The 142228-nt window shown below is 45.3% G+C and overlaps 4 protein-coding genes, 1 non-coding gene and 1 pseudogene across 12 annotated transcripts in view; 4 read left to right on the top strand and 2 right to left on the bottom strand.

The window, feature by feature from the left end:
• LOC105708522 (RH-like protein) overlaps positions 1 to 43681 on the top strand; it is a 57920-nt gene extending 14239 nt beyond the window's left edge. For 2 of the 5 annotated variants that reach the window (XM_021668413.2, XM_021668414.2), the window contains 9 exons: positions 3207 to 3357; positions 3858 to 4079; positions 11813 to 11960; positions 13040 to 13206; positions 15418 to 15555; positions 18289 to 18416; positions 29176 to 29255; positions 34176 to 34249; positions 43383 to 43506. In XM_021668413.2, coding sequence (XP_021524088.2) covers positions 3207 to 3357; positions 3858 to 4079; positions 11813 to 11960; positions 13040 to 13206; positions 15418 to 15555; positions 18289 to 18416; positions 29176 to 29255; positions 34176 to 34249; positions 43383 to 43409 — 1135 coding nt within the window. In that variant the 3' untranslated portion in view covers positions 43410 to 43506. Of the gene's footprint in view, positions 1 to 3206; positions 3358 to 3857; positions 4080 to 11812; positions 11961 to 13039; positions 13207 to 15417; positions 15556 to 18288; positions 18417 to 29175; positions 29256 to 34175; positions 34250 to 43015; positions 43024 to 43382 lie in introns of all 5 variants that reach the window. The other 3 variants (XM_012440009.2, XM_064363490.1, XM_064363491.1) reach the window with 3 other exon arrangements.
• Positions 43682 to 45570: 1889 nt separating this feature from the next.
• On the bottom strand, positions 45571 to 69412 carry TMEM50A (transmembrane protein 50A). Its single transcript, XM_064363492.1, has 7 exons — positions 69281 to 69412; positions 67170 to 67275; positions 64074 to 64186; positions 54626 to 54693; positions 53310 to 53402; positions 48973 to 49033; positions 45571 to 45902 (listed from the first exon to the last, which is right to left on the bottom strand). Exons 2-7 carry the CDS (start codon positions 67260 to 67262, stop codon positions 45857 to 45859), a joined length of 474 nt encoding a protein of 157 aa, XP_064219562.1. The 5' UTR covers positions 67263 to 67275; positions 69281 to 69412; the 3' UTR covers positions 45571 to 45856.
• LOC135269576 (small nucleolar RNA U13) lies at positions 59638 to 59739 on the top strand. The gene has a single exon (XR_010337831.1). It is a non-coding gene; the product is annotated as a small nucleolar RNA U13 (small nucleolar RNA).
• Positions 69413 to 75775: 6363 nt separating the features above from the next.
• LOC135269548 (U7 small nuclear RNA) lies at positions 75776 to 75815 on the bottom strand (annotated as a pseudogene).
• Positions 75816 to 88704: 12889 nt separating this feature from the next.
• RSRP1 (arginine and serine rich protein 1) lies at positions 88705 to 94586 on the top strand. 4 transcript variants are annotated; one of them, XR_001105331.2, is made up of 6 exons: positions 88705 to 88871; positions 89279 to 89867; positions 91279 to 91430; positions 92071 to 92115; positions 93526 to 93609; positions 94131 to 94586. XR_001105331.2 is itself a non-coding variant. In XM_012440049.2 (5 exons), the coding sequence occupies exons 2-5, from the start codon at positions 89345 to 89347 to the stop codon at positions 94245 to 94247; spliced, it is 876 nt and encodes a 291-aa protein (XP_012295472.2). In that variant the 5' UTR covers positions 88713 to 88871; positions 89279 to 89344; the 3' UTR covers positions 94248 to 94586. The 4 variants fall into 4 exon arrangements, 1 of the variants encoding a protein (XP_012295472.2); XR_010337757.1 differs by having other exon boundaries at positions 92340 to 93609; positions 94131 to 94146; XR_010337758.1 differs by lacking the exon at positions 92071 to 92115 and having other exon boundaries at positions 92340 to 93609; positions 94131 to 94146.
• An 8480-nt stretch (positions 94587 to 103066) lies between these two features.
• Positions 103067 to 111645, top strand: SYF2 (SYF2 pre-mRNA splicing factor). Its single transcript, XM_012440197.3, has 7 exons — positions 103067 to 103159; positions 103392 to 103499; positions 104424 to 104549; positions 105314 to 105431; positions 106011 to 106101; positions 108852 to 108950; positions 110888 to 111645. Exons 1-7 carry the CDS (start codon positions 103136 to 103138, stop codon positions 111051 to 111053), a joined length of 732 nt encoding a protein of 243 aa, XP_012295620.1. The 5' UTR covers positions 103067 to 103135; the 3' UTR covers positions 111054 to 111645.
• The last annotated feature ends 30583 nt before the right edge of the window (positions 111646 to 142228 follow it).

Here is a 142228-nt window from a genome sequence, read left to right as displayed (position 1 = left end):
GTGCTGACAGGTGGTGCCCAGGCCTGCCTCTGGGGACAGGGTACTCTCCCTTGGCCACACTCCAGCCTGTGCCACTTGACTTGGCACTGATTTGGTTCTGTTTTGAGTCCCTTCAGGGGAGGGCCCTATCTTATTCAACATTGTTCTTTGTTTTCCTCTCATGCTAGTAACTTAGCAAATAGCTATTGGAGCAAAAATGAAAATAAATGGAACCCTAAAAGTGGGATGTTTTAAAATTTTATTTATTTACTTTTTTAGAGACAGGCTCTTGCTCTGTTGCCCAGTCTGGAGAGCAGTGGTGCAGTCAGAGCTCACTGCAGCCTCTGCCTCCTGGGCTCAAGTGATCCTCCCACTTCAGCCTCCTGAGTTACAGTTTTTTACAGGCGCCCACCACCACACCCAACTAATTATTGTATTTTTAGTAGAGACAGGGTTTCACCATGTTGGTCAGGTTGGTCTTGAACTCCTGACCTCAGCTGATCTACCTGCCTAGGCCTCCCAAAGTACTGGGATTACAGGTGTGAGCCACTTCATCCACCTAAAACAGTTTTTGAGACAGTGTCTCACTCTGTTGCCCAGGCTGGAATGAAGTAGCACAATCACAGCTCACTCAGCCTCAGCCTCACTGGGTTCAGGTGATCCTCCTGCCTCAGCCTCCCAAGTAGCTGGGACTATGGGTGCACACCACCATGCCTAGCTAATGTTTCTATTTTCTGCAGAGACAGGGTCTCACTGTGTTGCTCAGGCTGGTCTCAAACTCCTGGGCCCAAGCAATCTGCCCACCTTGGCTTCCAAAAGTACTGGGATTATAGCCTCCTGAGTAGTTGGGACTACAGGCATCAAGCATATACCCCTATGCCTAGCTTTTTTTTTTTTTTTTAACTTTTTGTAGAGATGTGGGTCTCACTTTGTTGCCCAGGCTGGTCTTGAGCTCCAGGCCTTAAGCAATCATCCCACCTCAGCCTCCCAAAGTGCTGAGATTACAGATGTGAGCCACCATTCCTGACCTTAAAAGTGTGATATTTTTAATGCTGTATTTTGAAAGCTCCATGAGGACTCTCCCTAGAAGATAATAGAAATAACCAACTCCCTTATTGCACTTGAACATATGTCAACTCACTTTGCCCTTCCCACGGCTCCAGAGGCATTGGGTCCACCTTATAAATGGACGCACTAGGTCACAGAGTGATTAAGTAAGTTGCCCAAAATCACACAGCCAGAAAGTGACTGAGTCAGGATTCCAGCCCAGACAGCTTAGACCTGAGACCGTGCTTCCAACCACTGCACATCACTGTCTTAGCACCTCCCCAGCACAAACTGGCCCTTGAGGAATGAAATACCGCCCTCACACACATGTTCCTGAACTAAGCCTTTGTCAATGAAACGAACACCCGCTTAAAAGGCATATTCTGTCCAGGCATGATGGAACATTGCGTAATCCCTTATTCTAAATTCCTGGTCCCTGTGAGACTCCTTCCCCGTCCCCTTCTCCCTTTTCTGACCTTCCCCTAAAGTCCTTGAGGCTTAAGCAGACATAGTCTGCAGCAAACACAGGGGAAGCTGAGTCCAGATTTTAGGCACACAGGCTTAGGATCCAGGCCAGCTGGGTTTGAACCTCACACTTGTGATCAGCTGGCGTGACTGTTTCCAAAAAGTCCATTTTAATTGTATACGTGACTTTCTGTAAAATGGTGATACTGAATGGTAACCTAGCACCATTTTACAGAGGGTCGCTCAGAGGGTTAAATTTATTTTTTTAATTTTTATTTTTTGAGATGGAGTGTCACTCTGTCGCCCAGGCTGGAGTGCAGTGGCACGATCTTAGCTTACTGTAACCTTTGCCTCCTGGGTTCAAGTGAGTCTCGTGCCTCAACCTCAAGAGTAGCTGGGATTACAAGCATGCACCACCACACCTGGGTAATTTTTGTATTTTTAGTAGAGACAGGGTTTCACCCTGTTGGCCAGGCTGGTCTTGAAACCCTGCCCTCAGGTGATCTGCCTGCCTTGGTCTCCCAAAGTGCTGGTAGTACAGACATGAGCCACTGCGCCTGGACTTATAGGGTTAAAATTTAAAAAAGGTGATGCTGTTACAAGCCTGTTTTACAAAATGCTCTTATAATAAATCGTTATCACCACTGTTGCTGTGGCTGTAGCATCATCACCAACTCCCAGAGGGAGGAGGGAATCTCAGAGCAAGGTGCTTAGGGGAAACTGGATGTCCATGGATTGTCAAGCTCAGTACCACTTCCTCCAGGAAGTCCTCCCTGATGAATCCAGTCAGCATCACCCTCTCCTTCCAGTGAACCCCACTAGACTTTTGATATCATATTCTTAGTTGACAGGCTCATGGTGTAGCCTGTCTGGATCATAAGTACCTTTTTTTTTTTTTTTATCATAAGTACCTTGAAGACAAAAATCATTTTCTCTTCCTGAGCATGCTCATTGGTTGAGGGAAGGAAGGAATTGTGATAGTGTTGATAAGGCTAGCTTCTTTTCAGGAGTTGGTTCTTTGTGCCAGTCTTGGTGCTAGACACACTGATAGGAAGAATACTCCTTCGAACCTCCAGGGCACCAACATGGGATACATTTGATCATCATTCTTAATTTGCAGAAGGAGAAACAGGCTCAGTGAGATGAAATAGCTGCTCCAGTGGCAAGGCAGGGACTGGAAGCCAGGCTTGTCCTACTTCCAAATCCAGTTTCTTTCCACTGCCGTGGAGAGGGAGAGAAAGGACAGTGGCCCCAGATGAAGATGGGGTGATTAAATGCAGGAAGGCCCGCGGGGGAAGAGTGCCCTCTGTTGAGCATCTGAGTGATGACGGCCGAAAAGAAGACTGGGCAGAATCCCAGTTATCAGATCCCCAAAGGAGGCCCTGAGGGAACAGTCACCCTGATCATCCTCAGTTGTATGAGTGTGTGTAGATCAATGCCTCATAGGTGAAGGAGTTGGGTCACAGAGAGGTTAAGTCATCTGCCAGACCACAGGACTCGGGGTGCAGAGGTCACCTTGTTGGGGGAAGAGATGGTCACTCCAGTCTGCAGCATCAGCGTCCAGGTGGTTAGAAATCTTGTCTTCTACTCCCACAGAAATTAGGTGCCAATAGTGTTTTTTGAATGAATGAATGAATGAGTGAGTGAATGAATGAATGAATAAAGGAGAGGCATCCTTCCTTCTCAGTCATCCTAGCTCTCCCTCTCTCCCCCAGTATTCGGCTGGCCACCATGAGCGCTATGTCGGTGCTGATCTCAGCGGGTGCTGTCCTGGGGAAGGTCAACTTGGTGCAGTTGGTGGTGATGGTGCTGGTGGAGCTGACAGCCTTTGTCACCATGAGGATGGTCAGCAGAAAAGTCTTCAGTGTGAGTCACGGTGCTAGGAGGAGGGACCTGGGAGAAGAGGGGCTAAAAGCCCATTTGGTGGGGTTTCCAGGGTTTTAAAAAAGAAGACTTGTAATCTCAGCTACTTGGGAGGCTGAAGAGGGAGGATCTACTTGAGGCCAGGAGTTTGAGACCAGTCTGGGCATCATAACAAGACCTTCATCTCTAAAAAAGATTTGTTTTCTAATTATCCAGGTGTGGTGGCACACACCTGTAAAGCCAGCTACTCAAGAGGCTGAGGTGTGAGTTGGAAGGACTGCTTGAGCCCAGGAGTTGGAGACCAACCTGGGCAATATAACAAGACCTCATCTCTAAATAAATAGGCAGATAGACAGATATATGCCTAAATGGGGTTACAAAAGTATGGTGTATGCAAATGTTTAAACACAACAAACCATTGCCTTTTACTACTACAGTATAATCCTGTAGGATTGTACCATTCATGATATAACTATGGTTGTATAAAAAGAATTAATTTTCAGAGCCTCATCAGCAGTGGCTCCAGCAAGTTTGTACGACCAGCAGCATCTTCTTTCAAACAGTCAGTGTGTGTCGGTAACTGCACATGTAATCTCACTGGGAGAGACTATCAGAAGTCTAAGTCTGAAGGCAGCTGTGAAGGTGGCCAATCAAATTGCTCTCCCAGCTCCTCTGCTGTAACCCTGCCCCTGAGTGATGACATAGCCAACTTTCCCATCTCACAGGTGAGAAGGCTGATGCCTGGAGAGGGGAAGGGATGTCCAAGATCACATAGCAAGATAGTGGCAGAACCCAAGCGAGAACCCAGAGTTCCAGTCTGGCTGAGAAGAAAGAGCACTGGACTTGGAGTCAAAGGCTGGGGTTTGCATCTCAGCTCTGCCATAAATCCCTATGTGACTATGGGCAATTTAACCTTTAGAGCTTCAGTTTCTTCATCTGTAATATGTGGGTTACGGTACTACCACATAGGGTTTGAGGGAGTAACTGAATTAATCACATACGATGATGCATGTTTACAAAAAAAAGGCATGAAGCCCCTTTACTGCGCCTCAGTGTCCCATAGGACTTTAGATTTTACTCTGAGAAATACAGGGAGCACTAGGGGTTGTTGGGCAGGGGAGAGCTATGATCTGACTTATGTTTTGAGATAATCACTCTGGCTTCTGGCTTCAGAAAAGACTGAAGGGGCAAGGGAGGAAGCAGGTGGAGACCAGAGCAGCAGCTATTGCCATAATCCAGATTCAGACTAGGACAGGAGCTGTGAGGGTGGTGGGAAGTGGTTGGATCCTGACTGTATTTTAATAGCAGAATTGACAAGATTTGCTGATAGACTGCACATGGGGTGGGAGAGGGTAAGATGACTTCAAGATTCTGATCTGGCACAACTGAGCGGCTGCTGGAGCCATTTACTGAGATGGGGAACATTGGAGTGGGATAGATCTGGGAGGGAAAACCCAGAGTTCAGTGTCGAATGTGGTAGCGTTAGGGTTAAGGTGGGGGGCTAGAGATGTGTATGAAACGTCCCAGTGGAGACACTGAATGGAAATGTACAAGTCTTGAAATTTGGGAGAATATAGATGATATTTAAAGCCATGAGACCCAAGGAGATTACTCAGGAGTGAGGATAAAGAGAGATGTGAAGAAGTCTGAGGACTAAATCCTAGAACACCCCGCATTTTAGAAGGGGGGACATGTGGAAGAGCCAGCAAAGGAGACAGAACTGTGCTTGGAGAGGCAGGAGGAAGCCCAGGAGAGGGTGAGGTCCTGGAAGGTAAGGAAAGAGAGGGCCTGAGGTAGGTTGAAGTCTGCTGAGAGGTCAAGTAGGATGGGGGCTGAGAAGTGGCCATTGGCTTTGGCAAGGATACCTTGACATGCATGGTTTTAGAGGAGGTTGAAGGCAAAAGCCTGGCTTGACTGGTTCAAGAGCAGGAGATGAGAAAGTGGAGACAGCATCCGGGGGCAGCCCTGCCAAGGACTTTGCTATAAAGGGGACCAGAAATGGAGAAGCAGGAGGGCAGAATCTCAAGGGAGATTTTGTTTGTTTACTTCAGGTGGGTGATATTTATATGCCAGTAAGAATGATCAGGTAGAGAGGGGGAAAATCTGATGATACAGAAGAGACGTGAATTGCAAGAGTCAAGCCTTTGGGAAAGCGGGAGTGGGATTTTGAGCACTGATGACTTTAGGCTGATGCAGGGACAGTTCATCTTAACAAGAGAAACAGCAGGGACTGTGGATAGGCCAGCAGACTTGGTGGTGGGTACCACAGGTTCAGTCTCCTGCAGGGAGAAAATCTCTTACTAACTAGTTGTATTTTCTCAGAGAAACAAGAGGCACCATCATCAGCCTCATGTGAGGGTGGAAAGGAGAGATGGGGCTTGTGGAGAGAAAAGGTGTGGTATGGTCATCTGTGGGAGTGGAAGAGAGTGAGAGGACCAGAGGGGTGCAGCGGGACCGCAGGCTGACACCAGGGCTCCTAGGGCTTGTAGTCGGTGGAAAGTGCATCAGTGACCAGGGCTGTGTGCTGCTGCTCCAGGCAGGTGTGGAAGAAGCAGAGTTGAACATGCCCAGCCTGGGGTACTGCCCAAAGTGAGCCTAAAGCCCAGGGGAGACCAGAGATGGGGCTGTTTGCAAAGGAGGAAGTATAATGGTGGCCCACTATTAATAAAACTGAGCTGGTTAAGAAAGGAGTGAGAGTTACATTGGGGAGCCCAGCCAGGCAGCCTGGGTACAAATCTCAGCTCAACCCACACTAGCTGAGTCCATTTGGGCCCCTTAGTTGAACTCTCTGTGCCTCAGTTTTCCTATCTGTAGAATGGGGATAAGAATAATGCTACTTCCTAGGGCCGTTGTGAGAATTGAACAAGTGAATGTATCTAAGACGCTGAAGAACGGTGCCTAGCATGGGGTAAATGTCATGGCAGTGCTGTTATTTTCACCATCCCCAATGTTCTCAGACTCCGTTGGTTGGAATTGTTGAAAGGAGGCAATTAAAGAAGTAAGTCAGACAGATAGGAAGTGGTGGTGTTATCAGGTGTGATACTTGAAACTGAGGCTCTGGAGGCAACACAGTTACTGGTAATGACAAAGTCTAAGGCTTGACAGTGGGTGGAAGAAGTGTGACGCAGGGAAAGAGAGACAAACAGTCAAGGAACCGAGAGGGGAAGGTGTTGGGTGAGCTAAGATCATGTCTGGGAAGAGAGATGGAGAGAAAGCTGAAGGGCAGGAGCTGACATCAAGCGACCAAGAGGTGGCCAGGAGGCTGAGCCTGCATCAAGGAAGGGAGAGTGTGATGGCATCTTCTTCAAGGGAACTGGGGATGTCTAGGAAGGAAAAAAGAACAATGGTCTGGGAGGAAATATGGGAAGTTTTTTTTAGACAGAGTTTCGCTCTTGTTACCCAGACCGGAGTGCAATGGTGCTATCTTAGCTCACTGCAACCTCTGCCTCCTGGGTTCAAGTGATTCTTCTGCCTCAGTTTCCCGAGTACAAGTAGCTGGGGTTACAGGTGTGCAACACCACACCCAGCTAAGTTTTGTATTTTTAGTGGAGATGGGGTTTCACCATGTTGGCCAGGCTGGTCTTGAACACCTGACCTCAGGTGATCTGCCCACCTTGGCCTCCCAAAGTGCTATGATTACAGGCGTGAGCCACTATTTGGCCTCAGTGTATATTTCTGATATGGTTTGGATCTGTATCCTCACCCAAATCTCATCTTGAATTATGATTTCCCCATGTTGAGGGTGGGACCTTGTGGGAGGTGATTGTATCATAGGAGTGGTTTCCCCCATGCTGTTCTTGTGATGGTGGATTTTCAGGAGAGCTGATGGTTTGAAAGTGTGGCACTTCCTCTCTCTCTTTCTCTCTCTCTCTCTCTCACCTGCCACCATGTAAGATGTGCCTAGCTTCCCCTTCACCTTCCACCATGATTGTAAGTTTCCTGAGGCTTCTCTAGCCATGTGCAACTGTGAGTCAATTAAGCCTCTTTTGTTTATAAATTACCCAGTCTCAGAAAGCATCTTTATAGCAGTGTGAAAGCAAACTAACACAATTTCCTAAAAACGAGGACATTTTCTTACATAGCCACTGTTCAGTTAACAAAAATGAGAAATTGACATTGACACATTATGATTACCTTATTCAAATTTCACCAATTGTCTCAATATTCTTTCTAGAAAAAAAAAAAAAAATATATATATATATATATAGTAGTCCAGGATTACATCTTGCATTTAGTTCTCGTGTCTTATTAAACTCCATCAATCTGGAACAGTTTCTTCATCTTTCTTTATCTTTCATGACCTTGACATGTTTTAAAGTTTTGAGCCAGTTATTTTGTAGAATGTGGGTTTGTCTGCTTTTCCTCATTAGATTAGATTGTGTGCATGCATTTTTGGCAGGAATTCCACAAGAGTCATGTGCGCCCTTCTTAGTATATCGTATCAGAAGACATGCTGTCAATTTGCCCCATTACTAGGTGTGTTAACTGTGATCATTGGGTTAAGATGGTACCTGCCAGGATCTTCCACTGCAAAGTTACTATTTTCCCCTTTGTAATTAATAAACATCTTGTGAGGAGATAATTTCCTATAGAAATCCTGTTTATCATCCAACTTTCACCCACTGATTTTAGTGTTCATTGATTCTTCCCTGAATAAATTAGTACTATAATAATTGCCAATATTAGTTTTCTAATTCCATCTTCCCTTCAGAAGTTGGTATTCTTCCGTAAGGAAAAGCTTTCACTTCTCTGTTCATTCACTCATCTATGTATTTATTTATATCACCATGGGCTCCTGGATTCCAATTTGCACACTTCCATTTTCTGCTTTTTCTCTCTGCTTAATATAAGGATTAATGACAACTCCCTGATTCCCAGGAAGAAAATATCCAGAGCTTTCTTAGGCAGAATGAAGAGAATTCAGTATAAGAACCACCAAGGTACATCTGTGTAGTGTGGAAATTTTTTAAAAACAAACAAAAAAGAACCTCCAAGGGCAGGAGGTGCTGCCAGACTCAGGAGGGCACTGGAACTGGCTGTGAGAAGCCGCTAAGATCCTAGGTAGTCCATACCCTCCATCTTTTAGCTCCGTTTCTCTCTGTACATCTAATGTCTCTGTACACCAGCTTTCTCTTTAGCGAAAAACGTGTCCCCTCCACCCACCCATCCACCTCCACTTGTTCCTGCATTTCTATGTCCCAGATCCTGCAGAAAACAACTCTTCTCTCAGTTAGTCTCAATTCTGTAGTCCAGGGAGAGAGAATCTGATCAGTCCCCTGGGTCATTTTTCCACTGTGGTCCAAACAGATGGCACGGGAGATGGTTCACACAGTAAAAACATGGCTGTCAAGAAAAAGGGTAAATTTCAGAGGCAGAACACTCCCTGTGAGTCCGAACCTCTTCCTGCTTTGTTGCAGTCTTCATAACAAGTGCTTTAAAAGACTGCGTTGATATAACATCATCTCCTCTCTTCTCTGCAGCTTTGACTTGTTAGTTTAACTGGTCTAGAGGAGGGCTTAGCACTGATTTTGAGTGTTCATTTTCCTCGAGACTTCCATTCAAACTGGGTTTCTTCAGTAGGAGGGCTTGGGGGAACCCGAGCCAAGGACCAAAGTCATTTCAGTGCAGGCAGCTCAAGAAATGAATACACCAAGCCAACAGTCCCCAAGTGTTGTCCCTGAACTCCTTCCTGGTGGAGCTTAAAGAGGTTAAAAACATAAGGCCTCTTTTCAGTTCTTATCAGGGAATTGCCTAGACTGTCCTCTTTTTGTGTGACTGAGGGCTTTTTACCATCATTTGTTCACTTCACAAATATTTATTTGGTACTTATAATGTACCAGGCACTCTTGTGGCAGTGGAAAAATACAACTCTCATGGAGTGTCTATTCCAGAAGGAAAGACTGCCAATAAGCAATAAAATAGGCAAAAGATATAGCATGTTAGAGAGTGGTAAGTACCACAGAGAAAAATAAAACAGAGAAAGGAAACAGGAAAAGTTGGGGAGACGGGATGACTGATAGAGAGGGCAGCCGGGGTAGCTTCATCTCATCAAGGGGGGGATTGTTGAGTACAGACCTGAAAGTAGCGAGTGCACAGCCTCATCAGTATCTGAGAACAGCAGCAGGCCAATGGCAGGGTGCTGGGAGGGCCACTTCATCACCCATGCTGTTTAGAATTGTCAGCACATGGTGATAATAAAAAATAGGCTGGGTGTGGTGGCTCACGCCTGTAATCCTAGCACTTGAGGTCAGGAGTTAGAGACTAGCCTGGGGAACATGGTGAAACCCCGTCTGTACTAAAAATATAAAAATTAGCCGGGCATGGTGGCGGGTACCTATAATCCCATCTACTCAGGAGGCTGAGGCAGGAGAATTGCTTGAACCCGCGGGGCGGAGGTTGCAGGGAGCCGAGATCGTGCCACTGCACTCCAACTGGGGTGACAGAGCAGACTCCATCTCAAAAATAAATAAATAAATAAATAAATAAAATAAATAAATAAATAAAAATAAATAAAAAGCAGACAGACTTTATAGTTGGCTTTAGACTTGTTAGACATCCTCTACAGACAAGGCATCCCTGATTGCTTGGACCCAGAATGGACTACTCTCTCCACCCTGCCCTTGTTATACCCTGGCTGGGGGTCAGCATTTCAGGCAGCTGAATGACCCCAAGGAGGAACATGCTAGTGGGTTTGAGGACAAGAGAAGAGCAAGTGGAAAGTGGAATAGGAGGTGACGTCAGAGAGGATCCCGCAGGGTCATGGCAAGAACATGGACCTTGACTTTGAGTGAGATGGGAGCCGCTGGAGGCTTCTGAGCAGAGCTGTGACATGATCTGATTTGCATTTTATTTCACTTATTTATTTAACATGGAGTCTCGCTCTTTTGCCTAGGCTGGAGTGCAGTGGTGTGATCTTGACCCATTGCAGCCTCTGCCTCTCAGGTTCCAGTGATTTTCCTGCTTCAGTCTCCCGGGTAGATGGGATTACAAGTGCATACCACCACACCTGGCTAATTTTTATATTTTTAGTAGAAATAAAGGCTGGTCTCGAACTCCTGATCTCAGGTGATCTGCCCACCTCAGCCTCCCAAAGTGCTGGGATTACAGGCATGAACCACCGTGCCTGGCCTGACTTGCATTTTAACAGGGTCACTCTGCCTGCCGTGTGGAGAACAGTCTGCAGGAAGACAAGGGTGGAAACGGGGGACCAGTTAGGAGGTTTGTAACAATTTGAGGTAGTGGTGATGGTGGGTTAAGCCAGGATGCAGTGAGTGGGGAATGGTGGTAAAAATTCTGCCAATTGTGGGTAATTTTAGAAGGCATAGCTGACAGCCTTCACCAGTAGGCCACTAAGTAAGTTATTAAGGATTACTAAAATGTGACAGTCATGATGTAAAATTAGAACATACCTAGAATTTACTAAAGACTTTAATTTGGTATTATAAGAAATCTGGCCACTTCATGTTGCAAAATGTGTATCACTCATCATTCCCTGCAGAGTTAAAATTCCACTAAGAAGGAGGAATCAGTAAGTTGCCTGTCCATGTGGGTTTTTGCCACACCTAAGTGAACCTTGGTCAAAAGCATGTAAGAGCTACTGATAGGCTGAGTGTGGTGGCTCATGCCTGAAATCCCACCACTTTGGGAGAGAAGGTTCTCTTGAGCCCAGGAGTTCAAGACCTGCGTAGGCAACATATGGAGAGTCCATCTTCACACAAAATTTAAAAATTGACCAGGCAATTTTCAAATTGCCTGGACTATAGACTGAGTAGCCTATAGTCCCAGCTACTCAGGAGGCTGAGGTGGGAGGATCTCTTGAGTCTGGGAGTTGGAGGCTGCAGTGAGCTGTGACTACACCACTGCATTCCAGCCTGGGCAGTGGAGTGAGACTCTGTCTCAAAAAAAAAAAAAAAAAAAAAGGCCAAGTGCTGTGGTTCATGCCTATAATCCCAGCACTTTGGGAGGCCAAGGTGGGTGGATGACCTGAGGTCAGGCATTTGAGACCATCCTGGCCATCATGGTGAAACCTTATCTCTACTAAAAATACACAAATAGCCTGGCATGGTGGCGTGCGCCTGTAATCCCAGCTACTTGGAGGCTGAGGCAGGAGAATCACATGAACCTAGGAGGAGGAGATTGCAGTGAGCCGAGATTGCGCCATTGCACTCCAGCCTGGGCAACGGAGCGAAATTCCTTCTCAGAAAAAGAAAAGAAAAAAGAAAGAGCTACTGATAAAGGCCAGCCAGTGATATCCCTGGAATAAATACATGGCAACTCATAGGACTCCTCTGAAGGAGAAAAGCCTGCTGAGTTGGGCTGGGTAAGGTCTGAACCACAGTCTCATGACTTCAAGTCACACCCCTTAAGTGAAGCTCTAAACTTTCTCCAAGGACCGTCAGGTCTTGCCCGTGGGAAGAGGATGCTGACACTCACTTGCTCCTGCTGGGTTTTATTGCAGACAGAGGACCACACGAACATGATGTGCATCCATGTGTTCGCAGCCTATTTTGGGCTGACTGTGGCCTGGTGCCTGCCAAAGCCTCTACCCGAAGGAACGGAGGAAAAAGAACGGACAGCAACAAGCCCCAGTTTGTCTGCCATGCTGGGTAAGGACAAGGTGGAATGAGCGTTCTCATACTTGGGCTGAGCAGAATGGCTCAGAAAAGGCTCTGGCTGAAAAATTTCTCTCCTTTACCAGCTTCCCCTGGGTGTCTGAAGCCCTTCCAGCGTGATTCATTTCTCCAAGTAGTGTTGGTTAAATTCATACCTCTGAATTAAGCATTTCCTTTTAGGGACCTCTCTTCATTAATATCCACTAGAGAGGAGAGACTCATTATGTGTGAGTTTAAATAAGTTTATCCAATCCCTTTGTTTTCAGCTGAAAGGAGGGAGTTGGACAAGTGAAGAAAGTAGGGCCCAGGAGTGAAGGAACAAGGGTGGGAATAGTAATAATGCTGTACTTTGAAAATTTACTGTGAAAATGATGAACTTGGACTGCAGGGAGAGGCTTAGAGGAAATCGGGCAGGGAGCCTGATAGTAGGCAAAGGACTGTCAGGCCACAGGGCCAAGTTAAAGCAGCACATTATTTTTTTTTTAAATAATCATTTGGGCCAGGCATGGTGGCTCACGCCTGTAATCCCAGCACTTTGGGAGGCCAAGGCAGGTGGATCACCTGAAGTCAGGAGTTCAAGACCAGCCTGGCCAGCATGGTGAAACCCTGTCTCTATTAAAAATTCAAAAAAATTAGCTGGGTATGGTGGCGCATGCCTGTAATTCCAGCTACTCTGGAGGCTGAGGCAGGAGAACCTCTTGGACCCAGGTGGCAGAGGTTGCAGTGAGCTGAGATCGCGCCACTGCACTCCAGTCTGGGCGACAGAGCAAGACTCCATCACAATTAAAAAGAAAAAATAAATAAAAATAAAAATAAGATTTGACCATCACAGACCAGGTTTAAGAGGCCTGGGCTATGTAGATTTCAACCCTCTTGACCTTTGTTTCCTTGTCTGTAAAATATGTTAGCTGGTATCAGCTTGAGAGCTCAGAGGGGAGATGTGACTTGCCCATCTAGGTCTAAGTGACAAGGTTGAGACTCTCCAGCCCTAGGATTCTCATCCAAAACCCCTCAAGGCTCAGGCCTTTGGAGCAGGAGTGTGGTTCTGGTCAACCACCCTCTCTGGCCCCTAGGAACCCTCTTCTTATGGATGTTCTGGCCAAGTTTCAACTCCGCTCTGCTGAGAAATCCAATTGAAAGGAGGAATGCTGTGTTCAACACCTACTATGCTCTAGCGGTCAGCGCGGTGACAAGCATCTCGGTGTCATCCTTGGCTCATCCCCGAGGGAAGATCAACATGGTGAGGAGGGTGCTGCCCTTGGACAGCACTTGGGTCTAACAGGACTACATACATATTTATGCCCCGCCACCCCAGGGCCAGCAGGGCTTGGGCAAGGACATGCCAGGTGGTGGAGCCATGTCTGCATCTGCAGTGGAGCTCTAGGAAGAATGCTGGGTGGTCACGGTGGGCCTGGGACTTGGGAGACTGTCCAGTGATCAAAAGCTCTCTAGGGGCAGATATTAAATCCATCCGTGCTAACATGAAACAGACCCGAGTATGAACCCTGTTTCTGCTAGTTGCTAAAGCCAATCACCATGAGCGAGAGTCAGGAGCAGACTAGACTAGAATTAGCCAGCCTGTCCTCCCCACAGGAAATTTCAAGAGAGGAACCACCAGAATCAGAAGTAGAGAAGTATGTGACAGTAGCCATGTGGCCCTGGTCAAGCCACTTCAACATTTTGAGTCTCAACGGCCTCATCCATAACGTGGGGATTAAGAGATGGTGTGGGCCGGGCGCAGTGGCTCACGCCTGTAATCCCAGCACTTTGGGAGGCCGAGGCAGGCAGATCACCTGAGGTTCAGAGTTCGAGACCAGCCTGACCAATATGGTGAAACCCTGTCTCTAAAAAAATAATAATAAAAATAAAAAGAATTATGGCCAGGCGCGGTGGCTCATGCCTGTAATCCCAGCACTTTGGGAGGCCAAGGTGGGTGGATCACAAGGTCAAGAGATCGAGACCATCCTGGTCAACATGGTGAAACCCTGTCTCTACTAAAAATACAAAAAATTAGCTGGGCATGGTGGCGCATGCCTGTAATCCCAGCTACTCAGAAGGCTGAGGCAGGAGAATTGCCTGAACCCAGGAGACGGAGGTTGCAGTGAGCCGAGATCGCGCCACTGCACTCCAGCCTGGGTAACAAGAGTGAAACTCCGTCTCAAAAAAAAAAAAAAAAAAAAGAGATGGTGCGTGTGAAGTGCTTAGCAGGGAGTAAGTGCTAGGCAAACATTAGCTGCTGCTGTTAATACAGTGAGAGGATGGTGTGTGAGTCTTGTGGAAAGAGACGGGTGAGAGGGGAGACAAAACACGTTCTTGTGATGATGGGAGCATGGGGTCCGGCTGGTGGTGGTGGAAGAAAGTCTGGACAGACCAGTGGTGGGGCTGGGGTGGGAGGGGCTGGAGCGGAAAGAATGTGGCCACAGATGACAGCTTCACAGCAGAATTCAGTGCTATGAGGAAGTGAGTGACCATGAGCTCCATGATGACAGCAAGTCTAAGACACTGAGCGAGGCAGGAGTGGGTGTCAGCACTTGGGTCTAACACACATATTTATGCCCCTCCCCACCCCAGGGCCAAGAGGGGTTGGGCGAGGGCAGGTCAGGTGGTGAAGCCGTGTCTGCATCTGCAGTGGGGCTCTAGGAAGAGTGCCTGATGTTCACAGGGAAGCCCAGAGGCTTATCCCAGGTGAGAGCTGAGGGTGTCAGATAAGAGCAAGGCAAGATTCTAGTTCTGGAGCAGTGAAGGACATAGCAGAGCTATGACCCAGGAACAAAGCCCAGCTTAGTGGAACTGGCCCCAGTCATACAGGGTGGCATAGGCACCAAGTAGCCAATGATAATAATAAAAACAATAACAATAATTTGTGTCTGCTGCGCATTTAATCATGTTCTATGCCAGACACTGGGCTAAGAGCTTTATATGTGAAAACTCTCAATCCTTAACAATAATCTTATGAAGAAGGTACGTCCAAAACCCCATTCTTCTAGGCCAGGCACAGTGACTCACACCTGTAATCCCAATATTTTGGGAGGCCAAGACAGGAAGATTGGTTGAGACCAGGAGTTCAAGACCACCCCAGGCAACATAGCAAGACCCTGTCTCTAAAAAATAAAACAAAACAAAAACCCATTCTTCCAAGTGCTCAGAGACACATCACTAATGAGTGTGACGGGTGGCTAGGATGCTGAGCACCTGGACTTTCCAGCTTATTCCCTAAATGCTGCACAATCAAGGTGACAGCACCCTGAGCATGAGGGGCAGTAGTGAGCTGACCCATCATGTCCATTGATAAAGGGCATGTAGCCCCAACACAGGGAAGGGGTGGTTTCAGAATCATCAAAGCAGGGAGGATGTTACAGGGTTGCCTTGTTCCCAGGGTGCTGGTCACTTGCAGCAAGATGGTGTTCTCTCTCTGCCTCGCTTCCTTTACCCACAAGCTATTTCTTTGCAGACTTACATACACAATGCGGTGCTGGCAGGAGGTGTGGCTGTGGGTGCCTCGTGTCACCTGATCTCTTCTCCTTGGCTTGCCATGGTGCTGGGTCTTGTGGCTGGGCTGATCTCCGTCGGGGGAGCCAAGTGCCTGCCGGTAAGAAACTGGACAACTAATCCCCTCTGCTTTGACTGAAGGCCAGCAGGATGCTGGGACCTGATGGGCCACTGTGCATTGCACAGCCACATTAGGGAGCTGTTGATGCATTCCAGCAATTTGGCTTAAATGCCTAGTGAGGGATCCACCCCAGCTGGGTGGTGCATTTGTTAGGATGCTGGGGAGCAGATGACAGAACCCATTTGAGCGTGCTTGGGCATCGGGAAGAATTTGTTATAAGGCCACTGGGGTGTCACAGAACTCAAGGACAGGGACTGGAGTGTTGTGGGGAGCCCAGAAGCCCCTGTTTTTCTTCTTTCTTTGCTTTTCCTGAATATCTGCTTTATTCTTACTCTATAGACCTGCTTCCTCCTCTTCCACTCCACGTGGTGGGATATAGTCTTTCGCTTCAAGAAAGCAACCTGGTGGACTCTCTTGGCCACAATCTCAAATTCTCTGGAGAAAGGGCTCTTTGGTTCACCTTGGATAATGTCATTTTTGGCTGGGGTGGGGCTCAGCATGCACCTGTGGCTGCTGCCAGGGAACCACATAGATGATATGAGAGGAGTGCCCAGAAGAGGGAGTGCTGGGCTGATGATCCAGGTCGTGTCTACTTCTGACTGTTTAATTCTTCTTCTAAGTGGATGGATCTTTCTTTTTTTAATACTCAGCAAATCCTGATCATTCCAGAATACTTCATTATAGCCAATTGGTTATCATGCGCTTCTCTAAGAGAAATATTTAGGGACAACAAATCTTCATGGGTTTGAAGACTTGATGGAGGAAAAAGGAGTAGACTTTTGAAGGCTGGATTTGGATGAACAGTGGCTATTCAGGGAGTCCATTTCAATCTAAAATTAGGAAAAACTGGCTGGGTGTGGTGGCTCATGCCTATAATCCCAACACTTTGGGAGGCTGAGGTGGGTGAATCACTTGAGGTCAGAAGTTCAAGACCAGCCTGGCCAGCATAGTGAAACCGTCTCTACTTAAAATACAACAATTAGCCGGGTGTGGTGGCATGTGGCTATAATCCCAGCTACTCGGGAGGCTGAGATGTGAGAATCACTTGAACCCGGGAGATGGAGGTTGCAATGAGCCGAAACCTCGCCATGCACTCCAGCCTGGGCAACAGAGCCAGACTCCGTCTCAAAAAATAATAATAATATATTATTATTATTAAAAAAATATAATAATAATAACACATAACAAGTTATCATCAGGCTTTGTGCCAATCATGTTCTCTGAGCCTGTTTTCTTGACTTCATCACTGGCAGGACTGCTCAAAAATGATTCTCTAATTCATTCATATATTCATTCATTCATTCATTCATTCAATACATACGTTTTAACACTCATCCTGCTTTTCGAGCTGTAGTTTAGTGAGGGAAATGGATAAATAAACACGATACAGTCTGAGAACTGCTATAGGGGCACATCTAAGCTAGCCTGGGATGGATCTGGAAATGCTTCCCAGAGCAGAGGAAACAGTTGACAGCCAAGCGTTGACAGATAAGGAGTATTAGCCAGGCAAAGTCATGGGAAATGTATTCCAGACAGAAGGAACAATGTGTACAAAAGCTTATTGGTAAGAAGAGTGTACGATCCAACCAGGAAACAGAAAGACATTCTAAAGGCATAGGGTCCACCCAGGAGCATGGTGGGCCCAGAGCCCTGAGAGATGGGAGATGGGAAGTGCTCAGGCACACTTCATGGGCTAGTTGAGGAGGAGTCTGGATTTTTATTCTTTTCTTTTTTTTTTTTGACACTGAGTCTCCCTCTGTCACCTAGGCTGGAGTGCAGTGGTGCAGTCTCGGCTCACTGCAACCTTGCTCCCTGGGTTCAAGTGATTCTCCTGCCACAACCTTTCTAGTAGCTGGGATTAGAGGCACCTGCCACCATGCCCGGCTAATTTTTTGTTTTTAATAGAGACAGGATTTCACCATGTTGGCCAGGCTGGTCTCAAACTCCTGACCTCAGATGATTTGCCCACCTCGGTCTCCCAAAGTGCTGGGATTACAGGCGTGAGCCACCGTGCCTGGCCTGGATTTTTATTCTGAAGAGTAATGGAGGTCCTAAGGAAGGAAGCAGCCTGATTGAATTTGCATTGGTGTCCACATTTGCTGGCTCACGGCTGTGTGGGAGGCTGAGTGATGGAGCAGAAGGCTGAGGGGGGATCCAGAGTTGGGGCCTCATGCTTTGTTTCTAACTAGCCGTCTTGTCTTTGGGATGGTGCTTAAATTTGGGGTAGACCAGTGGGTCTCAGTTACCCCCCAGGGGACATCCAACAATGTCTGGAGGTATTCTTGGTTTACACAGTGTGGTGGGGGCTGCTACTGGCAGCTAGTGGGTAGAGACCAGGGATGTTGCTAAACATCCTACAGCACACAGGGCAGCCCCCACCACAAAGAATTATCAGCCAAAACTGTGAATAGTGCCTACACTAGACCCTTGCTACTCAAAGTGTGATCCGTGGACCAGCAGCATTGGCATCACCTGGGACCTTGTTAGAACTGCTCGGTCTTAGATCCCACCCCACATCCACTAAAGCCAAGTCTTCATTTCAAGAAACTCTCCGATGACGTGAGTGCACATTCAAGTCTGAGAAGTGCTTCTTTAGGTGAGCCTTAGTGCCCATCTCCCTTTGTGGCCCTGGATGCCAAGGGTGTGTGAACGGGATGGGCAGGGAATATGGGTCTCACCTGCCAATCTGCTTATAATAGCATTTGTCCACAGGTGTGTTTTAACCGAGTGCTGGGGATTCACGACAGCTGCGGCGTGCACTACACCTTCGGCTTGCCGGGTCTGCTTGGAGAGATCACCTACATCGTGATGATGATGCATCAGGCTGTCTGGGCCAATGCGTGGGTCACTGGGCTTATCCCCATCCCCTTAACACCCCCCTCCAACTCAGGAAGAAATGTGCGCAGAGCCCTAAGCTGGGGTGTGTGCACTCAGGGCCGGGTGCTCGGTAGCTTCAGTGAATATCTGTTGGCTGATTTATTCAGAAATTCTGCCCAGCCCCTACATTGGATGGACTTACCACCTCTCCAGGTTACCTCTTCTTTCTAAATAGGGCAGCCTAGGTATAGGACAAAGATGAAATCTGAGACCCCATAAAGACAGACAGAGCAGGTCAAACAGGCCCAAGGCAATTGAATCTGTGGTTCAGGTCACGATGCAGAACTTTACCGTGGAGTCAGACTGGTCTTGAACCTGCTCCCACTACGCACTAGCTGGGCATGCTTCTTAACCTTTGTCAGTCTCAGTCTCCCCATTGTAAATGGAGATAATGATAATATCTCCCCTCACAGGGCTGTTGGGATGCTACTGGATTTAATAAGCTAATGCAGATTTAATAAGAAAATGCTAAGTACAGCCCATCCCTGAGGCCCAGAGAGGGCTGGGCCTTGGCTGAGGTCTCACTGTAAGGTGAGAAGGTGGGAATGTGGGCCTCCAGACCAGAAGTAGGTCCTGTGGCCCCTAGACAGTGGACAGCAATGGTTAGTTTGACACACCAGAGCCCTGGCTATTACCTCCCAGATGTTGTGTGAATATTTTCTGGACATGGCTTATATAAAATGAAAAAGTGAATTGGGCATGATATAGGGATAGATTTCTAGAGATGAACTGATAGCATGATGATAATCATATTCACTGATAATATTTACTACTGTTTATTGGCTGCTTTATAAGTGTTGGGCATTATGCTAAAAACCATGATACATTACATCCTTGAATTCTCACAACCGCCTACTGAGGTATTCTCAGACTCTAAGAAATGATATTTAGGAGCAGTTATCTGCCAAGGTCACTTGGCTGGAAACTGGCTGTAAAAATGGCTGAAGCAGGTGATGAGGAGCTGATGTATTTGGAGGCATCTCAGAGAAATCGTGGAGGCTCTGGGCTTCCTTCCAGTTCTTGGATGCCTTATACAGAGATAACCGTGGCCCTGGATTATAGGGATCACATATCAGTGGGTGAGACATCCTTACTTGGGATGAGGAGGATTCTGTTTGGGGTTGGGGAGGGGATGACCTGTGTGAAGCAAGGCCCCTCTGTAATGGGTTCCAGTGGATGTGTTTGCCACTGTCTTAATAACTCTGCGGTTCTAAGCAGAACCTTTCCTCTCTCTGAGCCTGAGAGTTCCCGTCTGAAAGATGAGGACTTGACCTAGCAAGGTCCCACTCGGATGCTTGTAGAGAACAGGCAGGGGAGGTTAGGAAGAAAAAGTCAGTGAAGGAAAGGAGTTCTTCAGCTCCCAGCCACCATCACAGTGCAGGGACCCAGGCTCAGCGTTGCCAGATCCAGTGACTTCTCAAGAGAAGCTTGAAATCTAAAGTTTTACGTGTACTCTCCCAAGTACTGGCAGAAAATCTAAGGTTGTAGTAACGCTGTGGGCTAACTTCTGCTTGTGGGCTGCCTAGATCCCCGATTCTGTGATTCTGGGGTTCTCCGGAAGCCTTGGTTCTCCACAGCACCTGCGTCAGCTGGAAACTTGTTAGAAATGCAAGCCCTACCTACAGCCCCACCGCAGACCTACCCAGTTAGAAATCTGGGGGTAGGACCTAGCAGTCCATGGTTTAACAAGCCCCACAGGTGATTCTCATGCAAGCTCAAGTTTTAGAACCACTGACTTACAGTCAAAAAAGAAAAAGCCAATCAGTGGTTTACTGGTAAAGGATTAATTTAACAACTGGCTCTCCAAGAAGCTAAAGCCTTGATTGGTAGCATTTGCAATTTCTATGGTACAAATGCTTCCCGCGTGGCTGAGTTCAAGCTTTCAAGGTGACACCACTGCACATGGACTTGGGAAGAGATGAGAACAGTCAGTCCACTGAGCCTATGGAAACTGGCTCCAGCCCATCTCCGAAAGTCAACTCCCATCAGGGTGAGTGAGTTGAGCACCAACAAGCAGTTATCCTCTTGCCTTTGCAGGATCCAGGCAAAGGGAACGGCATAGTGACAGTGATGATCTCTTTTCTAGAGGCCTTTGGTCTGCTGAAAGTAGAAGGTGTGGGCTTCATCAGTCGTGAAGCCAGTCATGCAGCCTGAGTCATGGTACTCAAACTCTCCAAATCTCAGTTTTTTATCTGTAAAATGGGAAATAAGACCTATCTCACAGGGTTGCTGTGAAGATAGATAGAGCAATGGAACATAGCCCCTTGCTTTATGATTACTGATGCTGCGTCAGTATAAGGGCATCTCTGTGTAATGGAAGGATGGAGAGAGGATTAAGCTCAAAGTCAGAACACTTAATGGGAACTGTGGATTAGCTACTGCTTGGCGGCATTGGGCAAGTCAGTTGACTTTTCATTAATTCCACAAACAATATTTCCCAATTTCCTATTCAGATGAGCATACGTGATTGAGTCAGGAGGCTGTGATGAGAGCCGGGATAGAGCATTTCTCACAAATTGTGGAATTTTTAAGTGATGGGAAGGCACACTGAAATGGCATTGAATCATGTGGTGCAGATGTTCTTTTTTCAGTTCTCAATCTTTTGATTACATCAGGGAGAAAAGAAAGTCTCCACTTGGGCTGATAATCTCTGCACCCTTCTAGCTCTTGTTAACCACTCTTTTGAACAATAGCAGACAAAACCTCAGACTGCTGTATCTGGGAGAGATTTTAGCAACATTTTGTTTTCATTGTATCTCTTTTTACAGATACCTCCCATTTCCCTTCTATTTTAAGGTAGTAACACAGTTTTCTTTTAAATTCATTTATTTAAATGTAAAAATAAGTCTATTTGAGAAAAACAAATTTTAAATAGCATGTCTGGAATGCCAATATGGCTAAATTCATGAATGTTGCCCTCATGCTGAAATCTGGGAAGCATCTGGCCAAGCTCTGTGGATAGGCCTGCCTAGTTCGAATCCCAAGAGCCACCCATTCCAGGCCACAAAACGTTGGAATTCTTGGTTCACTTCCCTACCATGAACTTGCCCTCTGTGAAATAGGGACGCTAATAGCTCCCTCACAGGGCTGCTGTGAGGACATGTGTTGAGCTGAGGGTCTGGCCAGGGGAGACCCCATGCAGGGAGACTGTTATCATGGGGATGGATTTCTGCTTCGTTCATTTCTTTTTCCAGACAGCATCATATAGAATGAGTTGTGGGTTGGCAGTCAGCAGGTTTGGGTTTATCCTCTATTCTGCCACTTATTACTTAAAAAAATAGCTCAACTTATATAGTATAACCTATATCCAGAAAAGTGCAAATATCATAAAAGTACCACTTGATGAATCTTCTGATATCCCCACATAACCAACACCCAGAACCTCTTCATGTCTCATTCCAGGAGAACCACTAACCTGACTTCTAACAGCATCAGTCAGTTTTGTCTGTTTTTACACATTATATATGTGATGGTTTGAATGTGTCCCCCAAATTTGATGTGCTGGAAACTTAATCCTTCAATTCATATGTTGATGGTATTTGGAGGAAAGGCCTTTGGGAGGTAATTAGGATTAGATAAGGTTATAGGGTGAGGCATGATGGGACTGGTGACTTACAAGAAGAGAAAGAGAAATCTGAGCCAGCATGCTCTTGCCCTTTCACCGTGTGATGACTTCTCCATGTTACGATGCAGCAGGAAGGGCCTTACCAGATGGTGGTGCCATGCTTTTGGACTTCCCAGCCTCCAGAACTGTGAGCTAAATAAATTTATTTTCTTTATAAATCACTCAGTTTGATATTTTACCATAGCAACAGAAAATGGACAAAGAAAATTAGTGCAAGAAGTAGAGTTTTTACTGCAACAGATTCCTGAAAATGTGGAAGTGGCTTTGGAACTGGGTGATGGGAATAGGTTGGAAGAATTTGGAAGAACGGCTAGAAAAAGCATGTATTGTCAAGAATGGAGCATTAGGCCAGGCATAGGTAGCTCACTCCTGTAATCCCAGCACTTTGGGAGGCCAAGACAGGTGGATCACCTGAGGTCAGGAGTTCGAGACCAACCTGGCTAACATGGTGAAACCCTGTTTCTACTAAAAATACAAAACATTAGCCGGGTGTGGTGGTGCACACCTATAATCCCAGCTACTCAGGAGGCTGAAGCAGGAGAATCACTTGAACCCAGGAGGCGGAGGTTGCAGTGAGCCAAGATCATGCTATTGTACTCCAGCTTGGGCAACAAGAAAGAAACTTCGTTTCAAAAAAAAAAAAAAATGGAGCATTAGAGGCAGTTCTGGTGAGGGCTTACAAGAAGACCCCAGAACTAGAGAAAGTCTGGAACTTCTTAATGGTTACTTAAGTCGTTGAGGCCAGAATGCTGATAGAAATATAGCTGGTAAAGGCAATTCTGATTAGGTCTCAGATGGAACTGAAGAACCAGGTATTGGAAACTGGAGCAAAGGTCATCCTTTTTATAAAGTAGCAAAGATCTTAGCTGAACTTCGTCTGTGCCAGAGTGATTTATAGAAGGCAGAATTTAAGATTCTGCCACTAAGATATGTGGCAGAAGAAATATCTAAGTTGCAAAGCATTTAAGCTGCTTGGCTACCTTTTTTTTTTTTTTTTTTTTTTGAGATGGAGTTTTGCTTTTGTTGCCCAGGCTGGAGTGTAATGGTGTGATCTCGGCTCACCGCAACCTCCGCCTCCCAGGTTCAAGTGATTCTCCTGCCTCAACCTCCCGAGTAGCTGGGATTACAGGCCCATGCTACCATGCCCGGCTAATTTTGTACTTTTAGTAGAGATAGGGTTTCTCTATGTTGGTCAGGCTGGTGTCAAACCCCTGGCCTCAGGTAATCTACATCCCTTGGCCTCCCAAAAAGTGCAGGGATTATAGGTGTGAACCACCACGCCTGGCCGCCTTCTTCTTTTTTTTTTTTTTTGAGATCAAGATTTGCTCATGTCACCCAGCCTGGAGTGCAATGTCACAATCTCCGTTCACTGCATCCTTCACCTCCTGGGTTCCAGCTATTCTCCAGCCTCAGCCTCCCAAGTAGCTGGGATTATAGGTGCCTGCCACCACGCCCAGCTAATTTTTATATTTTTAGTAGAGATGGGGATTTCAGTGTGTTGGCCAGCCTGCTTTCAAACTCCTGACCTCAGGTGATCTGCCTGCCTCGGCCTCCCAAAGTGCTGGGATTACAGGCGTGAGCCACCATGCCTGGCCTACGTGGCTACTTTTAACTGCTTACAGTAAAATAAGAGAGGAAAGAGATTCCTTTTCTCTCTTATTTTATCTTTCATAAATTCTGAAAGAATTTATGACTAAAAGGAAAGCAGAGCAAAAAGATTCAGAAAATTTGTAGGCTGGCCACGTGGTAGAGAATGAAAGAACATTTTCAGCCGAGAAAACGGAGGATGTGACCAAGCTACTAATCGATAAGAAACTTAGTACACATGGAACAAAGCCAGAGGCTGTTCATCAGAACAAGGAAGAAGAACTCCAAAGGCATTTCAGAGATCTTCAAGGCCGCCCCTCCCACTACTGGCCCAGAGCTCTAAGAGGGCAGAATGGGTTGAAATGACCAGCTCCTGCCCAGGGCTGCCTTGGGTCTCTGCTCCCCACATTCTGGTGCAGCACTCCTCAGCTATCCTAGCTGTGGCTCAAGTGGCCCCAGGTGTGATGTAAAGGTAGCAGTCATAAACCTTGGCAGCATCCACATCACATGAATTCTGCAGGTGTGCAGAGTGCAAAAGCTGAGGGGGCATGCCTTCTGCCTTCTTCCACCTATATTTCAAAGGATGCTGTGAACAGTCACTACCGAGAGCCCCTAGCAGAGCAGTGTCTAGTGAAGCTGCAAGGGTGGGGGCCACCGCCAAGACCCCAGAACAGTAGCGCTACCATAGCGCAATGCCAGCTTGGGAGACTGCAGGCATGAGACTCACACCTGTGAGAACTGCCACATAGGCAGAGCCCAGCAAAACCATAGGGGCGGGGCTGTCCAAAGCTTCGGGGGTCCAAATGCCATAGTATGTCCAGGAGGTGGCACATGGAGTAAGAAATCATTCTGAAGGTTTAAGGTTTAAGGTTTTCTTTGTTGGGTTTTGTACTTATTTGGGGCCAGTTACCCTTTTTTTCCTTGCTTCTTTTTCCTTTTAGAATGGGAATGTCTGTCCTATGCCTCTTCCACTTTTGTAATTTGGAAGTAGATGATAATTTGTTTTGATTTTATAGGCTCACAGCCAGATGGAATCTCCCATAGAATGATTTAGATGAGACCATGGACTTTGGACTTTTGAGTTGATGCTGGAACAAGTTAAGACTTTGGGGGTTGCCTAAGTGTGGTGGTTCATGCCTGTAATCCCAGTGCTTTGGGAGGCCGAGGTGAGAGGATTGCTTGAGCCCAGGAGTTCAAGACCAGCCTGGGCAATATAGTGAGACCTGTCTCTCCAAAAAGTAAAAATAAAAAATTAGCCAGACATTGTGGCTTGTGCCTGTAGTTCTAGCTGCTCAGGAGACTGAGGTGAGAGAATCACTTGAACCCAGGAGTTTGAGGCTGCAGTGAGCTATGGTTGTGCCACTGTATTCCAGCCTGGGCAACAGAGTGAGACTCTGTTTCTACAAATAAAATAAACTTAGCTGGACATGGTGGCACACATCTGTAGTCCTAGCTATTCAGGAGGCTGAGACAGGAGGATCACTTGAGCCCAGGAGTTTGAGACTACAGTGAGCTATGATCATGCCACTGCATTCTAGCCTGGGTGATAGAGTGAAATCCCATCTTTAAAAAAAAAAAAAAGACTTTGGAGCTATTGGGATGAATTTTGCATGTGAGAAGGACATGCATTTTGGGGGCTAGAGCAGAATCAGAATGCTATGGCTTGAATGCATCCCTCAAATTTCATGTGCTGGAAACTTAATCTCCAAAGTCATATGTTGATGGAATTGGAGGTGAGGCCTTTGGGAGGTAACTAGGATTAGATAAAGTCATCAGGGTGGGGCTCCTATGATGAGACTGGTGGCTTACAAGAGGAAGAGAGACCTGAGCTGACATGCTCTTGCCTCCTTGCCATATGAGGCCCTCTGCCATGTTATGGCATAGCAAGAAGGTCCTTACCAGATACCAGCAGCATGCTCTTGGACTTCCCTGCCTCCAGAACCATGAGCTATTATATTTCTTTTATAAATTACCCATTCTATGGTATTCTGTTATAGCAACAGAAAATGAACTAAGATAATATACATGGAATCATACAATAAGTCTGTGCTTTCGTATGCTTGACTTCTTTTACTCAACATTGTAGTTGTGAGATTCATCCAGTTTGTTAAGCATTGCTGTACCCCTTTTCCACTGGGGCAGTGTTCTATCATGCTTGGGTCTTACTTTATAAAAGTGACTGAGTGATATTTTCTTCTAATATTATATGAGGGAAAGTTTTTGTAGTTCACAGTTCCCCTGCAAACAAGAGGCGGAGCACATCATGCAGGGCCACACAAAACTCTGTCACCCAGGGACCAGGCAGCAGAAAGAAAGTGGGGACTGGGACTATGCCTTTATGAAAAAGAGTGGTGGGAGAGTAACTGGGTGGGGGCATCCACCGATGGGCAGGAAGTGAAATTACATGTTAGAGTTTGTAGCTGAGGGGTTTATAATATGAGTTTCCCATGCCTGAGAAAGCTGACTTGCAAGAAAATGAGATAAACAGCTTTGGCCATTAGTGTGGCCCTGTGATAAATGAATGCCAGATAGACAATCAGAAAACCTAAGAAAAGATAGTTGGAACAAGTGTTCCATTGTGTGAATACAGCACAATTTATTTATCCATTATCGAGGAGGATTTGAGTAGTTTCCAGTTTGGAGCTATTATGAATATTCTAGTATTGCTCCTATGAACATTCTAGCACTTTGTTTTTGGAACACACGAATGCACTTCTGTTGATTATATGCCTAGAAGTGAAATTGTTGAATTACACAGTATTCACACAGTCAGCTTTAGTGGCTACTGCTAAACAATTTTCTATAGTAGTTTGCACCAATCTAATCACCAGTAGTACACAGAAGCTCCTTTTACTCCACATTTTTCCAATACTCGGTGTTTTTCTTCTTTTTGATTAGTCATTTAGCAATCAAACCTGTTGTTTAAATTTTGATATCCCCAGTGACTAACTAAATGGAGTACTTTCCATATGCTTTTTGGACAAATATTTTTTCTTGTGAAATGTCTTTTCAAGTTATTTTGCCCATTTTCTACTGTGGTGTTCTGTCTTTTTCTTATTGATTTGTAGAAATTCCTTACATATTGTGGATATGAATCCCACTTTTTGGGTTACTCCTTCCTCCCTTCCATCCCTCCCTTCTATCCCTCCCTCTCTCTCCCTCTCTCTCTCTCTCTCTCCTTCTCTCTCCCTCTCTTGCCCTCTCTCTCCCTCTCTCTCCCTCTTTCTCTCTCTCTCTCTCTCTCCTTTCTTTCTTTTCTTTTCTTCTTTTCTTTCCAGAGTCTTCCTTTGTCACCCAGGCTGGAGTGCAATGGCACTATCTGAGCTCACAGCAACCTCTGCATCCCAGGTTCAAGGGATTCTCATGCTTCAACCTTCTGAGTAGCTTAGATTACAGGTACATGCCACCATGCTCACCTAATTTTTTTGTATAGACAAAATAATTTTTAGTAGAGACAGAGTTTTGCCATGTTGGCCAGGCTGGTCTTGAACTCCTGGCCTCAACTTTGGCCCACATTGGCCTCCCAAAGTGCCAGGATTATAGGTGTGAGCCACCACACTTAGCCTACCTTTTACTTTCTTAATGGTGTCTTTTGAACAACAGGGGTTCTTAATTTTAATATAGTTCAATTTCATTATTCCCTTTATGTTTAGTTCTTCTATATCCTGTTTAAGAATTTTTGCAAAGTCATGCAGATGTCCCCCTGATTTTTTTTCTAAAAATTGCTTAATATTGTAGATCAATGAATTGAGTAATTGACTCCATTTTTCAGTCATTCAACAAACATTTCCCTGGGGTTTTGATAACCTGAATCGTGTTTGATGCTGGGGAGGAAGCAAACTATTGAAGGTATACAAAGATGGCAAATATAAGGGCCTAGAGCTTGCCACGCAGAAGGGGGGATGGCTCCCTGAATGGTGGGGAAGGTAATTGTTGACAGCTGCACTCACTACATGAGCAGCAGGGGGGCAACCCTTTTTATCTTTTTTAAATTTACTCTGTTTTTCTAGTCCGAGGGTAACTTTTTTTATTTCTCTCCACTCTCCCATGATCCTATGAGGTAGGGACTGTCATTATTTTCCCCCACTTTATAACGAGGAATCAGTAAAGACAGGGAAAATAACCAAATGACATACAAGGAGGTGGGGTCCACCCCACCAGGCTGCAGGCTTTGTCTTCCAAATGGGAACATGAACTGCCCACCTATTGAGACAAGAAGTAGGAAAGGCTTAAAAATTGGCTTGTTGGCCAGGCGTGGTGGCTCACGCCTGTAATCCCAGCACTTTGGGAGGCCGAGGTGGGTGGATCACGAGGTCAGGAGACTTAGACCATTCTGGCCAAAACGGTGAAACCCTATCTCTACTAAAAATGCAAAAAATTAGCTGGGCGTGGTGGTGGGCGCCTGTAGTCCCAGCTTCTTGGGAGACTGAGGGCAGGAAAATCGCTTGAACCTGGGAGGCGGGGTTCCAGCGAGCAAGATCGCACCACTGCACTCCAGCCTAGGCGACAGAGCAATACTCTGTCTCAAAAAAAGGAAAAAAAAGACTGACTTGTTGTGTACAATTATCCGTGGGGCTGCAGTGAAGGGGCTGGCAGTGCGTAGGTGCAGGCTCAACCCCGGGACAATCACATTCAGCATCCGAGGGCCCCTGTAGTAGCATAATCTTTAAATTGAAGCCCTGGGGTTGCTTTGAAGGAGAGAGGACCTGGAAGTATGTTCAAGGGGAAGGGATGGGGAGGGGAGATGGGTCTGAAAGCCAAGTTGTACCCTACCCACCTTGCCCCAAGAGAAATAGAACCTGCATTTTTAATTGCCTAATGAGAAAACTGGTGGCTGGCCAGACCGCAGTGGCTCACACCTATAATTCCAGCACTTTGAGAGGCCGAGATGGGCAGATCACTTGAGGTCAGGAGTTCAAGACCAGCCTGGTCATGGTAAAACCCTGTCTCTACTGATAATACAAACATTAGCCAGGTGTGGTGGCACGCGCCTGTCATCCCAGCAACTTGGGAGGCTGAGGCACAAGAATCGCTTGAACCTGGGAGGTGGAGGTTACAGTGAGCCGAGATTGTGCCACTGCACTGCAGTCTGATGACAGAGTGAGACTCCATCTCACAAAAAAAAAAAAAAAAAAAAGAGAGAAAACTGGAGGCTCTGAGAGGTTAAGGGACTTACTCAGGATCATGCAGCTAGTAAGTGACAGAGCTAGGACTTGAGCTTGGGTTTTCTGACTCCTGGTCTGGCTCAGTATCCACGAAGTGCTAAGAACTAAAATAAGCCAAAGACGATCTTGGAATCTCCTTCCCCTCCCTCCCTCACTCCGTTCCTCCCACGTGTCTGCATGGCCTTTTGGGAAAATGGCAGGAGAATGTACCAGCCACGAAGAGGACCCTTGTTTTCCTCGTGGCTCTTCCTAGCAATGACACTACTGACACCAACAGTCTTTTTTGTCCCTAGTGAATTCTGCTGCCTGATGCCCAAGTGACCACCTCTGCTTTGTCATTTCTAGGATTCTCTACCAGGTCCTCCTCGACGCTGGGCTATTCAGCTTGGCTGTGGCGACGGGTCTCGCATCTGGTCTCCTGACAGGTCAGTGTGAGGCCACCTTTCTTCCACTATTGCTCAGGACACAGGACCCACGTCCAGAGTGCACCCTGCTGTGTGGCTGGTGTATATCTGCCCTGTCTCCTTCCCTGCAGATAACATAATTTCAGAATTGGAATGGTCCTTAGAGGTCACCTGCTGCCAATGTGGACTGTGAGGCCAGGGCAGGGAAGGGACGTCCCTAAAGTTATAAGTAGGGAGAGTGGCAACATTGCACACTCTTAAACCCAGGGCTGATGATCACGCTCAGTTTTGCACAGCAGCCCAAGGAAATCCTTACACCCAAAAGCCTACCTTTTATTCCTGAGGATACCCATAATACTATTTTATTCAACAAATATTTATTCAATATCTACCATGAGCCAGGCACTGGGGACCCAGCAATGAGCAAAACAAATTCCCTGACCTCATGGAACTGATCTTCTGGTAGGGGAGGGTATTAACGATAAATAGACAAGTGTCTACTATGTCGGCTAGTAATAAGTGGCTGTGAAGACAGAGCAAAGTAGGGAAACAGATGCAATGTGGGATGGGGTGTTCTTTTTGGGGGGTGGTCAGGGAAGGCTTATCTGAGTAGTTAACTTTTAAGCAGAGACCCCAGTGAAAAGGAAGGCGATATGCCATGCATTTATTTAGGGGAAGAACATTGCACGAAAATAGGAGAGCAAGTGCAAAGAAAGGCCCTGGGGCAGGAGCACGCTTTGTGTGTTGAGGGAGCAGTAAGGAGACCAGTGTGGTTGGTATGGACGGAATGAGAAGGAGCGGCAGGCATTGAGGGCAGAATGGTAGCCAGGAGCAGGCCCTTATGAGAGATAGGAAGCCACTGGAGATCTTTCAACAAAGGAGTAAAGTATGTTTCTGCTCTTGCAATACAATAGAACAGCCAAATATCTTGAGGAGTTGCTAATTAGCCAGTCTTATATGCCAGGTGAAAATATATGGCTAGGTATGGTGGCTCATGCCTGTAATCTCCGCAATTTGAGAGGCTGAAGTGGGCATCTCACCTGGGGTCAGGATTCGAGACCAGCCTGGCCAACGTGGTGAAACCCTGTCTCTACTAAAAATACAAAAATTAGCCAGGCATGGTGGTGGGCTCCTGTAATCCGAGCTACTTGGGAGGCTGAGGCAGGAGAATTGCTTGAACCCAGGAGGCAGAGGTTGCAGTGAACCAAGATTCTGTCTCCAAAAGAAAGAAAAAGAGAGAGAAAGAAGAAAGAAAGAAAAAGAAAGAAAACAAAGAAAGGAAAGAAAGAGAAAGAAAGAAAAGAAAGAAAGAAAGAAAAAGAAAATATACATTCCGGCCAGGCACGGTGGCTCATGCCTGTAATCCTAGCATTTTGGGAGGCTGAGGCGGCTGGATCACCTGAGGTCAGGAGTTCAAGACCAGCCTGACCAACATGGCAAAACCCTGTGTCTACTAAAAATACAAAAATTAGCCAGATGTGGTGGTACACGCTGGTAGTACCAGCTACTCAGGAGGCTAAAGTAGGGGAATGGCTTGAACCCAGGAGGTGGAGGTTACAGTGAGCCAAGATTGCACCACTGCCCTCCAGCCTAAGCAACAAGAGTGAGACTCTCTCAAAAAAAAAGAAAGAAAATATACTTTCCATCCAGAACTGTTCACCTTTATTCTATAAGCAAACATCTTTTATTGGTTAGACACCCATATGTGTGTCCCTAAGCAGGAGGTGGATGCCAAATAAGAGACAAAATGGCGTAAGACACTATGAGACTATGAGTTGTGTGATGTTGGGTGTGTCACTTTACTCCCTCTGAGCCTTGGTTAGCTTCTCTGTAAAATGAAGGGATTGTAGTAACTAAGCTGGCTTCCTTCCAGCTTTAACAAACTATATTAAGGTACGTTTTGAAGTTACCTGGGTAATTTTTGAGTGAGTTTGGCTAGAATTGCTTTAATGTACCAGAGTCTGGCCTTAGCTTTCAGCAGAGTGTGTGTGAAGAAGCAGAGGCAGAGCGGAGTAAATTCCATAAGGTAACATTCACTCTGTGGCAGCTGGCAGTCCAACCCTGGGAGAGGCTGCCAGATTTAGCAAAAATGCAGAATGCCTGTTTTTAAAATTCAAAATGAATTGGGTATCCTGCATTGTATTTAGCAACCCTATCCCCGGAATCACACCATTCACTGTTATCACTGGTACGTTCAAGGTGGTGCTGACTTGCCCCTTGTCTTACAAAGTGCCTGGGGGTGTTTTCTTATGCTTCACTGGAGTCAAAAAAGAGAATAGAGGAAAAGACAATCATATTGTTCCTTTACGATTAAGACCTGCCAGGTATGGTGGCTCATGCCTGGAATCCCAACACTTTGGGAGGCTGAGGCAGGCGGATCACCTGAGGTCGGGAGTTCGAGACCAGCCTGACCAACATGGAGAAACCCCATCTCTACTAAAAATATAAAATTAGCTGGCCGTGGTGGCACATGCCTGTAGTAATCCCAGCTACTCGGGAGGCTGAGGCATGAGACTTGCTTGAACCCAGGAGATGGAGGTTGCAGTGAGCCGAGATCGCACCATTGCACTCCATCCTGGGCGACAAAAGCAAAACTCCATCTCAAAAAAAAAAAAAAAAAGACCAATAAGCCTTCCTCTTTACATGTTGCTTTTGACATTAGCAAACTGGTGATTAAAAAACAACATGGGTGGCTCCTATTTGTAATTCCAGCACTTTGAGAAGCTGAGACGGGAGAATAGCTTGAGGCCAGGAGTTCAATACTAGCCAGGGCAACATAGTGAGACCCCATCTTTACAAAAGATACAAAAATTAGCCAGGCATGGTGGTGCACCTGTAGTCCCAGCTACTCCGGAGGCTGAAGTGGGAGGATCTGTTGAGCCTGGGAGGTAGAAGTTGCAGGAGCTGAGATCGTGCCACTGCACTCCAGCCTGGGCAACAGAGTGAGACCCTGTCTCTAAAAAGAAAACAAAACAACTTGGACAGTGGAAGGGGAAAAAAGTCCCTCAAGCAGCCAAAATTGTACTAGAGGGACTCCCAGAAGCCAAGCGTTTAACTTGTTTATTGACCCCTCTATTTGGAGCCTATCTGTACTTATTTTAAAAACAGATCTATCAAGCGTAGTTATTGGGTTTCCCAGCTCAGGTGGATTAGAAGTAGCAGATTAGAGGTGGGCTGGGTTTCTAGAGGTAAAGTACACCAGCAGAAGTTAGAAGTAAAAGCAAAGAGCCTAACAGAGAAAGAGAAATTCTTAAAACCAGACACAAGAACAGAAAATGCTCGGGCTGCTGAGAGAACAGGCCAAGCACCCTCCACGGCTACACACCTTTTCCACCTTATATGGCATGTTTCATAAGTGGGTGTTCCTAGTGATGGTTCTGATTTTTTTTTAAAGTCTAAATATGTTCAATGTTGTCTTAGAAGACAAAATATATTTTAGACAGACATTCCTCAGTGATGAGTAAGCCTCAGCTATCTGGAAAATTCATGCAGGCACCAGAGATCATTTCTGAGTAATTCAAGCTAACTGAGTTATGCTGGTTGAACCCTGCATGCCAATATCAGTTAAAGGCAGCACTCCAAAAGGGAAATATGAATCTCACTAAGCACTCACCCATTGTTGTTAACGACACTGGAACTGATAATCCTTCATAATACACAGATAAATCTATCAGGAGGATTTCCTTGCTTCCTGTGAAAGGAAGCACTCATTCAATGTGTCCTGTGAAATTCAGCCAGCTTTGGGAAGCTGGAGGAATACATATGGCCATGCTATCTGGGCAGAGACTAGACGTGGAAAGGAGGCTGGGCACGGTAGCTCACCCCTGTAATCCCAGCACTTTGGAAGGCAAAGGTGGGCAGATCACTTGAGCTCAGGCATTCAAGACCAGCCTGGGCAACACAGCAAAACCCCATCTCTACAAGAAATACAAAAATGAGCTGGGTGTGGTGGCACACACCTGTGGTCCCAGCTACTTGGGAGGCTAAGGTCGGAGGATTGCTTGAGCCCAGGAGTTTGAGGCTGCAATGAGCTGTGATTGTGCCACTGCACTCCAGGCTGAATAACAGAATGAGACCCTGTCTCAAAACTAAAAAATAAAAGATACTAAAAAAGATGGGGAAAAGGAAGGACAGGCATAAAAGCAAGTTATAAGCTACTCTCTTAACTACACAAGTGGAAAGTTAAGCTGAGGTTGCCGGGAGTTGACTGGAGCCAGAGAAGACAGACCTATAGGAGCACACAATTGGAGTCACCCTCCGTGGTAGCCTGTACGTCTTACATGGATCAGCTTTCGTGGGGCCCTTCTACTCCATCTGGGGAAGGACATCAGATCTGTGGTTCTTGTATACTGCTCAGTTTCATCTCAGCCTTTTGGAGATCATTGCAATTCCCAGTTCCTTGTTTAAAAATGTCTACAGAATTGGCTCAGTGCGGTGGCTCATACCTGTAATCCTAGCACTTTGGGAGACTGAGACGGGTAGATCACCTGAGGTCAGGAGTTTGAGACCATCTTGACCAACATGGTAAAACCTCGTCTCTACTAAAAATACAAAAAAAAAAAAAAAAAAAAATTAGCTGGATGTGGTGGCAGGCACCCGTAGTCCCAGCTACTTGGAGGCTGAGGTAGGAAAATCACTTGAACCCAGGAGGCAGAGGTTGCAGTGAGTGGAGATTGCACCGTTGTGCTCCAGCCTGGGTGAGAGAGTAAGATTCCATCTCAAATAAATAAATAAATATAAAGTAAAATAAAATTAAATGTCTACTAAATTAAGCTGGTCCAGGAGTGACAGGGCTTCCATTTATTTGTCTGTCTTTCAACTGTGGGAGAAAAAAGATTTCTGTTGAGATACGGTAGTTTTGACACACAATATTTGGATTAATCTTGAGATAAAAAATCCTGTGCTCCAAATGTTTTAACATTTAATCATATATTTAAACAGGTTTGCTCCTAAGTCTCAAAATATGGAAAGGACCTCATGCGGCTAAATATTTTGATGACCAAGCTTTCTGGGAGGTAAGATTTATAAACCATTAATGTGATAGATTTTGATAGATTTTGCATGAACTTAAAAAGATACCTGGCTACATATGTTGACTTGGTGTTATGAGTAAAACAAAAACAAAAATGAAGGAAGGAGCATTGCAGGAGGAACTGGAGGAAGAACAAGGCCATGATATTCATGTGTGTGGGGGAGGGTGGTGGGGAGGTGGTGACAGTCACCATTTCCCTGATGCCTCAAATCATTCAGGGTCAGGGATAAGACAGATGCCACTGGCCACACTTCCCCCCGCATCTTGACATGCAGGTGACAACCCCACAATGCAAGAGCTGGAAGAAGCCTCAAGCTGTTTAATCCAACCCCTTTTTTGACAGATGCTGAGTAGAGACATGACTTATCAAGATCTTAACAGCCCACTGGGCACGGTGGCTCACACCTGTAATCTCAGCACTTTGGGAGGCCAAGGTGGGGAGATCACCTGAGGTCAAGAGTTCAAGACCAGCCTGGCTAACATGTCAAAACCCCATCTCTACTAAAAATACAAAAGTTAGCTGGGCATGGTGGCACATGCCTGTAATCCCAGTTATTCAGGAGGCTGAGGCAGGAGAATCGCTTGAAACCAGGAGGTAGAGGTTGTAGTGAGCCTAGATCGTGCCAGCCTGGGCAAGAAGAGCTGACACTCTGACTGGAAAAAAAAAAAAAAAGATCTTATAGTGTGTGAGTGTCCAGGCTGAGTCCTGAACACAGCTCCTGATAAATGATAACAAGCAGGCACAAAAAAATGTGTAGTACAGGAGTCTGAAGTCACTTAACAAAGGGACATAGAGCTCAAACAACCCAGCGGCTGCTGTCCCTGTGTTACACTGTAGCGTCTGTTGTAGTGACTGGGCTAGAGAGAAGGTAAAGAAGGTCGGGGCTCACTCCCTGTGCCCCCCAGCACCCCCTTTGACCCACACTCATAGTTCACTCAGCACTCTGATGTGTCCCCTTAGGCCATCCTCTAGTCAATGCTGTGGGGAGGCTGGACCAGCAGGGACCAGTATTGCCACAGCAAGTCGGGGCCGGCACTGGTCAGGCTACTGTCTGATGTTGTACTTTTGTGAGCGGCAGAGCCAAGATCAGAACCCGGGCCTTCTGAGTCCCAGGCCAATGCTTGCCCCACCCAGCATCCAAGGTGTTGCTCGCTGAAGGGACAAAGAAGCCACCTTTTTATGGGCCTGGACACCTGTGCCTGAGGGCCAAGCAGAGAGAAGCTGGGGAGAGACCCTGCCCCTTCTTTTCATTCTCCATTCTCTCCTTTCTCTTCTTCCTCCCCTTCGAATAGCTTTTTGAGGTGTAACTGGCCTACAATCAACTGTACATATTTAGGGCAGGTGTGGTTGCTCACACCTGTAATCCCAGCACTTTGGGAGGCCAAAGCAGCAGATTGCTTGAGGTCAGGAGTTTGAGACCAGCCTGGGCAACATGGTGAAACCCTGTCTCCACTAAAAATACAAAAATTAGCAGGTGTGGTGGCAGGTGCCTGTAATCCCAGCTACTAGGGAGGCTGAGGCAGGAGAATCCCTTGAACCAGGAAAACGGAGGTTGCAGTGAGCCGAAAGCCCGCCACTGCACTCCAGCCTGGGCGACAGAGCAAGACTTTATCTCAAAAACAAAACAATTGTACGTATTTAAAGTATATAATTTGATACATTTTAACATATTTATACACCCATGAGACCATCACCACCATCAAGACAAGAACCACCCCCCCACTCCCACACACTTCCTTCTGCTCATCCACAGGCAACCACCACTGAACTACTTTCTGTCACTATAGATAGTTTGCATATTCTGTAATTTTGTTTTGTTTGAGACAGGATTTCACTCTGTCACCCAGACTGTAGTGGCACAATCATGGCTCACTGTAGCCTCAACCTCCCCAGGCTCAGGTGATCCTCCCCCTCAGCCTCCCTAGTAGCTGGGACTACAGGTGTATGCCACCATGCCAGGCTAATTTCTGTATTTTTTGTAGAGATGAGGTTTCACCATATTGTCTAGGCTGGCCTCAAACTCCTGGGCTCAAGCAATCTTCCTGTCTTGGCCTCTCAAAGTGCTGGGATTAGAGGCATGAGTCACTATGCCCAGCCCTCTGTAATTGTATACAAAGGGAATCATGCAGCACCTACTCCCCTTTGTCTGGCTTCTTTTGTGCGGCATGATTATTCTGAGAATCATCCGTGTGTTGCGTGTAACTTACTTCCTCAACTTCTCTCTGCAGCCATCAGCTCCGGGCTTCTCTCAACAATCAGTCTCTCTTTGTCCCTTGCAAGCGTTCTTGCCCATTTAGCAAAATGAGGGTACTCTATCAAAAGGACTGAGAAAATTGGTTTAATCTATTCATTCATTCCTCAGGTATTTATTGAGTAACTGTTCTATACCAAGTACTATGCTAATCGACCAAGGATACCACAAACAGGACAAATCTCCAGCTCAACCACTTGAGTCACAATAAATATTTGCTGTATAGGTCAGGCTCAGTGGCACACACTTATAATCCCAGCACTTTGGGAGGCCGAGAGGAGAGGATCTCTTGAGCCCAGGAGGTCAAGGATGCAGAGAACTGTGAACACAACACTGCACTCCAGCCTGGGTGACAGAGTGAGAGTGTGTCTCTGAATAGGAAATCCGAGGAACCTCATCTAACACTAGTCACTGCAGCAACAGGTGAACTAGAACGAGTGTGCATTTGGAATGAGGAAACTTGATGTTAGCCATCATTCTGTAATGTAATGCATTATGTAATATAATGTATTATGTATTAGTGTATTATGTATTAGGTCGAGGCAAGTTCCTCGACCTCTCTCACTGGTAAAATAAGAGTAGTAATCTTTGTTCTACCTCAGTGGGTTGTTTTAAAGATCAAGTGAGGTGGCTGGGTGCTGTGGCTCACGCCTGTAATCCCAGCATTTTGGAAAGCCAAGGTGGGAATATCACAAGGTCAGGAGTTTGAGACCAGCGTGACCAACATGGTGAAACCCTGTGTCGACTAAAAATACAAAAAAAAAAAAATTAGTGAGCATGGTGGTGCGTTCCTGTAATCCCAGCTACTCAGGAGGCTGAGGCAGGAGAATCGCTTGAACCTGGGAGGTGGAGGTTGCAGTGAGCCCAGATCATGCTACTGCACTCCAGCCTGGGCCACAGAAGGAGAGTCCATCGAAAGAGAGAAAAAGAGAAAGAGAGAGAAGGAAGGAAGGAAGAAGGAAGGAAGAAGGAAGAAGGAAGGAAGGAAGGAAGGAAGGAAGGTAGGTAGGTCTGTAACAACATTCTGTGAAATGCAAACCACCACATGAATGTGGAAGTTTATTACTAGGGATTTAGCCAACCATGAAGGAATGTGTGAGCATAAGAGCTATCATATTGCAAGTCTACAGTTCCTGATTTGTGCTAGGCGCTTTTCCACATTACCTGATTTTATCCTCACAACAACCCTGCATAAAAGTATCTCAGACGGGCGTGGTGGCTCATGCCTGTAATCCCAACACTTCAGGAGGCGGAGGTGGGCAAATCACTCGAGGTCAGGAGTTCAAAACCAGCCTGGCCAACATGGTAAAACCCTGTCTCTACTAAAAATACAAAAAAATTAGCTGGGGTGGTGGTAGACACCTGTAATCCCAGCTACTCAGGAGGCTGAGGCAGGAAAATTGCTTGAGCTAGGAGCCAGAGGTTCCAGTGAGCTGAGATCATACCACAGCACTCCAGCCTGGGCAACAGAACAAGGCTCTGTCTCAAAAAAAAAAAAAAAAAAAAAAAAAAAATTAAGTATATCAATCTTGAAGATGATGAAATTGAGGCCTAGAGAGATTAAGTAACTTGCCCAAAATGACAGAACTAATGCATAGGACAGGAGAAATTTGAGTTAATGTCTTTTGGCTCCAAAGACACCCCACATATGTGTTGGGTACAGTTACTGGAGAAAAGTTATTCCACCCCCACCCCGCCCCCAGAAATCTTCTGACTTGTTTTCTTGCACTTGCATAGAACCATTTATTCAGCAGGATACCATTCTCAGCTTGCAGCTGAAAGCCAAATATCCATTAAAGAGGCAAGGATGCAGACTTGCAAAGCTGATAAATCCAGGGGTGATTTTTTTTTTTTTTTTTTTTTTTGCAAACCATCCAACAAGCCATTTTAAATGTTATTGAATACTCTTACTGCATTTCATAGAACTGACTGCCAGGGTTGGAAGGACATTAAAGCCAGCTTTAATGTCTGCTTCACTGGTGGCCAGACCACGCCTGGCACTTCCCGGGGGGGCACTCACCACTCCCCAAGGGCACCCATCTCATCCTTGGATGCTTTATTAAAATGCACTCATTCATGCGCTAATTCCTTCCACTACATGTATTACCTAATTTGTGACATTGTGTGACATGCCAGAGAGATAATTCTGAATAAAACATAGTCATGGGTCTCCAGGAGCCAGGTATGCTCCTCTCCTACCCTCCTGCAGTTTACAGTCATCCTCACCACATGCTTACATACAGAAATTGTTTATTTATTACCTTTTTTTTTTTTTTGAGACAAAGTTTCACTCTATAGCTCAGGCCGGAGTGCAGTGGTGTGATCTCACCTCACTGCAACCTCTGCCTCCCAGGTTCAAGCTGTTCTCCTGCCTCAGCCTCCCGAGTAGCTGGGACTACAGGCGTACACCACCACATCCAGCTAATTTTGGTAGTTTTAGAAGAGACGAGGTTTCACCACATGGGCCAGGCTGGTCTCAAACTCCTGACTCAGATGATCTGCCCAACTTGGCCTCCCAAGGTGCTGGGATTACAGGCATGAGCCACTGTGTCCAGCCAAATTCAGTTCATAACACAATTTTTTATGTGTCTTCTGCTTTCACTAAAAGAATAAACTGTTCCCTTCTTTATTTCAGTTTAATAAACCATGGATTTTATTTCATGCATTGCAAAGCATAAGGGCTCACTGATGTGCACTTTTTAAAACTAATTCCACGACCGGGAGTGGTGGCTCACAGCTGTAATTCTATCACTTTGGGAGGCTGAGGCAGGAGGATGGCTTGAGTCCAGGAGTTAGAGACCAGCCTGGGCAATGTGGTGAAACCTCGTCTCTTCTAAAACTCATCTCTACAAAAAATTAGCCCGGCATGGTGATGCATGCCTGTAGTCCCAGCTACTTGGGAGACTGAGGTGGGAGGATCACTTGAGCCCAGGAGGTAACCTGCAGTGAGCTGAGATCGTATCACTGCAGTCCAGCCTGGATGACAGAGCAAAATGCTGTCTCAAAATAAATGAATAAACAAAAATTTAAAAAGTAAGATTAGGCCGGGCGCAGTGGCTCACGCCTGTAATCCCAGCACTTTGGGAGGCTGAGGCGGGTGGATCACGAGGTTAAGAGATCGAGACCATCCTGGTCAACATGGTGAAACCCCGTCTCTACTAAAAATGCAAAAATTAGCTGGGCGTGGTGGTGTTCGCCTGTAGTCCCAGCTACTCGGGAGGCTGAGGCAGGAGAATTGCTTGAACCCAGGAGGCGGAGGTTGTGGTGAGCCGAGATCACGCCATTGCACTCCAGCCTGGGTAACAAGAGCAAAACTCCGTCTCAAAGAAAAAAAAAAAGTAAGATTAATTCCACAATTAACCTTTATGAAGTCAAGCAATAACTTTTTTTAAGAGTGTCCCATGGTCAAACCCCTGTTCTGAGTATTGTGGGGAGGACAGAGAAACTGGGGGTTTAACGACTTGGGAAGACTGGGTCTTTCTATGTGCACAGCTCTGTCTGTTAAAGACTAAACAAGTGGTGCCAAGCGCAGCGGCTCACACCTGTAAGCCCAGTGCTTTGAGAGGCTGCGGCAGGAGGAATGCTTGATCCCAGGAGTTTGAGGCTGCAGTGAGCTGATTGCACCACTGCACTCCAGCCTGGGTGAGAGTGACACCCTGGTTCGAAAAGTAAAATGGCTGGGCATGGTGGCTCACACCAGTAATCCCAGCACTTTGGGAGGCTGAGGAGGGCAGATCACTTAAGTCAGGAGTTCAAGACCAGCCTAGTCAACATGGTGAAACCCGAGCTCTACCAAAAATATAAAATATTAGCCAGGTATGGTGGCGTGCGACTTAATTCCAGCTACTTGGAAGGCTGAGGCAGAAGAATCACTTCAACCCAGGAGGCAGAGGTTGCAGTGAGCCAGCCTGGGAGACAAAGTGAGACTCTGTCTCAAAAAATATATATAAATAGATAAAATGTAAAATACAAAACAAATAATCCTGGCCAGAGCTGCTAGAATGAGGGGAGGGAGAGATCATGGGGAGGCTGGGGAGAAGGGAACTGGAGTTGGGTTGGATTTGGCTAAGCAGCAGGAAGTGCAAGGCATTCCAAGCAAGGGGGAGAGCATCTGCAGGAACAGAAGCAGCATGAGCAGCCTGGCTCCACAGCATGGGAAAAGGCTGGAAGGTGGCGAGAGCCACTTCAATTTTATCCTTGAGGCAAATGGGATGCTCCCAAAGGGTTGAGTGGGGAAGCAATGCCTAAAATGAAAGTTTGAAGGTGAAGTAGAATGATAGGATTAAGCATGTAGGCCGGATTCTGAAATAACTGCAATGTGCTGAACAGCATCCATTGGCTTCTGAATGACTATTTGCAGTTTATTTTTAAAAATTATTTTGTTGCCAAGAAATATAAACACTACTGTTTTGGTAAAAAAATAATAATAATATGTGTTAAGAGTTCCTCTTGCTGTTTTATGCAAAGTTTTTAAAGCCTACCCTTGTCACACTGGTATCACCCCTACTTCTGATTTCAAATAAATGTTCTAGAGACACAGCAAGGGTCTAGCAAATCCTTGTTCAACAACACGAGGAGAGCCAGCTTTTAAAATAAAGTAGGAAAACAGGCCAGGTGCGGTGGCTCACGCCTGTAATCCCAGCACTTTGGGAAGCCAAGGTGGGCAGATCACTTGAGGTCAGGAGTTCAAGACCAGCTTGGCCAACATGGTGAAACCCCTGTCTCTACTAAAAACACAAAAATTACTAGGCGTGGTGGCCCACACCAGAAGTCCCAGCTATTCAGGAGGTTGAGGCAGGAAAATGACTTGATCCCGGGAGGCAGAGGTCACAGTGAGCCTAGATCTCGCCACTGCACTCCAGCCTGGGTGACAGAGGGATACTCTGTCTCAGGAAAAAAAAAAATTAGCTGGGGCAGGGTGCGGTGGCTCATGCCTGTAATCCCAGTGCTTTGGGAGGCCGAGGCGGGAAATTACAAGGTCAGAGGTTCGAGACCAGCCTGGCCAATGTGGTGAAACCCTGTCTCTACTAAAAATACAAAAAATTAGCCGGGCATGGTGGCAGGTGCCTGTGACCCCAGCTACTCGGGAGGCTGAGGCAGAAGAATCGCTTGAACTTGGGAGGCAGAGGTTGTAGTGAGCTGAGACATGCCACTGAACTCCAGTCTAGGCAACAGAGTGAGAGTCCATCTCAAAAAATAAAAAATTAGCTGAATGTGGTGGCACACACCTGTAATCCCAGCTACTTGGGAAGCTGAGGCAGAATTACTTGAACCCCAGGAGAAGGGGAGGTTGCAGTGAGTTAAGATTATACCACTGCACTCCAGCCTGGGCGACAGAGTGACTGAGACTCTGCCTCAAAAAATATATATTAAAAAAAGTAAAATAGGGAAGCACATCAGCAGCCTGCCAGCAGACTCCCCAGCCTTGGTGAGGCCCAGTGTTCTGGGAGGCAGATCCGAATTCTAGGCCTAGTTCACCCACTGGCAGGCTGGTGCCCTTGGGCAGGTCACTTCTCTGGGGCTCAGTTTCTTCATCTATAAAATGGGATCAAGGCCGGGCACGGTGGCTCAAGCCTGTAATCCCAGCACGTTGGGAGGCCAAGGCAGGTGCATCATGAGGTCAAGAGATCGAGACCATCCTGGTCAACATGGTGAAACCCCATCGCTACTAAAAATACAAAAAATTAGCTGGGCATGGTGGCGTGTGCCTGTAATCCCAGCTACTCAGGAGGCCGAGGCAGAATTGCCTGAACCCAGGAGGTGGAGGTTGCGGTGAGCCGAGATCGTGCCATTGCACTCCAGCCTGGGTAACAAGAGCGAAACTCTGTCCCCAAAAAAAAAAAAAAAAAAAAAAAAAAAAAAAATGGGATCAAATCCCATCTTCTAAGAGTTTGTGCTCCGGAGTCAGACAGATCTGGGTTCTACCACTGCCAGCTCTGTCATCTCATAGCTTCAGTCTCGCCATCTCTGACATGGAGATATTAACAATAACTCCTCACTGTGTTGTTAGGGTTTAAAGGAGATAATGTATGTGAAATGTTAGCAAAACACTCTATTAGCTACCCTGATTTCCAGTTTCAGAGCTCTGAGGTCCAGGTTTATGCCACATGCAGTGAACTTGTATGACGGGCTGTGGTGTGATACCACTTCAGAACTCAGGGTCTGCACAGCTTGTAGAAGGCCAAAGGAGACCTAAGAACTCTGTTCAAACACTTGGAAGACTGGTATGGAGGCTGGGCATGGTGGCTCACACCTGTAATCCCAGCAGTTTGGGAGGCTGAGGTGGGCGGATCACCTGAGGTCGGGAGTTCAAGACCAGCCGGACCAATGTGGTGAAACCCTGTCTCTACTAAAAAATACAAAAATTGGCTGGGCTTGGTGGCTGAGGCAAGAGAATTGCTTGAACCCAGGAGGTGGAGGTTGTAGTGAGCGGAGATCACACCACTGCACTCCAGCCTGGGAGAGAAGAACAAAACTCCATCTCAAAAAAAAAAAAGACTGGCATGTAGAAGAAAACTGTTTTCTCTACGCTTCTCCAAAGAATTTAACCAGACCCAGGAGAGGTGCAGTATGAATTTCTAACAATCTCAACTGTCTGCCAAATGGAATGAGCTACTTCATACGGCAGTAGTGAGTCCCCTGTCTCTGGAGGCATTCAAACAAAAGCCAGATGGCCATTTATCAATGATCCATGTAAAATGCTATACAAAATAAAACCTATCTAAGATCTCTTCCAATTCAGATTATATTAAAGAACTTCTAAAGTCTTTGTGATGAGACATATTTAGGCTAAGTTTCAAGAGATCAAGCCAAAATCGGTATGTGGGTTCATCTGTGATAAAAATGTTTGTTTTGCTTTTACAGTTTCCTCATTTGGCTGTTGGATTTTAAGCAAAAGTACCCAAGAAAAACAAGGCCTGTTCAAAAACAAGGCGGCTTCCTTTTGCTGGTGCCGGCTCTGTGAGAAACACTCATGACAACAAAGTCTCCTTATGTACAATGAAACAAGGTCAAAGACAGATTTGATATTAAAAAATAAGACTAAAAACTTGTTTAAGAGTCAATTTAATAACAATTTAAAATATATCTGTAGTTTCATTAAGATGATGCTATTGATATTTTCTTGGTTACAGACACATTATTAAAGTTTTGGGTAAATTTTATTGACACTTCTTAAGATTCTTTCTCATGCTTAATAGAGTGTGCTACCTAGTTAACTCTTGTCTACATTAGCAAAGCAGATAATACAAAACAGGAAAAGTAAGAATTCACTGATACTTAGTCCTTGTGGGAATCGTGCTTTTATCCCAGCAGTTTTACACGGTAGCTGGCGTTCCCTGAGCATATTCTGAATTGCACTGTAGGGAGAGGTTGTGCTCAGTTGTAAGGTGGGGGGATACACTGCCTCAGGATTAAAAAACTAGTTCTGTGACCTTGAGGAAGTCATTTAAATTTCCATGGTCTGGGTTCCCCTCCTGTGTAAAAAGAGAAGGTGGAGTTCAACCTCTAGGATCTTCTCCAATTTTCACATTTTATGGATCTTTGTAGAAAAAACATCAGGAGGCCGGGCGTGGTGGCTCACGCCTGTAGTCCCAGTACTTTGGGAGGCCGAGGTGGGCAGAATGCCTGAGCTCAGGAGTTCGAGACCAGCCTTTGCAATATGGTGAAACCCTGTCTCTACTAAAATACAAAAAGTTAGCTGGGTGTGACAGCTTGTGCCTGTAGTCCCAGCTACTTGGGAGGCTGAGGCAGGAGAACTGCTTGAACCTGGGAGGCAGAGGTTGCAGTGAGCTGAGATCAGGCCAGGCCACTGCACTCCAGTCTAAGTGAGAGAGAGAGACTCCGTCTCCAAAAAAAAAAAAAGAAAAGAAAAAACATCAGGGCCCGGCGCGGTGGCTCACACCTGTAATCCCAGCACTTTGGGAGGCAGAGGCGGGTGGATCACGAGGTCAAGAGATCGAGACCATCCTGGTCAACATGGTGAAACCCTGTCTCTACTAAAAATATAAAAAATTAGCCGGGAATGGTGGCGCATGCCTGTAATCCCAGCTACTCAGGAGGCTGAGGCAGGAGAATTGCTTGAACCCAGGAGGTGGAGGTTGTGGTGAGCCGAGATCGCGTCATTGCACCCCAGCCTGGGTAACAAGAGTGAAACTCCGTCTCAAAAAAAAAAAAAAAAAAAAAAGAAAAAAGAAAAAACATCAGGAGTTCATGTGGGATGACAGCAAGTCATTTCTTTGAGAAGAATCTTGATCGCCAAGCAATATTCACAACATACAGTCAGATAACGATGGCTAACATGGAAAAGAGACCCACACATTTAAATCACCCAGCAAATATTTCAAAGGGCTAACTGTAGCACATTTTTTGAAAGACACGTCAACCTCTGGATACACTGAAGAATGTATCCCACCTTGCAGAGGTGGGAAGCCTGTGGGGCCCACAGAGTTCTGAAGAGGCCTCGGGAGACTACGAGAGCTCCTGGTAGCTAATGCTTGTCATTCTAGTTGACTTTGCTGGTCTATTAGGCTAGTGGTTCAGTATGCAGATGAAATGAAACATGGAACCCAGTTTATTATCAGAACAACTACCAAGAAATGGGCCCCTGTGTAAGACTGGACTGTCAAATCCCTGTCCCTTTCCTCTTTCCTTCAACAATGGGTGTGGAGTGACTGCATCCGACCAGAACCACGTGTCATGGCTGAGTCACATCCTCCTGCCCTTGGAATGAGAGCTCCCCACGGAAGAGCTCCCTACGGAAGGGACGTGGGGAGCCTAGACCATAGTGCGTCTCTTTTCCAACACATCCACTCACCCCTGGCATGTGCCACTTACACTACGTGTTCACAGAATTTTTTGTAAAAGTAAATACCAATTATAGTGAGGAAGAATTTTGACCATGAAATATTTTAAAAACAAACAAAAGCTTCTATTTCATATACCATTTGACACAGAAGAGCCCACATGTGAATAAAAACACATTAAATCTTCAGAGCACTTCCACTGTGGTTTTGGACCTCAGGTATGACAAATACTTACACTGACAAATCCAGAATTTCTTTTGTAATTTATTTTTACAAATTATACCATGATAACATTTGACAAAAATTATTCATGTGAAAGTTTCCTGTAACATTTTATAAGTTAATCAAGTGCATACCACAATAGATTTCTGGTTGTTTGGGGTGTTCTCGTGATTTTAGTATTACACAACTTTAAGCTGAGACTACACTCAGAAATAAGCTTAGAAAATGGCATTACAAAAGATTGGGAGTGAGCAGTAAAAAACAAAACAAAAACCCATGCAGGGCTGTCGTGCTGCAGGAAATCAGGTGTTTTCACTGCCATAAGTCTTCAGTGCGGCCAAACTTAAAAACCAGTCCTCTGTGAATAAATCAAGAAATACCACATGACTCCCTGAATTTGAGAAAAGAATATGTGAGATTTTGAGAATGGTGTGAAACAAGCAACAAAGAATAACTGATGAGTTGTAGAAAAAATGTTGGTACAAAATGTATCAAAACAGAAACTGATCATTCTAAGGTAGTGAATTCTTCCATTACACTCAACGGTGCTATTTACCACCATCTTCCTGACAACCTTAACTTTTGAGTACTAAAGACTCATGTGACTTTTAAAAAGTTAACCAGTGTTTACTATGTAACCATTATATGTCTGAGTTTATCAAATTCATTCAACAAACTGTTTTGGTGCCAGGGCTATAAAATAAGACACACAGCTACTGCCCTCAAATTGCTCCCATTTTGCTAACCAATATGGTACGTGTGGGGGTGGCTGGGAAAGGAGGCTTATATACTAAGTATTAAGGGGGCACAGAAACACAGAATTCAGTTGCCCTGAATAAGTTAGAAAAGGATTTACAGAGGTAATATTTGAGACGGGCTTTTATGGAAAAACAAGTTTGAATAGGACAATTGTATGCATAAAATAACAGCTGAGGTGTTAGTAGAACACGGAGGAGTCTACCATGGCCAGATTACAGTTTAGGAGATGAGGAGGCAGGGAATGGACACAGCCAGGCTTTGGAAAGCCAACTGCCGAGGGTGGCAAATTACCCACAGGTGCCTTAGATGAGCCAGAGTGCAGATGGCTGCCTGCATGCCACCAAATGAAATGGGGCCATGGGCCAGGCACAGTGGCTCACACCTGTAATTCCAGCACTTTGGGAGGCTGAGGCGAACAGACTGCTTGAGCCCAGGAGTTTGAGACCAGCCTGGGCAACGTGGCGAATGCCAGCCCCTACAAAAAATACAAAAATTAGTTGGGCATGGTGGCACGCGCCTATAATCCCAGATCTCTGCTCTTCTAGTTAATATCAGATCTACTGCTGTAACAAAGAAAAAGTGACGTTGGTTATTAGAGGCCTCTACTGTCTCAATAGCTTAAAAGAGACACTGTGACTCCACCATATTTGTCACAAGCTATGAACTCTAATCTGGAGTTTCTTGGAAAAGAGCCAGGGGCTAGTCCCTCCTACACTGTCAGATGGTCATCTCTGGTACTGACATCTGCCCATTCTGACTTCTGAAACAGTAATTCTATTCTGCTGCTGCTGAGTACCATTCTGTTATGGTCAGAATGGCAGGTGTCCCCTCCAAATCTCCTGTTGAAATGTGATCCCTAGCACTGGTGGTAGAGCCTAGCAGGACGTGTTGGTCATGGGGGGCAAATCTTTCATGAATGGCTTAGTGCCATCCCCTTGGTGATGAGTCAATTCTCACTCTTAGTTCACATACGAGGTTGTTTAGAGGAGGCTGGTACCTCTTCTTCCTCTCTCTGGCTTCATGTGATATGCCGGCTCCCCCTTTGCCTTCTGCCATGATTGGAAGCTTCCTCAGGCCCTCACCAGAAGCAGATGTTGACACCATGCTTCCTGTTCAGCCTGCAGAACCGTGAGCCAAAATAAACCTATTTTCTTTCTAAATTACCCAGCCTCAGGTAACCCTAAATAGCAGTACAAACAGACTAACACAACAGGCAATCTGCTACAGCTATTCTGCTAACAGTGTCCATTAACCGAATTCAATTTGCTTATAGGATACAAGGTATAAGCCAAAGAGGCTGTGCATCTTGTCACATCTAAGTTTACATTCTTCTTATTTCCAAACTGATTTTATAAAATGGCAAAGATGCCTGGTGATGGAATAGGTGTGAATACCAACTGGTGACTCTTACTGAAGAGCAACTATTAGTATTTCAGTAGACATGGGATTTTTTGTTTCTTTTTTGGAGATGGGTGGGAAGGGATGGAGAAGGACAAGCCCTGGAATATACATCAGATTCCTAGCCTTTTTTGGATTAGGGATTTCTTTGAAAATCTGATGAAAGCCACAAACTATCTCTTTCCAGAAATACGCAAGACACCAATTTCCTGCATATGGAAATGTCTGGTGATTCCAAACCTTCAGAAGACTTCTGACAGAATAAAGATTAAGTACTCCTGATGCAGGCTGTGTGAGGTGGCTCATGCCAGTAATCCCAGCACTTTGGGAGACCGATGTGAGCAGATCACAATGTCAGGAGTCAGAGATCAGCCTGACCAACACAGTGAAACCCTGTCTCTACTAAAAATACAAAAATATTAGCTGAGTGTGGTGGTGTGCGCCTGTAGTGACAGCTACTTGGGAGGCTGAAGCAGGAGAATCACTTGAACCTGGGAGGCAGAGGTTGCAGTGAGCTGAGATTGAGCCACTGCACTCCAGCTTGGTGACAGAGTGAGACTCCATCTCAAAAAATAATAATAAAATAAGAAGGAACTCCTGATGCAGAGGATAAAGAGCTGTTTTGTTTGTGGGGTCTTATGGCCAGGGGCAGGGGTAGGTTGTGGGGGGTTGGAGGGGGTGGTAGTGGCTGGAGGAGCAGCACAGATCGAGAAAAGGGCTGGCCCAAAGTTTCTAGGAAAGATGAACATCAGAGAACACTGATAAAAGCCTTGAGGTTTTTAGAGGTTTTAGTCATCTTTTCATTTGTAATTGAAAGGGAAGGATAAAAAATGTTTGGGCTTTTCCTCCACACCTCAAATATCCCTCAGAAATTTTACAATATCAAGGACGGAAGAACTATACAATATTATCAGAAACCAAAAGGTAGGGATAAGTGGTTTTAGGCAGGCTTTCGTTTAAAGCAAGTGTTAGGGATCAAGTTTAAAATGAACATCACCAGTGTTATGCAACTAAATCTGCATGAATCATAGTTACTCACTCATTAAAAGGGGGGGCATGGTGGCAATCTTAAAAATTAATATATGCTCTTAAGGTTGGCAGCAAACCAACTCATCTATTTAAAATATCTTTCTCAACCTTATTCTTCATGTTTTATGAAAATATCATGGAGGAGGGCATTGGATGAGTAATTAAGCAACTAAATATAGTAAATGATATAAAAGAAGCTATTACTTTTAAAAGATAAGATAAAGAATGCAAAAGAAACTTACCCAAAAAAGATGAAGGCATTCTGGAAAAATACAGCAATTCCAGGGTATACTACAACTTTTTCTGTAAAAATAATTGTGGTGTTTAGAGGGTTATGATCTCAAAACATTTGGTTTCAGATACATTGGCAAACATCAGTGTTCCTGCCTAGAAGAACTGATTTCGTATGGAATTAGGGTTGGCTTGAGTATTAAATGACATAATGTGTGACAGAGTCTAGCACTGCTTTAGTAAATGTAAACAAATATTTACTGAGGGCATACTATATGCTGGCCCTATTTAATGTTGAGGATACCGCAATAAACAAAACAGGTAAATTATTTTTTTGTCCTCATGGAGCTAGACAATACACTCAATAAAAAGAAGCTAACATGGCCGGGCGTGGTGGCTCATGCCTGTAATCCCAGCATTTTGGGAGGGTGAGACGGGCGGATCATGAGGTCAAGAGATCGAAACCATCCTGACCAACATGGTGAAACCCTGTCTCTACTAAAAAATATAAAAATCAGCTGGGTGTGGCGGTGCGTGCCTGTAGTCCCAGCTACTCGGGAGGCTGAGGCAGAAGAATTGCTTGAACCCAGGAGGCGGAGGTTGCAGTGAGCAGAGATCACACCACTGCACTCCAGCCTGGCACCTGGCGAAAGGAAGAGCAAGACTCTGTCTCAAAACAAGAAAAAAAAAAAAGATAACATAATGCAGGAAAGGTAGAGAAGTGCAGTGTGACATCAAACACAGGTGGCCAGGAAGACCTCATGAGAAGGGGACAGTAGAGTAAGGACATGCAGGAAATGAGGGCAGAAGCCACACATGAGCCCTGAGGGAGCACGCGGTGTATTACAGAAACAGCCGCAGGGGCACAAGAGCAGGGACAGCGTGAGGGCAGCTGGGTGGTGGAGACCTGGCAGTCACAGTGAGGACTCAGATTTTTACTCTGAGATAAGAAGCCACCAGGTTGTGAGCAGAAAAGTGATCTAAGCTGACATATTTTAACAGGATCCCTCTGGCTGCTGTGCTCAGAATAGATAAAAGGAGGCAAGAGAGGAAACAGAAACTAATTAAGAGGCTCTTCCAGGAAATCAGGTAAGAAATTATGATGGATTGAACCAGGGTGGTAGCAATGGAAATGGTAAACAGTGGTTAGATTCAGGATATATTTTATAGCACAGTCAACAGGATCTACAGACTGGATGTGGGGTGTGGGAGGAAGACAAGTGTCATCTTTGACAGGCCCTAACTATCCAGGGCTTTTGGCCTAAACACCTGTAAAGACAGAATAGCCAGCCATTAACTAAGATTGGAAGGACTGCCAGAGCAACATTTTTTTCTGATTGTATCCAGAACTGAAGTTGAAATTCTCATAAATTTCTACTATTGGAATTGTCAATGATTGCTCATTAATTGACAGAGGCAAGATAAATAGGTGGATTATCAAAATTTTCTCATTTCAGAATGGCTTTGGTTAATCTGATTAACATAACAGATGGTTTGCATAGTCTTCACCACTATTCCACATTAAATAGCCATCACCACCAGAATGGCTCATAAAAATGTTATAAAGTCAACTTTATAAAATTACAGATCTGCTGCTAATAATTCTCAAAGCATAACCTTGCTCCAGATGCCTTCAAGAAAATAGCCTAAAACTATATGAGATGAAGATATTCCTATAAAAAGGGGCTCTAGGGGCCGAGTGCGGTGGCTTACGCCTGTAATCCCAGCACTTTGGGAGGCTGAGGCGGGTGGATCATGAGGTCAGGAGATCGAGACCATCCTGGACAACATGGTGAAACCCCATCTCTACTAAAATAAAAAAATTAGCTGGGCATGGTGGCGCGTGCCTGTAGTCCCAGCTACTTGGGAGGCTGAGGCAGGAGAACTGCTTGAACCCAGGAGGCAAGATGCAGTGAGCCGAGATTGCGCCACTGCACTCCAGCCTGGTGCCTGGCCACAGAGCGAGACTCTGTCTCGGAAAAAAAAAAGTGGGGGCTCTGTATTAATAGTTTTATCTGGGAAATAATTATCAGTAATTTAATTTTCTTCTTTTGAGTTCTTTTACATTCTTAGTTTTCTATAATGAACAAGTATTATGCAATTCCCATGATAAAAAGGGTAATTTTTTTCCTTTGTTTTTTTGAGAGAGTCTCACTCTCTTGCCCAGGCTGCCATGTAGTGGGGTGATCGCAGCTCACTGTAACCTCTGCCTCCTGGATTCAGGAGATTCTCATGCCTCAGCCTCCCAAGTAGCTGGAATTACAGATGTGTGCCAATATGCCTGGCTAATTTTTGTATTTTTGGTAGAGATGGGGTTTTGCCATGTTGACCAGGCTGGTCTCAAACTCCTGGTCTCAAGTACTCCACTTGCCTCAGCTTCCCAAAGTGCTGGGATTACAGGTGTGAGCCACTGCACCCAACCATATTTTAAAATATATATATGTGGCCGGGCGCGGTGGCTCACTTCTGTAATCCCAGCACTTTGGGAGGCTGAGGTGGGTGGATCACCTGAGGTAAGGAGTTCAAGACTAGCCTGGCCAACATGGCGAAACCCCGTCTCTACTAAAAATACAAAAATTAGCTGAGCGTGGTGGCAGGTGCTCTGCAATCCCAGCTACTCAGGAGGCTGAGGCAGGAGAATCGGTTGAACCCAGGAGGCGGAGGTTGCAGTGAGCTGAGATTGCTTCACTGCACTCCAGCCTGGGCAACAAGAGCGAGACTCCATCTCAAAAAAAAAAAAACCATATATATATATATTTTTTTTTTCAAATTATAAGTTAGTTATAATAGTTATAATTTATAATATGTTAAATGCAAACGGGGAATAAAATTATGATAACTAAAAATGTAAGAAAAAAGAGCAAAAGGAAATAAACCAAAATATTTAAAAGTGGTCAAAGTATTACTACTTTTTTCTTTCTTCTCTTCTCTTTTCTCTTTTTTTGGCTCAGGTGATCCTCTCACCTCAGTCTCCTGAGTAGCTGGAACCACAGGTACACGCCACCATACTTGGCTACATTTTTATTATTTGTAGAAATGGGGTCTCCCTATGTTGTCCAAGCTAGTCTCAAAATCCTGGCCTCATGCAATACTCCTTCCTTGGCCTTCTGAAGTGCTAGGATTACAGGCATGAGCCATTGCACCCACCCTCTTTTACTTTCTACATTTTTGGTAACATCATTTTAATAATAAGTTATACATGGCCCAGCCTGGTGGTTCACACCTGTAATTCCAGCACTTTGGGAGGCTGAGGTGGGCAGATCACTTGAGCCTGGGAGTTTAAGACCAGCCTGGGCAACATGGTGAAGCCCCATCTCTATAAAAATACAAAAAATTAGCAGGGTGTGGTGGCATGGGCCTGTCGTCCCAGCTACTCAGGAGGCTGAGGTGGGAGGATTGCTTGAGTCTGGGAGGTGGAGGTTGCAGTGAGCTGAGACACTGCACTCCAGCCTGGGTGACAGAGCAAGACCTTGTCTCAAAAAAATAAACAAACATAAAAGAAAAAATACAAATATTTAGAAATATCTATTACTCCTATGAGATTAAATGATTTTAATAAAAATTTAGGAAACATTATTTTAATCTAAAAGTCGTATTTTATTCAAAGAAGTAAAGAGTTACAATATGAGCTAAATGAGATATAAGCTGGTCCAGTTTTTGTAAATCATTAATACTGCATTTTTACTATGACAGCCATGGCAATTTTACCTGGACCATTAAATGGATTTTCTGTTTTTCAGAAGTCCCTCAAGGTGAAATTTCTGCCAGGGATCTAACAGTACACCTCTTCCTGAGCTTGCCTTAAACTCACCTTATATAGCAGGTGTATATTAAATGTTAGTTTACTTTTCTGTCTAAAAGGAGATGACATCATATTATCAGGGAGGCTTAACTGAATAAATCTCAATTCTGGGATGTTAGAGCTTTGCACAGATATTCTGTAAGTCAGAACTTGTTAGGCCAGGCTTGAGGCCAGGAGTTCAAGGCCAGCCTTAGCAACATAGCAAGATCACATCTCTACAAAAAATAAAAAAATTAGCTGGGTGTGATGGTGTGTGCCTGTGGCCCTAGCAACCTGGGAAGCTGAGGTGGGAGGATGGTTTGCACCCAGGAGTTTGAGGCTGCAGAAGATTAAAGAAAGAAATACTAAAAATATACAAGGCAAACAAAACCAAACACTGTTTGACGGAACACTGTTTGGTTTTGTGGGGAGGGGAGTCCTCAGATATAAATGCTTTGCTAGTAGTTGGCCTATCTACAGGAAAAAAGTTTTATTCTAAAATAATCAACTTTAATGCAAAATTCCAGTATTCCACTGAAGTAAATTATAATGTATGTTTTCTCTTACCTTTAGCAACATAACCTCCAAAAAGAATCCACATAGATGCAATCAGAGATCCAAAGGCCAACATGAAACCAATGAATAGCCAAATACGAGCACCTTGAAAGAAATAATATGTTACCAGAATTGTTCCTCATATGGCAGCACAATTAACTTTCAAAAAGAAAACAAAACCCAAACAGAAAAAAAAGTGCAGCTGCCATTCCAGTCTAATGTAAGAACAGGAGAAGGTGCGTTAAATGTCTTTCAAAATCAGTGCAGATGCTGGCCTTTTTCTTCTTGGATGGTCTGTATAGATTTTTTTTTTTAAATTATTATTTATTAGTCTGAAGTGCATATAGTTACTTTCCCCAGCTGCCTACACTGAGAAAACCTGTACTCAACCTTCCTATAAAGCATCTCATAAAGTATGTTTCACCACATTTAGAGGCTCATTCTCCATATGCTTTTACATGGAGAATGCTCTCACAGCATTTTTTACTGTAGATCTGTGTTATTGTTTGAAAGTCCTCCAAGAGTACTTTCAAACAGTAACACAGATCTACAGTAAAAAATTCATATTCGGGGCCAGGCGCAGTGGCTCACGCCTATAATCCCAGCACTTTGGGAGGCCGAGGTGGGTAGATCACGAGGTCAAGAGATTGAGACCATCCTGGTCAACAAGGTGAAACCCCGTCTCTACTAAAAAATACAAAAATTAGCTGGGCATCGTGGCGCACGCCTATAGTCCCAGCTACTCGGGAGGCTGAGGCAGGAGAATTGCTTGAACCCAGGAGGCGGAGGTTGCAGAGCCGAGATCGCATCATTGCACTCCAGCCTGGGTAACAAGAGCGAAACTCCGTCTAAAAAAAAAAAAAAAAAATTCATATTCGGTGATGTACGAATCTCTAAGCTACCATATTTCACTTTCAGGGAAGTCAGGCAACAAAATTCAAATTTGCTGTGACTGGCACTTTAAGGTTGCATTAAAATTAGGTTAATACAGAACAACCAGCTTTCAAATCACATTAATATGTTTATGAAGATTTGGTATAAGTAATAAATGGAGTCATGACTGCTTAAAATAAATTCTGATAGGGCCTCTTTATTTAATTAGCACAAATACATTTTAATAAAAACACTGCCTACAGCTCAATAAAGCACAGCAAATAGAATGTTATATATTAATTCCTAATTTTAAGCCCAAAACATAAAACAGTCGATTCAAAATAAGCTGTTACTCATAGATATATTAAAACAAATACACAAGTGGTACTTCTATGTGAAATTCTCATTTTAAGGATTTAAGCATACGTAATAAGATGTTATTTGCACTTATTTACCTGTTTGACCCAGACAACCTTCACTGTAACTATCACCTCGGACTTGTCCATTTGATACTGCATTAATCCTGTATCAACAAAATAAAACCAAGAAATCAGGGTCCAGGACACCAATTACCAGAAACAACAATCTACAGTTGCTCAAATTTAAGATTAGGCCTTAAAAGCTTTTTTTTGAGGATACAGGGTCTCACTCTGTTGCCCAGGCTAGAATGCAGTGGCATGACCATGGCTTACTGTAGCCTTGAACTCCTGGGCTCAAGTGATCCTCCTACCTCAGCCTCCTAAGTAGTTGGGAATACAGGTGTGTGTCACCACACCCGGCTAATTTTTAAACATTTTTTGTAGAGTCAAGGTCTCATTATGTTGCTCAGGCTGATCTCAAACTCCTGGCCTCAAGAGCTCCTCCTTGCCTTGACCTCCCAAAGTGCCACTACACCTGGCTCACAGGCCTTAAAGTCTTTTATAACCCCAGCATTTGGGAGGCTGAGGTCGGTGGATCACCTGAGTCTGGGAGTTTGAGGCCAGCCTGGCCAGCCTGGCCAACAGGGTGAAACCCCAACTCTACTAAAAATACAAAAAATTAAGCAGGCATGGTGGCAGATGCCTGTAATCCCAGCTACTTGGGAGGTTGAGGTGGGAGGATCGCTTGGACCCAGGAAGCGGAGGTTGCAGTGAGCTGAGATCACACCACTGCATTCCAGCCTGGGCAATAAGAGCGAAACTCCGTCTCCAAACAAACAAACAAACAAACAAACAAACAAAAAGTGCACATGACTGGTTTCTTCAACCAGATACTCCCTAAATCAGTGGTCATGGGCCCCAGACTAGCAGAATCAGCATTACTTGGCAACCTATTTGAAAAGAGAATTCTCTGGCCCTAACCCAAACCTAGCAAAGCAGACACTCTGGCCACAGGGTCCATAAATCTGAGTTTTAACAAGTCAGACTCAGGTGAGTCTGGATTTTTAAAATTTGGGAACGAAATTCTCAAAATTTTGTTCTGCTAAGATTGGAACAGGTAAAAAGACCATTTAGCTTGGTTCTCTCTGATTTTCCATTTGTATATACCAGACATAACATGTAATCACGTATGGCAACGGCAGAGAGAGAAAATGGGCCCTAGATAATCCAAAAATTACTGAAAATTGGCTTTCGAATAAATTTTTTGTAATAATTTTGAACTAATGTAAAATGTTTGGAGAAATAATTATATTTCAAACAGCACAATAACTTTTTGCTCTGAAGACATTATCAAAAAAGAGATTCACGTGTTAAAATCTTGTTTTTTCAATCCCTGATACAGGATCTAAACATAAGTGTTTTACTAACTTTATTCATAGAGTACCATTCTAAATTGAGATAGCCTTGCTTTCTTTAGAAGCATCCTTTGAAACATTCTAAATGTCATGGGAAAATGCTCACAATACATCCAGTTACAAGACATGATACATATGATATATATACCCATTTAGTTGTGTGTGTCTAACCCTAGAATGTAAGTTTCATGAGGAAGCTTATGTGAAGCACATGAGGGAGCCACTGTGAAGACAGCAGCTTTACAGGAGCCACTGTGTCTTGTTTCTCATTTTCATTCAGTGCCTAGCATAAGGCTAGGGGCTTCGCACACAGTAGGTGCTCAATAAATGTGCTGAAGTAAGGCATGGTAGCTTGTGCCAGTAATCCCAGCACTTTGGAAGGCCAAGGTAGGAGGATTGCTTGAGCCTGGGACTTTGAGACCAGCCTGGGCAACATAGTGAGACCTTATCTCTATGAAAAAAAAAAAGGCGGTTGAATATATGAATCCTAGTTTTTTGCACAGTAATATGATGTCTTAATTTATTCACGCAAATCTAAGTTTTAGAATGTTCAAACTAATTATTTTCAGTGATCTCTATGCAGTACTAAATTATTTTGTATATAAAATAAATACATTTAAAATACATTCATTTTTAAAAGTAAAACACAAATAAATGTTCTGGGTTACTGGTTCTCAGCTCTTGTTTTCCTTGCTGAGCCGTCTGAATAAACTGCACAGCCCTCTATGAGACACCACAATCCTGTCTTCACTATTAGGGACACTTAGGAAGGAATGATCTCTATTTGTTCTCTGCTATTACTATTTTTCTATATGTTCTTAACTTTATAGAAAAGTTACTAGTTAAATAATGTTTTTCCTTAAACATCTATTTGTCAACATCATGCTCCATAACTGGGGGCTAGGTGTGCTCCTGATGTTGGGGTGTAGCTGTTCTGGGCACTCTCGGTGGACAGAGCCGCCACCCCTGCTTTCCCTGTCCTCATGAGGACAGCCTCTCCACCCTGCTCAGACTCCAGTATCCCACTTAGGGCTGCCTTCCTCCATCCCGCACCCTGCTGCCTGGCCCCTCCACCTCATCCTGCTCAGGACCTGAGCCCATGCTGATCTGACCTCCTATGGGAGCCCCTTCCCACCCTGCCTGAGCCCGGCAGCCTGCTCTGGACCACCACAGCTTGTCTTTCTATAGCGGATGCCTGTCATGCTTGACCCCACCTAACAGCTTTTTGACTGAATTTTTCAGGAAGAGGAGAGGAAGAAAAGAGATAAATATCACTTTTAAAACACAGGTGTGTGTTAGAGGGAGAGGACAGAAGAAAACACTGGTAGAATATCTGTTGAAATGTTATAGTTTGGCGAGATTATAGGCAACTTCTTTTTTGCTTATTTGTATACCCTACATTTTCAAAACTAAAAAATACAGAATAATAGAACATTTATTAATACTTTTTAAAGCCACAAAATCCTAGAACTTTTATAATAAGAGAAAAAAGAATAAAGTTATTAATGAAAGAGTAGGTGCTTTTTGACTCCTATCCATTTGAATTATAATAGTTTTTGTTTAAAATTATAGCCTGACACTATAATGAGAAGATGTAAGCTGAAGGCAAATACATGATAAACATTTATAAAAACCTGAAGTCAGCTCTGCTATAATTATATAAATGCAACAGAATGCAAGTTTAGCAGGAAGCACTTTTGAATAATACATTCAATCTCATATACAGCTACACTTCCCCTCCAAAGTCAGACTTGCTACTGCTTCAAAGTGGAACAAAATAATTTTTTAAAGATCCGAGGACAAAAGCAGGACAAAAATACAATCACAAAAAGAAAACTTAAATCTAAACAATGTTGAAATTTATGTGTCAGCTTTCTAAAATAATTTTTTTTTTGAGATGGAGTCTCGCTCTGTTGCCCAGGCTGGAGTGCAATGGTGCGATGTTAACTCACCGCAACCTCCGCCTCCCAGATTCAAGCGATTCTCCCTGCCTCAGCCTCCCAAGTAGCTGGGATTACAAGCACCCGCCACCATGCCCAACTAATTTTTTGTATTTTTAGTAGAGTTGGAGTTTTGCCATGTTGGTCAGGTTGGTCTTGAACTCCTGACCTCAGGCAATCTGCCTGCCTTGGCCTCCCAAAGTGTTAGGATTACAGGCGTGAGCAACCGTGCCCGGTCTTTCTAAAATAATTCTAACAGCATCATTATTACAGTAAGATAAATTGCCACAAAATGGAAAGAACTAGAAATAGCTGCATACTGGCTCAATTTCAAAGCAAGACCACAGCCCTTTGCCATCAGTGGCTTCTGAAGTCAGACCTTTACTTCTGCAAATGAGTAACTACTCTGGCACTGAGCCCATGCCAGGCAGTCACACTGGCTGCCTTTAGCCACTTGCTTAACTCTGAAAATATAAGTTACTGTGTTTACACTCTAGTAACTGTAGCAAAATTTAAAAATGTGTGATTTTCAACTTGGATTGCCTGGAAGCCTGGAAGAGATGACTTTACAACCTAAATTAAAAGTCTACAGAAGGCTGGGCGTGGTGGCTCATTCTTTTAATCTCACTACTTTGGGAGGCCAAGGCAGGCAGACCACCTGAGAGGTCAGGAGTTTGAGACCAGCATGGCCAACATGGCGAAACCCTGTCCCTACTAAAAATATAAAAATTAGCTGGGCACAGTGGTAGGCATCTGTAATCCTAGTTACTTGGGAGGCTGAGGCAGGAAAATTGCTTGAAACCAGGAGGCAGAGATTGTAGTGAGCCGAGATCACGCCACTGTACTTCACCATGGGCAAGTGAGGCTCCATCTCAGAAAGAAAAAAAAGGTCTACAGAAAGCTAATGGACAATGGCAGAAGTCAGGACGAGGGCTATACAGGTGTGGTGGAAGTGCTGATTTAGAATGTTCTGGGATGATGTTTTAAATCTTAATCTAGGTGCTGTTTACATGGGTGTATACATAAGTAAAAATTTATTGAGATGTATATATGAATGGTGCACTTTATATATCTCACTAAATACTTTTCGTGGTTTTTTTGAGATGGGAGTGTCACTCTGTCTCCTGGACTGGAGTACAGTGCCGCAATCTTGGCTCATTGTAATCTCCGCCTTTCAGATTTAAGCCGTTCCCCACCTTGGCCTCCCGAGTAGCTGGGACCACAGGCACGCATCACCATGCCCAGCTGATTTTTATATTTTTTGTAGAGACGGGATTTCGCCACACTGGCCAGGCTGGTCTTGAACTCCTGACCTCGAGTGATCCGCCCACCTTGGCCTCCCAAAATGCTGGGATTACAGGTGTGAGCCACCATGCCTGGCCAGAATACATTTTATATTAAAATTTTAAAATAATAAAGGTGGACAGGCACAGTGACTTACATCTGTTATCAGGGCACTTTGGAAGGCGAAGGTAGGAGAATCACTTGAGACCAGGAGTTCAAGAACAGCCTGGGCAACAGTCAGACCTGTCTTTACAAAAAAAAAAAAAAAAAAAAAAACTGTGAAAAATAGTGGGGTGTGGTGGTGTGCGCAAGTAGTCATAGCTACTGGGGAGGCTGAGGTCGGAGGGCTGCTTAGGCCCAGGAGTTTGAGACGGCAGTGAGTTATGATCATGTTATTACACACCAGCCTGGGTGATAAAGTGAGACCCTACTTCTACAACATTTTTTTTAATTTAAAAAGGAAAGTCTGATTCTTTGGTAGTTCCTAGGTGTGATGATTGGGTGTTCGTGCACATATGTGAGATGTGCCTCCCTCAAACTTGTTTTACATCAGTGCCTTACCCATCTAACATGAAAAAAAAAAGGCCCACAGAGAGTTGATCCCTAAAGGAAGCATTCATAATTAAGGAAACAAAAAAAGGCCCTTAGAAATTAAAACATGAGAACTCAAATGCAAAAATATTCAGCAGATTGGAAAATAGAATAAAAAGACAGATGAGGGCTGGGCGAGGTGGCTCACGCCTATAATCCCAGCACTTTGGGAGGGCGAAGTGGGCGGATCACGAGGTCAGGAGTTCAAGACCAGCCTGATCAACATGGTGAAACCCCATCTCTTAAAAAAATAAATTAATTAAATAAATTTAAAAAAAAAAAAGACAGATGAGAATTCTAAGAAAACATATCGGCTGGGTGTGGTAGCTCACGCCTGTAATCCCAGCCCTTTGGGATGCTGAGTTGGGCAGATCAATTGAGGTCAGGAGTTCGAGACCAGCCTGACCAACATGGTGATACCCTGTTTCTATTAAAAATACAAAAATTAGCTGGGTGTGGTGGCATGTGCCTGTAATCCCAGCTACTTGCGGAGGCTGAGGCAGGAGAATCCCTTGAGCCTGGGAGGTGGAGGTTACAGTGAGCAGAGATCCTGCCATTGTACTCCAGCCTGGGGCAAAACTTTGTCTCAAAAAATAAATAAATAAAAATAAACAGGCCAGGCGTGGTGGCTCATGCCTGTCCCAGCGCTTTGGGGGCCTAAAGCAGGTGGATCGTGAGGTCAGGAGTTCAAGACCAGCCTGACCAACATGGCGAAACCTCGTCTCTACTAAAAATATAAAAATTAGCTGGGCATGGTGGCACACACCTGTAATCCCAGCTACTCAGGAGGCTGAGGCAGGAGAATTGCCTGAACCTGGGAGGTGGAGGTTGCAGTGAGCTGAGATTGTGCCACTGCACTCTAGCCTGGGCCACAGAGTGAGACTTTGTCTCAAAAATAAATAAATAAATAAAAAACAAATAAAACTAAAATAAAGGCCAGGTGCGGTGGCTCACGGCTATAATCCCAGCACTTTAGGAGGCCGAGGCGGGTGGATCGCGAGGTCAAGAGATCGAGACCATCCTGGTCAACATGGTGAAACCCCGTCTCTACTAAAAATGCAAAAATTAGCTGGGCGTGGTGGTGTTCGCCTGTAGTCCCAGCTACTCGGGAGGCTGAGGCAGGAGAATTGCTTGAACCCAGGAGGTGGAGGTTGCAGTGAGCCGAGATCACGCCATTGCACTCCAGCCTGGGTAACAAGAGCAAAACTCCATCGCAAAAAAAAAAAACTAAAATAAATACTTTTTTCAATTTATTGAGATGGAGTCTCCCTCTGTCACCCAGGCTGGAGTGCAGTCATACGATCTCGGCTCACTGCAACCTTTGCTGCCCAGGTTCAAGTGATTCTTGTGCCTCAATCTCCTGAGTAGCTGGGATTACAGGCACTTGCAATCACGCCTAGCTAACTTTTTTTTTTTTTTTTAAGTAGACAGGGTTTCTCCATGTTGGTCTCAAACTCCTGACCTCAGGTGATCTGCCCGCCTCAGCTTCCCAAAGTGCTGGGACTGCAGGCATGAGCCACCATGCCCAGCCAAAATAAGTACTATTCTTGTATCCAAAAAAAAGATGTGGTAACTGGAAAAATGGGTCCAACCCTGATAAACAGGGGAGGGAAGTCCCATGGTGACAGCGCTGTAGCAGACTTACACAGTAATCAATTTGTAATGAAATCAATTCGTATATAGGCTTCTGGGATGTCAAGTTCTAGAACAAAAGAGGTTATAATATATTAAAGAATATAATTGAGAATTTGGGAAAAAAATAAAGATGTGATAATCGTAAAAAATGCAAGAAAACAGAAAAAAAGGCAGCTAGAAACTCCAGGAAAAACAAAAAGCTAAACAAGGATACTACAGTCCACAGAGTAACTGTCCAAATTAGAACCGCAGCATTCAAGAAGAATGAAATGAATCCTAAAGAAAACATACATTCTTTCTATCAATAACCAGAAAAAAAAAAAAAAAAAAAAAAGCAATCAGAAACTCTGGGAAAGGTGGGGCACAGTGGCTCATGACTATAATTCTAGCACTTTGGGAAGCCAAGGCAGGTGGATCGCTTGAGCCCAAAAGTTCAGGGCCAGTCTAGTCAACATGGTGAGAACTCATCTCAATTAAAACAAAAAAAAAACTCTAGGAAAACAATACTAAATAAGAAAGTCATAGCTCAAGTTTGAAATTAAAATATATAATGAATTTAAGAAACTAGTAAGAATACAAGACTATTTTCAAAATACATTGATAAATTTGAGTATAGTGTCATATTATTGAAACTTATACTACTTGGCACTGCAATGAATTTTGTTTACCAGTTTTTTGTTTTTTTATAGAGATGGGGTTTCACCATGTTGGCCAGGTTGGTCTTGAACTCCTGACCTCAGGTGATCCACCCACCTTGGCCTCCCAAATTGCTGGGATTACAGGCGTGAGCCACCGCACCTGGCCTTGTTTACTGGTTTTAACAATTTTTTTGGCTGGGCACAGTGGCTGATGCCTGTAATCCCAGCACTTTGGGAGGCCAAGATGGGTGGATCACAAGGTCAGGAGGTCAAGACCAGCCAGGCCAAGATGGTGAAACCCTATCTCTACTAAAAATATAAAAATTAACCAGGTGTGGTGGCATGCACCTGTAATACCAGCTACTTAGAATGCTGAGGCAGAGAACTGCTTGAACCTGGGAGGTGGAGGTTGCAGTGAGCTGAGATTGTGCCACTGCACTCCAGTCTGGGAGACAGAGAACTCCATCTCAAAAAAAAAAAAAAAAATTTTTTTTTTGAACAGGAATGTTCCTATTAAATTCTAAGGTCATTTCATTCCTCTGCTCAAAATCTTCCAATGGCTTCCATTACACTTATAATGAAAGTAAAGTTCTTGGCTGGGCACAGTGGCTCACACCGTAATCCCAGCACTTTGGGAGGCCGAGGCAGCAGGATCATCTGAGGTCAGGAGTTCAAGACCAACCTGGCTAACATGGCGAAACCCCATTTCTACTAAAAATGCAAAAAATAAGCTGGGCATGGTGGCATGTGCCTGTAATCCCAGCTACTCAGGAGGTTGAGGCAGAATTGCTTGAACCCGGGAGGTGGAGGTTGCAGTGAAGTGAGATTGTGCCACCGCACTCCAGCTTGGGCAACAAGATTGAAACTCCATCTCAAAAAATAAAAATAAAAAGTTCTTATGTTTGAAATGGGGTCTTGCTCTGTTACCCAAGCTGAAGTGCAGTGTTGCAATCATGACTTACTATAGCCTCGACTTTGCAGGCTCTGGCGATCCTCCCACCTCAGCCCCTGGAGCAGCTGGGACCACAGGCATGCCCTACCAATTTTTGTATTTTTGATAGAGATGAGGTTTCGCCATGTTGCCCGGGCTGGTCTCAAATTCCTGAGCTCAAGTGATCCACCCACCTCGGCCTCCCAAAGTGCTGGAATTACAGGCATGAGCCACTGCATCCAGCTGAAAGTAAAGTTTTTATAATGCTTTGTAAGCTCCTATGCCATGTGCCCCTCTCCATCACTTCTCTGATCTCATCAATTTCTCTTTCCCTTGATCTTGCTGCTGCAGTTATACTGGTCTCCTTGCCATAAAGCCTTTGTACTTGCAGTTCCACCTGCATGGAATGATCCTCTCTTATATATTCCCATCCCATAGTGAGCTCCTCCACTTTCTTCAAGTCTTGACTCAAAATCGTCCTCTTAGTGAGACCTTCCCTGACTTTACTGAAAATTTCTGGCCACGTATAGTGGCTCACACCTGTAATCCTGGCACTTTGGGAGGTTGAGGTGGGAGGATCACTTGAGCCCAGGAGACCAACCTGAGCATAATGAGACCCCCTCTCTAGAAAAAAAAAATTATTTTAAAATTTCTATCCATCCTATTGACATCCCACAAGTCCTTTCTCTATTTTTTTTCCTTTGCACTTATTTTAAATATCAAAAACACATGGGTTTTTCCTGTTTTATTAACTACTATATCTCCTGTACTTAGAGCAGAGTCTGGAATACAAAAGCTTAATAAATATTGTTGGAAGAATAATCCCTTAGACAAAATACAGTTTCTGACTTAACTGTAAAGCTATAAACCCTGGCAGTATAAATATAAAAGGATAGCTAAGAGAAGCTTGGAGGGAGTGGAGAGGTGGACAAAAAGAGCAAAGAGGACTGCTGCTTTTCTGTGTAAGTCCTTCTCTACTGTATGACTTTAAAGTCATTTCCAGTATGTTAATCTGATAATATTTAGAATTTTAAATCTATGCAACTATATATGAAACATTTTTATTTTGTGGCAAGCTATGTAAGTAATGCCAATTATGAAGACACTTACATTAGGAAGGCTATGGTTGCTATAACACCACAGGCATGGTATGAGTGGTTGAAATCTTCCATGGGGGAATAAATAACAGCTGCATCTATGATAATCCACCAGCCTGTAAAAAACTAAAACAAAGGTGACACCGATGAGAAATTACAGCAATTTCATATCTCACTGGCTAAAAGCAAGCAAGGTATTTAAGTGAAGAGATCCCTTTTAATAAATTTCAAAAATGTTCTAGCTATTTCTCACATGTGATTTGCACATGGCCTAATAGCTGATTAAATATTTGCTACCCTTAAATCTGACAACAATTTATATTTATTGACTTAACTTTTCTCCAAGCCTACTTCAATCATTATTTAATATTAGCATAATAAAGCCTTATAATATAATTTGGTGAACTGGAAACCAGTTATCTCCTGGAGGGGGAAAGGAAAAAAGTGACTCAGATTCCAACTGACGGAAGAAGTGCCCTGTTGATATAAGCCTCCAGAAAAATACTCCCCCAAATCAAAAAAAACGCATTCAAATTAATATGGACAACAATTATGGCTGACAGAATTTTAGCTATCTTCTTGGTGTGAAGTAACAGCTCTAAGGTTCTGCTTTTGATGAATTCCAGTGCAGGCTAAAGATGGTTTCGGGTGTGATTTTGAATTCAATGTAAACACCAGATTAGATTACAATTTATCTAATTGAATTGGGCTCCAGATATGACCAAGGGCAAAGATATAACAAGAAAAATGACCCCAAAACTGCACAAATATTTTTTATCACCAGAAATTTACAATAAAATTATATTAACCAAATTCTGACAAGTAGCTTAGAAGGTTTCAAAAGTAACCCCCTTTCCTATCTTCACTCCCAACCCTGACTCAGCTCTGGGAACTGCCATCTTCTGGCACTTATTTAAAAACAACGATTTTAAGCTAGTCAAATTACTTTTATGAGATTACAGACAGATTACTTGATTACTAACATTTTTAGTGGCTAGTATGAGTAAATATACCTTTCTTTTTACCCTCAGCTCAATGTATTCAAGATATTTTCTTCATAGACTAAAAACCCAAAAGCTTTTTGGCCAGGTATGAGGCCCTGTAATCTCAGCCCCTTGGGAGGCCAAGGCCAGTGAATCATTTAAGACCAGGAGTAGGAGACTAGCCTGGGCAACATGGAGAGACCCCCATCTCTACAGAAAAAAAAAAGAAAAAACTCAGCCTGGCATGGTGGCCCTCGCCTGTGGTCCAGGATACTCTCCAGAGGATCACCTAAGCCCAGGAGGTTGAGGCTGCAATGAGCAGTGATTGCACCACTGCACTGCAGCCTGGAAGACAGAGTGAGACCACATCTCCAAAATAGATACATCTTTTTTTTTTTTTTTTTTTTAAAAAGAGACGGGGTCTGGCTATGTTGCCCAGGCTGGAGTGCAGTGACTATTCACAGGCACCATCCCACTACTGATCAGCACAGGAGTTTTGACCTGCTCCATTTCCGACCTGGGCCAGTTCACCCCTCCTTAGGCAACCTGGTGGTCCCCTGCTCCTGGGAGGTCACCATATTGATGCTGAACTTAGTGCAGACACCAGATCGGCATAGTGCACTACAGCCCAGAACTCCTGGACTCAAGTGATCCTCCCACCTCAGCCTCCCGAGTAGCTGGGACTACAGGCACGCGCCACGGCGCCCGGCATAAATAAATCTTAAAGCTCGAGAAAAAATATTTTGCCATTACTTTGAAAAAATATAGGATAATTATTTTTCATGGATTATAAATGTTAGAGATTAGGTGAAGAGGAAATACTTAAATTTAGACATTTATTTGTTCATTTACTTAAAATTTACTCTTTAGGGCTAGGTGTGGTGGCTCACGCCTGTAATCCCAGCACTTTGGGAGGCTGAGGCAGACAGATCATCTGAGGTTTGGAGTTTGAGACCAGCCTGACCAACATGCAGAAACCCTAACTCTCTTGAAAATACAAAATTAGCCAATATGGTGTGTGCCTATAATCCCAACTACTCAGGAGGCTGAGGCAGGAGAATTGCTTGAACCTGGGAGGCGGAGGTTGTAGTGAGCTGAGATAGTGCCATTGTACTCCAGCCTGGGCACAAGACTAAAACTCCAATTCAAAAAAAAAAAAAAAAAAAAATTACTCTTTATAGCCTATAACATCATATAATCATAAAAAACTAATATCAGATCCCTTGAGGGATCTGAAGTGCAAATAAGAATTTTATTCTGTAAAAATTACTTCTACACAATGTATTTTAATAAGTTTTTTCCTGTTTTTGTTTTTGCTTTTTAAAACAAAATTTAAAGGGGCCATACTAATCTTCTCTGTATTGTTCCAATTTTAGTGTATTGTGTTGCTAAAGCGAGCACTTTTTTTTTTCCCTTAATGAGATTGAGAAGAAAGTCAACTGGATTATGGAGAAATGCAATCCTGTCTATTGACTGGTTTTGACCTGATTGCTTCTTTTTTTTTTTTTTTTTTTTTTTTTGAGGCGGAGTTTTGCTCTTGTTACCCAGGCTGGAGTGCAATGGCGTGATCTCGGCTCACCACAACCTCCGCCTCCTGGGTTCAGGCAATTCTCCTGCCTCAGCCTCCTGAGTAGCTGGGATTACAGGCACGCGCCACCATGCCCAGCTAATTTTTTGTATTAGTAGAGACGGGGTTTCACCATGTTGACCAGGATGGTCTCGATCTCTTGACCTCGTGATCCACCCGCCTCGGCCTCCCAAAGTGCTGGGATTACAGGCTTGAGCCACCGCACCCGGCCCTGATTGCTTCTTAAAACACTTCCTTGTACCTTAAAATACTCATTAAAAGGAAATATAATCCATATAATAAATATGTTATTATGCCATTTTTACCACACAGTTAAACTAACCCAACCACTCTATTAATCTAATTTTAAATCATAATTTAAACTATTCAAATGGAACTAATAACTCTCCATAAGCAACAAAATAGCAATACTTATTAAAATAAGTACAGTGGTGAAAGATAAAATAAATAGTACATATTTTAAAACATCCTGCAGAATTCAAAACCCATAAACACAAACGAACCAAAAAATGAGATCCAAGTTATCAATGACACTTACTAGTACACCAGCAGCAATGGAAGCAATGGTATTGCGCTTCTCCCCCCAATCAATGCATTCTGAGCATCTCAAGCCCTCTAGAAATCCAGACATTTTTTTCAGGTCACTTAAAAACAAACAAACAAACAATTAAATAAAGTACTTCCATTTACTTGCTTCAAACCTGAAAAATAATAGCCCAGGAATAATTAGATAAAAGTGAAATTACAAATATTTTATTTTGGTTCCACATACTTCTTCAGAATATTTGACTTAGTTTTTGATGAATTTCCACATTATAACTTTGGAAAGTAACATCTGGATTCATTTTGTATCTTTTTTAATGTAAAAAATAGTTTGGGGACTGGTGCGGTGGCTCATGCCTGTAATCCTAGCACTTTGGGAGGCTGAGGTGGGTGGATCACCTGAGGTCAGGAGTTTGAGACCAGCCTGGCCCACATGGCAAAACCCCGTCTCTACTAAAGTACAAAAATTAGCCCGGCGTAGTGGCACATGACTGTAATCCCAGCTACTCGGGAGGCTGAAGCAAGAGAATCGCTTGAACCCAAGAGGCAGAGGTCACAGTGAGCTGAGATGGCGCCACTGCACTCCAGCCTGGGCGACAGAACAAGGCTCTGTCTCAAAAATAAATAAATAAATAAAAATGGTTCGGATATATTTAAGTAATATTAACAAAGGTGAGTCTCCAAATATTGAAAAAATTTTAACTACTGGTTGACCTCCTGAAATCTGTCACATCCTATTATTTCTAAGTAGGTATTAAATTAGTTTAGGTGATACTTTTAATACCAAGTATATGATTACTAATCCCCAGGAGCTCTTTTGTTATCATTTTGATTCCAAACTAAGTTATTAAATGATTCTGATATTTACGGTCCAGAAGCACTAACATTAGTAGAGAGACAAGTGATAAACTTTGGCTCTGAGTTAAAGTACAGATTCAAATGAAAAATATTTCTCTTAGTAATTTACATATTTTATCACAGAACGTGTGTTTCTTCACACCTAGATTAAGAAATTAAACATTGCACTGCAGTTCTTACCTCTACCCACATCACTTCCTTTCACTTCATTCACTTCATTGTCTTTCTGCAAGCCTACCTTTTGGTGTTATTTCTACGTAAAAAACATCTACTTTATTATATCCCTATCTCTGATCCTAACTGATGATTCCAGCCAAAACAGAACCATCTCAAAAAAAAAAAAAAAGCACTTAATTGCGGTTAATATTAAGATTACAAAAATCCGACTGCTATTTAAATTACCATAGCCGACCCAAACTGTCTTTACAAATTATATAAAACATTCTTGTAAGCCGAGCTGTACAGACTTGAGACACAGCCATATTATCTCTATTTCAGAGTATGAAAAAGCCTGAAATACGTATAACTTGCCAATAACAAAAAAACACCCAGATCCCTACAGCGAACCTCAGTCCTTTGTAGCCAGCAATTGTCCAAATATATGACACCCTAAAAAAGAGAAATGACTTCAATTTTTCTTTTAAAAATTAAATATTAAAATACATGATTAGAGTCAGTGCTAAGATGCCTTTGGGACAAGTTCAATTTAGGATATTCACTTATTTGATTTTTCCCTGGGAAGACTGCAATCCAGTAAGTGTTATTTTCAGTTCATCCCAATGGCCCCGCCCCAATCCATTTTTCTTTGCATGAAGACTAGCACGCCCAAGCCAGACCCCGCCCTCCAGACTGGGAATTTCAGGTCTCGAGGGACGCGGCTGGAAGATTGGGGAGCCACCTTCAGCCCAGCCACCCCTCGCTGAGGGAGCCGGTCGGGTCACGCGCCCTCTTGGGGCTTCGGCCTGTCCAGCTGTGAAGTGGGGGACCGGGCGATTTCCAGCGATCCTGGGGTGTCCCGGGGTAGGGCGCAGTCCCCCTTCCGTCCTGGCGGGACCTGGGATCCGTCGCCTTCTCCCGGCGCCGCCGAACCCAGGAGAGAAGTCCACGGGGGCTCAGCCAGGGTCTGCGGCTTTCCGGAGGGTGGCGGCAAAGAGCCTGTGGGCACCAGTCCGTCGAACTGGCCCGGCTCCGAGGCCTCTCCAGCCTGCGGCGCTCCTGTCCTACCCCGACTCCCCGCCCAGCACTTACGTCCAGCCCCGTCGTGCAGTGGCTCCGGAGCCCGGTGTCGCGCCACGCCGGCCCGCCTCACTCTCCCGGTTTCAGCCAACAAAACAAAACAAGACAGCCACGGATTCCAGACCCCGGATGTGGCAGTACCACCCCCGCGGCTCAGCCGCGCATGCGGATACAGGGCAGAGGGCGGGGCGCCGGGTCCCGAGGGAGCCACGCCCACCGCGCCAACGCGTCTGCGCATGCCCGGGCGCTCTGCGCTGGGGCTTTCCGCAGCTCTGGGTTCACAGCTGGAAGTCGGAAGTGCTAGTTTGGAGTACGCCCTTCGAGGATAAGCGTGAGAAGTTGCTCTGTGTGTTGAGCTTTCTAAAGGAAGGCATTCGTTGGTCTTTGTATCCGTCTTGAGTGAGGTGATGAGTGTTTTCTAGTGCTGAGGTCGGCCCCGCAGCCCTCACGTGTGAGTGGCAGGAATAGTGCTGGGTCCCACGTGGTGCAAAAGTATTGAGGTTTGCAGTCACACAGCGCTACTCAGGGCTTTTCAGTTTCATTTATTTTCTCCGTTCTTGTCCCCGCCCTGCCTCCCCGCAGCTCCACCTCCCGGAGAGGGGCGGATTCAGCTCCGAGAGGCAAGGACTTCCCGGCTTGGCGAGGCTAAGGTGTCCCGTGGACCCCAGTCCCGGCGCGGTGACCTACTTATAGGACTTGGCCTTTCTTTGCCGTTTGTTTAAGGCAGGGTTTCTCAGCCTGGATACTACTGATGTTTTGGGCCAGCTAATTCTGTCTGTGGTGAGGGGGGCTGTCCTGTGCTTCCTAGGATGTGTAACTGCATCCCCTGCTTCTACCCACTGGATGCGAGTAGCAGCCCTAGTGAATCAAAACTGTCTCCAGACTTTGCCAAATATCCCCTCCCGGGGAATATCGCCCGGCTTGAGAACCACTGTTTGGAGGAGAGCCTGGGTTTTCGGAAGGTGACCCTTTTCAAAGGGGAGGACGGGAAGAAGCCGGAAGCAACGTTGTCTTAGCTCCGTGAACGACTTGCTGCCAGGCTCACCCCTCTTCTAGAAGCCCTCAGTCTGGGTCTCGCGTCTGGAATGGCCGTCAAGGAGTCGGATCCAGCCCCGGAGAGGGAGCAGGGTCGAGATCTCGTTGCAGAAGGCGCCACCGGAAGAAGCATAGGCGCATCGCGCGGTCTTCTTAGCGGAGGCGCTTGCGATCCTGTAGCTGCCGGTGAGGCGCTGGGTACCTCTCCTTGGTTCCTTTCCGGCAGCTGGTCCCGCTCGAGGGACGGTCGTGTTACAGAAAGGCATATGCGATCACACAGGGGCGGCGCTGCTGCGGCTTTGACCCTGTGGTTCACCCAAATTAACACAGAGGGTGGAGGGAGAGACAACTCGCGGAGCAGAACCCCCTTTCACTTAAGTTAAAGGTGCGTCGTTTGTCATTGAGAGATACGCACAGGTTCATCTGATTTACATGTACGGTGGCAGTATGTGAGTGGGATGGGAATCAAGGTGACTCTGTTTTATAGCTGGGCGCGGTGGCTCACGCCCGTAATCACAACATTTTGGGAGGCCAAGGCGGGCAGATCACTGGAGGCCAGGAGTTCAAGACCAGCCTGGCCAACATGGCGAAACCTGATCGCTGCTAAAAATACAAAAATAGTTAGGTGTGGTGGGCTTTGCCTGTAATCCTAGCTACTCAGGAGCCTGAGGCACAAAAATCAGTTGAACTTGGGAGGCGGAGGTTGCAGTGAGCTAAGATCGCACCAGTGCCACTGCACGCCATCCTGGTCAACAGAACAAGATTCTGTCAGTTCGAGACTAGCCTGGCCAACCTGGCAAAACCCTTTCTCTACCAAAAATACAAAAATTAGCCAGGCATGGTGGTGCATGCCTGTAATCCCAGCTACTCAGGAGGCTGAGGCACGAGAATCACTAGAACCCGGGAGGCAGGGGAGGCAGAAGTTGCAGTGAACAGAGATTGCACCACTGCACTCCAGCCAGAGTGAGACTCTGTCTCAGAAAAAAAAAAAAAAAAAAAAAAAAGGAAAAAAGAAAATAGCAGCAGTGAATTAGCCTGGGCATACCACACAAACGAACATGCATTATCCTATCCTTCCCTTGATTACTCTATGAAACTGAGTAAAATTACATTTCCTGATTCAGAGGTTGCAACTAAAATATCCTGTGAGTGAACAAAAGGGGAGATTTTGGTAACAGACGTGCTGGCCCCTTACAGTGTAGAGCTGATTCTGTCAGATCTCACCAATGATCATGCTTTCTACAGGATAGCAAGTAATGGGTTGAATCACAGCAATAAAAAAGTGCCCCCCCAGCTCTTAGGTACTTTGATTTTAAAAGTGAAGTTTCAAATCGTCTTCTTGATTCCTATGAAAATTTTGATGAAACTTCAGAAAACATAAAAGATTGTTGATAACATGTCCAAATACAAACTAGACTTTGCTCACCTATATGCATCTTCAGCAGATAGTGCAGATGTAAATTTTGGCAAGTTCCATTCAGTCTACCAACTTCTTTTTTGTTGTTGTTGTTTTGTTTAACTACACTATAACAACTACATACATAGCATCAGTCTACAAATGTCTTACCAAAGAAAAAGAAAAGATTGTACCTGCTAAGTGGCCTGCACACCTGGTACACAACACTACTAGAAAGGTCTGTGGTTTGCTTTCCTATGATATTGAGGCTTTCACAGTCAAAGTTTTGGGTTGCTTTTCAGTTTCCTCAAAGCATGCAGAGACAATTAATGAGGCTTTTGACTTCGTCAAAATGGAAGGAAATAGACTCCATCATGTGCCCACAAGATGGCTATCGTTGTTACCGGCCACAGAAAAGATGTTAAAAAGATGGCCTGCCATCAAGTCTTATTTTCAAAATATGGGAAAAGAAGAGTGTTCTTAGTGGGGCGCAGTGGCTTACGCCTGTAATCCCAGCACTTTGGGAGGCGGAGGCGGGCAGATCACCAGGTCAGAAGTTTGAGACCAGCCTGACCAACATGGTGAAACCCTGTCTCTACTAAAAATGCAAAAATATTAGCCGGGCGTGGTGGCCACGTGCCTGTAATCCCAGCTACTCGAGAGGCTGAGGCAGGGCAATTGTTTGAACCAGGGAAGTGGAGGTTGCAGTGAGCCAAGATCACACCACTGCACTGCAGCCTGGGTGACAGAGCGAGACTCTGTCTCAAAAAAAAAAAAAATTAAAAAAAGAAAAAAGGATGTTCTTCTCTAATTTGGAAATACATCAAGGATGAGAATTAAGAAAAAGATTACAGTACAACAGAAATATATATGCTTTTTGTCCAGAACTACTTGATGATCTTTGAAGAAGCTATAAGGAGCCTAGAAAAGGATATAAACTAACTACACCTGAGTTACATGATATTATGTGTAAGTTGTGACAAAAACTCATACAGTAAAAAGATGACTCATTCTTTGGAAAGAAGACTGTTTTAGAACTAAAAAAAATGTCACCAGAAAAGGGCAACCAAATTAAACTGGATCTTCTTGATTTCTTTACAAGAACTATAACTTTTTTTTTTTTTTTTTTGAAACAGAGTCACTCTATCACCCAGGCCTGGAGTGCAGTGGCGCAATCTCGGCTCACTGCAACCTTCCCCACTGGGTTCAGGCGATTCTTCTGCTTCTGCCTCCCGAGTAGCTGGGATTACAGGTGCCCACCACACTATGCCCAGCTAATTTTTGTACTCTTTTTTTTTTTTTTTTTTTTTTTTTGAGACAGAGTCTCATTCTGTTGCCAGGCTGGAGTGTAGTGGGTGATCTCAGCTCACTATAACCTCCATCTCCCTGGTTCCAGCGATTTTCCTGCCTCAGCCTCCCGAGTAGCTGGAACTACAGGCATACATAACCACGCCCAGCTAATTTTTGTATTTTGAGTAGAGACAGGGTTTCACCATGTTGGCCAGAATGGTCTCAAATCTCCTAACCTCATGATCACCTGCCTTGGCCTCCCAAAGTGCTGAGATTACAGGCGTAAACCACCGCGCCCGGCCAAATTTTTGTACTTTTAGTAGAGACAAGGTTTTGCCATGTTGGCCAGGCTGGCCTCAAACTCCTGACCTCAGGTAATCTGCTTGCCTCAGCCTCCCAAAGTGCTGAGATTACAGGTGTGACCCACTGCGCCTGACCGAACTGTAACTTTTTTGTAATCCAGTTTTGATTTTACAAGTACAAATTACATCCATGCTTTAAAACCATTTTTCCTGAGAAGAAGTTTAACTTATAATAACATTCAATGTGCTTCAGAATGTTTAAAAATGATGGATGTTTTAGACATAGATAACCTCTAAGATGTTACAGATGCAAAGGACCTGAATGGCAAATAGCTGGTCTACCCAAACAAGCCTGTAGATTCAAAAATGGATGGATATTTTTGGGGAGCTGGAAACGAATTCCTAGCAGTCTAAACCTGCTGTTGCTAGTAAACTAAATCCTAAGTATTCCATGCTCAAATGTTTTTGTTGAGAGTATATTTAGATTGATGTCATCACATTGTACCGACACCAGGAATCAGTGTAATATGGGCTTGATAAGAACACGGCTACAAGTCAAAGAAAATTTTACATTTGACTGTATTCAGTTTTACCACTACATAAAAGAAAAGAAAGATGTCCTAAAGGCTGCAGGAAGTTCAGAGAAGTATTATTGGAAAAGGAAACAGGAAGAGTAAAAATATCCTACTGTATCATGAGACAGAAACTTGCCATTGTTACTTTTTATTAAATGCAATATCTATTTAGTTAATTTTATTTTGTATTCTCCTTTAAAAAGTCTTATTTTTTGTATCTTAATATAGAGCTGGGCGCGGTGGCTCACGCCTGTAATCCCAGCACTTTGGGAGGCCGAGGCGGGTGGATCATGAGGTCAAGAGATCGAGACCATCCTGGTCAACATGGTGAAACCCTGTCTCTACTAAAAATACAAAAAATTAGCTGGGCATGGTGGCGCGTGCCTGTAATCCCAGCTACTCAGGAGGCTGAGGCAGGAGAATTGCCTGAACCCAGGAGGCGGAGGTTGCAGTGAGCCGAGATCGCACCATTGCACTCCAGCCTGGGTAGGAAGAGCGAAACTCCGTCTCAAAAAAAAGAATATAGAATAATATAACCTATAAAATCTAAATATTCAATAGAATTTTTAAAAGTTAATTAACTGGTGTATCAGAGGACAGAAATACATAATAAAACTGTTATGTATTTCTTATACATTATTTATTTAGTCCTGTTATTACTAGTTGTCACTTTTAACTAGTCATATTGTTTTGTCTAAATTGCATTTATGTAACTGAAAAATAATATAACCTATATACTTTCAAGTAAACATCTCTAATATTTTATGTTAAAATAACATTGTATTACTATTATAATACAATTATATCGTGGTGTGTTTGTTTCGGCTTTCTCCCAGATTTGGAGCCCAGATTGTGTCCCTACAATCTCGGTCCTTATGCGCTTAATTATGAGTATTTTTTGGGTTTTTGGTTGTTTTTGAGACAGTTTTGTATTAGTTTGTTCTCATACTACTTTAAAAAAATACCTGAGGTCAAGCATGGTGGCTTACACCTGTAATCCCAACACTTTGGGAGGCCAAGGCAGGCAGATCACTTGAGGTCAGGAGTTCCAGACCAGCTTGGCCAGCGTGGCAAAAACCTGTCTCTACTAAAAATACAAAACTTAGCTGGTTATGGTGGTGGGCGCCTGTAATCTCAGCTACTTGGGAGGCCAAGGCACAAGAATCAGTTGAACCTGGGAGGTAAAGGTTGCAGTGAACCAAGATCATGCCACCACTCTAGCCTGGATGACAGAGGGAGACTCAGTGTTTTTTTTTTTTTTTTTGAGACGGAGTCTCGCTCTGTCCAGGCTGGAGTGCAATGGCTCAATCTCGGCTCACTGCATCTCCACCTCCTGGGTTCAAGCAATTCTCCTGCCTCAGCCTTCTGAGTAGCTGGGACTATAGGCATGCACCACCATGCCCAGCTAATTTTTGTATTTTTTAGTAGAGATGGGGTTTCGCTGTGTTGGCCAGGATGGTCTCCATCTCTTGACCTCGTGATCTGCCTGCCTCGGCCTCCCAAAGTCCTGGGATTACAGCGTGAGCAACCGTGCCTGAGCGACTCTGTCTTTAAAAAAAAAACAAAAAAACAAAAAATGGAGACTGAGTAATTCATAAAGGAAAGAGATTTAATTGGTGCACAGTTTCGTTTGTTTGTTTGTGTTTTTAAAAGATGGGGTTTCACCATGGTGGCCAGGCTGGTCTTAAACTCTTGACCTCAGGTGATCCACCCACCTCAGCCTCCCAAAGTGCTAGGATTACAGGCGTGAGCCACCATTCCCGGCCTGGCGCACAGTTTCGCATGGCTGGGGAGGCCTCAGAAAACTTACAATCATGGCAGAAGGCAAAGGGGAAGCAAGCTTGGACCTTCTCACAGGGTGGCAGGTGAGAGTACGTGTGAGAATGAGGAAGTGCCACATTTTTTTTTGTGGGGGGTGCTAGACAAATTCTAAAAGAACTGTAACACTGGAAGTGCCACATTTTAAAACCATTAACTCTGTGAGAACTCACTATGATGAGAATAGTGTGATACCTGCTTTTTGCCAGCGAAAACTCTCTCTCTTTCTCAGACTGAGAGCTGTTGAGGCTTCATGTTAGCTTCTTGAGCCGGACAGACTCCATCTTAGCTTCTTCATTTCAGTTATTTTCTCACCATTAAGTATGTAACTGTAGTATGTAGCTGGGGCAGGCTGACACTGGGCACCTCCAGGAATGCATTTGTTGATAAGAGGCTCAGTTAAGTAGTACGAGCAGAGCCTGGGAATGCAGGTGCTGTCGAGTGCCCAGAGCCCCCATTATCTATAAGTTGTATGTCTTTTATGACAGCTTTACCCCTTGCACCTGGCATTGTTTTATTTCTCATGTATTAGTTTATCTTTTAACTTTTTGCTTACTCTGCTTCTGTGAAAAATTTGCTTCAGCTAGGTTCTCCCCTCCCTTTTAAAACTAGGGTATAAAGACCACCTTTTTCTTAGGGGCCGAGAGAATTTTGGGCATTAGTTGCCTCTCAGTCGCCAGCATAATAAAGGATCAGAATTCAATCTCAGAGTGTGGCACATTCCTTAACTCGCTCGTGTACAACAACGGCATGTGGGAACCCGCCCCCATGACCCAATCACTTCCCACCAGGTCTCTCCCTAAACACCTGGGGATTACAAGATGAGATTCGGGTGGAGACACAAAGCCTCTAACCATATCACAGAGTATTGCTCTGTCACCTAGCTGGAGTGCAGTGGCACGATCATGGCTCACTGCAGCCAAACTTCTGGGCTCAAGCAATCCTCCTGCCTCAGCGTCCTGAATGGCTGGGACAACAGGCCCATGCCACCATGCTCAGCTAATTAAAAAAATTTTTTGTAGAGACAAGGTCTCACTAGGTTGCTTAGGCTGGTCTTGAACGTCTGGGCTCAAGTGTTCCTCCTGCCTCAAACTCCCAAAGGTGTGGGATTATAGGCATGAGCCACTGCCCTGCCTGGTCCTTGTTTTAAGCAGACTTTCTTTCTTTGGGCTTTACGCCCCCACTACCCAGTTCTAATTATTCTTGGCTAAAGAGAACTACCAAATAATTTCTTTTAGCTGAGGGGATGAGGAAGGCCTTGTAGGCTAAATTGGGTCTTAACAGACAGGAGGAAAGGATTTCCAAAGAAACAGTATTAGGAGAGGATAAGAATTGAAGTGTAGGACATGTTAAGCAAAAAATAGATTTGACCTGAAAGGTCAGTTGAAATCAGTTCATAGGGCTTTTTGGGTACCCAGTTTGAGTTGGGAGCAAACCTCCTTAAAGTCTACTTGCACAGGAGTGTGAAATGATATGAGCTGACCTTAGGAAGATTACTTTGGCATCATTTATTCGGATGTATTGAAGTAGGATTTTTTTTTTTTTTTAAGACAGAGTCTCACTCTGTCACCCAGGCTGGTGGAGTGCAGTGGCGTTATCTTGGCTCCTTGCAACCTCTGCCTCCCTGGTTCAAGCGATTCTTCTGCCTTAGCCTCCCAAGTAGTTGGGATTACAGGCATGCACCACCACATCTGGCTAATTTTCGTATTTTTAGTAGAGACAGGGTTTCAGCATGTTGGCCAGGCTGCTTTCAAACTACCAACCTCAAGTTATCTACCTGCCTTGGCCTCCCAAAGTGCTGGGATTACAGGCACAAGCTACCACGCCTGACCTGAAGTAGGATTTGACTAGTGTTATGAAGAGTCTCTTAAGGAACTTTTTTTTTTTTTTTAAATGGAGTCTAGCTCTGTTGCCCAGGCTGGAGTGCAATGGTGTGATCTCAGCTCACTGCAACCTCCACCTCCAGGGTTCAAATGATTTTCCTGCTTCAGCCACCCGAGTAGCTGGGACTACAGGCATGCATCACCATATCCAGCTAATTTTTGTATTTTTAGTAGAGACAAGGTATTGCCATGTTGGCCAGGCTGGTCTTGAACTCCTGACCTCAGGTGATCCACCTGCCTCAGCCTCCCAAAGTGCCAGGATTATAGGTGTGAGCTACCGCTCCCAGCCAGCCTTAAGGAACTTTTTTAAAGGTTCAGGCAAGAGGTTTTAAGGAAGCCATGGGGTCCTGACAGAATGGGATGACATTGCACTGGACATACAGAGAGGAACAGGTTTGGTGAGGAGAGTAGATGTTGAAGTTAGCTTTGCACAAGTCAAATTCTTCAAACAGCGAGAGCTGGAGGTCTAGCTCTTGGTGAAAAGGTGAGCGTAAAGGTACAGGGGCCACACACAGTGGCTCATGCCTGTAATCCCAGCTCTTGGTGAGACCAACTTGGAAGATTGCTTGAGCCCAGGAGGTTGAGACCAGCCTAGGCAATATAGTGAAACTTTTACAGAAAATATAAAAAATTGGACGGCGTGGTGGCTCATGCCTGTAATCCCAGCACTCTGGGAGTCCAAGGCGGGCGGATCACAAGGTCAGGAGTTCAAGACCAGTCTGGCCAACATGGTGAAACCCCGTCTCTATTAAAAAAAAAAAAAAAAAAGAAAATACAAAAAATTAGCCCAGTGTGGTGGTGTCCTCCTGTGGTCCCAGCTTCACAGGAGGCTACAGTGGGAGGATCACTTGAGTCTGGGAGGTCAGGGCTGGAGACACTAAGATAAGAAGGTTAAAAACAGAAAAAATTTTTGGTATTTAGGAATTCACTGGTGATCACCTTTAAGAAAATGGTTTTACCAAAAGATTAATGACAGGTATTTAAAGTTGTCATAAAGACCTTTTCACACACCCATGATGCCCATCTTAATTAATTTTCATATATATTTAAATTAAAAATACAAAAATTAGCTGGGCTTTGGTGGCACATGCCTGTAATCCTAGCTACCCAGGAGGCTGAGATGAAAGAATCGCTTGAACCTGGGAGGCAGAGGTTGCAGTGAGCCAAGATCGTATCACTGCACTCCAGCCTGGGTGACAGCGAGACTCGGTCTCAAAAAATAAAAGCATTAGCTTTAGAGCTAACCATATCTGAGTTGAATGCTCTGGTCTGGGGACCTAAGAGGTTGTAATACTGAACAAATGATTTAGCCTTTCCAAGCTGCGGTTTTCTCAGTACCTCAGTCATCAAGGCTGTGATAAGAATGACATGAGATATAGGGAGGTTTTTGCAGAATTCCTGGCACCTAGAAAATACTCGATGAATATCTGCTGAATGAATGAACATGAGCTAGGTCCAAAAGCAGGATGGAATCATACAAGGAAGAGCTCTCTGGAGGAGGTGAGACCTTGGAATATATGTAAAGTGCAAGAGGAGCAGTTACAGAGACACTACGGAGAAACAGTGAAGCAGAGTAGTTACAAATGTGGGCTTTGGAGACAGCCAAAGCAGGGTTCATATATCAGCTCTGCCACTTAATGGTAGTGTGACTTCAGCAAGTCACCTCATTCTAAACCTGTGGACAGAAAAAAAATGGAAACAAAAATGGCAAACTTTTAAAATTCTGTAAAATACATATAACCTAAAATTTACCATTTGAACAATTTTTAAGCGACTAGTTCTGTGGAACCGAGCATATTCACATTGTTGTGCGACCATCACCAGCAGCCATCGTCATGTGTATATGGATGTCAGTTACACCGGTTATTTTTTTTCTTTTTAATTTAGATTTGTGGAAAAAATGGATAGTACAGAAAGTTCCCATATTAACCTCTCCGTTATCTCTGTAATTAATATCTTTCATTATTGTGGTATATTTGTTACAATTACTGGACTAGTATGATACATTATTATTAACTGACATCCACAGGGTATTCAGATTTCTTTAGTTCTTTTGCATAACGTCTTTTTCTGTTCCAGGACCCATCCAGAATACATTACATTTAGTTGTTATGTCTCCTTAGTCTCCCCTTGGCTGTATCAGTTTTGCATACTTTCTACTTTCTTTTTGATGATATAGATTTGAGGAGTACTGGTCAGGAATACTGTAGGTGTTGGGTTTTTGTTGTTTTTTTTTTTTTTTTGTGAGATGGAGTTTTGCTGTTGTTGTCCAGGCTGGAAGTACAATGGTGCAATCTCGGCTCGCCGCAACCTCTACCTCCCAGGTTCAAGTGATTCTCCTGCCTCAGCCTCCAGAGTAGCTGGGATTACAGGCATGTGCCACCACGCCTGGCTAATTTTGTACTTTTAGTAGAGATGGATTTTATCCATGTTGGTCAGGCTGGTCTTGAACTCCTAACCTCAGGTGATCCGCCTGCCTTGGCCTCCCAAAGTTCTGGTATTACAGGAGTGAGCCACCATACCCAGCCCAGTGCTTGGTCTTTAAAATGTATGTATCATTTTATGATTAAAAATTAATCAGTTGCAGCTGGGCATGGTGACTCACACCTATAATCCTAGCACTTTGGGAGGCTAAGGTGGGAGGATTGCTTGAGGCCAGGAGTTCGAGACCAGCCTGGCCAATGTGGCAAAACCCCATCTCTACTAAAAATACAAAAATATAGCCAGGCGCAGTGGCACACACCTCTAATTCCAATTACTCAAGAGGCTGAGGCACAAGAATTGTGTGAACCTGGGAGGTGGAGGTTGCAGTGAGCCAAGATTGTGCCACTGCATCCCAGTCTGCGTAACAGAGCGAGACTCTGTCTCAAAAAAAAAAAAAAAAAAAAAAATCAGTGTGAACAGTATCTGTTGGGCCTACTACCTTAAAACACATACACATGCATGTGCACACACAAACCTCCAGGCTATCACTTATTGTGAGCCATCAACATTTCTCACACTAACCACTGCAACTGTCTCCCTGCTTCATCTTGGAGCTTCATTCCCATATATTTTCTCCACTTGGCAGCCACAGAGAAGCTTTTACAATGTAAACCAGAGTCTGTTACTTCTGTTCTCCAACTACTTCAATGGCTAAATTGGTACCAGTAGCATAGGGTGCTGCTGTAGATACCCAAAAATGTGGAAGTGACTTTGGAACTGAGTAACAGTCAGGGGTTGGAACCGATTGGAGGGCTCAGAAGAAGACAGGCAAATGTAGGATAGTTTGGAACTTTCTAGAGACTTGTTAAATGGCTTTGCCCAAAATGCTGATAGCGCTATGGTCAATAAAGTCCAGGCTGAGGTGGTCTCAGATAGAAATTAGGAACTTGTTGGGAACTGGAGCAAATGTGACTCTTGTTATGTTTTAGCAAAGACACTGGCAGCATTTTGCCCCTGCCCTAGAGATTTATAGAACTTTGAACTTGAGAGAGATGATTTAGAGTATCTGGTGGGAGAAATTTCTAAGCAGCAAAGCATTCAAGAGGTGACTTGGGTGCTGTTAAAGCCATTCAGTTTTATAAGGGGAACAGAGCATAAAAGTTCAGAAAATTTGCAGCCTGACAATGTGATAGAAAAGAAAATCCCATTTTCTGAGGAGAAATTCAAGCTGGCTGCAGATATTTGCGTAAGTAACAAAGAGCCAAATGTTAATTCCCAAGACAATGGGGAAAATGTCTCTAGAGCATGTCAGAGGTCTTCATGGCGGGCCCTTCCATCACAGGCAACAGGAGTGAAACTCTGTCTAAAAAAAAAAAAAAAGAAAAAGAAAAATTCACAATCACTTTTTTGAGATGGAGTCTCACTCTGTAGCCAAGGCTAGAATGCAGTGGCACAATCTCGGCTCACTGCAACCTCTGCCTTCCAGGTCCTGGTTCAAGCAATTTTCCTACCTCAGCCTCCCAAGTAGCTGGGATTACAGGCACAAGCCACCATGTCCAGCTAATTTTTGTATTTTTTAGTAGAGATGGGGTTTCACCATGTTGGCCAGTCTGGTCTTGAACTCCTGACCTTGTGATCTGCCCAACTTGGCCTCCCAAAGTGTGTGAGCCACCGCACCCGGCCCACAGTCACATTTTATGTATGCAGCTACATTTATGTAAGTGAAAACTTGGTAGTTGGATAGCTTGTTCATTTTTATTTTTCAAGCATTATGTAAACAAAAAGAACCTTAGTCTGCCAGAAGTTTCAAAGAAAATTGGCAAAACAAGATTCCCCATAGTAACCATACATACAGCTATATTCAGTGAGTAAATGGTGTTTATGCTTTTCTTAAGCAATGGAGTTCATTTTGACCACTTGTCTATTAAAAAGTGCATAAGCAAACTGCTTATTCATTTTCCACATCCTGTTTGGCAAAGTGTGACACATAGCAATAGAAAAAGACAATATAATCTTGGGATGCATATACAATCAGTGCACAGAGAATTGTTGTATCAGCTTTCAGAAGAACATTTAAACACTGCCACATGTTTTTTCCTACAATCAGGTGAGTACAAGTTTCTCCCCTTGGTCTCAGTGGAAGTCTGAATCACAAGCACTGCCAGGTTCACAAAGCTGTTAATTCTTCAAAACACCAAATGGTTGTTGTAAGGTTTGTTCTTGCCGAGTTTAAAAGGAAGAAACTGAGGCCAACACAAGAAGATCCAATATGAAGGAATTTATTCAGGCTCCTGGGTGATGTTCTGTGGTCCGACAGGAGGGGCCGGAGAAGTCGCATGGACGCCTCTCAGACGTGGGTTTTTATAGGGAATGAAGGAGCTCGATTGGTTGTGGGAGAGCAGGACTACTATTGGGTAAGGTTACAAGCCTTTGTTTGCATACAGGACTTGGCTGCTATTGGTTAGAATTACTCGGCTGCTATTGGCTAGAAAGACTCGGCTGCTATTGGCTAGAAAGACTCGGCTGCTATTGGCTGGAAAGACTTGGCTGCTTATTGGCTAGAATCATAAGACCCTGCTTGCATACTGGGTTCTTTAAGGGAAAGCCAGGCTGTGCAAGAAGGGGAAAAGGGAACAACCCGAGCATGTCCGAGCTTTCGGAAAAGGCCGGGGGTGGGGGGTGGGGGGGGGGTGGGGGAGGTGGGGAGGGCGAAGGGAAGGATGGGTGTCTGAGCTCCCGGCGAGGCAACCGGCCTTACAGTTGTCAAAAAGGGGAGTACAGGCGGGGCACGGAGGCTCATGCCTGTAATCTGAGCACTTTGGGAGACCAAGGCAGGTGGAGCACGAGGTCAAGAGATCAAAACCAGCCTGGCCAACATGATGAAACCCCATCTCTACTAAAAATACCAAAATTAGCTGGGTAATCCCAGCTACTTGGGAGGCTGAGACAGGAGAATCACTTGAACCCAGGAGGCAGAGGTTGCAGTGAGCCAAGATCATGCCATTGCACTCCAGCCTGGGTGATAGAACAAGACTGTACAAAAAAAAAAAAAAAAAAAAAAACCCAAAGTGAACATCTAACAACAAAAATTTTATTCACAATCTACAAATATTGTTAAAATATTTCAGAATATATCTAACAAGACATGTGCAAGATGTATATGAAAAATGCTATAGGAGCCCGGTGCAGTGGCTCACACCTGTATTCCCAGCACTTTGGGAGGCCAAGGTGGGTGGATCACTTAAGGTTAGGAGTTAGAGACCAGCCTGACCAATATGGTGAAAACCTATCTCTACAAAAATATGAAAATTAGCCGGGTATGGTGGCGTGCGCTTGTAGTTCCAGCTTCTTAGGAGGCTGAGACAGGAGAATTGCTTGAACCTGGGGGACGGAAGTTGCAGTGAGCTGAGATCATGCCGCTGCACTGCAGTCTGGGAGAGGTGCAATCTCAGAGAGGTGCAGCTTGGGAGACACAGGGATACTCAGAAAAGAAAAATAGAAAAATGCTATAGGGCTGGGTGCGGTGGTCCACGCCTATAATCCCATCACTTGGGGAGGTTGAAGTGGGAGGATCCCTTGAGCCTGGGAGCTCCTGACCAGCCTTAGCCACATAATGGAGACCCTTTCTCTACAAAAACTTAATAAAATTAGCTAGGCGTAGTGGTACAGGCCTGTAGTCACAGCTCCTCAGGCAATTGAGGTGGGAGGATCACTTCAGCCGGAGAAGGTGAGGCTGCAGTGAGCTGTTACTGTACCATTGCACTCCAGGCAAAAAAGCAAGATCCTGTCTCAAAAAAAAAAGTAAAACTATATATTCTGATTGTTTTATTTTCCTGTTGCTGTGGTAATAAATAACCACAATCTTAGTAGCTTAAAACAACTCAAATTTAATATCTCATAGTTTTTTTTTTTTTTTTGAGACGGCATTTTGCTCTTGTTGCCCAAGCTGGATAAGTCAAGGTGTCAGCCACATTTTGTTTCTTTTTGCAGGCTCTGTGGAGGAGCCCCAAAATTTGCATATCCAGGTGTTGGCCAAATTCAGTTCTATGATGTAGGATTGAGGTCTGTTTCCTGGTGGTCAGCTGTAAGCCACCATTAGCTCCTAAAATTCTCTTTTTGCCCTTGCACAAAAGCACCTACATTTCAGAGGCAGCAACAGGGCATGGAATTCTTCTCACGCTTTGAATTGGGTCCACCCAGATACTTCATGATAATCTCATCTCTAGGTCCTTAACCTTAATTATATCTGTATAATTCCTTTTGCCACCCTAAGGTAACATATTCACAGGTTCCAGGAAATTAAGGCATGGACACGTTTGGGAGGCCATTGGTTTGCTTACCATAATGAAGGACATAAACAAAAAAAGGACTTAAATGGCACATTTAAAACTTGTCACATTTGGCTGGACACAGTGGCCCACGCTTGTAATCCCAGCACTTTGGGAGGCCAAGGTGGGTGGATCACCTGAGATCAGGAGTTAGAGACCAGCCTGGCCAACATGGCAAAACCCCATCTATACTAAAAATACAAAAATAAACTGGACATGGTGGCACACAGCTATAATCCCAGCTACTCAGGAGGCTGAGGCAAGAAAATTGCTTGAACCCGGGAGGCGGAGGTTGCAGTGAGCCAAGATCACACCATTGCATTCTAGCCTGGGCAACAGAGCAAGACTCTGTCTCAAAAGAAAAAAAAAAAGGCAGCGGGGAGCTGGGCACGGTGGCTCATGCCTATAATCCCAGCACTTTGGGAGGCCAAGGCGGGCGGATCATGAGGTCAAGAGATCGAGACCATCCTGGCCAACATGGTGAAACCCTGTCTCTACTAAAATACAAAAATTAGCTGGGCATCATGGCACTCGCTTGTAGTCCCAGCTACTCGGGAGGCTGAGGCAGGAGAATTGCTGGAACTCGGGAGTCGGAGGTTACAGTGAGCCGAGATCATGCCACTGCACTCCAGCCTGGTGACTGGCGACAGAGCAAGACTCTATCTCAAAAAAAAAAAAAAAAAAAAAAAAAGGAAGGTGAGATCCTTTGCAGACTTTAACTCAGGTAGACTGTGTATGTTTTTGAGACAAATACACCAGCATTCTGCACCAAGGCAAAGTAATGTTTCCCACTGTTTCCAAAATCCTGTTAATATCCAGGATTTGCTGGGCACAGTGGCTCATGCCTGTAATCCCAGCACTTTGGGAGGCTGAGGCAGGCAAATCCTTTGAAGTCAGGAGCTCGAGACCAGCCTGGCCAACGTGGCAAAACCCCGTCTTTACTAAAAATACAAAAATTAGCAGGGCATAGTGGTGCATGTCTGTAACCCCAGCTACTTGGGACATTGAGGCACAAGAATTGCTTGAACCTGGTATACAGAGATTGCAGTAAGCCCGAGATCGCACCACTGCACTCCACTCCAGCCTAGGCACCAGAGTGAGACTGTCTTTTTTTTTTTTTTTTTTGAGACAGAGTTTCGCTCTTGTTACCCAGGCTGGAGTGCAATGGCGTGATCTCGGCTCACCGCAACCTCCGCCTCCTGGGTTCAGGCAATTCTCCTGCCTCAGCCTCCTGAGTAGCTGGGATTACAGGCACGTGCCACTATGCCCAGCTAATTTTTTTTTTTTGTATTTTCAGTAGAGACGGGGTTTCACCATGTTGACCAGGATGGTCTCGATCTCTTGACCTCGTGATCCGCCCGCCTCGGCCTCCCAAAGTGCTGGGATTACAGGCTTGAGCCACCGCGCCTGGCCTTTTTTTTTTTTTTAAGACAGTCTCAAGGCCGGGCGCGGTGGCTCACGCCTGTAATCCCAGCACTTTGGGAGGCCGAGGCGGGCGGATCACGAGGTCAAGAGATCGAGACCATCCTGGTCAACATGGTGAAACCCCGTCTCTACTAATACAAAAAATTAGCTGGGCATGGTGGCGCGTGCCTGTAATCCCAGCTACTCAGGAGGCTGAGGCAGGAGAATTGCCTGAACCCAGGAGGCGGAGGTTGCGGTGAGCCGAGATCGCGCCATTGCACTCCAGCCTGGGTAACGAGCGAAACTCCGCCTCAAAAAAAAAAAAAAAAAAGAAAAAAAATCCAGGATTTTTCTGGTCACCATTTTTTAAGCACACATTTGATTGATACTGTGAACTGTCTACAGAGACTCCTTCCATCCTTTTCTATTCATAACCAAGAGCTCAAAACTATCAGGCCTCCATGTGCAAGCCCAGACCCAGAAAGTCTAAAGTCCTGCCTACCTTGGCTGATCCCACTCCCACCCCACCCCATCCCCTTCTTTTCAAGGACCTGTCTCCTTGGCCCCCATAACTGTTGGGGGAATTGACGGCAAGGCCTCCAGGCCTCTCAAAACTCCCCACGTCTGGTATCAATTAGGCCAGCACTCCTTTCCACATTCTTATCTGATCATCCCTACTTGTACAGTTCACCTGTTGGGCCAAGATATCTTAGCAAAATTATCTGCCTCCTTCACTATTCCTGGGCTACAGCCACACCTAATTGCCTCCCTCTTTCCTGAACCCGTACCTCCCTCAATAGCTCCCCTTATGTCCCCCTACCTTAACCCTAGGGTGTCAAATACCACCTTCCCATCTGTTGCTACAAGTCACTCACCCGTCATCATCCCCTTAAAACCTAACCACCCGTACCCTGCCCAGCCCCAGTACCCAATCCCACAACAGGCTTTAAGAGGTATAAGCCTGTTATCATCCATCTATTGCAACATGGCCTTTTAATTCACCCTCCTGCTTCTTCAGCATCTGTACACAAAGGAGTATCACGTATCCACTTCCAAAGCCCAAATTTCTTCCCCATCTGTTATACTCTTTCACCAGCATACACGTGCTCTCCCTGCCAACTGTATCCAGTTAATTTCCCAAACCCCAACCCCATCCACCAAACAGCTTCTCTCCTTCGAGGGTGTGGTTGCTACTTTCACCTCTGGATACCAGGTTTTGCTATTCTAAGTCATTGTATAAACTCACTAAAGAAAACTTATCCATTAGCTGGGCATGGTGGTCGGCGCCTGTAACCCATCTACTAGGGAGGCTGAGGCAGGAGAATCGCTTGAACCCAGGCGGCGGAGGTTGCAGTGAGCAGAGATCGTGCCATTGCACTCCAGCCTGGGCAACAAGAGAGAAACTCTGTCTCAAAAAGAAAAGAAAAGAAAACTTAGCCAACCCTATTAATCCTAAATCCTTTCCTCACGCCTCCTTTCGACCCTTAAAAACAGCTCTAAAAACTGCTCCCTCCCTAGCTCTCCCCAACTTGTCTCAACACTTTTCATTATATACTGCAAAAATCCAGGGCTTTGTGGTTGGGATTCTTACACAGGAGCCAGGCCCACCATGGCCTGTAGGCTTTTTATCCAGACAACTTACCTAACAGTCCTGGGTTGGCCCTCATGACCAAAGCGCAACAGCAGCTGCCGCCCTAATACTCTTACAATCCCTCAAAATCACAGGCTATGCCCCATTTACCCTCTAGCTCTCACGACCTCCAAAGTTTTCTCTTTACACCTCACAAACTTACTTTCAGCCCCTCGCCTTTTCCACTTTTATGCAGTCGCCCCTACTACTTAAACCACACCTCAAAAAGTCTGTTTCTATTATTTTCTGTCTAACCGAGCTCAAATTCACTGTACTCATTTACTTTTACATGCCCTGCTTTTGTTTAAGTTGCCAATTTACACTTTTCCTCCAGTCAATTACAGCTAATATTTCACTCTTAATCTGGCTCCCATTCTCTGCTCATACCCCGCTATAACCTTTAACAGCAGCAGCCCTTGCTGGTTCTCTTGGCATTCAGGCCCAAACCAAAGCAGGGGTGGGGAGACGATTAGCCAAAAGCAGGACTTCAGACTGTCAGGCTCGAGGCTTGTATATGGAGACCTGACGCTTTATAACAAGAAGTGTTTGAAATGCATCCCATTTGTAGATCCCTAGAAGTAAAATAGTCACCTTTGTTTACACTCTTACACCAAGCACGGTTTTTAAAAGAGAATATCAGGCTTCATTCTTTCTCCTAGATTAAATGTCAATTGTCTTTATTTTGTCTCGAGCTAGTCAAAACATAAGTAAAACACCTTTTCCACGTTAGTACTGTATTCCCAGGGATCTTGGGGTGTCCGGGAAGGGCGCGGTCTTCTTCCTGGCGGGGTGTGGATGCGGTCGCCTTCTCCCGGCGCCGCGGGACCAGGACAGGAGGAAGAAGCCAGGAACGGTACGGGGACGCTCAGCCCGGATCTGCGGCTTGCGGGTGGGTGGCGGCTACGACCCAGTGGGCACCAGCCACTCAGACCGCCAGGGCTCCAAGCTCTCTCCAGCTTGCAGCCGTTCCTCTCCTGCCCCACCCCCTGACCGGCACTAACATCCAGCCCCGCCGGGGCAGTGAGGCCAGAGCCTGGTGTAGCGCCCCGCGGGAATATTACATCTTTAAAGTTTTCTGGTGGGTCGATGGATCATGCAATTATCTCAAATATGGGGAAAAAACAAAAAAAAAAAAAAAAAAAAAGGCCAAGGGCGACGGGACACCCGGATGTACCAAGCACCGCCCTCTGGAGCCCCATCGCACATGCGCACCCTGTGGGCGTTGGCGCGAGGCACAGGGCGGGGCTTGGGGAGGGAGGAGGCAGGGCGGTGGTTGGGCGAGAGGAGAGCCACGCCCTCCGCAGCACCGTCTCTGCGCATGCGCCCGGACCAGCTTCTGGTACTTTCGACAAGTCTGCTGACGTATCCTCCCAGTGCACGTCCGGATGTTGGCAGGGGAGGATGTGGGGTTTGTTCTTCGAGAGTAGGCACGAAAAGCCCCTTTTCGTCCTACATTCCTAAAGGAAGGCCTCTGTTGGGCCTTTCTTTCAGTCGTGAGGGAGGCGTCGACAGCGTGCGGTAAGTTTTCTGCTGACAGGGTCGACCTTGCAGTGGTCGCTCAGGAGTGAGGGTCAGGAGACGTGCCGGGCACCCCATTTGGGGAAGGCAGCATTTCGATTCTGGGCTGCGGCATCAGTTCGCTGAACGAAGTTTTTTTCTTAAGATGGGGTTTCACCGTGATGGCCAGGCTGGTTTTGAACTCTTGACCTCAGGTGATCCACCCACCTCGGCCTTCCAAAGTGCTAGGATTACAGGCGTGAATCAGCGCGCCCGGCGTGAACGGAGTTTTTAGGGCTCGTTTTCCTTCGCGGCGCCGCTGCCTGCGCGTTGGCTCCGCCTCCGGGAGGGCGTCCTGCTGTGGCTTCCGGGCGGCCGGGCGCCTGCTTCCGGGACTCGATTTGTTTTTTTCCCTCTTGGTTTTTTAGGAAGTCCTGAGTTGAGGCTTGCGGAGTCTTTTCCCGAGAAAGCGCAGGGTAAAGCCGCGGGTGAAGATGTCCAACTACGTGAACGACATGTGGCCAGGCTCGCCGCAGAAGGATTCGCCCTCGACCTCGCAGTCGGGCAGGTCCAGCCGGCTGTCGTCGCGATCTAGGAGCCGCTCTTTTTCCAGAAGCTCTCGGTCCCATTCCCGCGTCTCCAGTCGGTTTTCGTCCAGGAGTCGGAGCCGGAGGAGCCGGTCCCGTTCCAGAAGGCGCCACCAGCGGAAGTACAGGCGCTACTCGCGGTCATACTCGCGGAGCCGGTCGCGATCCCGCAGCTGCCAGTACCGAGAGAGGCGCTACGGGCTGTCTAGGAGATACTACCGGTCTCCTTCGCGGCACCGGTCTCGGTCCCCTTCCCGTAGCAGATCGCGCTCTCAGGGAAGGTCGTACTACGGAAGGGCGTACGCGATCGCGCGGGGGCGGCGCTACTACGGCTTCGGTCGCACCGTGTACCCGGAGGATTACGGCAGATGGAGAAACAGATCCAGGACGAAGTCGCGGAGCAGAACCCCTTTTCGCTTAAGTGAAAAAGGTGCGTCACTTAACTTTCCATTTTTGATCATCTATGGCGACAGTATAAAAGGAGGCTAGGGAACCAAAATTGCCTTCAGTATTAGTTCCCGAAATCTTTTTCATTGGAGGAAAGGGAGAGGACATTATCTGTTTGTATGTAAATGGACAGCATTCTTTCCCTTTAAAGTTCAACTGGATGTTAAATGGCTCAGGATGGAGGGAACCTATTTTCCTAGTGACTGACTGTTCTTAGTGGGTGGAGCCTTCTAAATGTTATGATTAAGTTAGAGTTTCTAAGTTAATTATTGATTGGGAAGAATATGAAAACACGCCTTGGCCGGGCGCAGTGGCTCACGCCTGTAATCCCAGCACTTTGGGAGGCTGAGGCGGGTAGATCACGAGGTCAAGAGATAGAGACCATCCTGGTCAACATGGTGAAACCCCGTCTCTACTAAAAAAATACAAAAATAAGCTGGGTGTGGTGGCGCACGCCTGTAGTCCCAACTACACGGGAGGCTGAGGCAGGAGAATTGCTTGAACCCGGGAGGCGGAAGTTGCAGTGAGCCGAGACCGCGCCACTGCATTCCCGCCTGGCAACATAGCAAGACTCCGTCTCAATTGAGAAAAAAAAAAAAGTCTTTTTTTAGTAGACGTTATTTTTGGACAAAATTGAATCGTCCAGTATCTTAAATGACTTACCAGGCCAGGGTGGCTCGTGCCTGTAATCCCAGCATTTGGGGAGGCGGAAGTGGGAGGTCACTTGAGGCCAGGCGTTCCAGACCAGCCTGGCCAACATAGTGGAGACACTATCTCTACTAAAAATACAAATTATTAGCCGGGAGTGGTGGTAGAAATACACTTTGGAAGTGTATCAGTATTGGTTCAGTAGTTGTGATAATTGTACCATATAAAGAATCTATTGCAGAAAACCCCGGTTTTCAGAAATACACGTTTGAAGAGAAAGCAAAATAATAATGACGTTGACTATTAACTAGAGAAAATTAAGTACAACGATAAAACAGACAAAATAACAGGACGTTCAGGCCTTTGGTCAGGAAAACTGAAATTGAGGTAATTTAAGAATTTTATTCTTTTCAGCAGTGGTAGAGAATAGAATTTTCAGTGAATGAAGTTACACAGTTACCCCTCCGTTTCCTCGGAGGATTGGTTGCAGGACCAATATGCAACCTCCGCACACTTGAGGTTTCCAGTCTCTCAAATACTGTAGTACTTTACCTGCATTTAGAAGGAGGAAAACATCCAAGTATAAGTGGACCAGCACAGCTCAAACCAGGGCAACCTTACTTTACATGTTATAAAACAAATAACATTTAATACCAGAAAATAACATCTTATTTTGTAATTCTGAGTTCTCTTGGGGGGAAATAACTACCAGGTTAATGAGTATTTAAATTTATTTTTATTTTTAGATCGAATGGAGCTGTTAGAAATAGCAAAAGCCAATGCAGCGAAAGCTTTAGGAACAACCAACATTGAATTGCCAGCTAGTCTCAGAACCGTTCCTGTAGCCAAAGAAACAAGCCGTGGAACAGGTTTATCAAGTAATGGTGCAAAGCCTGAAGTAAGTATTCTAGCTTTGTCCTAACAAAACCTTCAGAAAGCCACTGTCAAATCTGATTAGCCATTTGTTATTTACCTTAGACTATACTTTTTGGAAAGTCTAGCTATATATGTAAAACGTGTTGAATTCAGAGTAGCAGATCTGAACATAGGCAGAGCCATACCCAGGAAAGTGGCGATTAATGAACTTAATTGGCTGTGTGTAGTGTCTTATGCCTGTAATGAGGCAGATAGCTTGAGTCCAGGAGTTCAAGATCAGCCTGGGCAACGTGGCTGCGTCTTTACAAAAAATACAAAAATGGTGGTGCATGCCTGTAGTCTATCAGCTGTTTGAGAGGCTGAGGCGGAAGGATGTTTGAGCCCAGGATGCAAGGTTGCACCATTGCACTCCAGCCTGGGCAGCAGAGCGAGACTCAAGTCTGAAAAAAAAAATTTTTTTTTGTTTTACTTTTTTTTCAGTAACACAGTACTGCAAGTCTCAACGTTAATATATTGTAGTTGGTACTTTGGTGATTTCTATTGCCAGTTTTTTTAAGTTAGTCTTTAGAGTATTTGTAGCTTTCATTTGCAGCATTATGTTCCCACAAATTTTGTATTCAGCATATACAGTATAGTTTATCTGCTTTATTTCTGTCTTATAGAAATCATGAATGTGGTCTGCAGACATTGATGAAGAAAATCTGTTGGTAATTGATACATGGGCTAAAGCATCAGGTTTAACTTGAAGTTTATGTTCACACACTGAAAGCTTAGTTCTTTTTGTTGATCCATGTGCATGCTAGAATTTGGGACAGGTACCATTTGCCTAAAGTATTAAAGTCAATTTTTAAATTAAGTAAAGGTACACATTGTAATGGTGGGGCATCTGTGAAATAGATGTCCCTTTTATAATATATGCAATATATTCCAGATGTTTTGAGAGATTACAGAAGAGGAGGCCTGCTTCACTTGCAGATAAGTTTATTATAATTCTCCAGAAATGTGCAGGATGTGCATTAGCAAATTGCACTGTACTTTTAAGTTATAATGATACTCTGTCTAGGCTGGGTGGCTCACACCTGTAATCCCAGCACTTTGGGAGGCCAAAGTGGGTGGATCACCTGAGATCAGAAGTTTGAGAACAGCCTAGCCAACATGGCAAAACTTTGTCTCTACTAAAAATACAAAGATTGCAGCCAGGTGCAGTGGCTCACACCTGTAATTCCAACACTTTGGGAAGGCCAAGGTAGGTGGATCTTGAGGTCAAGAGATTGAGACCATCCTGGCCAACGTCGTGAAATCCCATCTCTACTAAAAATACAAAAATTAGCTGGGCGTGGCAGCACGTGCCCGTAGTCCCAGCTATTTGGGAGGCTGAGGCAGGAGAATAGCTTGAACCTGGGAGGCAGAGTTTGCAGTGAGCCACATTCATTGCACCGCTGCACTTCAGCCTTGGGACAGAGTGAAACTCCCTCTTAAAACCAAAACAGAAACCAAAAATTAGCCTGGCGTGGTGTGTGCCTGTAGTCCCAGATACTGGGGAGGCTGAGGTGGGAGAATCACTTGAACCCAGTTAAGTGGAGGTTGCAGTGAACCCGAGATCATGCCACTGTACTCCATCCAGCCTGGGCAGCAGGGCAGAGTGAAACTTTGAGGAAAAAAAGATTCTGCGATATCTAAATGAACCTGTAATTGGGCCCAGATGTGAGTATGCTCAGTATTAGTAGACAGGGTCTGTCTTGTTCAGATGATTAGGGGCCCAACTGGCAAATGCCTTAGTTTCTTAAAACTAGGTATTTTTCTGGTGTGGCTTTACTTTTCAAACGTTAACTTGATTTAACCTGAGAAAACTGATTAAAAAAATTGTTTTTTAAATTACTTAAATTTGCCAGCAAGGAAATAAAATAATTATGGGAAGAGTGTCTTAAGCCTATTAAATCAGTTTTGTCGAGGGGAAGACTCAGTTCTGTTATTTAGGCTGTTAAATATATGGTTAGATCCAACTTGATTTTTGTGTCTACAACTAAATTTTGTATACAATTAGGCTATTTTTTAATACTGTACTTAGAAACCAAGGTTATGTGTTTTAAAATTATACTTTTTCTTAACCTGTCTAGCTGTCGGAAAAGGTAACAGAAGATGGAACTAGAAATCCCAATGAAAAATCTTCCCAGCAAAGAAGCATAGCTTTTAGCTCTAATGTAAGTATGTCCAAGCATTGATCACTCAAAAATTGGATTTAGGATGCATTTGCATCTTTGTGTTTTATATCTCCGTGGTGATAATTGGGGGACTACTGACACTTTAAATACAATTAAAATCATTTGTTTTTGAGCCACTTTTATAAGTAACCATTATAATGGGTTCATACCATATCTTTCACATGAGTTTTTGTTATTTTGCCATTGTTTTAAGTAGCCCCCACTTTTTTTATTGTTGAGATATTTTAAAGGTAAATCTTTAGAATACTCCTTAATCAGAATGTTTTAAAATAAGAGTTTCAAAAACAAAGCCTCAATCTTTATACCATGTATGTATCTGGTGTCTCCCCAATACCCCAGTATCTTTTTATGGTTTGAATCACGCTACAAATAAGGCTCACACTGCATTTGGTTGATAATATCTCTAAGGCCCATACATGAGATTATTTAATGTATTTTTTTGTGAAAAAATATGTACAATATATGTGTTTGGAAAGCTGACTGAATTTGTTTTCTTACAGAATTCTGTAGCAAAGCCAATACAAAAATCAGCTAAAGCTGCCACAGAAGAGACATCTTCAAGATCACTAAAAATTGATCAGAAAAAAAGTCCATATGGACTGTGGATACCTGTCTAAAAGGAGAAAAACTAATGGCTAAGTTTGCCTGAAAACTGCACTTTACTGCAAGTTAGTGTTTCTAGCATTATCCCAGCCCTTTGAGCCATTTAAGGGTAATCCTGCATTTAAAAACCAACACAAAAAGATGTAAATACTTACTACTCAAATATTAACCTTTTAGGTTTCTCTTGCAGGTATGAGATAGCACAAATGGACCAAAGGTCATGCACAGGTGGGAGTCTTTTGTATATAGTTGTAAATACTATCGGTTATGTAAAAGTGAAATTTTTTAGACACAGTATTGAACTGTATTGCTGTTTTGTATATTTAATAAATTTCTTGTTTTCATACTTAAAAGTCTTTGTTGTATATATATTACCTAATGAGTCTTTGCAAGGAGACATCTGTTGATTAAAGCCGTGTTAATCCCAAGTCCAAGGCCTGACTGGCCCTACCTGGGGTTAGGACTGCTGAATCTCAAGTCCGTACCCTAGACCTGCTGAATTTGAAACTGAATTTTAACAATCTTCCCAATTGAAGTCAATACTTCAACTTGAAAAATTGCTTAAACTCTTAATTTGAAATTTATTATTGCTACTGTGACTGGGAAGGATCTTAATTAAGCACAAAAAATTTTAAGTGGGCATTACACTTAAGAACTGTAAAGTCTAGACAGCTGGTCTAAATAAAACTGATTTTTATAGATAAATAGACTAATTTTTAGAGGTGGGGTCTTTGCTCCATCACCCAGGCTAGAGTGCAGTAGAATAGCCACAGCTGACTGCAACCTTGAACTCCAGGGCTCAGGCAATCCTGCTTCAGCCTCTACCATACAGGCTTATGCAGTAGTTACACCTGGCTAATTTTTTTTTTGGTAGAGATGAGTAGGGTCTCTGTTACCTAGGCTGGTGTCGAACTTCTGGCTTCAAGCAATCCTGCTTCAGCCCTAAAGTGTAGGGAATAATAGTTTGATCAAACGTTTCAACTTTCTTACGAGGATATTTGGTTTTTGAAGGATGGCATTTTACAGAATGCCTTTAGAGATCAGTCTCCATGGGTTTGTCCCCATAAATGGACCTGGGCTGTGTAATGGAGCATGGAACAGGAAAGTACCTGCAATTGTGACCATTTCTGGGGAAGAGGGACCAGGGTGAATTTCCAGTAGCCATTGTCACCTTCCTTTCACTATATAACGTGCAAAAAAAATTAGCATCCTACCTCTGAAGCTCCCAAGTTCAACTCTAGGTCAAGCCACATGTACCACAAATTTCAAGACAACAGTGACTCACGTGTTTGTAGCTAAGAATTTTAAGTCTAGTAGGCTTCACACATTAAACAAGACAAGTGAGTAATATACAGATAAATGTGAAAACATACACATCAGAACATTTCTTTACAAATGACAAACACGTGTTTGGCCAGGTGGCAGGTCTGAGCCGGCCTCGAGACTGCATCCGTTTCTGGTGCAGCGGCCGGGATTTGCGCAGTCTCTGTTCGTGCTTCTGGGCGCCGTGAAGAGGAGGGTCTTCAGGCGGGGCGGCTTGGCTTCCCGGACGGCCCTGGCCGAGGGCCTCCGCCATCGACCCAGCCTCACTGTCTGCGCCTCCCACTCGCCCGGCATCGCAACCTCCTCTAGGACAGACCTAGCCGCAAACGCCCCAGCTCGCTATCCCCGGGCAAAGGCCTGCCACCCATCTTCTTAGCCATCGTCTCCGCCGTCCCCTGGCAACGCTTCCCCCCACTTCCGATAATAACTGCGACCCCGGGGCTTACTTTTGGCTACCAGAACGCCGCGCTTTTCCGGAGGTAACCCGGCCCTTCCTCGGGTGAGCTCTAGAGCAGAGAAGGCAATCCCCGCCCCTGGCAGCCCTGGGCTGTGTCCGATTGGGCTAGGTCTGTGCGCAGGCGCATTGGGTGGAGAGACCTGGACCTGTGCGGGAGATGCGAAGATGCCGAAAGCAAGGTTCTCAGTCAACCTGGGTGACAGACCTTATCTCAAAAACAACACAAAAACCTGGAGGCAGACATGTCCCCCTCCTTCCTCAGATTTCCTTAAATGCCTTTCTTCAGGGAAGCCGGCTCACGACTTGAAAAATCAGCTTCCCCTGTTACAGCTCTTCATACATTTTCTTCTTTGCAGCGCTTTACATAAACGTAATTAAATAAATGTGGAATTGCTTGTTTAATGTAGCTATTTTTTTTTTTTTTTTGAGACGGATCTTGCTCAGTGGGTCCAGGCTGAAGTGCAGTGGTGCAATCTAAGTTTACTACAACCTACAACCTCTGCCTCCCGGGTTCAAGCGATTCTCCTGCCTCAGCCTTCTGAGTAGCTGAAATTACAGGGGCCCACCACCATGCCTAAGTTTTGTATTTTTAGTAGAGACTGGGTTTCACCATGTTGGTCAGGTTGGTCTGGAACTCCTGACCTCAAGTGATCCGCCCACTTTGGCATTCCAAAGTGTTGGAATTACAGGCGTGAGCCACTGGACCCTGCCTAATGCAGTTAATTTAAATGAGACTTTTCTTAACCTCTAATAAAATGGCAAATATTTGGCCAGGCACGGTGGCTTACTCCTGTAATCCCAGGACTTTCGGAGACTGAGGTGGAAGCACTTTTGGAGACTGAGCCCACGAGTTGAAGACCAGCCTAGGCAAGAGAGCAAGACCCAGTCTCTACCTTCAACCCTGCAACTCCCCCAAAATTGATATATTAGCTGGGCATGGTGGCATGTGCCTGTAGTTGCAGCTATTTGGATGGCTGAGGTGGGAGGATCCTCTGGGAGATGAAGGTTGCAGCGAGCCAAGATTGAACCGCCTGCCAGGTTCAAGCAATTCTCCTGCTTTAGCCTCCTGAGTAGTTAAGACTACAGGTGCACGCTGCCATGCCTGGCTAATATTTTGTATTTTTAGTAGAGATGGGGTTTCACGGTGTTGCTTAGGCTGGTGTCCAACTCCTGAGCTCAGGCAATCTGCCTACCTTGGCCTCCCAAAGTGCTGGGATTACAGGCGTGAGCCACCACATCCGGCCCAGTTTTTAAACATCACACAAATTATATTGCACAGAAAAGCAAGGTTGAAAATCATGTGAATATTCTTAATATATCCTTATAAAATTAGTTGTTCAGCAATTTTTACCACACATAATATTCTTTCCTTTCTATATTGCTTCTCTTTTATCACTTCCAGAAACTTCTTTACTTAATTATGAATTTTTTTTTTTTTTTTTGAGATGGAGTCTTGCTCTGTCGCCCAGGCTGGAGTACAGTGGCACAATCTTGGCTCACTGCAACCTCTGCCTCAGCCTCCCAAGTAGTTGGGGTTACAGGTGCCTGCCACCACGCCCGGTTAATTTTTGTATTTTTATTAGAGTTTCACCATCTTGGTCAGACTGGTCTTGAACTCCTGACATTGTGATATACCCACCTCGGCCTCCCAAAGTGCTGAGATTACAGGCATGAGCCATCATACCCAGTTGAACATTTACATTTTTTTAAGGCCAGACTTGCAGATTTTAATTGGCAATATAAGCAAATTGGTAATATAGAGTTCAACTCTACTGGCAGGAACAGAGAAAAGAATGAACAGAACTTTTTGTTTTTTTTGAGACAGGGTGTCAGGCTGAAGTGCAGTGGTACGATCAGGGCTTACTGCAGTCTTGACCTCCCAGGCTCAAGCGATCCTCTCACCTCAACCTCTCAAGTAGCTGGGACTTCAGGGGCAGGCCACCATTGGCTAATTTTTTTATTTTGTAGAGATGAGGTCTCGCTATGTTGCCAGGGATGGTCTTGGACTCCTAGGTTCAAAGGATTTTCCTGCCTTGGCCTCCCAAAGTGTTGGAGTTATAGGCCTGAGCCAGCGTGCTCAGCCAGGATTCTTAATAGCAGTAAAATAACGATACAAGCACTACTCATCCCCAATAACTAATTTCCTACACAATCTGAGAGGCACAAAACTACATATAACTGTTTTAATTTTCATTTCCGGACTGTTGGTGATGTTGTTTGTCCATATTCTATAGGAAACTAGTTTTGTTTTGTGCAGATTTAGGCCAATTATGCAAGCACTATGTATTCTATGAAGCATCACTTTTCGACTGAATCTCATTATAAATTTTAAATTTTATATTCTGCTTTGTTGATTTATGTGTCATTTCCTGTGCAAGTATGGTATTGTATTCATTACTAAAGACATTTATTGTTTTAATTCCTCATAAGACAAGTCCCTCCTCAGTATTTTGTTTTTTTTTTTTTAATTTTTGAGATAGGGTCTTGTTTGGTTGACTAGGCTGGAGTGTGGTCCCATGATCATAGCTCACTGCAGCCTCAAACTCCTTGGGGCTCAAGTAAACCCTCACTTCAGCCTGCCAAGTGTCTAGGACTACAGGTGTACACCACCATGTCCAGCTAATTTTTTCTAAGTTTTTGTAGAGGCAGAGTCTCACTGTGTTGCCCAAGGTGGTCTTGAACTTCTGAGCTCCAGTGATTCTATTTTTTATTTAGAAATACTGTTGATTATTCTCAGTTTTTCCATACAAACTTTTAAAATCATTTTTAGAATTGAAATTAAATTATTATTATTGTTTTTAAAGATGGGGTTTTGCTATGTTGCCCAGGCTAGTCTCAGACTCCTGAGCTCAGGCAATCCACCCACCTCAGCCTCCCAAAAGTGCTAGCATTACAGGTGTGAGCCACTGTGCCCGGCCTGAATTTAAATTTTTTAAAAATTTTATTTATGTATTTTTTGAGATGGAGTTTTAACTCTGGCTGCCCAGGCTGAAGTCAATGGCATGATCTCGGCTCACTGCAACCTCTGCCTCCTTGGTTCAAGTGATTCTCCTTCCTCAGTCTCCTGAGCAGATAGGATTACAGGTGCCTGCCACCACACCCGGCTAATTTTTTTGTGTGTTTTTAGTAGAGACTGGGTTTCGCCATGTTGGCCAGGCTGGTCTCAAACTCCTGACCTCAGGTGATCTGCCTGCCTCAGCCTCCTAAAGTGCTGGGATTATAGGTGTGAGCCACCTTGCCTGGCTGAAATACTTATATGGTTTAAAAGTACATATATCTTATACCCCCAAAACAGATAATAATTTTATTTATTTTTGGAATGGAATATTACTCTGTCGCCCAGGATGGAGTGCAGTGGTGTGATCTGCGATCTCTGCTCACTGCAACCTCCGCCTCTGGGGTTCAAGCAAATCTTCTGCCTCAGTCTCCCTAGTAGCTGGGATTACAGGTGCCTGCCATCAAGCCCGGCTATTTTTTGTATTTTTAGTAGAGATGGTGTTTCACCATGTTGGTCAGGCTGGTCTCGAACTCCTGACCTCAGGTGATCTGCCTGCCTTTGTCTGTCCTTTGTCCATAAGGAAGTTCCTTGTGAGGAAGGTATGTAGTTTTTCTATCTTAGTGGCTTTTTAAGGTATATAATGGGAGGCAGGTTTGCCCTAAGCAGTTCCCAGCTTGACTTTTCCCTTTGGTTTAGTGATACTGGGGTCCCAAGATTTATTTTCCTTTCACACATGTGTAATTGTATCTGTAACATAAATTCCCAGAATTATGAGAGCTGAGTCAAAGAGTAAATGCCTTAATTTACAGATATTGCCAAATTGCCTTCCCTAGGGGTTGAGTCAATTTTTAGTCCTACCACCAATATGTGTAGGATTCATGTTTCTTCGGCCTTACCAACACAGTGTGTTGTTGAACTTTAAGATTTTTGGTACACTATTTTCTAGTTCAAAAAACAAAAAACAATGACCCATTGAGATTCTGATGGGAATAACATGACATTAATAAACTTATTTGAAAATAGAAATTCCATTTGACCCAGCAATCCCATTACTGGGTATATATCCAAAGAATTATAAATCATTCTATTATAAGGACACATGCACACAAATGTTCACTGCAGCACTGTTTACATACAATAGCAAAGACTTGGAACCAACTCAAATGCCCATCGGTGATAGACTGGACAGGGAAAATGTGGCACATATACGCCATGGAATACTAAGCAACCATAAAAAATGATGAGTTTGTGTCCATCGTAGGGACATGGATGAACCTGGAAACCATCATTCTCAGCAAACTGACACAAGAACAGAAAATCAACCACTGAATGTTCTCACGCATAGGTGGGTGTTGAACAATGAGAACACATGGACACAGGGAGGGGAGCATCACACACTGAGGTCTGTTAGGGGGGATCTAGGGGAGGGACAGTGAGGGGTGGGGAGTTGGGGAGGGATAACATGGGGAGAAATGCCAAATATAGGTGATGGGGAGGAAGGCAGCAAACCACATTGCCATGTATGTGCCTATGCAACAATCTTGCATGTTCTTCACATGTACCTCGAAACCTCAAACGCAATAAAATATAAAAACACACACAAAAAATGCCCAAAAACCTCATATGAGATGCTCCTTTGTGATAGTTTTTACGATATTGTCTTCCAACCAGAAAATAGGTTATCCATCATTTATTCAGATTTAATTCAAATTATTTTTATGTTTATGTTACCCTTTAAACTTTGTACCTAGACAGCTTTTCTTTTTAGGGATTACTTTTTCATTTCTACATCTAACTAGTAGTTGTTAGTGCAAAAAAAAATAATTTTCACGTATTCGTCTTGTATCCAGCACCTTACTGAATTACCTCATTAACTTTAGCACTGTTATTAATGCTGGCATTGCCTCTCTGCTGGGCAGGTAAGAGTGAACAAGACGGGCGGACCCCACTGTTCTCCAGTAATAATGATGATGAAGGAAATGAAAAATGAACAGACAAAAAGAAAACTTGGCCGGGCGCGGTGGCTCAAGCCTGTAATCTCAGCACTTTGGGAGGCCGAGGCGGGTGGATCACGAGGTCAAGAGATCGAGACCATCCTGGTCAACATGGTGAAAGCCCGTCTCTACTAATACAAAAAATTAGCTGGGCACGGTGGCGCGTGCCTGTAATCCCAGCTACTCAGGAGGCTAAGGCAGGAGAATTGCCTGAACCCAGTAGGCAGAGGTTGCGGTGAGCCGAGATCGCGCCATTGCACTCCAGCCTGGGTAATGAGCAAAACTCCGTCTCAAAAAAAAAAAAATAAAAAAAAGAAAACTTATGCAATTGAAGAGAATTAAAGTAGTCAAATGACAGTACTAAAAGTGAGACAGGGTAGTCAGGGAAGACCTGCTTCTTTTTATTTATTGATTTTTTCAGATAGAGTCTTGCTCTTATTGCCCAGGATGGAGTGCAATGGCAGGATCTCGGCTCATTGCGACCTCTGCCTCTCGAGTTCAAGCAATTCTCCTGCCTCAGCCTCCCTAGTAGTTGGGATTACAGGCGCCCGCCACCACACTCGGCTATTTTTTTTTTTTTTAATTTTTTGTATTTTTAGTAGAGCGGGGTTTCGCCATGTTGGTCAGGCTGGTCTCAAACTCCTGACCTCGTGATTCGCCGCCTTGGCCTCCCAAAGTGCTGGAATTAACAGGCGTGAGCCACCGCGCCCGGCCATTTTTTAAAAATTTATTTTTATTATTTTTAAATTTAGAGACTGACTCTCACTTTGTTGTCCAGGCTGGTCTTGAACTCCTGAGCTCAAGCAATCCTCCGGCTTCGGCCCCCCAGTGCTGGGATTGCAGCCATGAACCACCACACCTGGCCAAGACCTGCTTCTTGGAGGTGACAATAGGCTAAGCTCTAAATGGAAAGAAATTTCTACTCATGGGAATGAATCCCACCCAGGTTCTTCCGGCCCACTGCTGACAAAATCAATTCACTAAGTTCTTAGTGCTTAGCACTATACTAAATGCTACTGCAGTAGAGTTGTATTAACGTGAGGCTGGCCTCAGGGACGAAGAGTTACCACTCAAGCGTTTTCTGGAAGGCTCAGCTCAGAGGTTAGGGTTTTCAGAGTTTGGTGTGGGCAGGGCACTAGGGAATGGATGCAGCTGACTGGTTGGAGATGCTATCCACCCAGTCAGCAGCACCCAGAGTCCGCCTCTGGGTGGAGGAGTGGGGAAGAAGAACCTATTGGGTCATGAGTCACGAGTCTGGGTGGGGTCAGTTAGTTGCCAGAATGCGAAAGTCTGAAGAATGCCTCAAAAGACCAATCTTGGCCGGGCGTGGTGGCTCACGCCTGTAATCCAAGCACTTTGGAGGCCAAGGCGGGCGGATCACCTGAGGTCGGGAGTTCAAGACCAGTCTGACCAACATGGTGAAATCCCCGTATTAAAAAAAAAAAAAAAATACCAATCTTAAGTTCTACAATAAGGACGTTAACTACAGGAGTAATTGGGGAAGTTACACATCCGATGCCCTCCGAAACAATAGCTGGTTATCGTTCAACTACATTTTAGCAGAATTCAGGGCCCTCTCGGAATCCTAACCTCCTGGTCTTTCATTAGTTTTACACAGGCAGTTTCAGCCCCTGAACGGAGGGGGCCCGTTTAAGGGAGGGACTATGATCATTCTTGCTTAAAAGTTAAACTATAAATTCTCCCATGTTTAGCTTGGCTTATGCCCAGGAATGAGCGAAGACAGCCAGCCTGCGAGGCTAGAAGCAAGATGGAGTGAGTCATGTTAGATTTCTCTCACTGTCTTTGCAAAGGCGGTTTCCAGGAACAGCGTGCAGAGTAGATGATTTTCTACCAGGTTCCTTTTGGTCATTTCTTCCTAGCTGTCCGATTCTGAGCTTTTCCCGATAATTTGCTTGGCGACTCATCTCCCCGTCCTTGCCACAGTTGCTTTCCGCGGCGGCGCAAGACCCTGCACAATCGAAAACATTCCACAGCGAAAATAGTTCCAACTTCCGGAGGCCGCCCGGAAGGGGCGGGGCTTATGATAGTCTTTAATACGTATCGGCCTGGCTGTCTGAAGGTTGACGGAAGTGCTCTGTGTTGTTGCCGGAAGTGGGAAGAGAGGTTGCGATGGCGGCTGTCGCTGCATCCGAGGTGAGTTCGACGACCCCACAGCGGGGGTTTTGTTGGTGAGGGTTCCGGGGAGCGGCTTGGGAGAGAGGTGGAGGCGAAGTTTAGTTTCGCTTCAGGTCGGCGCAGACACTGTGGGGTCGAGTCGGCGGTCGAGGCCCTAGGCCCAGCCTATCGGGGCCGGCGGGGACTCGGCCTGGGCCGTCCCGGGAGAAGCCGAGCCGGCTCTGCCTGAAGCCAGTTCTCCTCGCCGCAGGTGCTGGTGGACAGCGTGGAGGAGGGGTCCCCCGCTGCGGCGGCGGGGTTGGCCGCTCAGAAGCGCGAACAGAGACTGCGCAAATTCCGGGAGCTGCACCTGAAGCGGGTGAGTAGTCTTGGAGGCCGGCTCAGATAGGTCACTTGGCCAGGGCCAGGCGCTTTTGTAGAGGGGGCGAGGAAGCCACACCGCTGCATCTGACAGACCCACAGAACGTGATCATCTGAGATGAAAGCTGTATCCGGTGGTACTCAACCCTGGCAGCACATTGGGATCATTCTGAGAACATTTGAAAATACACCTGTTCACTCTAGCCCCCCTTCCACGCACATCCAATGTAATGTATCTGGGTTAGGTTTGGGAGTATCTTGAGTTAGGTTGAGATGGAGTTTTGATCTGTCATCCAGGCTAGAGTGCAGTGGCGTGATCTTGGCTGACCTTAAGCTTTGCCTCCTGGGTTCAAGCGATTCTCCTGCTTCAGCCTCCTGAGTAGCTAGGATTACAGGCGTGTGCCACCATGCCCAGCTAATTATGTATTTTTAGTAGAGATGGGATTTTGCCATGTTGGCCAGGCTGGTCTTGAACTCTTGACCTCAAGTGGTCTGCCTGCCTCAGCCTCCCAAAGTGCTAAGATTAGAGGCGTGAGCCACCTCACCCTGCCAATTTAATATTATTAAATGCCCAATAAAGTCTACTTAAATGCCACTATAGTATGGTTCCCCCATATTTCGAAACCTTATTCTGAGCAATAAAAAGAGATCACACAACTCGTAGAGGCAAAGCTGATTTTAGCCTCTAGTGCTCTGGAACAGCAAACCAGTGCAACTCAACACATTTTTCTTGACTGTATAAAAATGTAGACCCTGTTAGCCTATTCCTTAGCTTAAAATACCATGATGGCTCTCTATTGCTTTTAGGATAAATGGGGTCACCTTATTAATATGTTGTGCCTGATCCTCCTCAAAGCAGGTAAGATGTATCTGGATTTATTTTCATGTTTTAGGTGACACATTTCTTATGTTACAATTTTAGAATGAAGCTCGTAAATTAAATCACCAAGAAGTTGTGGAAGAAGATAAAAGACTAAAATTACCTGCAAATTGGGAAGCCAAAAAAGCTCGTTTGGAGTGGGAACTACAGGAAGAAGAAAAGAAAAAGGTTAGGAACTATTCTATCTTCATAAGTGATTTACTTAGTCATTCTGTTATATCAAGACACTACAACATAGTGGTTGAATACACTGGCTCTTAGGCCAAGCTGCCAGAATTGAAATTCTGGCTCTGCTTGTTACCAACTGCAACACCTTGGGTGAGTTTATTTAACTTCTCAGTACTTCTGTTTTCTCATCAATAAAATGGGGACTATAGCAATAATTATTTGAGTTAATTATGAATTAAATGAATTAATGCATGTAAAACATTTAAAACAAGGTTTGATACCTGATAAACACCCAGTAAGTATCATGTGCTCACTTATATACCATAGTATCTTCCTAAATTTCCTTTAAATATTATTAAGGGGGCTGGGTGCAGTGGCTCATGCCTGTAATCCCAGCACTTTGGCAGGTCAAGGCAGGTGGATCACTTGAGTTCAGGAATTTGAGACCAGCCTGGCCAACATGGCAAAACCCTGTCTTTACTAAAAATACAAAAATTAGCCGGGCATGGCGGCATGTTCCTGTAGTCCCAGCTACTTGGAAGGCTGAGACATGAGAATCCCTTGAACCTTGGAGGTGGAGGTTGCTGTGAGCTAAGAGGGCACCACTGTGATTCAGCCTGGGAGACAGCGAGTGAAACTCCATCCCAAAAAAAAAAGAACTATTTAAGTATTGCTTGATATTTATTGGATCTTTCTTGATTTAAAGTAAATCAAATTACTGCTTGTATCATAATTGTAGGTATCAGCTTTTTTCTTCTATTTAGGAATGTGCAGCAAGAGGAGAAGATTATGAGAAAGTGAAGTTGCTGGAGATCAGTGCAGAAGATGCAGAAAGATGGGAGAGGAAAAAGAAGAGGAAAAACCCTGATCTGGGATTTTCAGGTCAGATTGACCTTTATTGAACTGTACTTTATTGGCTGGGCTGTTAGAGAATCATTTCCTTTATTGTCTCTGGTTTCAAGAAAGGATGTGCCTCTTGGCTTCCTTCATGGGATATTCTTTTCGAGGCCCAAGACCAAGAAAAGTACAAATATGTCTCTTAGGACAGAAATGAAAAAAGGCTGTACTTCAGTTAGCTGGGTTTCTAAATACTTGATGGTAAAATTTATAAAAGTCTGTTCGTCAGCATCTTCAGGATAGAAGCTGGGCTTCCAATAGTGTTTTGAGCATATGTTACTTCATACAGATTGAGTATCCCTAGTCTGAAAATCTGAAATCCAAAATGTTGCAAAATCCAAAACTGTTTGAGTGCCAGCATGATGCTGTGATGGTTGAAGGAAATGCTGATTGGAGCATTTTAGATTTTGGATTTAAGTATAATACAAATATTTCAAAATCTGAAAAAATCTAAAACACTTCCAATCCCAAGTATTTTGGATAAGGGATAATACAGATTTTCTCTCAATAGGAAGGTCCAAAGAAGGAAATACATCATCTCTGTTTCTCATTTTATGTTTTTAGATTATGCTGCTGCCCAGTTACGCCAGTACCATCGGTTGACCAAGCAAATCAAACCTGACATGGAAACATATGAGAGACTGAGAGAAAAACAGTAAGTCCTTTATTCATCCTGAGGTGATGTGGATGTATTTGTGTGCGTGTGTGTATGTGTATACATGTACATAAATAGAATCATGCTTTAATGCTGTATGGATTATTAGTAGCTGTCTAAGGATGGTCTGTGTTTTTTCAGGATTTTTTTCCTTGTTTTTTTTTTTCTTTTGAGACGGAGTCTTGGTCTGTCACCCAGGCTGCAGTGCAGTGGTGCAGTCTTAGCTCACTGCAACCTCCACCTCCTGGGTTCAGGCGATTCTTCTACCTCAGCCTCCCGAGTAGCTAGGATAACGAGCCCACCACCATGCCTGGCTAATTTTTTTATTTTTAGCTGAGATGGGGTTTCACCATGTTGGCCAGGCAGGTCTTGAACTCCTGACCTCAAGCGATCTGCCCACCTTGGCCTCCCAAAGTGCTGGGATTACAGCTGAGTCACTGCGCCTGGCCCTTCCTTGTTTGTTGTTGTTTTTTTAAGAGACAGGGTCTCGCTCGTTGCCTAAGCTGGAGTGCATTGCCACCATCATAGCTCACTGTAACCTCAAAGTTGTGGCTTCAAGGGATCCTCCCACATCAGCCTCCCCAGTAGCTAGGATTACAGGCATGTGTCATGATTGCTGGCTAATTAACTTTTTGTCGAAGTGGGGTCTCACTGTGTTGCTCAGGCTGTCTCGAACTCCTGGACTCACGTGATCCTCCCACTTTGGCCTCTCTCACAGGGTTGAGATTATAGGTCTTAGCCACTGTGCCAGGCCAGGTCTCTGTTTTGACAACACTGTTTATTGTTTATTTCACAGCAATTAAATTAATCACCTGTTTCTTGTTTTTTTCCTAAAGACTGGTAGTTTGGTTTTTTGCTAAGACTGGTTGCTGATTGATTAACACCCTGATTGTCATAGTTACTTGTTACTGACTTACTATTTTAGGAGGCTGAATGCTTTAGTGCTGGGATTGGTGAACTTTTTTTTTTTTTTTTTTTTGAGAGGGAGTTTGGCTCTTGTTGCCCAGGCTGGAGTGCAATGGTGTGATCTTGGCTCACCACAACCTCCGCCTCCTAAGTTCAAACAATTCTCCTGTCCCAGCCTTCCGAGTAGCTGGGATTACAGGCATGCACCACCACGCCCAGCTAATTTTGTATTTTTAGGAGAGACAGGGTTTCTCCATGTTAGTCAGGCTAGTCTCGGACTCCCAACTCAGGTGATTGCCCCAGCCTCAGCTTCCCAAAGTGCTGGGATTACAGGCATGAGCCACCACACCCAGCTGAGGTTGGTGAACTTTTTCTGTGAAGGACCAGATAGTAAATATTTTCAGCTTTGTGGGCCATATAGTCTCTGTCACAGCTACTCAGCTGTGCTGCTGCAGTGCAAAAGCAGCTGCAGAGGATTCATGAAAGAATGGGTGCTGCTGTGTCCCAGTAAAACTGTTTTCATAAACAGGTGGTGGGCTGTAGTTTGCCAGCTTGCTTTAGTGGAAAAGAAAATAACCTCAGGATGGAGCTCTAATCCAGCTCTGTCCCTAGCACTCTGTAACCTTTGATAAGTCCTGGAGCCTCTGCCCGTTGGCTCTTGGATCTGTAGAATGAATGTGTTGGAGAAGATGATGTCTTAGGTTCCTTTCAATTTTGTATTTTTTTTAAATTTTTAAAAATTTTTCTTAGTTCTCATAAGATCTGAATCAATTTTGTATTTTTAAATTTTTTTTTGAGGCAGAGTCTTGCTCTGTCACCCAGGCTGGAGTGCAGTGGCACAATCTCAACTCACTGCAACTTCCGCCTCCCAGGTTCAAGGGATTCTCCTGCCTCAGCCTCCCAAGTAGCTGGGATTAAGGCGCCCGCCACCATGCCTGTAACTTTTTTTGCGTTTTTAGTAGAGGTGGGGTTTTACCATGTTGTTCAGGCTGGTCTCAAACTCCTGACCTCAGGTGATGTGCCCACCTTGGCCTCCCAAAATGCTGGGATTCCAGGCATGAGCCACTGTGCATGGCCATATTTTTATTCTTTTAATTAAAAAAAAATTGTTTTTTGAGACAGAGTCTTACTTTGTTGCCCAAGCTGGAGTGCAGTGGGGTGATCTTGGCTCACTGCAATCTCCACCTCCCAGGTTCAAGTGATTCTCCTGCTTCAGCCTCCCGAGTAGCTGGGACTACAGGTGTGTGCCACCATGCCTAGCTAATTTTTATACTTTTAGTAGAGATAGGGTTTTGCCATGTTGGCCAGACTGGTCTTGAACTCCTGACCTCAAATGATCCACCTGACTTGACTTTCCAAAGTGCTGGGAATACATATGTGAGTCACCACACCGGGCCTATATTTTATTAAAGAAAAAAATTGGGCTGGGCACAGTGGCTCACGCCTGTAATCAGTGCTTTGGGAAGCGAGGCAGGTGGATCACAAAGTCAGGCGTTCGAGACCAGCCTGGCCAACATGGAGAAACCTCATCTCTACTAAAGATACAAAAAATTAGCTGGGTGTGGTGGTGGGTGCCTGTAATCCCAGATACTCGGAGACTGAGGCAGGAGAATCGCTTGAATTCGGGAGGTGGAGGTTGCAGTGAACTGAGACCTTGCTGCTGCACTCCAGCCTGGGCAACAGAGGAAGACCCTGTCTCAAAAAAAAAAAAAAAAAATTGAAGTAGGATCTCAGAGTAAATATATGTGTATATTTTCTCTCTCATCATGAATGGTAGTTTCATTTGACATTTGAAAATGGAGCATTTATAGTGTTCCCATAAGTTCATTTTGCTGTCTTTTCAGTGGAGAAGAGTTTTTCCCAACATCTAATAGTCTTCTTCATGGAACACATGTGCCTTCCACAGAGGAAATTGACAGGATGGTCATAGATCTGGAAAAACAGTAAGTATTCAGTAGAGCAGCCTGACATAAATACTTAGTGACAAAATGCACTTAGAGTATGCACCTAAATCTCATGTACTTAGAATGAATTGAAAAGATATAAATTACACTTGCTAATTTCTGATGCATCTATAGTGGTTTGGGAGCGGATAGCAAGTATGGGTTGAACATGTATGACTTGGAGTGGAGATGCAGAATGTTGATGAAATGGAATTGTTATAAGTAAAGGGGAAAGGTCTAAAAAAAAAAAAGGATCCTTCTTTAAGGACTTTAACAGCCACTCCCCTGTTTGATTTGGAGAAGCAAGAATGAATGTTTCTCACTTATGTTTGTGTTTCTTAATTCTGATAGAGGCAACTATTAAGTAGAGCAGAATGAAAATATATTAGGAGTTAATACATGTAAAGTATTAAGAATGGTGTCTGGGCTTGGCGTCGTGGCTCCTGCCTGTAATCCTAGCCCTTCAGGAGACTGAGGCAGGAGGATCACTTGAGTCCAGAAGTTTGAGAAAAGCCTGGGTAACACGGAGAAACCCTGTCACTACAAAAAGAATACAAGAATTAGCTGGGCGTGGTGGTGCATGCCTGTAGTCCCAGTTACTTGGGAGACTCAGTCAGGAGGATCACTTGAGTCTAAGTGGTCGAGGGTGCAGTGAACTGTGATTGCACCACTGCACTCCAGTTTGGGTGACAGGGCGAGACCCTATGTCAAAAAAAAAAAAAAAAACCAGTGTCTGGCACATATTGTGCACTCAGTATTAGCTGTGGTTATTTAATATGATTTTTTTTTTCTAGACGGAGTCTCACTCTGTTGCTCAGGCTGGAGTGCAGTGGTGTGATCTTGGTTCACTGCAGTCTCCGCCTCTCAGGTTCAAGCTACCTCCTGAGGCGTTGGGACCACAGGCATGCACCACCACTCTTGGCTAGTTTTTGTATTTTTAGTACAGATACAGTTTTGCCATGTTGATGAGGCTGGTCCCAAACTCCTGACCTCAGGTGATCCACCTGCCTCGGCTTCCCAAAGTGCTGGGATTACAGGTGTGAGCCTTTGTGCCCGGCCTATTTAATATAATTATTGTTATAGTTATCTTCTTATTTAAAAAATGTATTAAAAAAATTTTTTATAGTGACGGAGTCTCTGTGTTATCCAGGCTGGTCTGGAACTCGTGAGTTCAAGTGATCCTCTTAAAAAATGTATTTAAAAATATTTTTTTATAGCGATGGAATCTCTCTGTGTTGTCCAGGCTGGTCTGGAACTTCTGAGCTCAAGTGATCCTCCTAAAGGGCCTTTTGGGAGGCCTTGTCCTTCAGAAGTACTGGGGTTACAGGCATGAGCTGCCATGACCAGCTAATAGTTATCTTCTTCTTCTTTTTTTTTTGAGATGCAGTTTTGCTCTTGTTGCCTAGGCTGGAGTGCAATGGTGCAATCTCAGTTCATCGCAACCTCTGCCTCCCAGGTTCAAGCGGTTCTCTTGCCTCAGCCTTCCAAGTAGCTGGGATTACAGGCATGCGCCACCATGCCCAGCTAATTTTGTATTTCTCCATGTTGGTCAGGCTGGTCTTGAACTCCTGACCTCAGGCGATCCGCCTGCTTTGGGCCTCCCAAAGTGCTGGAATTACAGGTGCGAGCCACAGTGCCTGGCCTAATAGTTATCTGCTTTTAAGTGGTGCTTCGGTACAGTTGAGTTCCCAACAATGAATCATTGCTTTAGCAATCTGAAGGTGAATTTGTGTTTACTGGATTTCACAGTTCATATCCTGAGTTGTGCCATTAATTCAGTTTCAACTGGAACTTGATGAAAACTGGACTGGCTTCCTCCAGCCCCCATAACGTGTGCGATTCTAAATGTAAATTTTATTCTTAACTGTTTGGTGATGTCTTATTAAGATCAAAAGAGAAGGCAATTTTGAATTTTGTAAATTTTCTTCTTTCCTCAGGATTGAAAAACGAGACAAATACAGCCGGAGACGTCCTTATAACGATGATGCAGATATTGACTACATTAATGAAAGGAATGCCAAATTCAACAAGAAAGCTGAAAGATTCTATGGGAAGTACACGGCTGAAATTAAACAGAATTTGGAAAGAGGAACAGCTGTCTAATTCCTTCAAGAACTGTTTATAGAAGCTTGAGAATGGGGTAAAAACTTCTGCTAGCAAAATCAAGTTCTTTTTGAAATTTTATCAGTAACCTAGAATTTAGTAATCTTTATGTCTTCTCACTCAGCATTTAGAAATAAAAATACCGTTTCTTAAACGTATATCCTTCCATGTATATTTCCACATTTTTGTGCTTGTTAAGATTTAAGATGTATTTCTTGTAGTGAGGTTGTTTTGTAAAAATCTACTTTGTATACATTCTAATTATATTATTTTTCTATGTATTTTAAATGTATATGACTGTTCAATCTTTGAAGCATTTTGGGCTTAAGATTGCTAGCAGCATACATCAGATGCAGTCATTGTTGCTGTCAGTGTGGAATTTGACAGAGTCAAGACTCAGGAGCCACTCGGGGTTGTGGACTCCAAAGGTAAGGGTAGTGATGAGGAAGATGGCAGTGGCTACTGGAGGGCTGCAGCAGTCCCTCCTTGTGGCGGCCTGTGACCAAGGTCAGGGAGGAGTGAGCTATCCCCTCATGATGCTGACCATGTATAGTTCCCTTTTTGAAAAGCAATAAAATGCTTTGGATTAGAATTCCTAACATTTTTTGTGTATGATTTAAAACAAATGTTTGTATGTATACATTTGTATATTAGACATACATGCTTCCATTCTACAAATACTGAAAGAACGTTTTATTGTGGGAAATTTCAGTACCCTTGTTGAATCCCATATACTTAGTACCCTGTTCAACAATCATCAACTCATGGCAACCCTGCTTCATCTTTATTTTTATCCACTTTCTCCTTCATGACTCTTATTTTGATGCAAATACTATATATATAATTTCATCTATAAATATTTTAGTATGTATCTCTGAAAGATAAAGACAAAGAAAATGACCACAACACTTATCACTGCAATAGATTTATTTTCATAAAACTCCAGAGAAAGCCAGGCAGGGTGGTGTGTGCCTGTAGTCCCAGCTATTCAGGAGGCTGAGGCTAAGGCTGGAGGATAGCTTGACTACAGGAGTTCTGGGCTGTAGTGCACTATGCCGATTGGGTGTCTGCACTAAGTTCCGCATCAATATGGTAACCTTCTGGGAGCAGGGGACCACCAGGTTGCCTAAGGAGGGGTGAACCTGCTCAGGTCAGAAATGGAGCAGGTCAAAACTCCCGTGCTGATCAGTAGTGGGATTGCGTCTGTGAATAGCCACTGCATTTCAGCCTGGGCAACATAGCGAGACCCTGTTTCTTAAAAAAAAAAAAAAAAACTCCAGAGAAAGTTATTTTTTCTATATGTTGAACTAAATGCTAAATATCTAATTGGGACATTTTAAATTCAAAGAAATCTGAAGCTCAGAAAATTTCAAATATTGGCTGGGTGTGGTAGCTCATGCCTGTAGTCCCAGCACTTTGGGAGGTTGAGGCAGGTGGATCACTTAAGATCAGGAGTTCGAGACTAGCCTGGCCAACATGGTGAAACCCCATCTCTACTAAAAATATAAAAATTAGCCGGGTGTGGTGGCAGGTGCCTGTTATTCCAGCTACTAGGGAGGCTGAGGCAGGAGAATTGCTTCAGGGAGGTAGAGGTTGCAATGGGCACTGCACTCCAGCCTGGGTCACAGAGCAAGACTCTGTCTCAAAAAAAAAAAAAAAAAAGAAAAAATTCAAATACTTCAACTTTAGTGTTTAAAGACAATATAACATATGATGCCACTGGTGATTAATAGATTAATTATTCTTTTTAACATAGCACTTTAGAAGAAAATTTCTGTTCTCCCTTTTTTTCCTGTTTCCTTTCCTGGCATTTCTTTTTTTTTTCATACCCAACTGCAACGTGGAAAAGAACATAACAGAAGGTTATTTATTTTTTTGTAGAGATGAGGTCTCACCATGTTGCCCAGGCTAGTTGTGAACTCTTGGGCTCAAGCAATCCTGCCTTGACCTACTTAAGTGCTGGGATTACAGGTATGAGCTGCTGAGCCCAGCTCCTCTCCTGGCATTTCTATGTGCATTTAATCACAGATCTATCGCAAAGCCTTGATGCCTCACAATAGCCTTAAAAAACATCTTAAAAATATTGTTGAATAGAACATGCCAATGTAATTAAAAGAACAACTCACTGTGACGCAGCAGGGTTTGTTCTAAGAATGCAGGAGTAGTGTGTAGATTATGAGTTGCCTGGTTTAATTCTTCGTTACCAACCAGCACCCAGATGTTTTTGTGAATTTGTGGTAATATTTCCAGATAAATACTTGGTTCCCCAGCTTGACTTATAGGTGGTCAGATGTCATAATTCTGGTTAATAGGACACAAGCTAACTTTCTCTTGAGAAACCTTTTCTTTCCTGATGTGCAGGAGGAGGTGCTGCCCCTCCTTCTCCTTCCTTCCTCCTTGGATCACATCCAGGAGCCCTGGAGTTGCAGAAGCCTTTTGTGTCATGAAGTAGCAAGCATGAGGATAAAAGCTAACATGAAGAGCGAGCGGAGCAGAGCTTGTGTCGCAGTGCTGAGCATCTGCACCTGGATGCCCACCTCTTTTCCCCTTACTTGCTGTTGAATAAATTTATTAGACTGGTGCAAAAGTAATTGCGGTTTTTGCCATTTATTTTTATTATTTTTTTTCTTTTTGAATGGTCCAGGTGAATACTATTTTTTTTTTTTTTGAGGTGGAGTCTTGCTCTATTGCCCAGGCTGGAGTGCAGTGGCATGATCTTGGTTCACTGCAACCTCCGCCTCCCAGGTTCTCCTGCCTCAGCTTCTTATGTAGCTGGGATTACAGGTGCCCACCACCACACCTGGCTAATTTTTGTATTTTTAGTAGGGACAGGATTTTGCCATGTTGGCCAGGCTGGTCTCAAACTCATGACCTAAGGTTATCCACCAGCCTCAACCTCCTAAAGTGCTGGGATTACAAGTGTGAGCCACCGTGCCCGACCTTTGCCATTACTTTTAATAGCAAAAAACCGCAATTTCTTTTGCTCCAGCCTACCTATGGATGGTTCAATTTCAGGGAAAATGTCAGCAAATTAAATGTAAATAATAGCAAACATCAGTAGTTTTTCTCCACTCTAGAAATAAGTACCTAGAAATGGAAAGGAGAGGAAATAGTCCATTTATAATAGCAACAAAAATGATATTTAGGCATGAATTTAATGAGAAAGCACATGATCAACGTGAAGATGATTGAGAGAGTAAACAGGGCCAGGTGCAGTGGCTCACACCTGTAATCCCAGCACGTTGGAAAGCTGATGGAAGTGGATCACCTTAGGTCAGGGGTTTGAGACCAGCCTGGCCAACATGGTGAAACCCTGTATCTACTAAAAATACAAAAATTAGCCAGGTGTGGTGGCACGCACCTATAATCCCAGCCACTTAGGAGACTGAGGCAGGAGAATCGCTTGAACCCGGGAGGCAGAGGTTGCAGTGATTTGAGATTGTGCCACTGTACTCCAGCCTGGGAGACAGAGTGAGACTCTGTCTCAAAAAAGAAAAAAAACAAAAACAAAAAAAAACCCGGTAAACAGGAGACTTCTATCTACATCAAGCCAAGATGGACTAACAAAGAATGGGTTTACCTTCCCAGTGGAACAAACAAACAAACAAAAAAGGATGGCATATATGCAACAGGTTTTTTTTTTTTTTTTTTTGAGACGGAGTCTCGCTCTTGTTACCCAGACTGGAGTGCAATGGCGCGATCTCGGCTCACCGCAACCTCCGCCTCCTGGGTTCTGGCAATTCTCCTGCCTCAGCCTCCTGAGTAGCTGGGATTACAGGCACGCGCCACCATGCCCAGCTAATTTTTTGTATTTTTAGTAGAGACGGGGTTTCACCATGTTGACTGGGATGGTCTCGATCTCTTGACCTCGTGATCCACCCGCCTCGGCCTCCGAAAGTGCTGGGATTACAGGCATGAGCCACCGCGCCCGGCAGAACAGTTTTTAAGATACTGTAAACTCGACATAGAAGAAGAGTTATTCCCTGGGAAGAGCCAGCTATGATTGCCCCACTGAACTCTGGAGAACTTTTGGGCTGCGTAGGCTATGGTGTGTGCAGAGAGAACCCAGAGGAGCCCAGTACACTCCCTTAGTTGAGGAGCTAGAGCCGAAAGTCTAGAGGGACCAAGGCAACAGCTTGCAGCACAGAGCACTGGGAAGAAGAGAGCTGCACAGAGAACTCGGAATATCTGTAGAGGGTCCCCTCAGATACTAGGCAGAGTACTGATCAGCATGCGTAGGTGAGGAACTCCTAGAGGCTAGGGAAAGAAGTACCTGGAAGAATTAGAGGGGACAGTACCTGGCACTCATGGCCAGGGATAGTGCTCTTCCCACTAGCCAGAATGGAAAACTTCATAATTCATGGGCATTGGGTAGAATACTGAGAAGGTTCTTGCCTCAGCAGTAGTGAATAATTAGCCCTAGGCTAAACACTGCTTGAGTCTTGCCCAACAAATCTGCAAAGACCTGAAAGAATCCAACTGTTTGCAAATAATTTAGCTGCATTCCAGAATAAAGACCAAGAATAATTATAAAGAAACACAGAAACCTTCAGTACCCAACAACATCACATTCACGACAAACAGGAAAACAGGGCCCATAAGGAGAAGAAAAATGAACATGTAACCAAGAACTGACACAAATGCTGGAATTAGAAGCAAAGAAATTGAAAGTTATCACCGTACTCCATATGATCGAAAAGTTAAAAGGAGACACGGGATATAAAAAAGACCCACACTCAGATTCTTGACATACACACGACAATTTCTGCAATGGGAAATGCACTGCACGATTTAACTGCAAATGACACATCACAGAAGAGATTAGTGAACTTGAAGATAGAGCAACAGAAACCATACAAAGTTAAGTACAGAGAGTAAAAAGAATGAGCAAATAGGAACAATGCCTCCGTGAACTGTGGGACCCTGTACGTGTGATCTGGAGTTCCTCAAAGGCAGGAGGGCAGACGCTGCTGCCCGTGGAAGGCTCTAGATCTCAAGTCTGATCTCTGTTCAAATATGAGCAAATACGAGAGGTGAATGAAAGATATGTTAGCACCAAGTTGAGGCTTTCTTCTGGGGACTGACTGGGCAAGAGTGAGGAAGAATTGCCAAGGGCCTGTCTCTCACGTGTGCCTACCTGTGAGACGCAGCGAGCCCTTTGGAAAATGCTGTGCCCACAGAATGGAGAGGTTTGATTTCAGTCCTTCCTAACCTATCCGTGGGACTGACAAAATCGGGCACCTAAACAAGGAAACAAGGTCTATTTTGGGGGGACGTAGAGGAGAGTGGTGGAAATGGAAAGGGGGGTGCTCTCTCTCTCTCTCTCTAGGTGAATGTGGCTGGGGACAGGGACGATGTTAGGCCACCTTGACTCTCACCTGACTGCTGCTGAGTCCTCGCCAACCATTGCTTATTCCAAGGGAAGAAGGGCGGCTCTGTTCGCCCCCAGCTGCAACAGTCCTGGCTAATTCTGCTCCTCTCATGGTGCTTTTCTCCGTCCCTGCTCCTGCCCATCAGGGCAGGGTTGCCTCCCCATCGGCCCTTTTTCTCCAAGGCTGTGACATCTTGGTGAAGATGCCTACCTCATTAGCCCATTTATTTCAAAGACCTCCTCAGAGATGGCTTCCTTAGAACTTGAGTTAACACTGTTTTCTCTTGGAGGCACAGTTGCACCACTTTTGGCCAGGTGGTGGCGCCGAGCACAACAAAATGGTCTCATCGCTAGCATGGCTTGCAGTAGAGCACGGTGTTCTGGGATGGTGGCTCTGGAGTGAGCGTGCCCCAGTGGAATTCTCTTCAGGCCTCGGTGACATGGGGGCGATGAGAACACTAACCTCATGGGATTGTTGTTGGGATGAAGTGGCTAATCCATGGGAAGTGCTGCTCACGGTGGGTTGGTGCAGAGTCAGTGCCCACGAGTGCTGTCGGCTCCTAGGATCATCATTATGTTCTCCATTAGTTGTCTCACTCTCTCCTTTCTCCGGGGTGCTGCGGTAGCTAATTAAAAGCACAGACTCAGGTGCTAAAAGGCCTGGATTCAAATGCCAGCTCTTCCATTTGCCAGGTGGAAGATCTCAGGCAACTCACCCTGTTAGTCCCCTTGGGCTGCCGTTACAAATACCACAGACTAAGTGGCTCAAACAACAGAAATGCATGTCTTCACAGTTCTGGAAAACAGGAAGTTCAAGACCAAGGTGCCAACAGGGTTGGTTTCTGGTGAGGTCTCTCTCCCTGTCTTGCAGATGGCTGCCTCCTCCCTGTGTCCTCACATGGCCTGTCCTCTGCTTTCAGAGGTGTCTCTGCTTTCACTCCTGGTGTCTCTTCCTCCTCTTAGAAAACACCAGTTCTATTAGATTAGGGCTCCACCCTCATGACCTCATTTGACCTTAATTATGACCTTCTGAAAGTCCCTGTTTCCAAATACAGTCATGTTGGGGGTTAGGGTTCCAACAAATAGGGAGACATGATTCAGTCCATAACATCACACACCCACTTTGTGCCTCAGTTTCCCCAGACTTAAAAAGTGTGTGTGTGATTTTTTTTTTTTTTTTTAGATGAAGTTTTGCTCTGTTGCCAGGCTGGAGTAAAGTGGCGCGATCTCAGCTTGTTGCAACCTCCACCTCCCAGGTTCAAGTGATTCTCCTTCCTCAGTCTCCCAAGCAGCTGGGTTTACAGGCGCACGCCACCACGCCCAACTACTTTCTGTATGTTTAGTAGAGACAGGGTTTCACTGTGTTGGCCAGGATGATCTTGATCTCTTGACCTTGGGATCCACATGTCTCGGCCTCCCAAAGTGCTGGGATTACAGGTGTGAACCACTGCTCCCGGCCTAAAAAGTGTGTCTTTTTTAAAAAAAAATATATATATTTTATTGCGTTTTAGGTTTTGGGGTACATGTGAAGAACGTACAAGATTGTTGCATAGGTATATACATGGCAGTGTGGTTTGCTGCCTTCCTCCCCATCACCCATATCTGACATTTCTCCCCATGTTATCTCTCCCCAACTCCCCACCCCCGGCTGTCTCTCCCCTAGTTCCCCCCAACAGACCCCAGTGTGTGATGCTCCCCTCCTTGTGTCCATGTGTTCTCATTATTCAACACCTGCCTATGAGTGAGAACATGCGGTGTTTGATTTCTGTTCTTGCGTCAGTTTGCTGAGAAAGATGGTCCCTACAAAGGACACAAACTCATCGTTTTTTATGGCTGCATAGTATTCCATGGTGTTTATGTGCCACATTTTCCCTGTCCAGTCTATCATCGATGGGCATTTGAATTGGTTCCAAGTCTTTGCTATTGTAAACAGTGCTGCAATGAACATTCGTGTGCATGTGTCCTTATAGTAGAACGATTTATAATCCTTTGGATATATACCCAGTAATGGGATTGCTGGGTCAAATGGAATTTCTATTTCTAGGTCCTTGAGGAATCGCCACACTGTCTTCCACAATGGTTGAACTAATTTACACTCCCACCAACAGTGTAAAAGTGTTCCTATTTCTCCACATCCTCTCCAGCATCTGTTGTCTCCAGATTTTTTAATGATCGCCATTCTAACTGGTGTGAGATGGTATCTCAATGTAGTTTTGATTTGCATTTCTCTAATGACCAGTGATGATGAGCATTTTTTCATGTTTGTTGGCCTCATATATGTCTTTTGTAAAAAAATGTTTTTTAAAATTTCTTTCTTTATTTTATTTTTTGTAAAGTGTCTTTTTTTTTTTTTTTTTGAGACAGAGTCTTGCTCTCTCACCAGGTGTCAGGCTGGAGTGCAGTGGTGCGATCTCGGCTCACTGCAACCCTCCGGCTCCCAGGTTGAAGCAATTCTCCTACCTCAGCCTCCCGAATAGCTGGGACTACAGGTGTGCGCCACCATGCCCAACTAATTTTTGTATTTTTTTAGTTGAGATGGGGTTTCACCATGTTGGCCAGGATGGTCTCAGTCTCTTGACCTCCTGATCTGACCGTCTCGACCTCCCAAAGTGCTGGGATTACAGGCGTGAGCCACGCGCCCGGCCTAAAAGTGTTTTTAATACCTATCTCAGAGGGTTATTGTGAGCACCAGATGAGTATGACGTGTACAGACCAGTGCCTGCTTCCAAGTGGGCATGGTATGAGTTATTATAGTAATAATCCAACACTTGATCTTAGCCAAAAGGCTGAGAAGCCATATATAGTAATGATATAATCAATAAGTAGTATCATCCTCACTGACATTTCCTGCTTTCCATCTGCTCTTCTTTCCTCACCTCCTAATGAAGATAATGCCAAATTAAACTTTCAGAAATCATCAAGGGAGGTTCAGTTCCCATGTGACTTACTCCCTGCTCGTGAAAGTGTTGGCCGTTTTCTCAAGAAGACCTAGCAGAGACTTCCTCTTTCTGCCAATCTGAGGCTTTGAAAAAACAGGACGCCCGGGAGCTTTTAAGCCTCCTTTCCCCAGGATCTCTTCTCCTGCAACACTCGGCCAGGTAGTGGCAGCTAAGTGATGCTTTGCAGTGTACTAGCCTCGTTCCCCTGGGGCTCTCTTTATAACCTCATCGCTTAGGCAAGATTAATTTTACACGCTCTCAGCTCCGCTTCTCCAATCCGAAGCAGTTAGAGTCAAAATCCAGTTTCTGAGAAAGGGCGACTGCTTGCAGAACCCAGGGATCTGAGGGCCGGAAGTTGTTCTTGGCTTTTTCCTAGAACAGAAGCAGCACTTCAGGTCAGTTTATTAAAAACAACAATCCAAAATATCTTTTAAAAATGTTCACATTTTAAAGCCGGGTGCAATGCCTCATGCCTGTAATCCTAGCACTTTGGAAGGCTGAGGTGGGTGGATCATTTGAGGTCGGGAGTTTGAGACCAGCCTGGCCAGCATGGTGAAACCCCGTCTCTACTGAAAATACAAAAGTAGCTGAGCCTATTGGCGCACAGCTGTAATCTCAGCTACTCAGGAGGCTGAGGTGGGAGGATCGCTTACTCATCCACTTTGGATGAGTAGTCTAGCTTTGAAATCAATCTTGTCCCTGTGGATGGGGTTGTTGGGTTTTGATTTGGAAACCTACAGGCTGTTGGGAGCTCTACAGGCTGGAGGGACCACAAGAAAGTGGGAGATACCGACATCTCGCCTGTCTGGTGTGCGGCATGTGTGTGAGAGTCAGAGGGCAGATGTGTGTGTTTCTTCAGCTGGAAATGATCCACTGGGGAGAGATGCAGAAAAGACCCAGCAATTTCAGAAATACACCCTAGAATGTGTGGAAGATATTCACTACATATATGTAAAGCTTAATGTAAAACATCCACAATTTTTAGAAAATCCTGTCTTGGCATTTCTCATTCTTTTTTTTTTTTGAGATGGAATCTTGCTCTGTTGCCCAGGCTGGAGTGCAGTGGCCTGACCTGGGCTTACTGCAACCTCCACCTCCTGGGCTCAAGCATACTCCTGCCTCAGCCTCCTGAATAGCTGGGACTACAGGCATGCGCCACCACACCTGCCTAATTTTTGGTATTTTTAGTAGACAGGAGTCAGCTGACATTTCAGCCTAACAGCCAGGCTGGTTTTGAACTCAGGTGATCTGCCTGCCTTGGCCTCCCAAATTGCTGGGATTACAGGTATGAGCCATTTCTCATTCTTATTACTATAATAGGAGCCTTTGAATAAAGACCAATTTAGTCCTCTCCTGTTGCTCAGAGGCCTGTGTGTTTAGTGATAGAGCCTGTAAAGGAGAAAGCATTCCGCTTTGGGAATCTGGGAAAAATTGAACGGCTCCTCCGAGTGAGCACAGCAGTGGTTTATCGCCCTCTTATGGGATCAGAGAAGCATAGTTTCAAAATCAAGTCTGTCTTTTTTTTTTTTTGTAAGACACGGTCTTGCACTGTCTCCCAGGCTGTAGTGCAGTGGTGCGATCTCAGTTTACCGCAATCTCCTCCTCCTGGGTTCAAGCAATTCTCCTGCCTCAGTCTCCCGACTATAGGCGTGCACCACCACGCCCAGGTAATTTTTTTGTATTTTTTAGTAGAGACAGGGTTTCACCATGTTGGCCAGGATGGTCTCAATCTACTGACCTCATGATCCGACTGCCTCGGCCTCCCAGAGTGCTGGGATCACAGGCGTGAGCCACCGTGCCCAACCATTCTTTTTTTTTTTTTTTAAGAGACAGGGTCTCACTTTGTCACCAGACTGGAGTTCATTGGCACAATCATGGCTTACTATAACCTTGAACTTCTGAGCCCAAGTGACCCTTTAACCTCATCCTCCTGAGTAGCTGGGACTGCAGGCAGGCACCATCATGCCCAGCAATTTTTTTTTTTTTTTCTGTAGAGACAGGGTCTTGCTGGTCTTGAACTCCTGGGCTCTGGCCATCCTCCCACCTTGGCCTCCCAAAGTGCTGGTATTACAGGCTTGAGCCACTGCACCTGGCCCAGTTCTGTTATTTATTTTATTTTATTTTGAGATGGAGTCTCACTCTGTCACTCAGGCTGGAGTGCAGTAACACCATCTCAGTTCATTGCAACCTCCGCCTCCTGGGTTCAAGCAATTCTCCTGCCTCAGCCTCCTGAATAGCTGGGATTACAGGCACGTGACACCACACCCAGCTAATTTTTGTATTTTTTTTCTTTTTTCTTTTCTTTCGTTTTTTTTCTCCTAGTTTTAGCTGATAATTTTTGTATTTTTAGTAGAGATGGGGTTTCTCCATGTTGGTCAGGCTGGCCTCGAATGCCTGACCTCAGGTGATCCGGCCACCTCAGTCTCCCAAAGTGCTGGGATTACAGGTGTGAGCCACTGCACCCGGCCCCAGTTCTGTATTTTTAAAACCCAAGCAGCAAACATTCCACCAGAGGCATTATTGTAGAAGAGCCTTAAAAAAAAAAAAAAAAAAAAGAAGGCACTTTTTGAGTTATAAAACTAATCCATAGTCATTGTATGAAGTTACTTCCTCTGGTTTTGAAGAGAGGGATGGAGGCAAGTATGAAGACTTACTGGTTTATGAAATACTTAAGTATGGGAATCACGGGACTACTTATACCTCTTTTAAAAATATGAAGATAAAACTTACAACCATAAACTACACAATCATGAGTGTATATTTGGATATTTCTACATGCTTGTGAATCTGTGCAACCATCAACTAGGTCAAGCTGTAGAGGGATTCCCTCATAATATCTCCCAGTCAAGCCATCCCTCAAAGGTAATCATTGTTCTGACTTCTTTTTTTTAAAACAGAGTCTTGGTCTGTTGCCCAGGCTGGAGTGCAATGGCGCCATCTTGGCTCACTGCAACCTCCACCTCCCAGGTTCAAGTGATTCTCCTGTCTCAGCCTCCTGACTAGCTGGGATTATAGGTGCGCACCATCATGCTTGGATAATTTTTAATATTTTTAGTAGAGATGGGTTTTTGCCATCTTGGCCAGGCTGGTCTCCAACTCTTGACCTCAGGTGATCTACCCACTTAGGCCTCCCAAAGTACAGGGATTACAGCATGTGCTACTGCATCTGGCCCTGACTTCTTTTGTTTTTGTTTTTGAGACGGAGTTTTGCTCTTGTTACCCAGGCTAGAGTGCAATGGCATGATCTCAGCTCACCACAACCTCTGCCTCCGGGTTCAAGCAATTCTCCTACCTCAGCCTCCCGAGTAGCTGTGATTACAGGCATGCACCACCATGCCTGGCTAATTTTGTACTTTTAGTAGAGATGGGGTTTCTCCATGTTGATCAGGCTGGTCTTGAACTCCTGATCTTAGAAGATCCGCCCGCCTCGGCCTCCCAAAGTGCTGGGATTACAGATATGAGCCACCGTGCCCGGCCTGACTTCTTTTGTAAACACTTTTGTTTTACTCTTATTTTTCATAGAAATGGGATCTCAATATGTTGCCCAGTGCCTTGAATTCCTGGGCTCAAGTGATCCGACTGCCTCAGCCTCCTGAGTAGCTGAGACTACAGGCATTATTTAAAGTGGAAAATTCCAGAAATATGTTCTGACTTCTATTACTTTGGATTCATTTGCCAGTTTTTGAACTTCCTATGAATGGAATCCTACAGTATTTACTCTTTCGTGTCTGACTTTCTTTGCTCAGCATTTTGCCTGTGAACTTTGTCCAGGCTGTGTGTAGGACTAGCTTCAACTAAATATTGCTTTCCAGCTTTGAAACTGTCTGATTCTGCAAGGAGTGAGGAAATGAGGGAAGAATAAAATTGGAGAGAGATCTTTTATGTCGTTTCAGAGCTGACGGCTCCAGGCTCTTTAGGAGAATGATGATTACTTTGAAAAGTGATGTCTTCAATGACTTGTCTCACCATTGTGTGTGGCTTGTTGGTGGGAGGGTAGGGGGCAGATAACTTGTCTCTTTAACTGGCAACTCTTCAGGTTGAAAGGAGCCATCTTCTTTAACTGTCCTCTGAAGCCGCAACTTCAGGCTAACTCCATTTAGAGGATAAGATTCTGGGCTGGGCGTGGTGGCTCATGCCTATAATTCAAGGACTTTGGGAGGCTGAGGCAGATGAGTCACCTGAGGTCAGGAGTTCGAGACCAGTCTGGCCAACATAGTGAAACCCCGTCTCTACTAATAATACACAAATTAGCTGAGTATGGTGGCCGGCGCCTGTAATTCCAGCTACTCCAGAGGCTGAGGCAGGAGAATTGCTTGAATTTGGGAAGCAGAGGTTGCAGTGAGCCGAGATCAAGCCATTGCATTCCAGCCTGGCCAACAAGAGTGAAACTCTGTCTCAAAAAAAAAAAAAAAGATTCTGGAGTTTGAGCTGATGCTGAAAGGGATGAGACTGTGGTTTTGAATGGGAGGGGGGGCGGCAAATGTATTTTGCATGTGGGAGGACCGTAAATGTTTGTGGCCAGAGGATGGGCTGGGGAGGATTGTAGTTTCTGAGGATGGCCACACCAACATCTGTGCCCTTCTTGCAATATGGTGCTGATGGTCCTCCAACAGGAAGTGATGTATAGGTTTCCTGAGACTGCTGTAAAAAAGGACCAAGGCCAGGTGCAGTGGCTCGCACCTATAATCCCAGCATTTTGGGAGGCTGAGGTGGGTGGATCACGAGGTCAGGAGTTCGAGACCAGCCTGGCCAAGATGGTGAAATCCCATCTGTACTAAAGATACAAAAAAAAAAAAAAAAAAAAAATAGCCACCAGTGGTGGCAGGTGCCTGTAATCCCAACTACTTGAGAGGCTGAGGCAGGAGAATCGCTTGAATCCGGGAGGCGGAGGTTGCAGTTAACTGAGATCTGCACTCTAGCCTGGACAATCGAGGAAGACTCCGTCTCAAAAAAAAAAAAAAAGTACCAAGGCTGGTCGCAGTGGCTCATGCCTATAATCCCAGCAATATAGGAGGCTCATGTGGGAGGATCACTTGAGTTCAGGACTTCAAGACCAGCCTGGGTAACAAGGCAAAACACTGTCTCTAAAAAATACAAAAATTAGCCGGGCATGGTGTCACGTGCCTGTAGTCCCAACTACTAAGGAGGTTGAAGTGAGAAGATGGCTTGAGCCCAGGAGATTGAGGCTGCAGTGAGCCCTAATCACACCACTATACTCCAGCCTGGGCATCGGAGTGAGACCTTATCTCAAAAGGGTCTTAAGATGTGAAAAAAAAGTACGATAAACTGGTGGACCAAATAACATAAATGTGGTTCTGGAGGGCAAAGGCCGTAAACCAAGAGCTGGCAGGGTTGATCCCTTCCCTCCCCCTCCCCGTCCCTTCTCCTCCCTCTCCCCTCCCCCTTCCTTCCCCCCCTCCCTCCCCTTCCTGCTCTCTCTCCTCCCCTCCCCCTCCCTTCCCCCTCCCTTCCATCTTTTCCTCCCCTCCCCTCCTTCCCCCTCCCCTCCCTTCCTTTCCCCTCCCCTCCCCTCCCTTACCCTCCCCTCCCCTCCCCTCCTCTCCTCTTCCCTTTCTTTTTGAGACAGTCTTGCTCTGTTACTCAGGCTGGAGTGCAGTGGCACAATCACAGCTCACTCTAGCCTCGACCTCTGGGGCTTAGGTGATCCTCCCACTTCAGCCTCCCGGGTAGCTGAGACTACAGGTGCATGCCATCACACCTGGTTAATTTTTGTAGTTTTGCTGGGTCTCACCATGTTGCCAAGGCTGGTCTTGAACTCCTGGCCTCAAGCCATCCTCTTTCTTTGACCTCCCAAAATGCTGGGGTTATAGGTGTGAGCCACTGTGCCTGGCTGATATTGTAAAATATATATTTGGTCTCTGCTCCTGGTTTCTGAGACAGAGGTACTAAAACCCATGTAGAAGAAGCACTAGGAGAATCTTTTAATATTTAGTCTTTGACCTCAGTTCCTGACACAGAGTTGCTAACACCTTTGTAATTTTCTGAGTGATAGAAGCATCTGACACAAAGCTCCTAAATCCTTTGGAATTTCCTGGGTGATAGGACTATCTTTTGTTCTAGTGAAGTGACTTAGCGGGTTCCTGGATAGCTTCAGATGGGGGCTGGTTGCCAGGGGAACTAATCAAGTGATTGATTACAGGGTTAGAACTTTCTTTCCTTTTTTTTTTTTTTGAGACGAAGTCTCACTCTGTTGCCCAAGCTGGAGTGCAGTGGCACGATCTCCACTCACTGCAACCTCCACTTCCCGGGTTCAAGAGATTCTCCTGCCTCAGCCTCCTGAGTAGCTGGGACTATAGGCACACACCACCATGTGAGCTAATTTTTTTGTATTTTTTAGTAGAGATGGGGTTTCACTGTGTTGGTCAGGCTGGTCTTGGACTCCTGATCTCGTGATTCACCCGCCTAGGCCTCCCAAAGTGCTGGGATTACAGGCATGAGCCACTGTGCTCAGCTAGTGTTAGAACTTTCAACTCCTCCCCCCGAGTCCCTCTTTCCTTCCTCCCACCCCCAGACCTCAGGGAGGGGAGGCGGGGTGAAGGTTTGAAGATTGAGCTGATTGATCACCAGTGGCCAATGATTTAATCAATCATGCCTACACAGTGAAGTCTTCATAAAATCCCAAGAGGACAGGGTTCAGAGAGCTTCTCAACAGCTGAACACATGGAGGCTCCTGGGGGGTGGCACCCGAGAGAGGGCATGACAGCTCTGTGCCCCTTCCATTACCTTGCCCTACGCAGCTCTTCCATTTGGCTATTAATCTCTAGCCTTTGTCACATCCGTTATAATAAACTGGGAAATGTGTTCCCCTGAGTTCTGTGACCTGTCCTGGCAAATGAAATTGAACCCAGGGAGGGGATAGTAGGAACTCCAATTTAGAGCCAGTTGGTCAGAAGTGTAGGTGACAACCTATGACTTGTAATTGGTATGTGAAGTGGGGGCAGTCTTGTGGGACTGAGCCTTTACCTGTGGGATCTGATGCTGTCTCCAGGAAGATATTGTCAGAATCGGGATACATTCTAGGACATCCAGTTGGCATGGCCACAGAATTGATTGGTGGTTGGTGGGGAGAAATTGCCACGGATTTTGGTGACCAGGGTCATAGAATATTATTTAGCCGTAAAGAAGAATAAAGTACTGGCCGAGTGTGGTGGCACTCCCAAAATGCTAATTCCAGCAGCACTTTGGGAGGCCAAGGCAGGTGGATCATAAGGTCAGGAGTTCCAGACCAGCTTGACCAACATGGTGAAACCCTGCCTCTACTAAAAAAAAAAAAAATACAAAAATTAGCTGGGCATGGTGGCATGCACCTGTAATCCCAAATACTCAGGAAGCTGAGGCAGGAGAATCGCTTGAACCTGGAAGGCAGAGGTTGCAGTGAGCCGAGATCGCACCACTGCACTCCATCCTGGGCAACAGAACGAGACTCTGTCACAACATGCATGAAACTTGAAAACATTTTGCCAAGTGAAAAGAAGTCAGATGCAAAAGACAATATACTGTACGATTCAATTGACAGGCAATGTCCAGAATAGGCAAATCCATAAAAGACAAAAAGTCCATTAGTGGTTGCCAGGGGTTGGTGAGGTGAGGGAGTGACTGCTTATGGGTATGGGGTTTCCTCTTGGGATGATGAAAGTGTTCTAGAATGATATTGTGGTGATGGTTGCACAGCCCATGAATATGCTAAAAACCACCGAACTGTGCATTCTAGAAGGGTAAGTTTTATGGTAAGTGAATTCTATCTCAATAAAGCTGCTATGGTTTCTGTTTCTAAGCATGCTGTGGAAAGACTTCCACTGAGTTCGGAAGGTCTGTTTGATGTGGAGGCTGTGTGGTCTTTGCAGAATTCACCTGGGTATGATTTCTAGGGGGCCTCTTGAGAAGACAAAGACAAAGCGTCCAAAACAGATTCCCAAGAGGAACATGTGATTGCCCATGCAGAGAATGATCAAGAAATCAATTAAATTATTCATTTAACAAGCTGTATTGAGCATCCATGATATGCTAGGAAGTGTTTCAGAACCTTGGCTGTATCAATGAACGGAACAAAGAATTCTGTCTTTGGCTGAGGTTCTAGCAGAGGAAGACAAAAAAGAAACATGATGAGTAAGTAAATGATATACTATGTCTGAAGGTTTTAAATGCTGTGGCAAAACACAGGCATAGAACTAGATACAGGAATGCACCTGGTGTGTTTGAGAAACAGCAAGGGAAGCCCGGCGCGGTGGCGCACGCCTGGAATCCCAGCACTTTGGGAGGCTGAGAGGGGCGGATCACGAGGTCAAGAGATTGAGACCATCCTGGCCAACATGGTGAAACCCCATCTCTACTAAAATTACAAAAATTAGCTGGGTGTGGTGGCGCGTGCCTGTAGTCCCAGCTACTTGGAAGACTGAGGCAGAGAATTGCTGGAACCCGGGAGGCGGAGGTTGCACGGAGCCAAGATTGTGTCACTGCACTCCAGCCTGGGCGACAGAGTGAGACTCTGTCTCGAAAAAAAAAGAGAGAGAAACAGCATGGAGGCCAGTGTGGTTGGAGTGGATCCAGATGAGTAGAGAAAACAGAGCTTGATCTTGAGCTTCAAGTATAAATGCACAGCTCTGAATTCAAGGGTGGATGTTTCTAGGTTGGCAGAGATGCAACTTCTCACATGGGAAACTCTAAGCTGCTTCCTCTGGGGCAAGTGGCAGCAGGTACTGATTGAATGATATTAGCAAGAATTTGTGACTTCCTTCCTGCTATTCTAAGGTGTAGGGGGAACCAGCCGATCTAAAGAAAAAGAGGGAGATATAAAGACCTAGCATCTATAAAAGATTTTGCCATACCTGGGAAAGTCAATAGCAGTGAGGAATGGCTTTGGCCCTGAGTAGAGGAAATCTCAACTAACAAAGGCTTGAAAAAGGAGGAGATTGCTTTTCTCACAAAAATATAGAGGTGAGTGATTGCTCCGTGGCTGGACAAGATCGTCATGGCCCTAGGCCCAGTCCTTTCCACTTGGGCATCCTCAGTGTGTTGTCCTGCTGCCTTTGTGCTGGTTGCCAGCGGTCACCAGATGGTGCCCCAGCACTAACCATCATGCCCTCACAGCAGTGCCCAGCGGGGAGCAGAGGGGCAGGGGCAAAAATGTTTCTCCTCTGGAGGCTTTGCTTATTCTGGAAAGCTTTCCAGGTGTCACGGACCAGAACAGGATCATGAGCTGTATCAGCCCCACGCTGCTGTGCAGTAAACACGCAGTGAGTTGGTTGGGGTTTGCTGATGAAGTCTGGGCTCAGTTGGGTGTGGCTCTAGGCCTCAGGTCCGGATGCCATGGGCCTCATTTTGGGGCCCATTACCACAGGGAGGGCACACCAATGGCACAAGCACATTTCTTTTTATTTTTGAGACGGAGTCTTACTCTGTCACCCAGGCTGGAGTACAGTGACAGGATCTTGGCTCACTGCAACCTCTGCCTCCTGAGTTCAAGTGATTCTCCCACCTCCGCCTCCCACATAGCCGGGATTACAGGCACGTGGCACCACACTTAGCTAATTTTTGATATTTTTTGGCAGAGACAGGGTTTCACCATGTTGGCCAGGTTGGTCTTGAACTCCTGGCCTCAAGTGATCCACCCACCTCAGCCTCCCAAAGTGCTGGGATTACAGGTGTGAGCCACCGTGCCCAGCCCCAAGCACATTGCAAACCCCTGCTTGACATTATGAAATGCCCATTGGCTGGAGTTAGTCATATGGCCAAGCCCAAAGTCAAAGGGGCAGGAAAGCCACTTAGTCTTCCATGAAGTCATGAGAAGGGGTACAGGTATAATTCCCCGCCTGGGGACTGAAGGCCAAACATCCTGCCTTTCCCAAGACCAGGCAACAGGATTTGGGATGCCATGAACAGCTTAGTCCAAGCACAACTTATGAAGTTATATGGTGTAGTGGTTAAGAGCATGACTGTCGAGTTGAACTTTTGGGATCAAATCCCAGCTTCTCCTCCAGCTAGCTATTTGTCCTCGAGAAATTGTTTTTCCATCTCTGAGCCTCGAGTACCTCATCTGTAAAATGAGGGTAATTATGGTACTACCTCTTAGGTTTGTTGTGATGATTACATTAATATGTGCTTCTAGCTGGACACGGTGGCTCACACCTATAATCCCAGCATTTTGGGAGGCCAGGTGGGTGGATCACCTGAGGTCAGGAGTTCGAGACCAGCCTGGCCAACGTGGTGAAACCCTGTCTCTACTAAAAATACAAAAATTAGGTAGGGTAGCGTGTGCCCGTAATCACAGCTATTCAGGAAGCTGAGGCAGGAGAATTGCTTGAATCTAGGAGGAAGAGGTTGCAGTGAGCCAAGATTGTGCCACTGCCCTCCAGTCTGGGTCACAGAGCAAGACTCTGTCTCAAAAAAAAAAAAAAAAAAAAAAATGTGCTACTAAAATTGCCTTGCACATAGTAAGATGCCATAAGTGTTAGCTCTGCTCCTCTGGGGTAGCCAAGGTCTTCTTGGTACTTCTGCTGTCCTCGATAACCATAACATCCGAACCAGTAAGGAAGCCAGAAGGAACGGCGGCTGGAGGAGAGGACCCGTGTCTGCCTCAGTGTGTCCTGCCAGGGAGGGCCCCATCTTGCTCTGTGTGCCTTTCTCATTGCTCACGAACAGCTCAGCAGCTAATGTACCACAATTGCTTTTTCATTAGTAGCCGCAGAATTCACATCCAGTAGCTCTTGACCACTGAGGTTTGCAGTTGATGGTGGCCTCGCACACTGAAACATGAAGCTGAACAATTGACTCCAGCCTTGTTAGGTTGGAATCAGCCACTGGAATAAAGAATGCCACTTCATTACCTGCTCTTGGGTCAAGCCGAAAGGAAAAAGACCATCTCACCAGATGTCCCATGTGCTGGGGCTTCAGTGTTCTCAGGGATTTCAAGTGTGTTTATTCCAGAGAATTCTCAAAGCACGACCCCAGGCAGACACATTTTCACACCAGCGTGCCCACAGCATGTGTAGAAGAAAGGGGGGTGGGATCTGTGTAGATCTAAGTCAAAGTAATTAGCTGTCAGCTGCATCACATCTGGAGATCAAATATAAACTGTTGGCCTCAAAAACAATTCCGGTCCCTGTCATCTCCGTTCTCCTGGTACCAGGCCATCTTTTGTAGCATGGTCCTCATATGTTTCTCCATGCTGACAAAAATCCTGCAGCTTGCAAAGTAAGCATGGACTCCCAAGTCATCTGCAATTGGTGACTGTAACACCCTTTTACTTTGTGATGGGTAGAGTTACAGACCCAGGTCTTTTCCTGGGACAGATAGGGAGGATTGGGGAATTTCACTTCTGGCATGTCAGAAGGCAGTTTTCATGGGGAAAATAGAAGTGCTTTTGTGGGAATTTTGAATGCATGTGGAAGCCAGTGACAAAGTTGGATTAATGTACATATGACGTGAGAAACACAAACCAGAGGTGAGCAGGAGCTCTCAGCTTTAAGAAGAGGCTTTTATTGCTTTCTGCCTGTGGATGCCGTGGAAGAAGCATCGTCAAAGTCTCTCTTCTCCCTGCGATCGTGTCTAAGTCAGAGTCTCCTAAAGAGCCGGAACAGCTGGGAAAGCTCTTCATTGGAGGGTTGAGCTTTGAAACAACCGATGAGAGCCTGAGGAGCCATTGTGAGCAATGGGGAATGCTCACGGACTGTGTGGTCATGAGAGGTCCAAACACCAAGTGCTCCAGGGGCTTGGGGTTCGTCACGTGGAGGAGGTGGATGCAGCCATGAATGCAAGGCCACACAAAATGGATGGAAGAGTTGTGGAACCAAAGAGAGCTGTCTCAAGAAAAGATTCTCAAGGACCAGGTGCCCACTTAACTGTGAAAAAAATATTTGTTGGTGGCATTAAAGAAGACACTGAAGAACGTCACCTAAGAGATTATTTTGAACAGTGTGGAAAAATTGAAGTGACTGAGATTGTGACTGACTGAGGCAGTGGCAGGAAAAGGGGCTTTGCCTTTGTAACCTTTGACGACCATGACTCTGTGGATAAGACTGTCATTCAGAAATACCCTATGGTGAATGGTCACGTCTGTGAAGTTAGGAAAGCCCTGTCAGAGCAAGAGATGGCGAGTGCTTCATCTAGCCAGAGGTCGAAGAGGTTCTGGAAACTTTGGTAGTGGTTTCAGTGGGAATGACAACTTTGGTCATGGAGGAAACTTCAGTGGTCATGGTGGCTTTGGTGGCAGCTGTGGTGGTGGTGGTGGATATGGTGGCAGTGAGGATGGCTACAATGGATTTGGTCATGATGGAAGCAATTTTGGAGGTGGTGGAAGCTACAATGATTCTGGCAATTACAACAATCAGTCTTCAAATTTTGGACCCGTGAAGGGAGGAAACTTTGGAGGCAGAAGCTCTGTTCCCTATGGTGGTGGCAGCCACTACTTTGCCAGACCACAAAACCAAGGTGGCTATGGTGGTTCCAGTGGCAGCAGTATCTATGGCAGGGGCAGAAGATTTTAATTAGGAAACAAAGCTTAGCAGGAGAGGAGATCCAGAGAAGTGACAGGGAAGCTACAGGTTACAACGGATTTGTGAACTCAGCCAGGCACAGTGGCTGCAGGGCCTAGCTGCTACAAAGAAGATGTGATTTAGACAGATACTCATGTGTATGGGCAAAAAACTCCAGGACTGTATTTGTGACTAATAGTATAACAGGTTATTTTAGTTTCTGTTCTGTGGAAAGTGTAAAGCATTCCAACAAAGGATTTTAATGTGGATTTTTTTTTTGCACCCATGCTGTTGATTGCTAAATGCAATAGTCTGATCGTGACACTGAATAAATGTTTTTTTTTTTTTAAAGAAGCTTTTATTGCCTTCTACCATGTGTAGCAAATACTTAACAGTTGCCTATTAATAGGGTCCTTCACCACTGATGCATTTCTGTGCATCCAAAGAGCTCAGACTCTGGGGTCTGACACGAGCTAATTTTGACTCATCTCCTGCTGAATTTCACCAGCTGCCCCAGGTGGAACCGGGTGTGAATTTTGCTTCTTAGGAGAGGTATGTGCATCTGGCAGTGAGAGAGTGGCCAGAGAACAAAGCCAGCAGCGGTTTTATTCTATTTAGATTATTTAAAGTGTTTTTCCCCTGGTGGAAAATAATCTGTTTCTGGTTTAACTTGATTTTAAATCACTGCCATGTTATTGTAAATAATGTGACACCTCACTTCTTGAAAGAAGCTTGGAATGTGGTTATGGAATCCCAAGTATACGAATGACAAATTGGCTTTGTGAATTTGATTCTTCTCCATGACAAAAGATAATACAATTTTTTGTATACTTTAAAAATCAAAGTAATAGTTGGTATAGAGAACTTCTAAGAACCATCCACTAGGTGGCAGTATACCTTTAGGTTTTTAACATGCAGCCAGTGGTTCCCATAATGTGTTCCCTGGAAGAGCAGCACCCGGGAATTTGCTAAAAACGTGAATTCTCTGGCCTCCACCCAGACGTACTGAGTCAGAAGCTCTGGGAGTGAGGCCCAGCAATCTGTATTTTTTTTCTTTTTTTGAGACAAGGTCTCACTCCGTCTCCTAGGTTGGAGTGCAGTGGCGCAATGTCGGCTCACTGCAACCTCCACCTCCCAGGTTCAAGTGATTCTCCTGCCTCAGCCTCTGAGTAGCTGGGATTATAGGCATGTGCCACCACGCCTGGCTAATTTTGTATTTTTAGTAGAGATGGAGGTTTCACCACGTTGGCCATGCTGGTCTCGAACTCCTGACGTTGTGATCTGCCTGCCTTGGCTTCCCACGATGCTGGGATTACAGGGGTGAGCCATCATGCCCGGCCTGTACATAAAATTTCGTTGGAACACAGCCAGTTATTTGCACATTGTCTGGGGCTGCTTTCAACTTACAATGGCAGAGTTGACAGAGATGTCCTAAAATATTTACTATCTGGTCCTTTACAGAAAAACGGTTAGATAGATGAGATTATTTAGCAACACCTTGAGGAATTGGGTCATTAGCTCCAGGACAGTTGAGAGACCCAAGATGGGTCTACCTTGAGTAGTGAAGTGGCCAAGAGCGTTTTTGGGGGGTTTGGGGAGAGAGTAGGAGCAGTGTGGGAGGGACAAGAGGCTTGGGTGAGCTATGGAGAGAGGGTATTGAGATGCTTCCATTAATATGCTAATACCCACAAACACAAACACCAACCAGCAAACCCGCTAATTAGAATCACCTTGACTCATCTGTAAATAACAACTATTTATCCATCTGTAATCAACAAAGATGAGTCCTGTTGGGATTTTAATTTACATCTGTTTTAAATTTTTAGGCACTTGCTTTCAAAAGACTTGTGGTGAGTGTGCAGATTAAAAGTTCAGAGAAAAAGAAGACATTTGCCAATAAAACAGGATGGAGCACATTCGACAAAGCTCCTTGCATTTATTTCCATCCTTAGTACCAGCTACTGCACTGAAATTTCTTTCTTTCTTTTTCCTTTTTTTTTTTTCTTTGAGACAGGGTCTCGCTCTTTTGTCCAGGCTGGAGTGCAGTGACGTGATCTTGGCTCACTGCAACCTCTGCCTCCTGGCATCAAGTGATTCTCCTGACTCAGTCTCCTCAGTAGCTGGGACTATAGGCATGCATCACCATTTTTGTATTTTTAATAGAGACAGGATTTTGCCTTGTTGGTAAGGCTGGTCTTGAACTTCTGACATCAGGTGATCCGCTTGTCTCAGCCTCCCAAAGTGCTGGGATTACAGGTGTGAGCCACTGCACCTGGTCTGGAATTTCTGAAGCAATATTTTCCAGCTGTTTTAAGCCTATTTTGTGCTGGGCAATTTTCATACATTGCATTTATTGAATTTCTACAACACCCTGGCAAATACGCATTAATTCTTCTATCTATCAGAAGAAGGCAGCAACTCGGAGGAGTCAGGTAACTCTCGGCCGGGTACAGTGGCTCATGCCTGTAATCCCAGTGCTTTGGGAGGCCAAGGCGGGTGGATCACCTGAGGTTGGGAGTTAGATACCAACCTGACCAACATGGAGAAACCCTGTCTCTACTAAAATTAGCCAGGCGTGGTGGCGCTTACCTGTAATCCCAGCTACTCGGGAAGTGAAGGTTACAGTGAGTGGAGATCGAGCCATTGCACTCCAGCCTGGGCAACAAGAGTGAAACTCCATCTTAAAAAAGAAAAAGAGAGAAGTCAGGTAACTCTAAGGCAGGCCAGCTGGACCCTGAATTTGAACCCCATGAACGGAACTTGGCATTGGTCAGAGCTGAGTCTACTGCTCCTAGCTCCCTCGTCTTGAATGTCCTCCTAATGGTGCTATTCTTGGTGTTCTTTTTATAGATGAGCAGCTGGGCCTTGCAGTCTTACTTACGTTATTATATTGTTATCCTTCCTAGTTGGACCCTAATTAATTAATCATATAGAAATGGTTCCCTACTTAGTCCATTAAGTTAAATGGAGGCCTTGAGTGAGAGGAGCCAGAAGCCTCGGGCCAAGTGTAGCATCCCAGGCCGTAGGACTAAACATCTGAGAGACACGGGCAGAGTGACCAAGGGCGGCGGGAGGCTGCTACTCAGAACAGATGAACCTGCAGCATGCCATTGTCAGGCCATGGGAAGGAAACAAGACAAAAACAAACTGTGCAGTCAGGACTTTTTTTTGAGATGGAGTCTCGCTGTGTTGCCCAGGCTGGAGTGCAATGGCGTGATCTCAGCTCACTGCAACTCCACCTCCTGGGTTCAACCAATTCTCCTGCCTCAGCCTCCTGAGTAGCTGGGACTACAAGCATGCACCACCACACCCAACTAATTTTTTGTATTTTTAGTAGAGGCAGGGTTTCACCACGTTAACCAGGATGGTCTTGATCTCCTGACCTCGTGATCTGCCCACCTTGGCCTCCCAAAGTGCTGGATTATAGGCATGAGGCACCTCGCCTGGCCATGAACCTGTGTGAGTTTTTTCTTTTCTTTCTTTCTTTTTTTTTTTTTGAGATGGAGTCTCGCTCTGTAGCTCAGGCTGGAGTGCAGTGGCACGATCTTGGCTCACTGCAACCTCCGCCTCTGGGGTCCCAGTTCAAGCAATTCTCCTACCTCAGCCTCCCAAGTAGCTGGGATAACAGGCACAAGCCACCATGCCCAGCTAATTTTTGTATTTTTTAGTAGAGAGAGATAGGGTTTCACCATATTAGCTAGTCCGGTCTTGAACTCCTGACCTCGTGATCCACCTGCCTCGGCCTCCCAAAGTGCTGGGATTACAGGCATGAGCCACCTCACCCGGCCTCCTGTGCAAGTTTTTAACTCTCAGTGTTGTCCTGTAGAGGAACACATTACCCTGTCTAGGAGTGGGCTCACGATTCCACCCTGAGAGTGACTTTGGCAGCTGGAAAAAGGTTCCTTTTGTAAGCAGAGTCACACTAGGGCATCTGGAAGTAAGCGTGCTGGGGCACATTGATGTTTTATTCCCTGGCATTTTATGTTTGTTGTCTTGGGAGGTATCGACAGGTGCACAAGGCGGAAGTAATAAAGCGTGTGTGGGTGTTCTGGGGGATAGGTGTGCTACGCCGTGTTTTCTTTGGAGACAGACTCTTGCTGTGTCGCTCAGGCTGGGGTGCAGTGGTGCGATCTTGGCTCACTGGAACCTCTGTCTCCCAGGTTCAAGCGATTCTCCTGCCTCAGGCTCCTGAGTAACTGGGATTACAGGTGCCTGCCACAATGCCTGGCTAATTTTTTTTTGATTTTTAGTAGAGATGGAGTTTTGCCATGTTGCCCAGGCTGGTCTCAAACTCCTGAGCTCAGGCAATCTGCTCGCCTTGGCCCCGCAAAGTGCTACAGGCATGAGCCACTGCACGCGGCCAGCTGTTTTTGCATTGAAGTAAATGAATACTTGAGGGTGGGTCATTTATGAGAAGAGGTTTAATTGGCTCACGGTCGTGCAGGCTGTATGAGAAACATGGTGCCAACATTTGCTTGGCTTCTGGTGAGGCCCTCAGGAAGCTTCCAGTCATAGCGGAAGGTGAAGGGGGGGCAGGCACGAGAGTGGGAGCAAAAGAGTGAGGGGGAGGGTCCAGGCTTTGGGAGCAAAAGAGTGAGGGGGAGGGTCCAGACTTTTTTTTTTTTTTTTGAGACAGAGTCTTGCTCTGTTGCCCAGGCTGGAGTGCAATGGCTGAATCTTGGCTCACTGCAACCTCTGTCTCCCGGGTTCAACAATTGTCCTGCCACAGCCTCCTGAGTAGCTGGGATTACAGGCACCCGCTACTGTAAGCCTGCCACCATATCCGGCTAATTTTTTGTATTTTTAGTAGAGACAGAGTTTCACTATGTTGGCCAGGCTGGTCTTGAACTCTGACTTCATGATCCGCCCATCTCAGCCTCCCAAAGTGTTGAGACTACAGGCGTGAGCCACTGCACCTGGCCGGTTCCAGACTTTTAAACAACCAGATCTCCTGTGAACTCACGGGCAAGAGCTCACTTATCACCAAGGGGATGTGGTTCACCCGTTCATGAAGGATCTGCCCCCAGGGCTCAGTCATCTCCCACCAGGCCCCACCCTGGACATTAGAAATCACATTTCGGCTTGAGATTTGGGGGAACAAACATCCGAACCGTGTAGAAAGACACGCCTTGGGTCTCAACACCCCCACTCTCACTTTTGCAGGAAGCGTGGAAGGTGGTGTAGGGTCATGGCTTATGAGCATAAGGTGTTGGGAATTAGATCCTTTCTTGGCCTGAAGTCCTCTCCATGTCTCAATTGGCCACACCGTGGGAGAACAAAGGAGTGTCACAGGCCTTTAGAATCACATTACCAAGGGGGAGGAGGCAGTTTCAGAGGACACATTCCCGGGGATTTGTTTACCTGTTGAACAGATCTCTTGGAGGGCTCCAGAGAGCCTGTTCCCAACAGGTGGCCTCCAGCGCTGAGGGTGAAGAATGAACGTGGAAGCTGATGCCCTTGACTGTCAGGGGAGCTGCGGTGGTGTCTGTTGGACTGGCAGGCCCACGTGGGATGGAATGAAGCTCAGGGGAGTGGCAAGTCCAGAAACAACTGGAACATGGGATGGACTAAATACGATGAGGTGGGAGGACCAGGAAATGTAGAAAAGCTGCAGAGGGGCCAGGCATGGCAGCTCATACCTATAATCCCAGTGCTTTGGGAGGCTAAGGCAGGAGGATGGCTTGAGGCTGGGATTTTGAGACCAGCCTGGGCAACTTAGTGAGACTCCATCTCTATAAAAAGTAAAAATATTAGCCAGGTGTCACCATGCCTGGTTCTAGCTACTTGGGAGGCTGAGGTTGGGAGGATCACTTGAGCCTGGGAGGTGGAGGCTGCAGTGAGCCATGATCACGTCACTGCACTCCAGCCTCAGCCTAGATGACAGAGTAGTCTCGAAAGACAAATAGACAAACCAACAAACAAAAACCAAGTGGGGGCCTAAGGATCCTCCCCACTCACACAGAGAAAACTTCATATGCAGGAGTTCATTTTCGGAGCATGAGAGCCCTGTGGGTGGGCACTGTGGCTCCTTGACCTCCAGATAAGGGAGCAAAGGCTCAGGGCTTTATGCTACTGGCTCCAGGCCACAGTGCTGTGAGTGGCAGGGTGGGAATTTGAATCCAGCCTGTTGGCTGCCAAAGTGCCATTGTTCATCCACCAAGCCACACTTCTCTTTTTCTTTTTTTAAGTTTTTTTTTTTTTTTTTTTGAGACGGAGTTTCGCTCTTGTTGCCCAGGCTGGAGTGCAATGGTGCAGTCTCGGCTCACCGCAACCTCCACCTCCCAGGTTCAAGCAGTTCTCCTGCCTCAGCCTCCTGAGTAGCTGGGATTACAGGCATGGGCCGCCACGCCCGGCTAGTTTTGTGTTTTCAGAAGAGATGGGGTTTTATCATGTTGGTCAGGCTGGTCTTGAACTCCCAACCTCAGGTGATCCACCCCCGCTTGGCCTCCCAAAATGCTGGGATTACAGGCGTGAGCCACCACGCCCGGCCGCCACACTTCTTCTCAGCCCTGCCTGCTCATTAAGGATCTTCTTGGAAGCCCCAGGCACCCGCATACCCTCTCCCAGTGCCCCTGCCATCTGTCCTGACTCCCTGCCTGTCAGAGCTTAGATACCACGTGGTATTTGGCCTTCTCCCGGAGATGCTTCTTCCCTACAGACCTGGCTCAGATTGGCAGGCCTTTGCCAGCCTGGCCATGCTCAGCTCTGGTGAACATTCACTCGTGTCGTTCTGTGAACACGCTGTCCTGGGCACGGTGCTGGATGCCTCCGTAGAACAAAGAGACTGGGCCAGGGTCCTTGAGGGCTGGGACTGGAGCGGGGCCCTCACACTCCTGCTGCCTCCCAGCACTGTCTCCAAATGCCTGTCAGGTTGTAAAGGCGAAGAGTTGTGCATAACAGCTGCAGAGATCGAGCTGGCTCAGAAGGGCTCAGACGGCAGATAGATGAAAACGACTTCAGCAAGAATCAAGCCGCGAGTAACTCGTAATGACCAGAGCCGGGCCCTGCCGGCTTTGCTCTGGGTTTGGTGAAATGTCTTCAGATATTTTTCCAAAGCCCTGGATCTGGCCAAACTGAAAATGTCCTTTGCCAAAGGCTTTCTTTGTCTTGATTTTTAAAGTCAAGACTATTTGGAAGGCAATCTCCTTTGCCGTTTCAGATTCATTTACTCTTGACACATCACAAGGAGCCTGCTGGGTGAGAGCTGTTTATAGGAGCAGATTTTAGGAATCAGAGGCTACAGCAAGAAAGGTTTGGTCCATCCCATTAAGCACACCTCCCCCCATCCTCCACGCGGGGAGAAAGCCCTGGAAACAAGCGACCCAGGCTTGGGATCCCTGGTGGAGGTCAGGGAGTGCCTCCTCTGTCACCTCTGGGCACCTCAGAGATGGCCAAAAGGGTGCCCAAAGGGGCGTCTCTGGTCTCCCAAAGCCTCCTCACTTTTCTCTTCTCTTGGATTCTAGAAATGCTACAGAACCCAAAGCCACAGACCCCGGAGACCTACAAGGCAGTGTAGGTCTCAGGAGCCTTGGTCTCACATTGCTGAGGGGGGTCTTCCCTTCCTCTCGGCTCCTCCCAGCTTCTCCTCCTGCACCGCCCCTTGGGAGGGCCTTGTGAGTGGCTTCTGTGGCACTGACCCAGGACCCCAAGCTCTGTAATTAGGCCCAGAGCCTCAGAATCCCAAAGGCTTTCTGCTCCTGATGTCTGTCCCCGCCTGGGGCTCTGCCTCACCCTCTGCGGGGTTCTGAGGCCCTGGTGGAGGTGCAGACAGTGTGTGGCTGGCTACGCTGCTCACTGCAATGGCTAGGAGGTGAGCATGGGATCAACACCGCCGGGTTTGCTCCTTCCCAGTAACACACGGCTCCGAGAGCAGCATTTTGGACACACCCAGCCTCTGTATTTTGGCTTCATGTTGGAAAATCTGCAACAATGCCTTCTGAGTCAATTCCACTGGGGCTCTGGTGACAAACCACTCTGGTGGTGTCTGGTGGTTTACATGCTCCCCAGAGCCCTTTGATCGAATTATAGCTGCTCCTCTGTGCTGTCGCTGTCTCTCTGCCTCTGTCTCGCTCAGCCTCTGTTTCTCTTTCTCTCTGTCAACAGGGAAGGAGCTGGAACCAAACTGGAATGTGGACTCGGGCAGCCTCGGTCCTGAGTGCCCGTGAGCTGCTGTGTCTTGGCAGCGGTGGCCCCGCAGCGCCCTGGCAGAGCCAAACAGATGAATGGGTAATTAAACCAAGTGTTTCCCTACTGATGTTTATTTCCCTGGTTCCAAATTTATTACTTAATTAAAGGGTATTCACAGCCTGCCAAGAGACGCTGGATCTTTCTTTCCTGTGCCAACAAATAGTTCCTATGATACCGCTCTTTTGCCCTCAATTCTGTCTGTCTCTTTTTGTCTATTTCTGTCGCTGTCTGTTTCTCTCTTTCTCTCGCACATACCCACATCCACACCCACACCCACAGAGTCTTAGATCAAATAAGAGCATTAGTTGCTGGTAATTTCCTTGGTTAAGACTCTGACAGTTTTTGCCCAAGGACACAGCAGGAGAGTTAGTCCCAGCTCTTTCCTTCCATGGCTGTTCAGTCCTATGAGCTTGGTCCAGGGAGAGAGGAGTCGAGGGAGTGGGGGCTGAGACCATGCTAAGGCTGGCAGGACCGGTGGGGACGTGAGCGCCCCTGACGTCCCCGTCGTTGCTTCCAGGTGGGCACTGCCCCTGGGCAGGCTTCTCTCCTTCTCTGCCCCCTTGGCTGCTTCTCCCCGAGACTTCCCCATTCCTTCTGCTTTGCCCCATCTGAGAGGAGCCTGTGTGCTTTGGAACACAGCAGACTATTGTTCCTAAGACAATAAAAAAAGACTGGGAAATGAGTGGCTGTCACTCCCCAGTGCCCTCAAGTTAGAATTCAACGTGTGTGTTCAGAGGGCCATGGTGAGATTGCGCCTGCCGAGGTGGAACAAGCACAAAGGCCTAGGAGAGAAGACAGACGGAACTGGGATTAAGCACCCCAAAAAGCAGATCAAATAGGCGCCTCCTCCCTTAACCTCCCGGGACAGACTTAAAGCTTCATTAGTGGCCCACGAGGGGTTCTCAAGCAGCTACTGCCTCATCATCATGGCCATTAACTGGCGCGCAAATGACCCGCCAAGGGCCCTCGACCTGTCATGGCGCTGTCACTAGCGTGGTTTATGGCTTCTGAGCACCAGGTCCCCGATGCAACATAATGCTTTTCTTCCCTCGTCAGAGCAAATCTGGACTTTGGAGCTTGTAAATTCAGCAGGGTGTCCCAGGGCTGGCTGACATCTTGGAGGTGCCAGTGAGGATTTATGGGCCCAGTCATAGCTTTGGGGGAGCCACAGGTTACCAGCAGAGGCATTAAAAGATGCAGAGTTGGCAGGGCCTGGTGGCTCACGCTTGTAATCCCATCACTTTGGGAGGCCGAGGTGGGTGGATCATGAGGTCAGGAGATTAAGACTATCCTGGCCAACATGGTGAAACCCCATCTCTACTAAAATACAAAAAATTAGCCGGGCATGGTTGTGGGAGCCTGTAATCCCAGCTACTTGAGAGGCTGAGGCAGGAGAATCACTTGAACCCAGGAGGTGGAGGTTGCAGTGAGCCAATATTGTGCCACTGCACTCCAGCCTGAGTGACAGAGTGAGACTCTGTGTCAAAAAAAATAAAAATAAAAAGAGATACGAAGTCCCAACACAGCCAACGATGGCCACACGGGTGGCTCAAAGAGAGCGAGGCTTTGTCAGCATGAGAGAGGGTGTGTGGTCCCTTGATGGAACTGGTGGCCGCTGCCGTTGCCCTAGGCGTCGGGCTGGGAGTGCTCTATGCACTGTTTTTCTGCTCTCCACACCCAGGCAGTGGGCTGAGCCGGGATCCTGATCTCCCGGGCTGACCAGCAGGGTGGAGCGGGTCCTCAGTGCCCGCAGCTCTTCCCGACTGTTCCATTCCCGGGCTGCCTCCACCTCGCCCTGCACCCAACCCCAGCCTGGGGTGGCTTTGGCTACTTAGAACAACCTCAGGCTTGGTGATATAAGCAGAGACATGGATCTTTAGGGTTCCAAAACAGCAGATCTCAGGGCTGGGGCAAAGGCACCACCTCTCCACCCAAATTCCACCTGCTCCGTGGAAGCCTCTCAGGCGCCCTGGCTGGTCCCCACCACCAGCCCTCCAAATCCCCGTCCCTGCTGGTGTTCGTTCATCGTCTGCAGCCAGGCTGCCAGGTTCAGCTTCCTGCTCTGTCACAGCTGTGTGCTCTTGGACACATGACTTAACCACCCTGGGGCTCTGGCTCTCATCTGTAAAAGACAGGTTTTTACGGAAGTGCCTACGTCGCCGTAGGTTGTTGGAGGGTTGCACGAGA

Source organism: Aotus nancymaae, unplaced genomic scaffold (genome assembly GCF_030222135.1).
Source record: "Aotus nancymaae isolate 86718 unplaced genomic scaffold, 86718_ANA_hifiasm-v0.15.2.pri h1tg000053l, whole genome shotgun sequence".
In the NCBI taxonomy this organism is placed as follows: Eukaryota; Metazoa; Chordata; class Mammalia; order Primates; family Aotidae; genus Aotus; species Aotus nancymaae.
The sequence above is the reverse complement of the archived record's forward strand: the minus strand, read 5'-3'. Positions and strand labels throughout refer to the sequence as shown.

Coding starts and splice junctions, on each gene's coding strand:
- TMEM50A (XM_064363492.1), bottom strand. CDS start 67,262: ATGTCTGGATTTCTAGAGGGCTTGAGATGCTCAGAATGCATTGATTGG. Junction 53,403..54,625: donor AGGTTGTCTGGGTCAAACAG/GTAAATAAGTGC, acceptor ATTTCTTTCAAG/GTGCTCGTATTTGGCTATTC. Junction 49,034..53,309: donor TGGAGGTTATGTTGCTAAAG/GTAAGAGAAAAC, acceptor TTATTTTTACAG/AAAAAGTTGTAGTATACCCT.
- RSRP1 (XM_012440049.2), top strand. CDS start 89,345: ATGTCCAACTACGTGAACGACATGTGGCCAGGCTCGCCGCAGAAGGAT. Junction 89,868..91,278: donor TTTTCGCTTAAGTGAAAAAG/GTGCGTCACTTA, acceptor TTTTATTTTTAG/ATCGAATGGAGCTGTTAGAA. Junction 91,431..93,525: donor GTAATGGTGCAAAGCCTGAA/GTAAGTATTCTA, acceptor TAACCTGTCTAG/CTGTCGGAAAAGGTAACAGA.
- SYF2 (XM_012440197.3), top strand. CDS start 103,136: ATGGCGGCTGTCGCTGCATCCGAG. Junction 103,160..103,391: donor CGGCTGTCGCTGCATCCGAG/GTGAGTTCGACG, acceptor TCCTCGCCGCAG/GTGCTGGTGGACAGCGTGGA. Junction 106,102..108,851: donor GAGAGACTGAGAGAAAAACA/GTAAGTCCTTTA, acceptor CTGTCTTTTCAG/TGGAGAAGAGTTTTTCCCAA.